The sequence below is a fragment of the Dasypus novemcinctus genome, chromosome 3, assembly GCF_030445035.2.
Source record: "Dasypus novemcinctus isolate mDasNov1 chromosome 3, mDasNov1.1.hap2, whole genome shotgun sequence".
Taxonomy (NCBI): Eukaryota; Metazoa; Chordata; class Mammalia; order Cingulata; family Dasypodidae; genus Dasypus; species Dasypus novemcinctus.
In genome coordinates, this window is record NC_080675.1 from 160621274 (window position 1) to 160765452 (window position 144179).

At 38.5% G+C, this 144179-nt stretch overlaps 1 long non-coding RNA gene across 1 annotated transcript; it reads right to left on the minus strand.

The window, feature by feature from the left end:
- Nucleotides 1-49765: 49765 nt before the first annotated feature.
- On the minus strand, nucleotides 49766-110574 carry LOC101429701 (uncharacterized). Its single transcript, XR_009185162.1, has 4 exons — nucleotides 110405-110574; nucleotides 105575-105716; nucleotides 54363-54499; nucleotides 49766-49992 (listed from the first exon to the last, which is right to left on the minus strand). It is a non-coding gene; the product is annotated as an uncharacterized lncRNA (long non-coding RNA).
- Between the last annotated feature and the right edge of the window lie 33605 nt (nucleotides 110575-144179).

Genomic DNA, 144179 nt, shown 5'->3' on the forward strand with positions numbered 1-144179 from the left:
ATCACATAGTGAGGGGGCTTATACAAGATGAAGAAAGGTATTTTTAAAAATAATTTGGAAAGGTAAAAACTCATTATAGGGACTTAACTAATGCAGAGAACAGTAAGGAGTATTGGGCAAAGCTTCAAAGATAACACTGCTGTTGATTTGTCTTGGAAATAAGAACGGTATTCAGATAAGGGGCAGATGCTAGGTAGCAGTATTCTTAGCAGGCATAAAGAATGTTACATGGAGGTGGTCATGCATTTTTAGGGGCCACTCAGAAGCCCAGTTGATCTGGAGTGCAATGGTGGGAAAGGTAATTTGCAATCATCCCATAAATGTTCTTGAGGTATCTACTTAATTTGGTAGATAATAGGGAGCCACTAAAGGATCTTCAGTGAATAAGAGATAGGATAGCAGAAAAAAGAGGCAGGACTGTTTCATGCTGAGAACACGATGCTGGGGCTAGACCAGCTGGGCTTAGCATGCTAGCTGTGACATTTAAATGCTACATGACCTTGGCGATACACTAAAACTTTCTTTCCTCCATCTCTTCATTTTTAGTTGGGGGAAATAACAGTGCCTGCTTTGTGGGATTATTGGGAGGATTAGATGATTGAAATCATGTAAAACTCTTAGAATGGGGCTAAATAGTAAGGACTTGATAATGTCAGTGATAATTGTTACTGCTTTTCCAAAGAAATTCTTCCTATAAAGAGAACTATACTTTAGGAAACTTAAATTCACCAATGGTTTTTAAAGATCGCTTGGGCAGACAGGATACTGGAAGTACATCAATCTGTTAAGAGACTATCTCAGGAGCCTAAGAGACATATAAAAAGGATTTTTCTGTTATTAGTATTCTGGAACTTGAAAGACAGGGATAAATGGGAGAAAAGTTAGGGAATACAGGCAAAGAAGGAAAAGGACAAGTTAAAGGTGACTCCCCAATTTTTGTTACTATGGTTTGTCTTGCATTTGTAGATATGGTTTTTCGGGAAAAGTTACTGGATACATTGAATTTGGAGTCACACAGGACACCCAATAGAAACCTTTCGGGTCTCAGTACACAGATCAGGACTCCCCACTGGAAGTTAGTGGCCACCCAACATTTACTGTTGGAAATTAGTGGCCTGAGGGAAGGAGAAAACAGCACTGAGAAGAAATCTGATTTAAGATGAAGAAAGAGGATATAGATAGAGAATAAATATACAGGATGTGAAATATCTAAAGGGAGAGGAGGTTCAAGCCTTATGAGCAAGGGGTGTCTAACACAAAGGGATGTCTAAGGAATCCTTCACTGACCATCATGAATTCACTGTGCTTTAAATAGTTACCAAGTTCTCTGTCCAATTGGGATGAGTCTAATTAGGTGACTTCACACTTTTGAGGGGTCAAAAAATTCCAACTTGTTACCAATACTCAGTGCAAGCAATAGTGAAGAATGCAAAAGGCCCTTTCCCTTGATAAACCAAAAATTTGGTGAGAAATGTATGCACATGAAAGAGAAAAGGAAGTAGTCTGCTATGACGTGCCAGGGAGGTAAGAGTGAGAACCGCTTCCAAACTCCAACGGCATATTCACCTTATGAGTCATTCATTTAATCAATATGTATTAAGCATTTATCAAGTGCTTGCTGTGTACCAGGCTCTGTGTCAGGCAGTGAGAATATGACATTGGAGAGGGACAGAATCCCTGCCCTCAAGAAGCTTCGAGTGCAGCATGGAAGATGGACAGTAAAACATAAAATCATGATTATCTCCGTTATTTCAAATGTAGTGGATTCCATGAGGAAACAATGCAGGGTGCTATGAGCACATAGGACAGGGACCTGGATCTGTTGTTACATTTTAAAAAAGGAATATGTCAAAATATACCTAAAGAACCATCTCAGTTATGCCAGAATTTATACAAAGAAAAACAATTGGCTCACACTTTAATTGTGGTAATTTCTAGATGGTTTCTTTTATTTTTAAACATTTTTTGTCTTCCCAAATTTTCCCCATAATTACCCATCACCATTACTGTTCAATAAAATCTGTAAAAATAAAATAAAATAAAATAGAAAGTTTTATTGCCTTTCCCATCAAGAGTCACTGAGTTTCTGAAGATTCTGTACTATTCAGATACCTGAAGATTGTGATGAGGATTGAGGCTGAGAACTTTTTCCGATTTGAATTCTTTGGAAGTTCTCCCATACACAGTGCTGTGCAGTTATTCTTAGATTCCTGTGACAACATCAGCCTATTTAGTGATGTTTCCTTGTTGGCACCTCATCAGCATAATGATTTTAAAGTTTTATCGACTCGTCTAAGACACTGCTTGGCAAGCTGTAAGCTCTTTGCATAAGCCATTGGCCCTCTGCTCTTCATTCCTTCCTTGATCGAGCTATTGGAAATTTCTTATGTAAGGCTTGGTCCCACTGGTGAGATTCCTAGCACCTGAAGAATTCAAATGTCTAGTTATCTGCAATTTCTTAAACTTTTGCTAAGCTCTCTTGCTTTTTTCCTCCCAAGATGTAAATTATGCAGGCATTAACTTTTCTGAAATTGTCTTGCTCCTCACTCCATTCCTTGGCTCCTGCTCTTTCCATCTGCAAAGCCTTCCCCATCGACTAATAAAGCCAGCATTAAACATTTCAGGGGACATCAACCATGCACCAGACCCTCGGCTGGTTGCTGAGGTTGTAAAGATGATGAAGGCAATCTTTGTAGAGCTCCCCATCTCAAGAGGAAAATGACTCAATCATGACATTGGTAGAATGGAAAAAGTGCTATGGGAACCCAGAGGTGAGGGGGCTTGGTCTTCCTAAAGAAGTTGGACAGTCCTAGCTTGGAGGGAGAGAGGAGTTTTTATTAGTCCCAAAGACAGAGTAAGATGTAGACAAATGGAGCGAAAGAATGTAGTCATTCAAGTTAGAGGAAATGCCATGCTAAAAGCAAGAGGCCATGGAGGATAGAGCGAAAAACACCTAATCTGATCTCCCCCAGTGCCTGTGAGGGAGCTGAAAGCAAGAAAGGTGAAAAAGTAAATTAGACCCCAAAGCTGCAGGGCTTTGGAGGCCTGCTCAAGATCATACTTCTCAAATTGAGGCAAGTAGAGAGTGCTGGTAATCCTCAGAGCATCAATTTGATTTCAATAAACATGGACTCTTTAAATAATAAAATGTCAAATTTACTTGAACATTTAACAATATTTAACACTTAACTTGAGAATTCAAAGAAATTTTTAGCTTGTACCAGGCATTTCCTGAACATAAGGGTCATTCATTTAAACCCAACCACTGTTACATGTCATTAGTGCACAGCTTTGCAAGAAACTATTAAGGGACTTGAACTCTGACAAATCTTCTACCATCATGGTTTTTAAGTAGGAAAATGACATGATCAGATGTATACATCAGGAATTGATGGAAGAAAGAGATTGCTGAAAAACAGTTAGGAATGGGACAAAAACCCAGAGATGGGAAAATATCTGTTATGTTCCAGGAAGAGCAAAGAGTCCAAGTGGATGATGTATAAGGAGAGAAAATGACAAATGTAGAAAATCAAGTTGTAGAGAGAGTCAGGAGCCAGAAAATGGAGGGATTTGAAGGCATATGAGGGTTTTAGATCATATTCTAAATGTGATAGAAGGTACTGGGGGAGCAGGGAGTAATTCTTCACCTTAAATCAGAAATCTGAATCATCAGTGATGTTTTCATTCACCCATCTCTAAATACATAACCACAAGGCCTGGTGATTTGACTTGATAAAAATCCCTTCAATTTGTGTATTTCCATTAACCATCACACGTGCTATCTGGGATAGTATAACAACCTAATTGTGACAAACTTCTCCTTCACCATCCGCCTTGCAGCAAGAGGCCGTTAGGTGTAAGATCTCTTGATGGTATCCCACTGCTGTTCGAATGAACTCTGAATCTTTAACAGAGCCTAAAACTCTGCTTAACTCAGCTCTGGCCTGTCTCTTTAGCTTCTTCTGCCTCATCTGTCTTTCAGTGTTTCAGTCATATTAACCTTATTTCTATATTTGAAAAAAGAAAGATTCCATCTCTCATCTTCATTTCAACTTTTTAAGTTGTTGCTCTAATGCATCTTGCAGCTTGAATGTTGCTTCTTCAGGAGAAAGTTCTGGAAGACAGCATTGCCTTATGTTGATTAAAACACTCTATTAACATTATTTTTAGTATCTGCTAAGTTCCTATGCAACATAATTTAAACATTTTCATATTGATGGAAATCAGAAGATTGTTTCCTATTTTGAACTGAACATTGATGTACTTCAAACTTTAAAAAATGCCATGTGGTATTTCCTTAAAAACAATACAAAATGAAGACCATCGAAGCCCACCTATCAGTGCTGTTTTTAGGATTATATGAAAATGTGAAAAGTATCTACTGGGTACTTTTATGCATTCTGAAGTCTGAGGATAAAGAATATAATTTGAATTTAACATAGAATAAGAGAAAATAAGAACAGGATTGAAATTAGGGGGCCAAAGTTCATTCTAGCCGGAATACATGATTAAGTTGTCATTAAACTTGCTTTAGTGAAGTAAGTTCTTAGCACAAACATTTTTTTCTTTTAGTGATTCAATTGTGTCCCTCGAAAAAGCATGTTCAGGTCCTAACCTCCAGTCCACGAATATGACCATTTTGTAAATAGGATCTTTGAAGATGCAATTAGTTAAGTTGAGAATAACTGTTACGGTGGGCCCTTATATGACATAATTGATGTCCTTATCAGCAGAGGAAATCTGGACACAGTTATAAAGACAGAAACAGACAGAAAGAGGGGCATGTGACCAGCAGAGATTGAATGATGCCCCAAGACAAGGAGCACCAGGGATAGCCAGCCACCCGCCAGAGGTCAGGGAAGAGTCATGGAATGGATTCTTTGCATCAAGAGGGAGCATGGCCCTACCAGCACCTTGACTTTGGACTTCCAGCCTCCAAAATTGTGAGGCAGTACATTTCTATTGTTTAAGCCATCTAGTCTGCCATATTTGTTACAGCAGCCCTGGGAAACTCTCTTTCTGGATACTGTAAGGATAAATAATTTTAATTACATATGCATGTGTAGATGCACACATATGTTATTCCTGGTTACACAAAAGTATACTGTCAATATTTTGACTTAAATAAAATGCCATTAAACCATCCTATATCCCTCAAAATAAGCAGTGTAGCATATTCTAAGTCATCTGAAAGAACAAACCCAAATGACAATCAAGTGAAATTTATCTAAACAGAGGAAACCTTATATAATTTAAATAATTAGTGAGTTAAAATAAAAATATTTATCAAAAAGATCTTGATAACTCAATTTTAATAAATTTAATAAATTGTCTTTTAAATCATCTTTTTTACAAATAATTTTATTATTTCATAAAATTCCCTTCATACAAACTCACTAAGAATTTTTGACATACCTTCTGGCCAGTGTCTACAAATGAGATGTTTTTAAAAGGAATTTTAACCCTTTTATTCATGATTTGAAGAGTTGGCTTTGTTAACTTTCTCAATTTTTGCAAGTATTAATCCATCAATATTTTTCTCTAGAGCACATCATGACTAGAGCATGAAAATCATATATTAGACAGCCATCCTAAGAGTAATAGGAACTTTCTATTAGAAAAGAGCACTGTCTGTTTAATTGTAATCTAGCAGCAACTAAATACACATATCATCCAAGCAGGCCCTTAAAATTTACTGATGATCCCCAACTCTCAGAGGTGAGAAGCAGGTCTGAAAATAAAGAGTTGTTCAGAAATTGTTTGGCAAAAGAAAGTGCCTTAAGAGGTTTCTGCTTTTAGACTGAGGTTATCAGAACAGGAATTAATTTTGCTGGAAATAAATCACATTGTTTTCTTCACAGGTGGTTCAATTTAGTTGTTTAATCTGAGAGAAATGACAGATTTAAGAGCAGAGGAAAAAAACTCTTGGTTCATCAGGTTTGAGGGAGTATGAAAGATATTTTATCTCTGTTTCATTCTTTTCATCTGATAATCAGTTGTGTAGACTATAATTTCAGAGTAATTTGCAGCACAGAAAATAGAAATCTTCCAAATAGTTGTGTCTTGGAGTGGCATATAGATGGCAGTGAGCTAAAGTATTAGTTTAGAAACAATACTTTTTTTACTGTCAGATTTAATAACTTGCCCAAAATATGTATGTACATGTATTCTTACACAGCTTTCTAAAGGAAAAGGTCATGCAGTTTGGATGACTGGCCTTTAAACAAACTCTATTTGGTAAAGACAGGAAACTAGCTGAGATAGGAAAAAAATCATTCAGAAACACATGCATGCTTTAAATTAATACCCCAAAGTGCTGCAAACATAATTCTTTATTTTTGCTGAACTCATTTACAATTCTATAAGCTAGACCTGTAAATAGGGCATACACAACTCAAAAGGAAGTGTAACAACATAAATGTACTCGTTTTAATATAAAAATCACCATAATTCTAGATGGAGAACAAGGAATCTAGGTCTATAATTAGAAAAATATCATAACACATTTATGAAAATTTATATGCAAAAAACAATGATGTTATACCTTTTTGGCTAAAATGAATTGTCAAATTGAGAGGCAGATTATTTTCCCCTCAAAATATGGTATATTTGCATGCAATACTGTCATCTGAGCTATGAAACACCAAAAAATAAGTTGTTTCAACTGGTTTCTCTAATTTGGTTACATAAAGGTCTAAAAGCCAACATATAGGAAATGTCTAATGTGGTAAAATGTACAGTTTGAAGAGACTGGGTAATAGGAAAATATCCTTGGAAATCACTATACCCAAGAAACAGAATTTTAAAAATAAACAGCAACACAAAAAATACAATTTGCAAGTTATCTTTCAACAATTTTTTGAATTGATGCCATAAAAATAAATCAGCATTTCGATGAATTATGAATTAGAAAGAACTTCAGGAACCAAATGTGCTCAATAATTCTTTCACTGATATATTCTATTTCCCCAAATTATATTTAATGAGAACTGGAGAAAAATTAGGACCATGTCTATGCTCTAGTCCACTCCTAGTGCCCAGTTACCAGTTTTTACATTCCTTGCAATGAGAGACTCATGCATGTGTCTCTACACTTCTTCTTCAGGGCTCCATGGAGTTTGTATAGCATAGGCATTCAATGGACATTTATGCAAACCATTCTTGATTTCTGATGGAAAGTAACGAGTAGTTGATGCATCCTAGGAAACTTCGAATGCTCCTCCACAGACTCAGGAATAAATTGGGAATGTCTAAGCCTCTTTTGCTCCTTGAGACAGGTATGAGGGAGCCAAGATAAGATGGTATGGATAGAGCTGAAGAGGTATGTAGGTTGGGGGCCAACTACCCACTACCCTCCTCCCCTTCCCCACTCCTCAGTCAGCATTTGGAGAAAATGCTGTGTTGATCCCAACACTATTCTAGGTGCTTGAAGATACAGTGGGAAACAGAACATACAAAGTCCCCAGTCTAGTGTAAATATGTAATCGAATGGAGGGAGATAGACAATAATTAAGTAAATTATGCATAAATTGGAAGGGAATAGGTGTTGGGAAGGTAGGAGGGATGGGGGTACAGGGGAGCGACTTGCAATTTAGATAGTAAGTGTAAGTCCAAGTAGCAAGAAAATCAAGTACAAAAAGCAAACACACAAGGAGTCTGGTATAGTCAAGGGACAATAGATGGATTTTTTTCCCTTCAATTTCTCAGAATTAAATGAGGAGTATTACTTTCATGGTGACTTTTTAGTTGTTTCATAAAAAAACAAGTCTTACTGATGCATTTGTCAAACTTATTTGGGTTATTCTTTTAGAATAAAATTAAGAAGGCCCACTGTTTATGTTACATGGGTGACACTAAGAAAAACAGGAGTCCGGACTCACGCAGGCAAAGGTGCAAAACCCTCTTGTGAGACTTTCCATTTAAAAAAATCAAAAGTCTAAACAAAGCATGAAGGGTTAAACTCCAAGATGGATGGCTGTTAACGAGCTGTCTCACACAGAATGGGGGAGGTAGGGCTAAAGGAGAAACACCTAGATTTCCAAACACAGAGAATAACGTTTATATAGATCAGAACAATTTGCATTTGTTAAATACAAGCAGCATTGGAAGGATTTCAGGAATAACTTTCCTGTGACCTAACTTGCTTTATATTCCTATTGTAATCATTCCATTTTATGGAAGAATGGAACCAAGTAAAAGAGTAGGAGAATAGAATATACAGAAGCCTCCTTTCTTATCCAGTTGCTCTTTTGACTGCTTCCAAATTCTTTCTTGAAATATAGATGTATTTTCCTATTAACAACATTGGGAGAGTAGTGAATATGTCAAAAGTCCAAAGGAAAGTGACACAATCCAAGGATGCTTCTCTAAGGAACATCTCTGCAAGCTACTTTCTTGAGTCTATGGATTCATTAGAACTTCACTTCTAAATGATGACGAACTTGCTGACTTGCTAACTGGATGACATAGAAGCATGTGACAACATTTCATCAAGTTAATGAATAATAGATTCTAATTGGTAATGGTGTATCAGTACAGCAAAAACATTATAGAAACAAAAGAATAAGACTGAAAAACTCCTTGGCAGTTAATATGTCTCCAGGATGTTCAATAAAATGTTTTTGGACATGGAAGCAACTTTTTAATTCATCTCCTTTTGTACCTGGATATATATTTATGTAAACAGGCAATATGAATCTGGAGAAAGATCATGTTTACCATGATCTTCCTCCTTCTTCCACAATAGCAAATAAAATTAGATTTTTTGGGGGAAAAGATATTAGCACTCATCCAAAATATGGGTACTAAGAGGTAGACAATATACATGACTAGAATTTTGTGTGATGAGGAAATGAGGAGATAGTACACAACTCTAAAATCCATACTCTTTTACCCACCAGAAAGTTGATCCAGAGGGTTTCTGAAATGTGAGAGTTAGCTGTGTAAAATCGGGACTACCTAGGAAGCCCTCTGTCCCAGTGCCCTGGCAAAGACAAGAACCCCAAAGTACTCAGGATAATAGACCACCCACCATATATCACAAACAGCATTAATGCACTTTCCTTGAATATATCTAGATAAACTCTAACAGAGCACTTTATTTTGTCTTAGGTAAAAGTAAAATCTACTGATGACTAGAATTCAAAGAAATTTTAATTTAATAATGATATTATCTTACTTGTATAACTCTCTACAAAAGCTGTCTCACATCATTATCAGAATAATGCTGTAGATTAGTTGAGTACAAACTTACTCACCAGAACAAAATTATCAATGATTTTAATGTTTTTTTCTATTTCCTTCCTTCCTCATGCCTCTTCCTTCCTCCTTCTTCCCATCCTTTCTCACTTTGTTCCCTTCTCCTCCTTCTCCTTCTTCTTCCAGAAGAGCAGGTAAAATTAGATCTTTTTAGAGACAAATATTAGCAATCGTTTAAAGTATGGGTATAGGATTAAAAAAACAGTAGAAAAATTGCACAAAACAATTGAACTCACATCACATCACAGTATCTATACAAATGATCAGTGTGGCAGATTGCATTATTAGTCAAAAATATTTACTTCCTTCCTCCACCCCACAGCCATGGAAGAAATACTCCTGTCTGCTTTTAGGGTAGGCTTGTTCACGTGGCATATCTCTTGATGGGGGAAACATGTCCTCACTCCTTGAATTTTGGCTTGGCCGTGTGACTTGTGTTGACCAATGGTTAAGAGCTGACCAACCCACAGAGACCTGAAGTGCTTCTGCAAAGGACTTTCACTGTTATCCTCTACCATTGCCCAGAAAAAAACAAACCTGGGACATTGCTTGCTGAAAGATAATAACAGGGAATAAAGCTGAAGTAAATTCCAAATAATAAAATAAATTAATAAAGTGTAGCGTGGTTGCAGAATACACATACAGATGTGAAATGAAATTCACCAAAATAGTAACAGACTATCTCAACGTGGTGGGATTTTATATAGAGTAAATTTTAAATATGCATTTTTAAATTTTCTGAAAGAAACATATATCACTCTAATGAAATAAGGTACATATGCAGTATTAAAAATATTCACTTGATTTTGACTATAAAATTCCTAATCATGCCATACAATTTTTCTTCTTTTTGTTTATCTGTCATTTCTTATTTCTCTGAATGAGTTCATATTACATGTGTGAAAAATACATATAAGGCAAATTGCTTCTATATTTACTTCAGCATCTTTTCATTAAGTTTTATAGAAATTCAGAAAATAAATTAAGACTTTATGACTTTTTTTCTCCAAACCCATGAAAAACTAGCCCTGTCCCTTCCTAAATTTGGAAGTATGCATAGGCTTAATATTCCATATTTAGTGCTTCCCAAATTGTTGATATTGCCACCATTAATTACAACACTAGGAGATAGAATAGCAATTGCATATATTCTTTTATCTAGTGTATGAGCATTGGGCATTCCTACAAGCTAATTAAATTGTGCATCACACTCAAGTACCAAAGAGATCTCATCCACTAAAGCCTTAATACATGCCTATGCTGGAGCCCAAACTAAGGAATGAGGCAGAGTTCAAAGAAATAAGAAACTCTTTTATTTCAGGTGAGAACTAACTCTTTCTGATTGAGGACATATTAGCTTGTCCAACTTCTGGATTACCAGATCACATAAACCCTTAAGGTCCTATCTAACCAGATGATAGCAAGACACGGGGAGCACATGAGATGACCAATGAGTGTTTTTTTGACTCATTGGGCTGATAATCCCTGCAGAATTTTAGCCACCCAAATCCCAGATACGTTTTATTAGTGGTCCCTTCACAGTGTTCTAGAGAGAGAAGAAAATGCCATCAAAGTGCAACTTAAGGAAATATAAGAAGGAAATAGAGGGAAGCAAATGTGGCTCAAGTGATAGAGCCTCCACCTACCATACGGGAGGATCAGGTTCCATCCCTGGGGCCTCCTGGTAAAAAAGAAAAAGAGAAAGCATGCCTGTATGGAGAGCCAGTGCCCACGTGGAGAGCCAAGAGCCCATGTGGTGAGCAGAGTGCCCACACAGTGAGCTGAGTGCCTACGTGGTGAGCTGAGTTCCCACATGGGTGCTCGTGTGGTGAGCCAGTGCCCACATGGCAAGCCAAGTGCCCACCCAGCAAAGCTGACTGCCTTTGCAGTGAGCCAGAGCCCACGCAAGTGAGCCCACGCAAGTCATGCAGCAAGATGATGACACAACAAAAGAGAGACGAAGGGGAGAGTGAAGGTGAAGTGCAGAAGAGACCAAGAACTGAGGTGGCACAATTGACAGGGAACCTCTCTCCACATCAGAGGTCCCCAGGATCAAATCCCAGTGAATCCTAGAGGAGAAAGATAAAAAGAGAAGACAAAAAGAGAAATAGATACAAAAGATCATACAGTGAATGGACACAGATAGCAAAAACAGTGGGAGGGAGGGGGGAGGAAAAAAAGAATGAAATAGAGTCAAATGTGAATTGAATGATGACTGTGTGCTTTCTCCATCTCAGTTACCTAACAAATCCTTCATGAATGAAAATCATTAAAGATCTTGATGATATGTTTGCTTAAGCAAATGCCTTAAAATCATCTCAAAAGTATATTTAAACTGCTTTAAGGGGGGGGGGTGGGGGTTTAAAATTCACCAGGCTTTCTGGATTAGTTTCTCAAAAAACAATTGTAATAATAATAATAATGCATTTGCATAGTACAAAAAACCAGCAAAGTTTTTTCACAAAAGAGTTCTCATTGCCAAGCATGTGTAAGAAATGATTTAAAATGCTAATAAAGGAATTAAAAGTGTAAAGATACTACATATTGTTACAGAAAGTGAAACCAAATTTTTAAAAAGCTGAAAACTTGGGGACAATGTCATTTAATCATATCATCCAGCATGCAAGATAATGAGTATTATTTTTCCCATTTTTAAAAGGAGGAGGCTGAAGCTCTAGATAATTTGCTTAAGATTTCAGAATTAGCAAGGGAAAAGATAAGTGAAATTATCTCTGAGCCTAAGTCCCTAACATTTCACACATCCTCTCCCTGATGTCTACTATTAACTTCATGAACAATAAATATGACAGAATAAAAGAGGTCCATATTGCCCCTTATGTATTGCCTATTAGTTCTTTCTATACTATACTCTGCAATATTAGGGTTGAGACTTTGCAGACTACATTTCCCAGATTCTTTTGATAGCTGGTTTCGTGATAGATTCTGCCAATAGGAGGTAGTGGAGGAAAATTAGGATTGGGAAAAAGAGAGAACAGACTTCCTTCCTGGTTTTTTTTGTTTTGTTTTTTGTTTTTTCCTGTTCCTGGCAGCATCTCCTAGAAATGACAGCTGGCCCCTGCTGTGCTAGTTGGGCTCATGAGCACCAATTATGGAACCAGAATCAGCCTTTCATACCTTCTGAGAGGTACTAACCACGACCCATCTGGTATCTCAGTTGGACCCTTCTTCCAAGCTCTTATGTTCTTGAATCTCAATCTTCTCTCTTTTGTTAGCTACTTCCTTCAATTACTGCTTTTGATTGCTTCTCTGTCATTCTTTACTTTTCCTGCCTTTTAACCATTCTGATACCTGTGAGTCAATTTAAATCAGCTCAGTTGGACTATCTAGTGTGGTTTCTGTTTTCCTGATAGGACTCTGACTAACATAGTATTTGATAACATAAATGGACTCACTAACAAATCTTCGAAGGAGGTGTTCTAGGATTAATGTGCTTATATCTTTGGCCTTGAGTTAAGTACCAATGGAAAATAAGATGTCAGTAATCCATGCCATGCAGTAACATCATGATTAATTAAATTATCATGCTTGGTTGCTTAGAATAACTTTGAAGCAAGTGCTTTAGAAGACTAAGAAGTTGCTGCTTCTGCCATTATATTAGTAATCATGACCACAAGGATTATATGATGAGTTAACTGCTTTCAAATACACTGAAGAGTTCACAGAAAGAATAGAAAAAGGCCCTGTGCTTTAAACTACCAGCTCAGGGAAAGGTTAGAGAAACAGGACTGTACAGCAAAAGTATTACCACTAAGGGATTACAAGAATCAGCTTCATTATCAAAGACTTGGAAGAAGCAAGGAGAGTGATTCCTACCACATCTCTATTTCACACTGTCATTTGGCCTGTGCAAAAGGCAATGGATCTTGGAGAATGACTGTAGGGTTTCATAAAATTTATCTGATAGTAACTCCAATTACAGTGACTTCCAGACATGAAAGTTGCTCCAAACACACAACAAAGACACTTATCTGCTTTTCTTTTCTCTATACTAATTTGCAAGGGCAGTTTGCTTTCACCTGTCAGGAACAATAGTAAACCTTCACTGTCTTATCTCAGGACATAGCTAAGTCTCTTGCACTCTCACATAACCACGTTCACAAAGCTTTGGATAATAAGCACATTCCATAAAGCATCACACTGGAGAGCAACTTGCTGAACAGAAATGATGAACAGGAAGCAGCAAGTACCTTAATGATATTAAGTTGCATACAGGCCAGAGAATAAGAAATAATGATGCAAACTGATGGGTCTGACACTTTGGTGAAATTTCTGGAGACCCAATGATTTGGAATATGTTGGAATATTCCTCTAAGTGAAACTTGCTATGCCTCACAGCGCATTTAAGTCCTCTATGTATTTCAGAGGTAATACGGGCCATGTTGAGGGTGCTCATTAGACCCATACTTATTTTTAAATTTAACTCATTTAATTTTTTTTCCTTGCCTTTCTTTCTTTTTTTTTCTTTTAAATTTTGCATTCAGAAAATATGAGGTCCTCATATACTCCCCCCTACACACACATCAACAACCTCTTCCATCATTGTGGCACATCCACTGCACCTGGTGAATACATTCTGGAGCACCCCATGGACAATGGTCCACATTGTAGTCCACACTCTCCCCCAGTGCACCCAGTGGGCCATGGAAGGACACACAATGTCCAGCATCCATCCCTGCAGCACCACCCAGGACAACTCCAAATCCTGAAAATGCACCCACACCATACCTCTTCTTCCGATAAGACCCATTCTTAGCAGCCGATAAAGCGGCCAAATTTAGTGAAGTACAGCAGAAAAGAAAGCACTTCATACCCAGTCTACAGTACAAGCTGTTCTATTACTTCAGCCATGTGACTCAGCAGATCTTCTGGTACTCGACATATCTGAGGCAAATTTGTTGTACAGAACTTCTTATAGGGCAGACCCATGCGGGTTTGGAGAAAAGCCAAATGTGTACTCTTTGGCAGATAACTGTTCTTATTTTGAGAAACAGTTGCTAGATTGTTGCTGAACTCTGGTAGAATCTGAAAGACAAATCATCAGACACCCAGTGACTATGCAACCTAGGCTTCCCTTCATAAAACTCATAGTATATGGTCCACTAAGTCATAAAGTTGGATGTATGCAGTGGCAGTTTCATCAAGTGAGTGGTATTTAAGAGCTCAGCTTTCAATGGATCTTGAAGTCAGATGAAATATCTCAAACTCCTAGATCACCTCCACCTGTTTACTGCCTCTTCTTGCTCAGTTCACATCTATGACCTCATGGGAAACTCATCATGGCTGAGGAAACAGGAAACCTGGGCATGCTTTACAGATGTTTCTGCACAATATGTTGACACTGACCAAAATTGTCTTTTAAAATTACAACCTCAAACAGGAAAGTTCCTGAAAGAGAGTGGTTAAGGAAAATCCTCCCAGTGGAGGGAACATTAGACGGTGCCTTTGTTTGTTTATTTTATCTGGACTGAAAAATGGTAAGCGGTATAAGTCCACATTGATTAATTGGCACCAGTATAGCTGAACAGCTAGCAATTTGGAAGGGAAAAGATTGGTGACAAGGATGTCTGGAAGAGTTTTGTAGATGAAGCTCTTAAAATGGACATAGAGTCTGGGGTTATTTTTTCCTCAGATGAATGATCATCAAATGGTGTCCATTGTGGAGGAGGCTTGTAGTAGTCCCATGGGTGAGATTACAGATTCTATGGATGAAAGCCAGCTTTCCCCCAAAAAAATGCCTTATTGGCCATCATGGTATTCCACCAAATATTGCTTCTGACTAAGACATACATTTTTCAAACACTCTCCCAAATAGCTTTGGTAGAATAATATATACAGAATCCATCTTTTCATGTACCCTCTCTCTCAGAGGCAACTGGTCTGGTTAAAAGGTTGAGTAACTTTCTGAAAACATAGGTTTATTGTTTCAATTGGGAGACAATACCCTGAAAGACTTATTTATGGGATGAATATATTCTCTGAATAGTAAATAAGGTTCAGTTTCCCCCATAGCCCAAATACAGAAGTTTCAGAATAAGAGATAGAAATGGGAAGGATTTTTCTCTATTACCCCTAAAAAATACATTCACAGAACCTCTGCTTCCTTTTGAATTTAGCTGGCTTAGAGGCTTTAATTTGCAAAAGGAGTATGTTTCCAAGTAAGGGAGGCAACAATAGTTTCATAGAATTGAAATTTGAGACTGCCACCTGGCCAATAAGGATTTCCAATGCCACTGAATCAACTGGTTAAGAAAGAAGGGGCCTCTTGTACTGGCTTAGGTTATTGCCCTGATTGTAAAGGAGAAATTGGGTTTTTGCAATGTAATGGAGGTGGGGAAGACTTGTTTGGAACTCAGAGTTCTCTGGCATGCCTCTTAGTACTTCAATGCCCCCATATATATGTGTTTGTGTGTATATATACGTGTGTGTGTATATATATATATGAAACATATATTCATACCTATCAGCTTACTTTTCCTTCCTCCTCTTGTCATACTATTTTATATAACAGTTTTGTTCCCTAATTTGTATTTGGCTTACACATTATTCAGGTGGGATTGAGACTGTACTGGAAAAGGAATAAATATCTTCCAGATATGGGAGTAATCACTTTTCCCATGGAGTAGATATAATCTCTGCTTTTGGTATGAAGACAATCTTCCTTTCTGAGCAAAGCATAAAACCATTATTATTGTGCAGTAGTTCAGACATATGTGGAAGGATGTATTTGAATGTCTCTTTTTGGCCACTCCCTTTCACAGTCCCTCCAACAGTGGCATTTATCAGTTTGTCACAATATCAGCAGTTGGTACCCTCCTCCAGCTCCTTTCCCAGTTCCAAAACCAGCCTCATCATACCCTCTTAGAAGTAGCAGCAGAAGCATGGTTGTAAACATTTCCATGCTGTGAGCTCCATATCCCTAGAGCACTTCCTAAGTCAATTTGCATAGGCAGTTATTATTTCTGGAATTCTCAGTTTTACATTTTTACTCCTCACCTGCAAACATTTCTCTACATTAAGCCATATCATTGTATTAAACTACCTCTATTAAAATGCTTAGTGTTGAACCAGCAAGATGACGGTGGAGTAAGGAGTTCTGACAGTCGGCTCCTGCTATAGGGAAATTAGTAAGCGCCCAGAGCTATCTGTAGCTAGCTAAAGCACCTTTTGGGGTCTCCAGGAGATGAGAAGAGCATCCTGCAACATCCTGGAAGGAATGGAAGGAGGAGACTAACCATCTGCAGAGAACACTCATAAGTAGAGTGCTCCACGCCCAGGAGGCTGGTGCCCATTCTCCACTGGAGGCACAAGCTGCCTCAGGAGATGTTCCGTGGCTGGAATTGAAAGCTCCACTTCCCCAAAACAGGGGAGGAAGAGACAGTTGGGCACCAACTTCAGATACTGATGAGTAAATTCAGGGAGCTAAAGTATAATCCTAAGAACAGCTAAAGTCTGAACATGTCCAAGCCAGAAAGAGGCCGGGAGCCACCACCTGAACTCTGTGCCCAGCACGAGGGAAAGCGGGGTGGACTGCAAATACCAGTGCTGGTGGAGACAAGCTTCTTTCCATCCAGATCAGATTGCAGATCTAGCCTAAGCCCCAGTGCCACCTCCAGTAGGGAAGAAGTTGTGGGGACCTATGCCAGCCTCTCCGGGAAATTATCAGCCAAGAAGCGGAGGCCAGTAATTATCTTACTCTGGCAGCATGAGCTGCCCCAGGAGCTATTCTGTGGCTAGAATTGGAAGCTCCATTTCTCAAAAACAGGGGAGGAGGAGACGGTTGGCTGCTGATTTCGGCTACTGATTGGTAGACTCAGCTGACTAAGTCCTGGGAACTGCTGGGGTATGAATCTGCCCAAGTCAGAAAAAGGTCGGTGGCTGCCCCCAGCCTGAGGGGAAGCCAGGACCAAAAATCACTGTGATGGTGGGAACCAGTTTCTTTCACCCAGAGCGACTTGCAGCCTTAGACTAGACTTCTAGTGTGCCTCTGGCAGGGAGAAGGCTGGCAGTCCCTGCACTAGTCTATCCAGGTAACTACAGGTAACTTTGGCTGGCACAGACTGAAAATTGGAAGTCTACCAGGGCAACTGGTGTCATTTTGGACCTGTACTTCATAGATTGCTGCCCACACCTGCAGCTCCATCCCCACCCCAGCAGGGGAGAAAGGGGTGTGAAGTTTCTTCAGTCTCTCTGGGCAACTACAGTCTAGGCCTGCACCACTTGGATTATTCCCCTGAGCTGTGACTCTGTCCCTACTCCTGGCAAAGGAGAAAGTTGGGAGAAGTTTCATTGGTCCCTGGTGCAATGAGGTTAACTTGAGCCTCGACAGCTTATAGCACCAATTACCACCTTGGCTCCTAATGTACAACCAGCAAGGGAGAAAGAGCAGGAAGCCCAAAATTAAAAACTGCACCCAAAATAAATACTCTAGTGATCCAGATGCTAAGACACCAACAAAAAGTTACAATCCACACCAAGAAACAGGAAGCTATGGCCCAGTTAAAGGATCAATCCTATGCTGGAAGTGTTTCTCTTATAGTATCTTAAATATATCAGACCACTGTCTTCTTGCCTCCATGGTTTCTGGTGAGAAATCAGCACTTCTCACCAGGCATGTTTGCATGCCTTTTGCTGTCATTTAGTTCCCTGAGCCCTTGTTCAATTTTTTCCATTCTGTTCTTCATTTGTTCTTTTGTATGTTCACTTTCAGAGACCATTTCTTCAAGCTCACCAATCTTTTCTTCTGCCTCCTCAAATCTGCTATTATATGATTCGAATGTTTTTTAAATTTTACTGATTGCACCTTTCATTCCCTTAAAATCTTCTATTTTTCTATGTTTACTTTCAAATTCTTTGTGCTCATCCAGTGTCTTCTTAATTTTCTTAATCTCTTTAGCCATCTCATTGAATTTATTAAGGAGATTTGTTTGAACATCTATGATTAGTTGTCCTAAAGCTTTCATGTCATCTGGAGGCTTATCTTGTTCCTATCACTTGACTCAAAGACAATGGCACCAAACCGTACTAATAGTCGTTGTATACTTTATGACCACACACTCACACACTCATAGTTAAGAATAGAATACCAGTTTCACGGGAGTAGGTCCTTGGTAAAGTAATAAGGTAAAAAATATTAATTTTATTAAATGTTGACCCTTTCCTACAGGTCTTTTAAAAAAATATTCTGCTCGACAAAATGTGAAATAACCATAAAGCACCCCTGATGCATACCAAAGGACAACGTTTGTGGCTAGAAATAGCAGTTTGTTTGAGAGGTAGGCTTCACTAGCTACTTAATTTTTCTGGAGCAGTATTTTTAATTAAAAGAATGACTGACAGATATAGTTATTCAGTTTTAGATATTTGGCAGATGGTTTCTTGAAAATTAGCTGTGTGACCCTATGCCTTCAAGCAATACAATTGACTGTTTTCATTGCCAAAGATAAAACTTGAGGTATCAAGCAAAAAATAAGAATTTGAAAAAATTTTATCTACCACCATACACTTGATAACTTCTGAAAACTTAAAGACTTCTCTGGTATCAAAGGTAACATTTAAAAAAATTATGCTTTTGTTTAATATTATCTGGTAAAATATGTCAACTTTAGCAATATCTAAATAACTTGGTGAGCTGATATTTTTAAAAATGACAGATGTATAATGATATAAAAATCAGGTGCAGCAGTTTGATATGGTGATGAATTCCAAGTATAGATATTGCATTATGTTTGTAATCTGGTCTGTACCTGGGTGTGATTGTGTTATGACTGGGGCTTTGATTAGGCCATGTCAGTAGGGCATTGAGTCCCCACCCCTTGGTGCATGGGGACTCACAGATAAAAGGCATGGCATAGGACAGAGTTGAGGGTTTTCGTGTTGGAGTTTGATGCTGAAGTCTTAAGCTGGAGCCCTGGGAAATAAGCTCACAGAGGAAAGAGAAGCCAGCCCCAGGAAGAAAGGAACACTGAACCCAGAAAGAAGCAAGACCCTGGAAGGGAAGAACCCAGGAAGCCTGAACTCTCTCATCATCAGCAGCCATCTTGCTCCAACACATGAAAATAGACTTTGGTGAGGGAAGTAACTTATGCTTTATGACCTGGTATCTTTAAGCTCCTACCCCAAATAAATATCTTTTATAAAACCAACCAATTTCTGGTATTTTGCATCAGCATCCCTTTGGCTGACTAATACATCAGGCATGGATAAAAGAGCCATTCTAAGTGGAAGATGGACCAAATAATTTTAACATAGTAGTATGAAATAATTACTAGCATGATTTCAGATTCCACATTGCAATTAACTTTAGAAACCACTTTTTGTTGAGTTTTGGTATAATATCAAAGAATATTCATAATTATCTGAAAAAATTATTAAAATACTTCTTTATCAACTAAATATCTGTATGAAGCTGGATGTTCTTCATGTAGTTCAATCAAAAGGACATTTGATAACATATTGAAAATGAGTTGTCTTCTTTCAAGCCAGACATTAAAGAGATTTGCAAAAATAAACACCAAGGCTACTGTTTATTATTTTGATTTTCCATTAAAAATGTTATGAATGTTAGTATGTAATGGATTTATAATTGTTATTTTAAATTTATGTAATAAAAAATCTTTTAAAATAATTATTGGTTTTAATTTCTAATATGTTAAATATCAAACAGAACTCACAAACAGAAACTCTTTGGCAGCTTTAATAATTTTTAAGAGTGAAAAGGGTCCTTGAGGCCAAAGGTTTGAGAACTACTGAGATGTGATTGTTTTTTTTAATGAAAATATAAATACAAATACTTAAATTGGGCAGTAACACTATCAATCAGAAAGAATCATCTACTCCTGGGTCTAATTTAGAAGTGATATTCAACTTGAAGATGGAATGGTATAATGACTCAAGCTAACTTTATGAATTGTGAGGAACTGGAAGGTTCCCAACAATATATTATTGTGCATTAATATGCATTTTTATGTGCATGTGATTTTCTTTCAAATATTCTCTTTACAGGTTTTGCTTCATTACCCAGCTTTTTTTTTTTTTTGACTCACATATGCTTTCATATGTCTGAAAGGGGAAGTTGACAGTCAACAACATTGGCTGTAGAGTCCTTGATTTATCAGAGTTATTAAAAAATTAGGCTGATCACATTATAGAATTACTACAATCTACTGTTTTAAAGAGATAAACCTAAAGGGAAATTTCCTCCCCAGTATCTTAAATTCACTCGACAACCAGGAGTTCAAATTAGTACTTTGTCTCTCTTTAAAAAGTTCTACTAATTATTGCAATCCAACCAAACTGTGAATTCATCTCTAAAAATAGTCTTTTTGGTGGCTGTATTAGTTAAGATAAAACAATCCTTGCACATGTATATGTTCAAGGCTAACGAGAAGTGCCATCTGTAGAACTGGGATATTTTCACACTCCTCTCTATTATACAAAACAATAAACCCTCTCCAGCTGATTTTTCTCATTGTGAAATGCAAATTGCCTATAAAAGTCCTCAGGGTGTGAGAAGACACTTATCAAACAGACATTACACATGCATTCATAGAAACTATGCAGCCTCAGACTCTATTTTAGATGCATTAAGGACCAGAAAACATAGGTGTGAACCTGTTCTGTGCAGCTATAATTATGGCCTGAAGTAGCTCTGTTGGTTAAAATATGTTGATTACTATACCGCTTCCACTAACTTTTGATCTACTGCACACCTGCCTTATATCAGGAGAAGTAAAATCTTCAGAACAGAAGAAAACAAAGCAAAATGCCTGCCATGTGAGCTTTAAATGATTAATCTGGCATTTACCAGTCAGCTGAATTTTATACATGATACACTCAGTATTATATACACTTTGCCTGCTTGATAAATTTACTGTTGCTAACAGGTAATGCAGGCTCCAGGGAGTGAATAAACTTGAAGAACCAGATTGAATTTTGGTTAAATAATCACCCACATCAACTTCAATGAGAAATTCACTTCTGCCCATGGTACATGAATAGCCAATCAGAAAAGAAAAGAACGTTATAGAGAAAAGTGCTTAGGTCTCATTTTGTGGCAAGCAGAGGGAAAAATATCTGCAATAGCATTGGGAGAGGATCTAAATTGAAAATGTAGGAGGTTATTATTATTTAAAATTTTGAAATAAAATTAGCTGAGGATGTTCTGAAAGAAGAAATCTTAGAGACCAGTATCTTCAGACACGACTCATTTTTATATTTCCCATGATTCCTAGGTATTAGATACTGGCAGTAATAAAAGTATACTTAGGTGAATAAAATAAATCTCTTAAATGAAACAAAACATAGATTTTATGCATGAACAGAAAAACCAGTCTGGTTTAGATAAACCGTTTGAACTTTGCTCTCCAAGTCAAATATTATGAATATTTTTTCCCCATCATGAGATTTCATTTGTGGTCAGAGGGTCACTTCTAAAAATGTGAATTTGCATGCCACCATGTTAAACTTTTTTCAAACCTCATTCTGAAATTCAAGTCTCTTTTTCTACCAAGAAAGCAATTAAGGCCCAGTCATTTTTAATGCATCATAAATAATCTTCACACTTGCTGTTAAGTTAATTAATATAAACGGCAAAACCAAATGCATCAAAATGAAGCTTATTTTGCAAACATACAAAATGGTCTGTCTCACTGACCCCCCACCAAGATAAAATGACATTTTGCTAACAAATTTTTCAATGTTGAGTCCAAAATACATCTTTTAAAAAGGACCACTAAAGGAACAAAATGAATTAAAAGAGTGTTCAAATGATTAGCCATTGATAGTGGTGTGGATGTTATCTAGCTACCTGGAAAGCACTCATGTGCATGAGCACTAACGCAGAGCTAGAGTTTTTAAAATGTATTATAAACTCTAACATAATCGAGACATTGAAATTCGTGTTTATTTCTACCCCATCTCTCCCAGTAAGGTTTTGAGGCAGTTTACAAACACTTGTCCAGGAAGATTAAAAAAAAGTAAGTTAGAAAACCTGATCAAAGGAGAAATAAGACAGTCCCATTATAGCCAGGCTTATGAAATATTAAAATACCACATCTCTCAACCTGATAACATTTGCACCAATACATCTTCCAAATAATTGTGACATCTAGTTGATTTCCCATTTTTTTATCTACCTGGGAGAACTTTCCAAAGTAGCACCACCTATAACATTTCAGATCTCTGAAGACATCCCCATTCTATCCTTCAAGTACTTGTCTTCTCATTAGTCCCAGGTCTCTTCTCTGCTGTCCCATACTGATATGCTGGTCTCAGCTCACATCAAAGCTCACTTTCATTCATTGTAAACCATTATGACTTCCTTGGACATCTATTCAGATAACCTGACCAGAGAAACCAATGCATTATCCAGAACTATTTGGCTAGTCTGTACGTGATTCCTCAGTTTTGTCTATTCATCTGTGTGCTATCTGCAAACTGGTAACCAAAGGAACATCTTACAGTATTCATCAAATGGTCCCATTTTCTACAACTCTGAGACATATTGAAACATGCCCATCAACAAGATAAATTTCCTTTCCACAAGGTAAAGTGCAGAAACAGAATTTCTGAGTATAGATAACAATAGGAAGAAGAAAGACAGGTTTTCTCTCCTACAAATATCTACCCAAACAGTAAAAATAGTAATAATAATATATTTACCAAAAGCAGCTAAACCAGTAAAGAAGCATATATTAACATCAAAAACTCAAAAAGGAAAACCATGAAAAGAACCAGAAAATTCTAGTGCAAATCTGAGAAAGATGAGTATGGAGCCCATTTCCTCCCTCATCCCCCCGAAATGCTAACCCTAGACTTTTGAATTATTGGACTTGAGCTGATATTGGGGAGACTATGCACTGTAGGTTTACTTATTCCCTTAAACCATATTTACCTGGAAAGAGGAAATGGTTACTTGGAAGAAGTGAGTAAAATGGGTATGAGTGAAAAACTGGGCCTACTCTCTAACAAATCAACAGGCTCTGGGCTCTGAACCTTCCTAGGGAAATGTTATGAAGCCCAGCCCACCTTGCTAGGTGAACTAACCCTGGTATAGGAAAAAAATTTTTTTAATTCAGAAAGGAGTGCAGAGTCTAGATCCAAAAGCGAAACCAAGACTCAGCTTTTGTTAAGGACTGCGAATTCTTCTTCTCCTTGAACGCACTCTCCATTAAACTATGGAAAATTATCTCCAAGGAAAAACTAAACAAGACTTAGAGAAAGACAGATGTGAATCAAAGAGAATTTACCCATGCTATTTCAGAGCAAATAGAAATCTAGACAGCGAGTCATATTACATGAAACAACAAAGGAAATAACATGGAAAATATGCAAGCATTCCATTTAAAAAGAGAAAAGGGAAAACTGCACTTAAAAGGCAAATTAAAAAACCAGTCTATTAAAAGGTTGACAAAAGACACAGTAGACAAGGCTTATTACTGCTTAATTCTGTAGAAAAACAGCAATTATATATATATATATATATATATATATATATATATATTCAATTAAGCAAGATCTCAAAACTTAAATTATTGTTACCACATAATGAGTTGAAGGGGGAGTCTATAAGTAAAACTAACTGAAGACCAAAATCATGTCATTAATGAACTAATAAATAAATTTTATAAATTAAGGAAGAGAATAGACATTGCTGAATGACTGGCCTAAATTAAACTGTTGAGGAAGCAACAGTGAAGACTAAGTAATCAGAAAGATGATGATAATTATGGAATACAGAAAATATTGTCTAAATAGATTAATCGTGATCTCTAATATGGGAAAAATATTAAAGAACAGAAAAATTATACAAAGTTATAATGCAAGGATTATAAGCTGAGAAGATGTATTTTGTTTGGCCCACACATTCTTTTTTTAAAATTTATATTTAAATACTTAAAAGAATATCCATAATCTGGTTCACCACTAACAGCATCAATTCTTTTTCCTGTCTAACCCTGTTAGCTCTTAAATGTATCACCTCTACTCTAAAACCTCTGATATAAAATAAGTTTTCCTTGGACTTAAGGAAAAATGTAATTGCATATTTTAAGAACATGTCTCCTAGATATGAAATCATCAACTTAGAGAGAGAGGCTGATTAAATAATAAACAGATAACAAGAGAAGTATTCAGGCATTTAGGTAGAAAGCAGATCACCAATAAATGCAAAAAAATCAGAATGACCTTTCACATTTTATATATATGCATACACAAATATGTGTGTATGTATATCTATGTGTCAATATATGATATGTGTCCATGTGTGTATATGTGTATATGTGTGACTGTATATGTATTCAATGCCAGGAGATAATAGAGCTTTAAATAAGAGGACAAAGTCTTGAGAGAAAGTGTGGCCCAAGATTTTTATACCTAAGAAAGAATTTGTCTTTCAAATATACAATACAAATACAATTGCCTTTCAAACAAAAGCAAAGATCAGATAAACAAGTTACAGAAACGTTACATCATTAACTCTTTTTAAAAATATTGATATTGGAAACAATTGACTAAATGAAACAGTCCTAGAAGTTGTGATAAAGGGATGGGTGCAATACTCTGTGACAGAAGATAGTGGAACAATGTCTATAAATATCCAATGGAAGGAAAATTACCTTAAAATATATACCCAGCTAAGTTGTCCTTTGATTATGAGGATATTTGCGGTTTTGTGAAAGCTCATTAGTAGCTCTTGTGAGATTTCCACAACAAAACTTAACTGTTGATAAAAATCCTGTTAAGCTTGAGAACAATCAGTAATTGAAAGTGAACCTTGAATCCATTTAAATATAGAATTAACGTTAATTAAACAACTGTGAAAATTATGACTATAGAACAGGATCTTAATGTTTTAATCCTCAGCAATAGAAAATTGGTCTATAACTTATAAAGGTGGGAGATGAGGGAAGAGAACTTAAAAAAATAAAGTCACAGTAGAGTGACTTTCCAAACAGAGCATCAACAGTCATGTTTAAAATTGAAATATGTTATGAAAAGGTAGCTTCAAACTCTTATTGTTAATATAAACCTTTCTTTTATCTTAAGAGATATCATATAGGAAGTAATGAAGCATATATCTAAGCCTAGCAATGTCTTTAGTTGTCATTCTGTTAAATTCAAGTAAAAATGAACTTTAATAATTTTATTATAATATTGTATAATAGCACAATGTTTTGTAAAATTGTTTCTGTGTATATTATTAAATCTGAACTTAGTCATATAAATGTGCATGAAATAATGTTCACCTAATATTAAGTATCACAGTTTTTAAGGTGGCCATCTTTCTTTCTTTTTTAACTTTTTTCAGTCCTTTGAAATATTACCTGAATTATTAAAATGAACTTGAGATGCTTTTGAGAAAACAAGGGAATAATTAATTTTTAAAAAAGAAAAGAAAAAGTAAGAATCAAGGCAACAGCTTTGGACAATGAATTGGAGCTTTTTATTTTTAAACCTGAATTTCAGTTAAGGTATACCCTTACAGTCAAAGTTTCAGGCCCTTTTTCAGCAGTCTAAAATAATGAAATTTGGTAGAAGCTAAATTTTCAGGCAGCAATCACTGTTTTCTCACATAGACCTGGTAGCACAAAGAAGGTAGATGTTTAGCTGTCAAAACAATCCACAGTAATTAGTTTCTCAAGTTGTGATTCTCCTTTGTACTACAGTCTACTCCACCCCTTTGTTTTCTGGAGTCTTAATATCATTTGGTAGCTTCCATTTTCTAAACCATTATTCTGCTAACTGTTCTCCTTCAATCTATGAGAACCACACAGAATTCCCTAGCATGTTTCCTTTATGGCTTGCCGTCTCAGCATACAGTTGTCACCAGCTAAATCCTACTTTTTGTGCTAGGCTTGGCTCCCACTAAATCCTTTAGTTATAGCCACTAAGGTTCAAAGCATATCAAGCTCCCTGAAAAGCAATCTTATCCATTATGGCACTTTGTAAGTCAACCCAAAAATCAGAAGGAAGTTCCAGACTCCTTGAAGGATACACACAAAGTGAACACACATTTCATGCTTCTAACTTATTAATCATTGAAAATACGTGTATTTTAAGCAGAACTGTTTTATATACCAAATAATGGATAGCCATTCCAGTCTTAAAGAGAAACATTTTATAGCCTGCTTTAAATTCTCCAAGTGACTTTTATATGATGATGATCTTATGTCAACATTTCTGAAATGACAAAACAAATGCCATTGGTGGCGGTATATCACATAGTAGAGTATCAGATTGACTTGCATTTGATTTTAGGCTTTGACACTTACTAACTGGAATCTTGGGAAAATTATTTTTAAATCTTTGAGTCTCAGTTTTCCCATTTGTAAAATGGAGGGGATAATAGCTATCTGTAAGAAACATTATTAGAGTTCCTTAATTTTCTCATTCACTTCCTACTTCTCACAGTACACAGACTACTGGTTCTGGTAATGAACATGTGTCACTACTACAATGAGGCAGAGGAAATCACCTTTAAAACCTCTCTCTCTCTGACTCCAGAATAAAGAACTGAGACTTTTATTAATAGAGCAGAGCCAGAAGATTGACGAAGCAAAAATGTCAGATTCACAACATTATGGACAGATGCTCTGTAGTTTTGCCTAATTTGCAGAGGACTTCATGTGAGTGAGAAATAAATATCATATTTCAGGCCTCCAAGGGTTAGAAATGGTCAACACAGAATTAGCCTGACTAATATAGAAGCAAATTACACCAGATGCTGAAAGGTGAAAATGGTGGGAGAACTGATACAAGTGGATTTTCTTGATAGACAGTAACAAAAGCATGGTAAACCTGTGAATGCTCAGAGGGGACTTGTAACTCTAGGGGAAAAGAAATCTTAGTCACTTGTAGTGGTTAAGGGCTACACTTGAGAAGGTACTACAAGAAAGAGATGAGTTTAGAGAAAATTTGACAAGCATGCAAGCAGTAATAACAATAGAAAGATGACCAGAAATTTAGGATTTCCAACATGCATTTAGACATCAAATAATAGGAGACAATTTTTTAAAAAAGATGCTGAGAGACAAAGGCAGATTTTCTTTAAAGTTGGCTTCATGCATCTGCTGTGAAACCTCTCAGACTAAAATAACTCAAGGTAAGGATATGCTTAAGAATGTGGCTTTCCCACAGAAACCTTATTGCCACAGTCCCATATAACAAGAAAGTGAGTGATAATAGACTGGGGTTGCCCCAGGGGATTGTGGCAGGACCAGTTTTCCTCATATTTAGGCAATAAAGAATTACACTGTCTATACAGAATATAAAATCAATAATAAAATAAACCTGAAATCAGACTGATTTTTTATTGTTACCAAGTGCCTTCAGGTCTACATTACATAGATGATAAAATACTCCTGCCTCTTTTTATACCTTCATTATGAGGATTAGGGTAAAAAAGCAAATAAATATTTCAGATTAGAGAATCCTTCCTGAAATCAGATAGAGAAGAGTCACTAAGTTTTTTGAGTTTTGCTGCTTAAGAATCTATGAACCTGTTTGAGATTTAACTCTTAATCCTCTACTATTCAATAGTCAGGAATTGGACTTAGAAATCTTCTTAGCCTGAGTAAGGGCATGTTGTCCCAGTATTAACTTTAGATGTGGCTAAGCAAACCATAGACAAGAAAGAACTTCCAGAAGGCAAAACTCTGTTACACAAAGTGAGTTAAGTATGTATTATCAAAAAGAAAAACATGGGACCCTATAATGTTCCATGCGTACATATAATGTATAATATATATTATACAAATATTTTATAAATATAATTATGTAACTTAGGTCATGTTCGACAATGGTATAGTTTAGATATTTTATAGCCTTACCAATATTTTTATCTGCTTGTTCTATCAGATATTGAGGTGCATTAAACTCTATTAGTATCAGAGATTTATCTACTTCTCCTTTTAGTTTTGTCATGTTTGCTTTACATATTTTGAAGCTAAGTTATTGAGTATATACGTGTTCAAAATTATTACATTCTCTATTAAATTGACCTCTTATTACAAAAATTTCCCTTTTGCTTCTAGTAATACTTTCTCCCTTAGGGATTGCTAAGTCTGGTATTAGTATAACCATACTTACTTGCATTCAGTTATCTTTTCCCAATCTTTTGATTTCAGCCTTTTTGTGCACTTTTATTTCTGATGTTTCTCTTATAAGTTGTTTCTAGGTGGGATTTGATTACCTTACTCTTTTGTTTGGAATAAATAACCCATTTGTATTTAATATACTCACTGTTATATTCAGATTTGTATATTTCTTTACTATTTGAACCAGTTGTTTCCCTTTTTCCCTCCTTCCTTGCCTTCTTTGGGATTAATCATCTTTTTATTACTCTTCCATTCTCCCCTCCTCTTTTACTTTCTTTGTTTTACATTATTTTACTGTTATACCAGAGATTCCTATGTACATCTTTGACTTATTTCTTTGAAATGGAAATTATTACTTTTACCACTTCTCTGGTGATACTAGAATCTTAGAATTCTTTAACTAGGACCCTGTGTATGAACAACAGACTTATTGTGATCAAGAACTTTGTGAGACAGAAAATGACCATTCCAACACAGCTGAGGAAGGACAAAAAGAAGGAACTAGCATTTCCTTCTTCTACCAGATTGCTCCTATGCGCAAAATAAAAATGACGTGTGCTTGACACCTCACAAGCCATGGCCATTCTTCAGGGTGCCCAGTGTCTCCAGAGCACCACTTTGTGAGCAGTGCACAGCACTTAACCTATTATAAATAAGCCACAACAGTCATGAAAAGTAATTGGGGTATGTTAGCAGGAATTTTCCTTAGGACATTGACAATATAAGCCAGTTGTCCTCATGCATTAGTGTCAGTGTGACTTACTGGTATATTGAGTTCTACAGATGGAGGGTATTGTCTCCAAGTACCAAATAAATTGATAGGAAAAATAATAAAAAGAGTTTTAAAAATTCACATTTTATTTTCAAAATTGTCTTCTTATCTTTGAGAAAAGTATATCAATTTGGATCAAATTTTCAGGGTTTCCTCTTTCAGTACATCTCAAATAAAACTTGTTAAAATATTTGAAAACTCAGCTTCGAATATATTCAAGATCTTTTAAAATAGGGAGAAACTAAATACACTTCAAGGAAGCAGACTTGGCCCAATGGATAGGGCACCCACATACCACATGGGAGGTCCATGGTTCAAGCCCCGGGCCTCCTTGACCCGTGTGGAGCTGGCCCACGCGCAGTGCTGAGGCGTGCAAGGAGTGCCCTGCCACGCAGGGGTGTCCCCCACATAGGGGAGCCCCACGCACAAGGAATGCACCTCATAAGGAGAGCCGCCCAGCGCAAAAGAAAGTGCAGTCTGCCCAGGAATGGTGCAGCACGCACGGAAAGCTGACACAGCAAGATGATGCAACAAAAAGAAACACAGATTCCTGGTGCCGCTGATAAGGATAGAAGAAGTCACAGAAGAACACACAGTGAATGGACACAGAGAGCAGACAATGGGGGGGAGGGGGGGAGGGGAGAGAAATAAATGTAAATAAATAAATAAATAAATACCCTTCAATGTTTTACACCTAATATTTTCAGGTATATTAGCTCTTTCTCTAGAATAGCAATACTGACTGCGGAAATATTTCTATAACTTGAGACACCTAACTAGTCCTAGTGAACCTTTGAAACATTGTACTACAACCAATGTAAATATGGACAGTAAACTTAGCACATAACTATTACTAAATTCTGAGGACTTAGAAACAATTTCCTACCATAAACTTTAGATAGGCAAGAGACAGAATTTTTACAGTCCAGGATCCAGCAAACTTTTTTTGTTAAGGGTCAGATAAGAAACATTTTAGGCTTTTCAATCTCTGTCAAACTATTCAGTTCTATCCTTGTAATAGAAAAGCAACCATAGAAAATACGTAAATGAAAGGACATTGCTTAACTCTAATAAAACTTTATCAACAAAAACAAGCATTGAACTAGATATGAGTTGTGTATCTTTGTTTGGCAAATTCTGATCTAGTCCAGCCTCCTCACTGAACATATGACAAAGCTGATCTATAAAGCTGTTGTTACTTGCCCAAGTTGCTCTAGGAGTCCATTCCTTATCAGAGGGAGTTTCCCACGCTTAAAACAAAGTTATTTTCATACAAAGCTCTTTCAGCCTCAGTTTCTTCATTGGTAAAATGGGAACAATGATAATGATAGAACAGACCTTGCCTTTCACATAATGTCTAGCACAGTGGGTATTTTTGATTAAAGTATACCAAGTACTCCTGATGGGGTATACCACTGTGATATTTGTGTAGGGACAAACTACATGGTATACTCATGGTTCTGTAGCAGGACTTGAGTTTGTCCATATCAGTATGCTGTTCATATGAACCTGGGTCAGTGATACTTGGGCTCGTTGTAGGCTTTCCTAGGTCTCTGGGCCAGACCTCTTCAAAGAGGTCCTGGGACAATATTTTTGTATTTTGTTGAAGCATACCAACTCCTCTGCCTTTACCTATTTTGAAAAGAAAATTTTTAAAAATGCAATAAAAAGAATAAAACTTAAGGGACAATAGAAAAGACAAATACACACAAAGTCTAAGTTTCCTAGGCAGCTTCACATGCACAAGGTCATTTAGTGCTCACAGCCACACTATGAGATCTTGCTCAGCCATTTTCTGGGAGCTGGAAATGCAGCAGGGGATAAAAACCACAAGGTCTCTATTTTCATGCCTTACCTTCTTATACAACTATACAGATAATTTCATATAGTGATTAGTGTTACTAAAAAAAACAATAAAGCAAGGTAAACAGAAAGTGACAGGGGAGCTCTTTTTAAGATAATGGACAGGGTATTCCTCTCCTTTCAAGTAGAAAACTGAATGTAGTAAGGGAGCAGCCAGGGGTCTTCCTAGGGGAAGAACAATCTAGGCAGTGGAAAGAGTAAACATGAAGATCCTAAGTTTGGAGTGTGCTTGTCATGTGTGAGCAACAGCAGAGCTGTCAGGGTAACTAGAGAGTAGTGAGTGAGTGAAAACTTTGCTCAGACCATGTCCACACTGGGAAGTTGAAACAGCCCCTGTCCGAACTGTCCTGTGGATGGCATCTCCAGCTTCTGCTGCCATTTACAAGGCCAGACTCTCTCCACATTTTCCCCCAGCTGGTGGCTCATCAGTCACATCAGTGGTGCCCCCAAAGGGTATGTCATTCCTGAGTTCTCATGCTAAACCACTCTCAGTACTTGTTCTCAGAACTTTAGTCCATTGTAACATTTCCCCTTCCAAACATGGACAAAGAGGCCTACTGGGCTCTAAGCTTCAGAAGGAGCTTGTGTTCTCCTAGCTCTACTCCCCATATCTAATATAGTGTGTGGATTCTAGCAGATACCCCATGGACATTTGCCAAAGGAATGAGAGCTCTCAACACTACTCAGGGAGGAAACTGAGAAAGTAAGTCACTGTTCACAATCTTTGGTGCAGCCCCCTGTGTCCAACACAGTGACATTTTGAAGATGATCAGTAAAGCTTCAAAAAATTCTGTTATGCTGAGGGGACTGCCAAATAACATGGCTTTCATATTTATGACATTGTATGAATATGAAATTGTTAGTGGTTAATTGCTGTATTCACTACATGGTGGACTTTGGCATCCATAAGACACTTTTTTTATACCCCCCCCCTTTGTGGCTTTTTTTGCATGCTATCTGCTCTCCATGTCCATTCACTATGCATTCTTCTGTGTCTGTATTTAGTATTTTATTTCCCCTCCCCCCTTGCAATTTGTTTGCTATCTGCTCTCTGTGTCCATTTGCTGCACACTCTTCTGTGTTTTTCCTTGTCTCCCTTTTTTGTTGCATCACCTTGCTGAGTTGGCCCTTCACAGTGTCTGTGGGCCAGGAGGCTCTCCACAGTGTGCGGGCGAGCCTGCCTTCACAAGGAGGGCCCAGGACACGAACCCAGGGCCTCCCATATGGTAGACAGGAGCCCAACTGATTGAGCCACAGCCGCTTCCCCCATAAGACATTTTGCTGTAATTTTAGTATTAAACTCTTTGAAACACACATATACATTTGAATCCATGGTTAAGGTTGGATCAGTGAATATGCTTAGAACTTCACCATTAGCTAATAAACCATTTATGTTCTAAACTGACTCGCCTCAAATAAAAATGAGGGGATAATGGTTTGGCAAGTTGAAAGAGGACAGTGGAGCAGACTATTATTTTGGAGAATAGTTTTTTGACTTGGCATTCTGAGATCTATGGTTTGTATTGTGTCCTTTCAAAAAAATCAGACCCAAACTGACACTTTGACTCTACCCCTATTTCTCTGAAGAAAAGCCATGGTTATCTAAGCAGAAAATAACAAATTAACACAAGGCAAAAAAATTAATAATTTAGAAAGAAATTTTTAATGAAGACAGCGTCCACCTTACAGAATTTAATTCAAACAGCAGGCAACTCATCTTCCCATCCGGAACATTAGTTCTGTTTCCCAGCTGCCTTATTATTGTGTCTTCATTATGTCTTATCCCAAAGTTGTTTCCACCACATTAAAAATAATTTACCCCTAGCCAGGTTTTAAATCAAAGATTTCCATCAATGCATACTGGTTTGTAGGGACGATGTTACTATAAATACAGGGAACTGAAACTAAATGAGTTGGAAAATGTTCAGTGCAGTTCAAGTTCTTGTCATACCACAAGAAAAGCATATTTCAAACCAAATTAAATTAGGAAGTAAGACATGCTGAAGCATCCTCCAGTCACCTATAGTTTGACGTCTAGTGATTGTCTTGATGAATGCTGTGGGGTTTGAGTTTCTCCAGCCAACCAGGAAATATGAAAAAGAGAAAGTACAGGGACTCATGTTCCAAATCCCTAACTCTACAGACTTTCCCAAGAGGAACATTGCAACAACATTCCAGAGGAACAGTAAGTCTTTGAGCGAGGCCATGGTGAGGCTATCTTGCAACGTTGGTCGCACTCCCTCGTGCCTGAGGCCAGAGCCTATCCCCTGGCTGGAATTCTTCTGTCCTTTGGTTTCCTTTTGTTCTCATGGCACTTCTCCCGACAGTGCTTGACAATGAGTGATGCTCTAAAACCCTGCTCTTTCACACCCTGTGGGTGACCTATAACTTTTCATGGGTAACCTTTGACCTGGGTCCTGACAGTTTGATTTATTGTCCGGTGTTATGATTTATGAGTATCTTCTCAGAATAATTAACAGACAACAGGTGGCGGCATAATAATTTTGATTACCCAGCGGTTCATGAAACCGCGACAAAGGTGACTTCATTTTCTGAATGAGAGAAGGACAACAGTTAGAAATTAAACAAAGAAATGCTTTTATGTCACAGTTTTTGGTCTTTTGTCTGTCACACAGAAGACTTGTTTAGAAGGTCTGCATTTCCCTTACAAGGAAAAAGCAAGGAACTTCTACTTTGTGAAAATAAGAAGACACTTTTCATCACAGTATTGGTCAAAAGAATTATTTTTCTTTCTTTGATAGGTTCTTGATTAATTGAGTTTGGTTAAACCTGTTAACCGGGTCATCTTTTAACATCCCATTTTTTACAATGGCCATTCCCCAAGGAAGAATTGATGGTCAAAGAAAGTTTGGGAAAGACTTTAACTTTTTGTAAGGCATTCCAATATAATCTAGCCAATTATATTTGTCAATATTTCTTCCTAAGTCTAAAAGAGCAAAGCAAAAATACTTCCCTGCACAAAGTCTGTTTTTATTTTAAAGCCTATCTATAGGAGGCTGTATATTTTTTAAAATACAGTATTATGATGACTCATATCAGTTTGATCTCCTCCTTCATCTTGAGTTTTGTGTGGTGTTTTTCTCCACAAGACACCACATCCCTGTTATTCGAGGCAATGCCTTCAACTTTACTACAGATATTATTGCAGGCACCTTAATAATACTGGGAAGTAAGTTTTATGGAGGTTTAAGGGAATGGCAACATCTCTTGTCTCTTAAAGAGGCTGTGAGTGGGTGAGCAGCCCATTGCAACACCCACTCCCAGGGATTAACATTTATTTCCAAATGTATCCACAGTGCATTTGGGTAAGCACCTACCTCTAAGAATGCCTAATGCTGTTTTTGCAATACTAAATAAAAAAGCAAGTCAGGTAAGATTTATCCTCCATCGCTCTCCATTTAATCTCTGCCGAAAATGGACCTAAGTGTTACTAATGAAATTGAAGTACACAGGCCTCTGAATATGTAACAGTCCTGCCTCGCCCCCAAATGCAAGGTGGTTGAAAACCTCCCATGCATATGAAATGAATTTTTGTACAGCACCACAATAGTGATATTACGGGCTTATCATTTTAATTGACTTTTTGACATACAAAAATATTCCTACAATCCTGCTTTACATTATAGTTTAATAACAGCTTAACATACATCTATGAAATATTCATTCCTGTTACATTCAAATTTTAAAATATCTGATGGAGAGCCTGGTTAATAGATAAAGGAGAGTCCCTGGAATATTAAAGACACTTAAGTGCAGGTAGGGTCCTCTATTGGGAAGTAATGCACAATTACCATGAGGTTTGCAGATTTTTAAAAAATTTATCGATTCCCTTGAACCATAACATCATGAATTTAAGAGCAATTCTCCCTTCACCTAACACAGCTGCAAACAGTGCTGTTCCTGCAGCCATGAGCCTCCTTGAACATAACCATATTTCTGAAGAAAAGTAACAGAAATACTAGCTTTATGTATTACTTTTTAAAGGAGTATGAAACTTGCATACTTCACAAGCACCTCAGTACATTAGCACCCTGTAAATTACACATTTGGTTAACGTATTACCCTGATCTCTACCCACTCGTCATCTTTAGAGAGAAAGTTGGGAAGAGAGCTTACCTTGAAAACATGGTACGTGTGCAAATCATGGAGTAATTTTGGTACTTTGTTCCCCATCAATTTTTAAATTAATTATCTGGAAGCAAGCAGCGGTTAATTTTGGCCATAGACTTTTTGATTAGAAGCTTTGACCCCTTTTGCCTTTTGGCATCTTCTATACAACCCTGATGACATGCAGGTTAACCCTTGACACCTGATTCAACACAAAGTAACACCCCAGCCCATCTCCCATATTCAGCAATCCCTTTGTTGCAGGGGGACACTCACCCACTCACAGCCTCTTGAAGAGACGAGAGAGGTTGCCATTCCCTTAAGCCTGCATAAAACTTACTTCCCAGGGAAAAGAAAAATCTCCTCCCCCCCACACACACACTTTGTGCCATTACTTCTGTTTTACAAACTTTACACTACAGCATCGTCCCATATGTTTGTGCAGCGCACAAGGAGGTTTCTTTAGAAAGCGCTGATGCTAATTATAAATTTAATTTGCATTTTAATTAGAATGGTAGCAAATTAAAAGCGTGGCAGCTGGAGAATTTTGAACGCTTTGCAGAGATTTGGTGTCAGTATCTCCCCGTTTCTGACTTTGCAGCCTTCCCATTTTTCTCCTTCACTATCTTTCATTCACACAAGCGTACTGGCAAATTTTCTTCCCTCATCCCTCTCTTCCTCCCTCTATCTCCGTCTCTATTTCTTCCTCCTCCATCATATACACACACATATATATTCCTCCATTCTTCCCCAACCCCCCAGGATCTCGTCATGAATTATTTCTTTTTTGTGCTGATAAACGGGTGTATGCTTGTCTGGTGCCTGCACATGGTGTACAGGAGCACTGGAGCGGCTATTTAGAGAGATTTGTAAGCCCTGCCTGGTATTGCCTGGTTTTCCTGTCCATGTCTGTCACACAGGTAGAAGCCCCAAGATTTTCTCTCCCTGAATAAGGGGGCCCTTTGTTCTCTTTTGGCCTATACACACCACAAATTTAGGTCTGGTATCACCAACTTCACATCTTTGCCACAGGTCATTGGTACATTAATAAAGCATTCATCCGGCATTATACCTCTCTCCTCTAAGTCTAAGGAAAGGCATTGCTCAGGGTATACCTTTGGGCAAAAGCCCTGTGCTGCCTGCCTTTGGGCCTTGGGAGCAGCACCAGTTCCAATCACCGTGCTTCTCAGAGCCGTCTCTCACTTGGGATGTGAGCATGTCTGTTTTTAGCACTCACGTGAGTACATTTAGTCAGTTCTGTCGTTTTCCCTATGTTGTGTCTCCATGGTCATTTTCTTCCTTCTGTTCACTTCCCCCACGGTGTCCTTGCTCAATAATTTTCATTAATTGATTGACAGCTCTGATAGACCCAACTAACCTCTATCTCACTCTCGTGTCTGTTTTTAAATAAGTACTTGTACGTCCAACGACCTTGTCGCCTCATCAGCTATCAGAAAATGAACATGCAGATATGGAAGGAGCTGATTAGCAAAATAAGCAATAGATCCCATTTCTGGCTCAAGTCCACAGTGTGCAGTGACAACTAAACTTTGCCATTTTACATTTCAAAGAGAACCTGAAAATAAAGAATCAGCAATAAACATGCGGTGCAGAATCACGCCAGCATCCGTTTAAATGTACTACAAAAGGAGCCCTTGCTCATGGGTTCATCCCCCCAAAGTAAATGTAATAGGAGGATGTGGGCGTGGCCCCAACAATCCTGAAAGGGAAGGTTCTTTAACTTCATCCATATCCCTTGGCCGTAGGGATCGTTATGGAACTTTTAGGTTGGGGGTGTATTTCACCCCAATAGAAAGACACAGCAGTTGTTTCTACTTTTTCTGTGTGCTCCTACTTTTCGCCTTGTGTATTCTTGATTTTGATGCATGCTAGATTTATCAGGCTTTTAAGACACACTGTTAGCACATGGCTACATCTAACTTCTCATTCACACATAAGCAGGAAAATGCACTTCAGCATCAGCAAAATCCCAACACTTTATTAAGTATTGACTGCACTAAGATAAAGGCAGGAAAGCAATCTGTGTCTGATATTAGTATAACTCTTCTCTGGGTGTGTTTTTAATATGTCGATTTCTACCTAAATCAATAGTTATAGCCTAAGAGTGAGACAGAATTGAAAAGTTACTAATCATTTCCTAATAAAGAATCACCTTTTTTTAAACTCCAAAAATAAATAAATAAACAAATCACTACAAATTATTAAATTAACATTTTAATTCCAAGAATTTTAATTACAAATCATTTAACTTAACAGTATTTATTTTATGCTTACAAATTCAAGGGCTTTGGACATGATTTAAAAATGATTTATGTAGGGGATGCTGATAAGTGTGTAAGTTTGTGAAGGAGGAAATGTTATATAAACACCATCTATAATTGGCTCCAGGCAAACTATTTTATTTACTTTTAAGCTTCAGTAAAATAATTTCAGAGATAAGTCCTGCCAAAGAAGAAGTGTTTTTTTAGTTTGTTTTTGTTTTCGATTTGGATCCCCCAAGAATTAGGAAAGAAGAAGATAGCATTAGCACTTTTTTTTAGTAGATGAGAGAATTGATTTGTTATACAAAACTAACATTTTAATAATAGCAAAGGTGTCTGAGATTCTCACAGTTCGGTTCTGATCATTCAAATTTCATTGTAAAGAACATATTTTATTCCTAAATTAAACATCATTGACTAAAATAAATGTTTCTTTAATTTGTAATTCTCATTTATCTGAGAACTAAATCTTGAACTTTGAAAAGAAGAAATATCCATGTGATAATGACATTTTTAAAATGTTAATAAGCATATTGCTTTCAAAGAGTAATTGTTTAAAATAGTGGATAATGGTATGCAAAATGTTGGCCATGTCTTACCCACTATTATAAGACAAAATAGCAAAAATAAAAGTTCTAATTTCCATGCCACTATGGCCTCCACCACTTGCCTTATTCCAAGCCAAAATGAACACATTGTGCATGTCAATTCCACAGCTTTAAAAGGAAACACACATTTTCTGTGGCATTTTGAAATGGACAATAGTTTTCTGAGATAAATTTTTTTCCTTGCCACTCTGGAAAGGTTTAGTTTTTCTTCATGTAATTTTTTTGCAGCTGTACAAAACACTTTCATTAACCCAAGAATGGATTATTTGGAGTGCTAATTAATTGATTCTTCAAAATGCCAATTGACATACTCCCAGGGAAAACCTGATCTAAGCAACTATGTTAATCAAGCTATTGTACTTATGGTTCTGTCTGAATATCAGACCATCTGAAATGAGGAGAACTTTGCCATTACTCGCCTGGCCCTCTCGTGGGCAGCTAATTAATATGAGCCGAATATGACAGTTGTACTTGTACGTTCACCGTACTGCCTGACAATAACTCTATAAAATTACATTTCAGCTAAAGAATGGAAACAGTGTTAAATACCATTATTTGCCTTCCTTTGATGTCTCAGAGTCATTATGAAAGCAATTACAGCAGTTTCTCTGTCTGTGTGTCTATGGGGTATTTATTATCTGTATCTGTCTGAATCCTTTGCCAGGTGGAGAATATATGGCATATTAAAGACAAGGGAATTCAGCCACAATTATCAGGATGGGAACAGAAGAGGACACAAAATCAGAGTTTTGCAGATGATCCTGCCAGAAAACAGTAATTTAATATTAAGGCCCAGTGATCTGGGGAAAATGTGCAGGCTCCTTTTATTTATTTAAATAAAAAAAAAAGATTTCCAAGTTCACAAAGCTCATACATCTAGGGCAAAATTAATTAAAATCAATAAGGAAATGGGAAAGCATAAAAACAAAAAGCAAAAACAAAACAAAAAAACCCAGGACAGCAACAGAAAACATGTTTTGCTTCGTAATTTTAAGTGAATATTTTCTCTTTCAACAACCCTTTCCCAAACAACTGCTGGAATCTACAAGACGTGTTTTTTTCCCAGATAAATTGATCCATGGTCTTTCTCATACATGGAGTGATGGACATCAAGAAAGATTCCGTTTTTAACCCATCTCCAGGACTTTTTCACATACTATTGGGATCTGCTGAGATTCATAGATATTTGTGTTTATCAGCCAAGTTCTAACTCCTCTATATCAAAGATTCCTCTGGACTTCAAAGGACATTTCTGATTGACAAGTAAGGTCTGGATGCTGACTGCTGCCCAGAGGAGATTTTCTCCAAAGGCAATGTCTGTGGAATGGCCTCGTATGATTTAATTCAGAAAATATTGATTGTGTGCTCCCTATGTGCTCAGCATTCTGTGAATGCTGTACAGAATGAAGAGATGCAAAAGGTCTAGGAAAGAGGTCTCTGTCTTCCAGGGACTATGAGGAAGGACAGCAAGACTGACCATTTTTGAGCCAGACATTGCTGAAAGCCCTTTATGTACATTATCTTGTTTCATCTGTGTAACAACCGTAGGGCAGCTTTTTATTGTCATCATTTACAGGTGAACAAACTGCAGTGTAGGAAGGTTAGGCTCTTTGTCCAAAGCCACCCCATTGAGTGACAGAGCCAAGATTCAAACTTAAAAGCATATTGGAGGCAACAGTGGGTGAAGAGGGTACCATGTGCTGCTATAGATGGGAGGAGAGAGAGGATAATTTAGAAAGAGAAGCTGAAGAAAACACTCGTTGGAGTTTGACTTGAACTTCAGTCTTGCGGATGGGAAAGCCCTCTAGAGAGGAAGGGGGGCTCCTTCCCACCATCTAGAGTTTGTAACTAAGAGGTAAAAATAGTCTCCTACGTTATAAAGATGAAAGAGAGACTTTTTGACTTGTAAAATATTATAGAGATATGTGTTTATTAGTAGTATTGATCTGAAAAGAATAATATGAGACAGGTTGAGATAGGATTGCCTAGGATGTATTTAGAGGGCATTGACAAGATTGGCTGGTTAGAATTAAGGATCAATATTTCTGATGTGCTGTGTCCACCTGGCAATGAAACAGAAAGATTCAGAATTTTTACTTCTTGGGTGGAAACAGAGCCTGGAAGAACCTAAAGCACTCCACACACTGCAAAGAAGCGCCTGACATCCTCAACCACAATGAATTATTCTCTTTTTCTCCTTCTCCTTCTCCTCTCCTCCTTTGCTTCCTCTGCCTTCTCCTAGGACAAGTGCATTGGAGAAGTTAAACCATTATCTAGAAGAAGGAGGATGCTCTAACAGCTAAGAGTGCTCCTATAACTAGCTCTTTTCAACAGATATCCCTCCTTGCAAATATCAAATTGTTGCAACTACTGGACAAACGAAGTCAGGTGCAAAGACCTTTTTTAAAAAGTGGTCAACTGGAAAAGGGGCACAAAGGAAACTTGAGATGGTAACACCTGGAGACAGGGAAGATATAGACAGCCCTTGGAAACATTTTATTTTTGTCCCACTGTACTTTTGTCTCATCCAAGTTCAAGGAGTCAGATGTCCCAGTCCATGCAGACTGCTGGATCTGATTTGAACCAGGTTTCTCTTTTGTCTCCAAAACAGAAAAGGATTGTATATTTTTCACTTATGTACATAGTGGAATACCTTAAATCTTTGAATGAATGTGGAAACAAAGTAGTAAACCACTTGTGAGGAGGACAAATGTCAAGGGCAGTTGAATAAGATCAACCTGGGTTCAAAGCCTAAGCCCCTTAATATCTGTGCACTTCAGTTATTCTTCCCACAAAAGAGAAATATCATTTGATTTCCATGTTAGCTGTGATGCCATAATTGAAATAAAGCATATAACATACTTAGCACTATAGCTGGCGTACAAAAGACAATCTATAAATGCTACCACTGTTTCTCCTTCATTTTTAAATTTTGGAATACCAAATTTTATTTTGAGTAGAAAAAGAGCCTGACCTAGAAACTGCTAATAGCAATGAGAGCTGGCAGTTGTTTTGATATTTTCTGTTTTTAAAAGTGTTTTTTATGTTTCTTTCACCAGAAACTCAGTTTTTATTCTATTTGGTGAGAATTTTTATTTTTGTAAGTTTTGTAGTTGTCATTAAATGTTCATCAGGGAAAAAAATCATCCAAAAGGATGGCATCAGCCAGGATGGGCTAAGTTATGCCACAGTAACAAATAACCTCGAACGTCTCACTGTCTTCAAGTCATACCAGTTTATTTCTTGTTCTTGCTGCCTACTCCACTGTGCCACTGCTAAAGGCTCTGCCCACTTGGGGACCTGGTATGCTGATTGTCACTGTGGTAGAGAAAAAGTTGGAGGGTCTCACACAGGCCATTAAATGCCCCAGCCTGAAATGACTCATGTCACTCACAGCGTATGAGCCAAAAGTTGTCACATGACCCCACCCTACCCCAAGAGAGTCACGCAATGCAATTCTAGCATTTGCTCAGAAGGAGATCTGGAAAATTCAGGTCAACTGCTCTACTGGTTACCACAGTGATTTTAGAGAATATGTTTCCGATACTCTCTTATTAATGTCATTTATTGCACTCAAAATGTACTCGCAGAGGAGCAAGATGGTAAAAATCACATGAATTCTTTATGACCGTAAATGTGTCTCCTTAACGCTTTCCCTTAATTCTTTAAGTATCAGGTTGCCCTGATTTTCCAGCTGAGATCAAGAGTTTTTCTTTAGGGATCAGTTTTGTCACAAGCATCAAGGCTCATGAGATTATTTGAAGTATGGGCAGCACCCTTCTGTACTGGTTGCAAGTTCAGGTAAAAACACTTCTCCTAGCCATCTCCAGCACTCTCCTTTGCTCCCCTGATCAATAACTCTAGCTACAAAAAGCATCAAACACCTCAAAGACATCCCAAAGGCACAGGTCGCCAAAGGGAATACAAAGAAAACACGGTATATGTCAATGTTCTCCTTAGGCCAGGCAGACATCCTTGTAGGCCGGAGGCCTACAAGGGGCTGAGGATGATTTTGATGCCTTGATTTGGGATGCTTAAAATTATAGAGTTTGAATGCATTTCTTTATGAAATAGCTTTTTGAGCCTCTAGAAAAAGGAATTCTAGTTCAAAGGGAGACAGTTTTGAGTTTCACAACCTGTGTTTTCTTACCAAGCAGGTGAGAAAGAACCAAAAAAAAAAAAAAAAAAGAGAGAGAGAATGATAGCAGGGATACTTCAAAAATACATAATAATAAAAATAACATCATATTAAGATTTAAAACAATGCAAATACCTGGTGTTGACAAGGGTGTGGGGAAGTTGGCATTCTCATCCATTACTCATGATAGCGTAAATTGGAAAAATCTTACTTGAGGGCAATTTGGAAATATGTAGCAAACCCCTAAAAAATATGTGTGCCCTTTCACTTGCAATTCCACTTTTAGTACTCTATCTTAAAAGAAACAATCAGATATGTGTGTAAAGATACATTTACACAGATTATCATCACCTCCTTGTTTACAACAGTGAAATAATAGAAATAAGCTTAATAAGCAAGAGGCATTCTATGAAGTAAATGTGATATGTGCAAAGCTGATAAAACATTGAAAATAATAATAAGGAAGATATTAAATGGAAAGATTAGATAGAGAATTGTTATAGGAGTCTCTTTTTGTAAAACACGCATATGAGTATATTGCTGTATGAACAGAGACAACAGACTGGAAAGAAATTCTAAAGCTTATTGTGGCAAGGATTGAAATATGGTTGATCTGATCTTTATTCTTATTTTTCCCATGGCTTTTTTTTTTTCACATGTACCTCATTTGAAGAGGAAATAAAACAAAACAGAACAAACAAAAATAAACTGCCAGCAGGGCCCCCATGGCAGTACTAAAGTGTTTATACTTGCATTTTCTCATTGGCTATCCCTGAAAACATAATGACGTAGATAAGGAAGTACAATTACTCCCTTTTCTGGAAGAGAAAGGTAAAGTGCAGAGATGTTAAACAATGTCTTAAATTGGCTTTGTAGATTCAGATGGTCAGTGAAAACACTGAAATTAGAATAAGATTCTGATCGCATAGACTAAATAAAGTAATAGTCTGAAAGTGAGTGAGAATGCATGTCACAAAATGAAGAACTGAAATGCTAAAAAAATATTGATGTTTTATTCATTTATATGTCCTTTAGTTTTAAAATATCATATTTAGTTAGCACAAGCCATGTTAAGAGGTAAAAAAAATTTTTTTTCTCCAAGGGTTAAGATGTTGTTAGACTCGAGAGATTGGAAAGAATTGTTAATATATCACATTTTTAGAATAAACACATTCTGACATTTGTTAATTAAACTTTTCTTAAGGTTTAATGCACTGTCAAGATAGGACATATTTTCAGGAAAGCCTGTGATCTTACCAAGCTTTAAAATAATCCTAAAGCTCGTTTGACATTCTACCTAATGTGGATAAAATGGTATTTTAAGCTCATACAAATCTAAAGAATTAAGGACATTTGATTCATCCCAATAATTAGTAGGTAACATCTAGAGAAAAACTTTGCTTATTTTCTTCTAAAAGGATGTCTAATTCAAGTTTAAAAGCCTTTTGGGTTTCGTAAAGTTAATATTGCTTAATTATATGAGATTAAAATTACACCATTTCATATAGTTTATTTGATATAGATGGGTAGATGGGGCCAAAAGTTATAACGTTTAGCCATAAGCACCTTTGTACTTCTCCAGTGTTGAAAAAAAAAACATGGAAATTTTAAAGAATGCTGACAGTATTTAAAAGTTCTCTTGTGTCTTTTAATTTTAATTTAATAATCTCTCTGGAGACTACTTGTCCATGTACAGTTGTTATTCTGTACAATGAAATGAACTGTGACAAAAGTGAGGATAAAACCCATGCAATGGACATTATCAGATTACAGTAAAGGTGTTATTTGAACCAAGCTTTCTACAGTATGTGTTAATGTATTTAGTTTGGAGTGACTTGGTGGGGAAGTGGATAAAGCATTATTTGCTCAGCCTTACAGAACATCTAGAGAAACCTATGCCTGTGGTCACCTGTAACACCTCCAGCTGGTTTCTCAATCTCCAACCTCACTTCCCTCATCACTAAAACAGGCAATGTTACAGAATGCAGCCAGGTCTTTTCAATGAGTAAAGTTGATAATGTATCTAAGAAGTATAACATATTCAAGGTGTTTTATTCTGTTATTTTTCCTTTTCTTCCCTTTAGAAAAATATAGGAATATTAGGATTCCAATATGAAGCATGGTAAATGCATCCATCCGAGAAATGAATCTGTAGAGCTGGCTAACCTGGAATGAAATGTTGATCTGAACTGCTGATCTCAACTAAATAGGACAAATGTTATAAAACATCTAGAACATTTTATGTAATGATAGATTTAGTACAAAGAGGAATGGAATTGGGGTTAAAAAAACTGATAATATTATCTATTAAAATCAATTCATCAGAAATCTGATGAACTTGGAGTCTTTTAAAAAGTTAAAGAAATAAAACATGGCTTATTAATTCTCTGGATTTAAGTCTGATTTCACAATAAAAGTAAACAATGTAGAGAAAAGATAACTGACTTCCAATTGTAGACAAAATTAAACTCTTCAGCCAAAATCTTCATTTCATGACTACGTAAATGCTGCCCACAATACCTATTTGATCGAAGAAGTTGAGTTCTAACAGCAGAGTCTGTTCTGGGAAGTCGTGGTGCTGTTTTATTGATGCACATGTGCGTTCAGTCATTCAATCAACAAACCTTGATTAAAGTCAGACCAGACTCAAAGTACTGTAATAAAGACTGGAGGTAAAAAGAAAAGGAAAACTTAGTCTTGCCTTCATCTCTTTAAATAACAATGTGAATAATAACTACTTGTAATCCCTTCAGAGTATCTTTTATTAGTCAACAATCATGAAAATCATTATTGTCATTAATCCCTAATTTAAGAAATACAAAACTAAGGCTCAAAGGACTAAGGCCATTACCCATGAACTACTTACCAATTAATAGAAACTCAAGAGATATGCAATGAATGATCATTGAATGGATTCTGTATCTAAAAAAAAAAAAAGTGAACATTCTTAGATGAAATTGAGAAGAAGAAAGGGAGTTTGGCTGATGATGGTTTGTGAATTCCAGAGGGCAGAGTGAAAGAGTTTCAGCATTTGGGAAGAGAAGATGGAGGGGTAGAGGATGAGCTGTGCATGGTTTTATGATCTTCAATGTGGCAGATGAGGACAGGGAGACCTATGAGTCTCGGGCTTCTGGTATTGAAGGGTGTCCCCTGGGATAAAGGCAGAGTGAGAGACATCCTGGTGGATTAAAGGAAGATGTGGTAGAGAGGTTTAAAAAAATTATTAGGACATTTGAGAAAAAAAGAATACGGACTGTGTATTAGATTTTCTAGAGCAAATGTGCACAAAGGAGGCAAAATGTTAATATTTAGTAAATCTCAAGTGAATCGTATATAGGTGTTTATTGCTCTATTCTTGAAACTTTTCTGTAGTTTCAAAATGCTTTTAAAATAAAATGTTGGGATTAACTTTTAATATACACTTAATTGTTTATGTATGTTCATATATAAATGATATAAAGATAATAATAATCATATTGGTTAAGGGAAAACTACTTTGTTTAGTACTAATATTTTGACAATGTTCTTTAATCATTAGTTAAAGGTTTAAAAACAATGCAAGTTATCGGTGGTAGGGTGAGATGTTATATATGTTTGTTTGATGTTATATGTTTGTTTTTAAGTTCACAACTATTATACATTTATTGTTTATGTATGTTTATGTATAAGTGGTATATTTCAATTTTAAAAAGTTGAAAAAAGCCTTCAAAAAAAAATAAAATAAAATAAAATAAAATGTTGGGAAATAAAATAAAAAGAACTACCTTCTGAGTGAAGAACTGGGCTAGGCATAAAGCAGGGTCTGTAGTCAACCCTGGAACCCATCAACAATAAACCTCACCAAGCTCCTCTACTACCCCAAAATACTCTTTCTTCCACAGAACTCAGTAAAAGGGGGGCAGAGCCTTGCCTACAGAGTAAGATGGGCCTCTCCCTCTGTCTTCACTAGGAGAAATGAGGAACCTGGTACCCTTAGTCTATACCTATAGAAGGTCTTAACCTTTTTCATGCCTCAAATTCTTGTCATCTGGTGAACACTATGCAACTTTCTCTGCATGATTTTTCTAAGTGCTTAAAATAAAATAGATGGGTTATAGAGGAAACCAATTATATTCAAATATAGTTATCAAAATATAATTTAGAGTTAAGATAGAACAATGTATGCTCTTTTGTTAATGTATAAGTAACAAGCTCTAATAATTACCATGGTTAGAAGTAGTGATGATTGTAAATTGCTTTTTGAGATATCAACCAGTATAAAGTGATCTAAAACTATCTGTGACGTCCCTTGGTGACAAAGTGGAGGTAGTGCTAATGTTACTGTGGTTTATTGCCTTCACTCATAGTTGAAAGAAATGTTGAATTTCAGTCAGTCATTAGTGAAAACATATATTACCTTTTTCTATAAAATTTCACAGGTTGACTTCAGGCTAAGAATCCTGGTAAGGGGATATCCCTGCAAGATGTGTAGGACACCCTGGCTGTGTCTGGAAGGACTACCATGTGCAGGGTTCCAGACTGGGTGAGCCTCCAGAGAACAGACCTTATCTCTCCAGGAATAGACCTTATCTCTTATCTCACACCCCGAAAAGGGACTCTCACCACCTCTTCTCCAAGCCCCTGCATGCCACACCCACGGTTCATTGTTCATCTCCAGCCCCAATGCACAACTTCCTCAGCTTCAGGAAAGGATGGGGTAATTGTATTGAAATAAAGAACTTTGACTAGCATAAGAAAAAACAAACTTGGTACTTCCTATGCACCCAACTCTGTACTAGAAGATTTCGGAACCTCTCATAATTATCTTCTGCTACTCTTTTAGAACTTTTTGTTAACTGTAAACCTCTGTGAAGTTATTTTGGTACCCTAGTGCCTTGTACCCACCTCTGAAGACTACATTACATAATGTCATGGTAAATTTTCATGATCCTCACCAACAATCATAAGGATACTTTGTATTTTTTTTCCTTCGTGTCACTTATTGTCTTGCCCTAATAAACACCCAATACGTTTTTCTTTTAATGAAGTAAATTTTATTTCAAATTCAAAAAATAACAAAAGGCAGCCTAACAAGGTATGAAAAAATTACTCCAAAAAATCCTGTCTAAGCACTTCTATCTCATCTAACCCCAAAAACAAACTCAATTTTTCCTCCAGTGTTCAGAAAGTTACACGGATGAGCACAGATTGGTTAAACGACATGATCAAGATATTCTTGTTAATGAAGAAAATAAAAAAATATCAGTCTGAGCTGATAACCTGTGACAAATGACCTGAGGGGCCTCCCAACTCTTTGGGGCCTCTTTAAGATCCAGGGATCTTTGCTCAATTCTGAGGAGAGAGCTCCAGTCATGGCTGAGATGAAACATCCTGTCATTCAAGCAGCAGCTGTGCTTGAGATGAGCTGAAGAAATGTCCATTTCTCATACCCCTAACTTTATGGACTGCAAGCCACAAAAATCCATGCATGCTGTGACATTTTTGCAAATACTGACTTAGACTTGTGATATAGCAGACACTTTGATAGGCTTAACAGATATGAAGACAAACCAGGCAAGACATCTTCACTTAAGATCTATTGACAAAAAAATCAAATCTATTCAAGAATTATATATGCCAGGTAATTAGTGAACCCAGATGATGTTTTTCTCCATTTTCCAAGTCACAGGAAAGGGGAGACTTTCACTGGACCTCAAAGGATATGTAGGAGGTCACCAGGTGAAGGAGGAGAAAGGTCAAGATATGCACTGAGACTGAAACCCAAAGTATGCCTTGGGGAATTCTGAGTAGCTGCAGGTGGCTAAAACCCAGCAGGAGGGAGGATAGGATGAGCTAAGCAAACATTGGGACTGGTTGGCCAATGAGGCAGGACCTTGTTCCGTGGGCAATGAAAAGTCCCGTAAGACTTTAGCTTATGAGTAATTTGATCATATTAAAGTTACAGAAAGATCAGTCTGGGGCCAATGTGGAGAATGAAAGAGAGGTTAGATATGCAAAGAAAAACAAATTGGCAATGAGGGGAGAGAGAATAGAGATAACATTTGAAGCATATTTAAGAGGCAGGGTCCTCAGGTCTTGGAGACCCACTGTGTCTGTGATCAAAAATCCATTGTTATATTCTTTCACTCTGTGTCAAGACTTGGGTTTAATATCTTCATAAGCATTAAACTCTACTTACCCATTACCAAATAAAGGTAATCCCTCTACAGTCTCTGGTAGGAGAAGCAACAGATGTCATAGCATTGTGACTACATGTGCATTGAGAGCATGGAGCCCAACCCACTGACACAATTCAATGCAAACCATATACAAATGCACGTGCACTCACAGAGAGAGAGTCATTCACTGCAGAAATTATTTCCCTCAAACTGTAATATCACCAGGGAACTTGTATAGTTGAGGACCCAGAAACAATGTTCAGATTCTAGCTTTTGAAACCAGCACAAGAAACCTAGATTGGACATATCTCTTAAGAAAATGGAATGGCATAGCAGAAGGGTGACTAGAGAAAATGTGATAAATATTTTAAATCCCAGTTCAGTTTCAACAAGTACTCCTTCAGCCTCACTTGAGGAAGAGAGTAAAATTCTGCTTGATGAGAAGCTAATGGGATTTCTCTTTATCCAGTGTTCTACCAATTAAAGCAACTCACAATAAGTTGCTTTAGGATCATTCATAGTTCCTGAATCTGAAATTCATGAAGTGCCTTCAATTCAGTCCTGTGTGCATCAAGTGGCAAAAATTCTTCCCTATTATGCATACTTGGTCCTTAAATCCTGACCTGAACACATATATACCTGACTTGCTCTCATCTCTACCCCTCCATCTTCCTTTCTGAATACACCAGGATTTTCCCAAGCTTTCTGCACTCTCATCTCTAATTTCAGAAAAGAAATTCAATGTTTGTATATGGCATTTTGAAATAATTTTTATAAAGCATGGGCTGAGCATGTGTGCAGAGTTCTGTGCTAAGCATCAGGGATCTAGAAATGCATGGGAAATAGGGTCATGCCTTCTAAGAGCTCATAGTCTAAGAGATACAGGTATCAAGAGGGTGAAGGGTAAACTTCGCCTGGGATTTAGAAGCAAGTGAACACTGGATTAGACCCTGAGTAAATATACTGGATTGATCATTCCAGGACAAACATTACATCTCAAGAGACAGGTCAAGAGGAGGGGTTTCTCTTAGGTTCAGCTCATAATGGGGGGTGGGGGGTGGGAGGAGGGGCAGATGGTGATGTTGGTAGGACTGAAACCTTTAGGGGACCAAGTGGTGGGACTGATGTGGAGCCATCTCCTTGTCACTTTCAGTTGACAGCCAGATCAAGAGGGGAAAGAAAAAGGGACTAGTGCTCTAAGCTATTAGCTCTCTTCATGATGACCAGTGGAGGAGCTTTGGGGTAGGGGTACTGTCAGGACCAGGTTCCTGACACTCAAGGATAGCAGTGTGAGTGAAGCCAGGTGTCTCCTCTTTGTCATTTGGGTGGGGGAGACACCATAAGTGGCTCTTGCTCCTTCCTTGATGACTCACGGCCCAATCCTTTCTGCAAACTAAAGAAAAAGGGAATGATAAGAGGCAAAACAGTACACAGACATCCAGATGTGGGAAGAAATTTTTATTTTAAAAGCGCAACTTGAATAGGAAAACAGTAGTTCCTAGACTTTTTCATTTCATGGACCATTTAGAAAAGATGACTTTGTTTAGCACATTGGGGTCCATGGAAGGTAGACCAAGACCTCACCTAGCAGCGCTAGGGTCTGTGTGCCCCATTATCTAGGCACACTGGTTACCTCTGTCGACTGGCAGGTTCTGGGAGGATGATTTCAACTGAAAGAGACAACAGAAGAGAAGTTGTTGGTCAGAGGCAAAACTAGGAACAGAAGCCAGGGAAAGTGCCTAGGGCTCTAGGGCCAGGGAGAGTGTCCAGAGGGCAGAGCCTGGAGAGGGGGAAGGAAGGCCAGGAGTAAGGAGGTCACCCCAACATTCTTCTCCAATTTACAGTTCCTAAGTAGCTATGCCCTCCACCCCTCCCATCACCCTAAGCAGCAGCCATCCATGTTTTAGAAAAGGGATAGAGTGGGAGGGTTTGACTCAGTGTTGCCACCTACCTTCCTTTCCAGCTGCAGGGACTGTAATGGCTTCTGGGAACCATGGTGGGGAGAATTTACAGGGGAGAAAAGAGGACCCCTAGTGGCAAGAGGGAGTCCCTTCATTATTAGGAAGCTGCCTGGAGCCTGGCAGCCCAGGCTCATGGACGCAGACTTCCTGACCTTCGGGAAAAGCTCATTCCCAGCAGAGGAAAGCGACACCCCTCCAAGGCCTCTTGGGAAATCTGGCACATATTTTCAGACCCTTTCTCCACCTCTGACAGCTGACCAAGGTACACTGAGCCTGTCTGTTTGCCCTTACCTCCCCACTCTCCAATTTGGCCCCCAGCTGCTGCTCTGAAGGGGCTCTAATAACTCACATTAAGGAACAAAAGAAGGCAGGTTCCTTAATGCATACTCCTTCCCACAAAGATATGATAGCTTCATAGGAGCCAGTCTTTATTCACGGAATGAATATTTAAGGGTGGAGCACCAGGCTCTGGAACAGGACAGCCTCTGGAAGGAAGCAGGGCATTCTTAGCAAAGGCAGAGGCTTTCCCAGGACCCAGAAATTCATGCAGATCCTTCTCCCTCCTTCCCTGATGCCCTCCCAAGGCCACAAGGAGGATCCCAGGAAGGCCCAAACTGGCTTCCAGGCTCCATGAGAGCAGCCCTGCCCAGTCTGAGCAGGAGGCCTGAGCTGGGCCATTCAGAAGTCCCTGCTGGCTGAGAATACTACACCTGAGAACTACATGGAAGAAGTAAATGCTCTACAGGCCAACTGCCAGGCTGCCCTGGAGACTCCAGCAGGAGTAACTGCCACTGGGTGGGGGGAGGGGCTCTAGCCTGGAAGGCACCACCCCCTCCCTTACCTTCTGACTCACTGTCCTGTACTCCTAGAGGAGGCAGCAGTTCCAGGACATAGAGGGAAGAACCTCAAGGGTCCCAAGTTTCCTAGGGGAAAATAAGGGTTCAGAGAGGCCACTGGGAAACTTGCAGCCTGCCCAAACATGTTTCCACAATTAATAGGATCTGAAAAAAGATAGTGTATGCATATATACACAATTATATTTATATAAACACATTAAACAGGGTGGCTGGTGTCTCTTAGAAGATTTACGAGGAGGTAGGTGCATGATGATGACACAGAGGTGGGCCCCGGGACAAGGTGCCCTACAACTGAGCTCTGGCTCAGAAATTTGGGCAACTGAAGGGAACCAAAGGGGAGAAGGGGGGCACTGGAGAGAGATTCGGGGCAGCAAGGATGTTTGGGGCCCTAGTTCTTAGGGAAACAAGAAGGGCCTTTAAGAGACAAATACAAAGGAGGAAAGGAGAAATCACAAGGACAATGTACTTGGGGCAGGAGTGAAGAAAGTTGGAGATTTACAGAGATAAAAGTAGAAAGATGGAAGAAAGAACTTCTCCTTGGCAAGATGCAGGCAGTGGAACTGAGAAGAAGGGGTAATTATCTGAAGCATAGGAAAACGGGCAGGTGAGGGGGAGGGAAGGGAGGACAGAAGGGCCAAAACCTGGTGGAGATGGAGTCAAGGGGAAGAGTTGGCTATGGCTAAAGTGCAGAAGCAGCCCATTCACCTGGCAGGCAGGACTGGGCCCCACAAAATGTCCTCTTGTTCCAGGTCATCACTGACAGGGAGGCAGGCAGCAAGAAAAAGGAGCCGGCCAAGGGCAGCTCCTTGTCTCTTCTGTGTCCCCTCCCCCAACCATCCCAGAAGTCCATCCCCCAAAACAAGAGAAGGGAACTAGGCAGGCTGGGGTGGAAGGATGGGAATCCAGCATCCTTTCTACGAAGAAATAGCTTAACTGTAATCAGTTCAGTGACCAGGAAGGGTCATTCTAATGGTGAAGAGTTAAGCGTCCTGAAGAAGCCCTGAAGAAGGAGGGGAGGACATGCAGGGACATGCTTGGGGGCCTTCCTGGGTCCCTGAATCCTCAGCCAGAGGCAGTTCATCCAGGGAAGCCCAGGAAGAGCCTACAACTGAGGGAGGCTCAGAAATGGCTCCCTGGCTGAAGGGGAGGGAGGTTGGACCACCTTCAGGGAGGCTGCCTGAGGAGCTGTGAGCCTAGCCAGGTGCACCCCTTCCCCCATGAGAACCCCTGCCAGGCTGCTCGGTAAACCCCAGATAGGATCAACTGCCACTTTGCCTTCTACCTCATTCCTGGGTAGGGAATGCAGGAAGTAGAGCTTCTTCCAACAACTCTGCATCCTCAGGGGCCTAGTGCCCTGGTATGGAAACAAGGCAACCAGCAAGAACAGAAACTGGAATCAGACTCCTGGGGAAGGTGGATGATCTCAAGAATATGTTAAATGACTTACAAGGTGGCTCAGTGATCATGAGCCAAGCTAAAAGAGTGGGTTTGGGATTTCTCCTCAGGCATGGGCTCTAGAGGGTATAACATTGGTCCTTCGGCTGTAGGGTGCTCCCTTAGATAGAGGCCCAGCAGACTTGGGCCGAAGACTTAGTGGGAGGTTCCCTTCAGAACAAAGTCCCAGGAGTCCCAAGTGTTAACCATGAAGTTCTGGCCAGGGTGTTTCTTACTTCCGTTTAGACTTCCCTGTAGCCATTCTCCACTGATATTTGTTCAGGAATTCACTGTTATAAGTACATTGCTTTATCAAATATTTGTTGAGCTTTGCTGGGCAGTGGGGATACAATGATGAATGAGACAAAGTTCCTGCTTTTGAGTACCTCCCTCTATAGCAAGAAAGGGCAGATTGGCAAATTGAGGATGAAAACATCAGAAATATCTACCAGGCCTGAGCTGAGAGCTCAGATATGCCTACTCTTAAGTCCCTGGCCTCACAGATAAAGAAAACTACTTAGAGAAAAATTAACATTTATGGAAATGCTTTAGGAGGAAAATCCTATCAGTCAGGAAATATTGTATGTTTCCTGTGACCAGGAAGGCGGGCAGTTGGAAACTAGAGAGAAAATTCTCTTTGCCCACTCAGGAGTTCATGGTCTAAAATAAAAATACTCTTGCCTCTAGTATCAAGGTCCTGATTTTGGGAAAAGGAAATGACTTATTCATTAGGAGTAGCCTCTAAGGTACCGTTGAAAATGCCCAAAGTGCTGGCAATCTCAGCTCCATAGGGGTTCTGAGGATGCCATATGGATTTCTCAGGGAAAAGGGCAAGATGCTTCCTAAAACCTTCAAAAAGTGGAGAGAGGGGAGCAAGGTAGCCACAAAAAGCCAAACTTTGGGGATGTGGATACTTGCAAGGGCAGGGATTATGTCTGGAAGCTGCCTCTTTGGCAGTTGAAGAGAAGAGGTCTAGGAGCTGGTCCAAAGAAAATGGTGCAGCCCAGATGATGGCCTATGGGGAAGGGGGGGGGGTTTGGGGGCACTTCATGGAGCTGGCCAACAGAAGGTGGATGACATTGGAACATCAAGATAGTGCCTCCACACAATCAGAAACAGGGCATGGGAAAAAGGAAGGTGTTGCTCCCTTGGCTAGGAGGATGGCCAGGAGTGAGGTGAGGCCTGATCCCCCCTGAAGCCCTGGTCTGAGTCTTATCAACTCCTATGGAAAGATTCCAAAGGGAGGAGCCTTTGCTAAGTATCAAGTGTCTATGGAGGTCAAGACTCTGGAGAAACACCAATGAGCAGGAAGTAAGAAATAGAAAGAAACTGAGGGAGAAAACACAGCTAGAGAGAGACAAGAGAAAAGAGAATGATGAGGAATTTCATGTACAAAAGAAGAGAAGATGGCAGTGGAAGATAAGTGTCCCTCAGGGGGACCCAAGTCAGAGTGAAATTAGGACAAGGAGAGAAGTGCAGAACTATCCATACAAAGGGATCTTGCCCAGTGGGAGCAGTAGCTGTGGGGAGCAGAGCCTCAGGGGTGGTGGCAGAGAGACTGCAGGGAGACCTTGGCAGCTTAACCCACCAGAGCATGAATGTGGCAAGAAGAGTCTCTCAACTGGGAGAAGGAAATGTTGTGTATGCAGAGGTGGGGAGTGCCCTTCCCCTTCTGCTCCTAATTCCAGGACTAGCCTCTCCTGAAGTACAGTACAGAAGAAGAGAAAAAGAGGAGGCAAAGGCAAGAAGGGGCAGCTGAGATTGGCTCTGTTGCTCTGGAGTTCTTACCTCCTTTCTTCCTTTAGGCAGAAGGGGCTCTTAGGCCCCACATGCCCCAGTCAAAGCCCAGGTGAGGGGGAGGGAGAGTCTCACTCAGGGTCCATTCATTGCATGTCTTGAGTTGTTTCCAGGAAGCACTGAGAAATCTGAAACAACACAGAGTTCCCACTGATGCCCACTTAACCATCAGCACTCCCTGCTCCTCTTTTTTTCTGAGGCTGGAGCAACATGGGGCAACATTGCAGGTCTCCAATGGGGGAAGAGCTCATCCCCAGACTGGGGGTGGCACCTCAGGGCCTGCTGGGATGCTTGTTTTAAGCCAGCTCCAGGCCCACTTTGGGAAGTCAGGGAATATTTTTTCAGGTTCTCTCTTCCTCCCTACCAGCCCCAGCCATATGCACTCAGTACAAGTAATTGAGTCTCCCTTTCCTCTCTCAAACAAGACCCCTGGTCTCTCAACTTGAAGGGGATGCTGCCAACTCACAGGAGAAGAGCACTAGCAACCCACTACCTTGTATTACCCAGGGAGGTCTGCCTCTTAACAATTTCCTGTTGCCCACTGAGAAGGGCATGGCTGGACAGTCTACATCAGGAAGAGAGAAGACTATTTGGAGCTGAGGGGTAGGGTGATAAGGTGATTATCACAGAAGCAGAATCCTGAATCCTATGTAAACCCAGACCAGGAAGTTTCCCACTTTTCCTTCCCCTTGAGCCCAAACAGACCAAAGAATCTAGGTTCTGAGGAGGTTTAAATGGACCCTGGTTTAGCCCAGGGCAAACAGTCTAGGAAAAGAGTAGCCTTCCACTGGAGAGAAGCTGGGGAGTTCTGTGGCCAGAAACTACATGGAATAAGCAGCTGCAGTGTATGCACCGAGGCGTGTTCCCAGGATCCCCTTTCAGGCTGCCCTCAAGGCTCTGTCAAGAGTCATTGCTGCTGCACAGCCTTTTCTGCTGCCTTCTCAGGTCCCTTCCCAAGCCCCACAGGGAGGAGAGCTAGTTGTTCCAGGGCCCCCTACAGGGTAGTGAGTTGCCCCAATTCCTTTCACAGAGTTCTGCTAAGCTACTGGACCCTAACTAGAGATGGTAGTTGGGAGGACTCAGTTCAAGTTCCCTTGTTCAATTGATATTGGGAGAAAGTGGTCTCTGGACAAGATTTAAGTGCTTGGAAAATGGTCAAACCACAATTCAGTTCAAGAAGCGAGCAGCAGCCTGGACTAAGGGTTAAGTTTAGGATTTCTCTTCAACCAGGTTCCCATGGTGGTTTTCTCTGGATTAGCTGTTTTGACTATTCCAGCATTAGAAGACATGCTACTTTTTCTATTTTGTTGGAATAGGAACCATATAGTCTCCTTTGGTTGGAACCCAAGAAGTCTCCCAGAACTTGCCCATATGATACAACTGACAACATGTGACACCAAGACAAGCTTTGCTCACCAGCTTTTTTTTCTTTTCTCATTAAACCTTCCCCCCACCCCTACCCCCAGGTAGTTTTTCATACATTGATATATTTTTACTTAAATTTACTTAATTTTAACTTGGTAGGAGGGAGGCAACAATGAATGAGACATAGTCCATTCCCTCAAGCAGCTCACCACATACTGAGGAACAACATAATCCAAATATCAGGGGAAGACAGTGATGGACATAGATACACACTAGGGCCTTTGTCAAGCCTCAGCTATCAAAACTCCATCAGTTTTCTCCTATATCACACCATACAGAGAAATAAAAGCTCTTCCTTTATATGGTAAAGATAGCTAACTTGTCACTAAATAACCACTTCAATTAGAAAATATTTTGGGGGTGGTAAGCAGTGAGCTAGACCTTTTCTCACCAAGATCTTATAGTTTAGAATGAGATGCCGCTTTGGGTGTCCAAATTCCTGATATCTGCCTTCAAGATAGACTGGTATTTTAAGGACCAGAAAAAATTCTCTGGGGCTCCATGTCCCACAATGGACATGAGGAAAAAATGCTGGAGACTCCAGGTGTGGAGTGTTCCGAGGTGTCATATGGACTTATCAGGGTCAAGATGAAATGTTTCCTGAGCCTTCACAGAGTGAGGCGAGGAAGCAGGGAAGCCACAGAGAGTCAGGCTTTGGGGATATAGGTGCCCACAGGAGCTGGGATTGTGTCTGGAAGCTGCCTCCTTGGTGTCCCCAGTTGAAGGGCAGATGTCTAGGAGCTGGTCACAAGAGAATGATGGCAGCTCAGATGATGGTCAGTGGGGGCAGTTTGCAGTAACTCATGGAGGAGACCAGCAAGAGATGGGGTGACACTGGAGCATCTCCATGATGGAGCCTCCTCACAAACAGAAACAGGACATGGGAAGAAGGAAGTTGTTGATCCATCCTCTAGTAGGATGACCAAGCCTGAGCCATCCCTGTTGCAGCTGCCTTAGCATTCTACAGTCACTTCTTCGCTATGGGAAAGTACAAAGGAAGGTGTCTCAGTCTGACTCAAATGGCTGTGGAAATCATAACACTGGAGAAACAAACAGAAGTTCTGTGGTTACAACTGCAGACAGAGACAGAGAAGGAGAGAAAGCCACATGGAGAGAAAAGAAAGAGGAAGAGTTGTGGGAGAGAATGGCAGAGATAAGAGTCTAGGTGGGAACAAGGCATCAAGAGTACCGGAGAAAACCAGTCATGGGGGGAGAAGAGAGGAAAAGGATAGGGTTCAAAATAGGAAGCAGCTGGCCACACTCTGCCCCAGGAGATTAATAAAATTCTTCTGAATTTCATAGTTCAGAGAGAGAGAAAATGAGTTTTCAGTGGGCAGAAAAGGGCTGGAGACGATTTTCCTGGGACAGGACAAGCAAGATTCTGAGGATTCAGACATTGTATAATACTTGTCTTCTATACAGGGTCCTCATCCCTTCACTGCTAATTGTTCTGAGGCTCAAAGGCTCTGAGTAAGCTGGGCCTCTTGGACCAATCTCCAGGGATCCTTTCCTGGAGGAAGTAGAGATGGAAGCTCCATGCAGCTACATGAGAGATGCCCTTGACTCTAGAAGGCCAAGCCTCTGCTGCTACTCCCAGGAACATCCCCTATGGAGACCCCCAGAATCCCCCAGGCATGCTTTGCACCTCTGGACTACCATCGGGTAAAGCTCATCCCCAGGCTAGGGCTGCCACCTCCAGCCTCTGCTGAGATCCCTGTCCCAGGCCATTTAGGAAAGGCCTCAGCCATTTGGGAAATCTCTCTCCTCCTTTCCTTTGGGTCCCCTGTCTTCCTGACTGTCTTCCTTTTCCCAGGAGCCCTGGGAAAGAATGTTTGCTCTCCCTTTTCCCATCCACCAGTTCCTACATAAAAAGTGGTAAATGCCCTTATTCTCGGAAGCAGAAGGATGATGGCACTTGGATGGGTTTCTTCCCAGAGAAATTTTTATCTTAATAGCAATTTTTTAAGCACATATTGGAAGATATACAGGGTCCAGGACTGGATCCATTTTAGGAAATGAGTGGTTGCTTGAAAGGTGTTTTCCTGGCTTCCATGAAAGCCCAGACTCTCACTTTACGCCCTCCTGAAACCCAAGCAACCTTGAGAAGCCAAGATGTGGGTCCCAGGTATCTCCAAGATGGCATGCAGCCTAGAATGCTGAGCCTACAGATAAAGATTCAGAGAATCAGTGGATCACTTAGAAAAGTCCAAATCATAATTTAATTTGATAAGCAAGATCCTTGGATTTAGGGTCTTTGGCCTATATTGCTTTTCACCTGATTCTGAAGGGGCTTTACTTCATCCTGTCTTTGTACACAGGTAACCTCAAGAGATATGTTCTTCTAGAATATCTTATACCCCCATCAATAAATTTGCTGCAAGTTAGAAAAGTATCCAAGTCCTTGCTTTACAAAAACTAACTACCTTCAGTGGACTCACAGTCTGATGGGGAATACAGATAGTAAAGTGTATAATGATAGGACCACATGTTATATGCAATATAGTGTCCCCCATGCGTTAATGACTAGGAAAACCCCAATTCACAGAGTCAGCCATGGGAAAAGACTGGCAATTCCCTCAATGGAGATAAGTAGACTTCCCTGTGAGCAGCACAGGGACAATGAACAGTTTTCAAAAGGGTCAAGGCTTGGAAGAATGAAGTATAGTGGTTGGATCAGGAACTCTTTGCTATTTCCAGTTAAAGAATAAAGAACCAAGGATCTTGATTAATGATGGATAAGGAGCTTGTCCGTTATGGACTGTCCCTTTCCAGACTGTGAAGCATCAGGCACCCTTTCTCTGTGGGCTGTTCCCTTGAGGCCTTCATCCTGATTTGGTTCACAGCCAGGCCAGTGTCCAGATGGAGAACTGAAGACAATCCAATTGATCTAGATCCACAAACTCTCCCTTCAAAATAGTCATTCCCAAATCAAATGAAATTGGACCAGGGGCCCTATGTCCCCCAAGAGAACCACAGTAATTAGTATCAGTCTTGAGTTCCCTTTCACTCCTGGAAGGAACATATATCCAATGAGGAAGTAGGGTGAGCTGTCTGTGCCAGGGATGGACAAAGAATGGCTTTCCAACCATAGTTTGAATAATGACCCTGTTTTTAATGGTGTGGATTATCAAATGACAAAGGTTGTTGAATGCATTGCTCTGATGACCTTCACCAAAAATCACCCTTTATCTCATCCTTCCCTTTGCTCTGAAATTACTCCCCCTACTTCCTGGGCCCTGGCATGGATCATCCATACTTGATTCCCAGCTGCCTCCTTTGAATTGGCTCTTTCAGTAGGAATACCCACCCACTGAAGACTTGGGGCACCATCTAGCTGCTTGGTGGTTCCCTGGGAGTCTTGTATCTCAACTGCTGTGACTTCAGACTGCAAATGAGAGAGAATGTCTATTTTGAAGGGAGCATTTGTGGACTCTGTTCTTTTCCATAACCATTTATTAAACCCATAAAATTAATGGATACAATTTTGCTTTGATCCAAGGGCTATGGTGGTTTGTCTTGATCTGTAGTTTTGGCTATATCTGCTTTGGAAGGCATGATCTTCTGGGAACTCTTGCCATTCTTACTTCAAGTTGCCTGGAATCTATTAGGATTCCTCCTTTGCATATGCTCTAATACACAAAAACGAGGCATTAACTGGCATGCTAATAGCCAATCCCTTCTAGAACTCAGGATTCCAAATTTGATTTCTCCCCAACCTTATCCAAGCCTTTTACATCCTTGTTTCTTTACCATTTGTGCCCCCAGGGCTGCTACATATTTCCTTATCTCTTGTATACATAAAACACTATGGAAATTGAAAATAAATATTTTAATGCCATTCAAAACACATCTATCAAAACCCAAGTATGAGCCAGAAACTCTTATAAGTCTTAGTGATACAACAATAAATGAGAAACTGTGTCTTTTCCTACAAATGTACTTAATCTCATAAAATAATCTTCAGTATCTTCCAAGATATTAAAGGTGAGCTTGAGTTACAAGCCAACTTAGGGAGTCAATATTTTGGACGGGAAATAGAAGAAATCTTTAAAGATTTTAGTTCATGAAGGGCTGGGATCAGGTATGATAAGCTCCCAGCAAGAAGCCTGCTGACAAAGTTGATTCTTCCTGGACTGATAGGGAGACTCAAAGGAGTCAGCCTTTCTGGGTATAATTCAATTAGTGGGATCCACAACTGAGAGGGATGTCATTAGACTTCCCAGTTTGAAAACAGAGGGACCCAAGTGGGGAGAATGTATCAAGATGTAGTGTCATGAAGATGTCAGCTCACCAAATTATGTTAAGTAGAAAAAAGAATGAAGACATGTCAAGGAAAAGGTCAATCCAGAAGGACAAGAAAGATGGCATACCATCATGATCTACCCTAAAGAAGGGATTGAGTAGGCAAGAAATCCTTCCCCACCTCTCCAGTACCTAAGAAGGTTCAATGGATCACACTCAGGGAATAGTTAGGTGGTGTCCAAGCTGATCCCTGATTTCCAACCCCACCTTAGCTATCTTTGTGTTCTGTTCTTTATATGAAAGGAAGAATTCTAAAGGGTAAGCTAGAATGTCCCCACCAGAGAAAGAGAATCTGGTAGGCATACAAAGAGAGAGGTATACAGAAAGATACACAGAGATGCAGAGAAAGAATAAGATATAGAGATAAAATAACAAAGGGCATAACAGAATAAAAATAGCAAAAGGATTGGAAGACTCTGCTGAGAGAAAACTGAGAGCACAGAGCAGTGAGGAAAGAAAGGAACTGATAGAGAAAGTCCAGGAGGCAGAGGCAGGCCTCTCTATCAGAGGCCTGGAAAGACTCAGAGAAGGCAAAAGGGAAGAGGCTGAACTTTAGCCTACGATTTCCTGTCTCAAGGTGGTTTGCTATCCCTAATATCCCCTGACTCCTCCTTATGCATTTACAGGTTCAACACAAAAGCAGTGAAGCAGAGGGAGACACTGAGAAAGGGGGAAAGAAGAAGGAAAATAAAGAAAGGGTAGATGAGGGAAAGATTTGGAAAGAGGATTCTGGCTTTTTGTGTGGGAACACAAGATACCTGAAAGGCTGGAAGTATACCCCATTGTTATCTCAACCCCTCCCTCCCCACCACCCTTCCCCTAGGTCAATCCTTGGGACACATGCAAGCAAAGGAAAACAATGTGATTGAATGAGAGTCAGATAGCTTGGGACCACCAAAAATTTCCCAATTCATTTTTCTCTTCAACTTTCGAAATAAATTACTCAAATTCAGTGCTGATCTTACTTTTGATGTGTTCCACCAGTAACCAAGATCCAGAGTCCCATCATTGCTCTTTGCCCTATGTGAGGGCAAGTGGAAGTGCCCACTGGCTGTCAGCAATATATCCTTGCAAACTTAGGGAATTTGTTTCATTTGATTAAGGTGAGGTAATAGTATGCCAACCTTTGTAATCTATGGTCTTTGGCCTGGATAGGGGCCCCTCCTCTATTTTGGCTTCAGCCAGACCCCTGTGCTCACTGCATCTGATCAACCTTAGATGGAAGTAGGAGGCCTTTCTCCTATATCTGAAGCTAGGAGATGCCTTTGAACATCAATCAAGTCCTTGAAATGAGGACACTAAGTATTGGGAACAGTTTCTTCTCTCCCTTTCAGCCTTGAAACAATGACCATGAAAGAAGAGGACCTTCTGTAAGACTGTTGTGTTTTCTTTACAATCATCCACAATAGGGCCTGGGATAGAATATTCTTCCCCTTTCCACAAACATCTATTGAGTACTTCATAAATCACATTAGGATGCCTGCTTTCTCAGAAATTTTACTAAAACATTGTTTGAAGCTAACCTAATGACAGAGACCTTGCAACTGTAGCCTAACTCAAGAGTCCCTTGTGGCAAGATTTGGCCACGGAAAGGGCATGCCACAGAGGTCCTTGCATTGCTCAAAAAATGGTCCCATCAAAGTTTGTTCAATATTCAAGTGGCCTAAACTGGAAGCTGGATCCAGAGTTTTCTTCAGCTGGGATTGCTCTTAATTCATTTATTATAGGAGACAAGACATGTTCCTTTGTGGAGCCCTTCAGAGTGCAGATGTAGCATTGTTGAGAAGTCATCAATAGTCCTGGGACAATTCATGGAAACTGTCACAATTTGAGGACTCATGCTCTAAGCAAACAACCTATTATTCACTACTTTTCTTTTCTTCTCTCCTTTACATTAAGACACTCTCATCCTACCTTCATGCTTTAGTTTGTCTTCTCCACTTTCTTTGTAGATGCATAAAAGCATTTGAGAAATCCTTAAAATCATTGATGATAATCACTTTATTTAACAAACATTTATTGAGTTTTATTTTGTGCCAAGCTTCAGGTAGCGTTGGGAATTCAAAGTCAACTGAGAAAGAGCTCCCATCACCACTGAAAAAAACATGTTGAGAAGGTGAGGATAGACTGTAGAAAGAACAGCTGGAGCCAGGGTTCCTGTGAGAATTTATAAACAGCAGTGGGATTCAATAAAAAGATGGTGGGTGACTCCTTGCTGTTCCCAGTTGACAAATAAAGAGTCAGATGGTGAGAATGATGAATGAGGGAGTTTCAGATGTCATTTTCCTCATGACTAGTAATTGCAGGGGTGAAGGGGAAGGAACTTGGGGCAGCTAAGGAAGAGGGTGGGAGTGGGATATCCAGATTTTCTTGGCAGGGTGGTGTTGGCTGAATCAGTTGTCCTGCCCTCTTGGGTGGTAAATGGTATCCTGTTCCCTTCCTTCTGTTCCCTTATTGCCCCTTTGGCCAATTTAGGCCCCGACCATGCTTACTTGTCTAAGAAATAAATTAGATGAGTACATTAGGAGAAAAACACTGAGATCATTACTCTGACCAACTAGAAAGACATGGAGAGACAGACAAGTAAATAAATGTACAAAAAGAGAAATGCAGAGACATAATTGTAATTAAACAGACTAGGGAGGGAGAAAACTAAAGACAGAGCAGGGAAAAAAAACACTGGAGGAAGATGTGATCAGATGGGAGACTTGGCAAAAGTGAGAGTCACAGACACACAAGAAGGGAGGTCAGAGACTGAAGGGCAGCAGATGTTGCAAACATTGCACCCTATGCCCCTGTTGAGCAGCGCCCTGCTCATCTTCAATTCACGGCTCCTGAAAAAGGAAAAGAGATGTGACTTTAGGAAAGGAACACAACCATAGAACATGAAGGGAACAGCTGAAGAAACTGTGTTAAGAACATGGAAGTGTCTGAGGGTCCAGAGAATGCCCATCTCTCCCTACTCCTAATCTACTCTGGCATCCTCACCCCAGCTATGAGGTTAGGTAACTGACCCAATGTAGCCGAAGGGAATAAAGAGAAGAAATAAATAGGATAAAGTGAAGGGTTCAAACTGTGGGCATGTTATTTAGAATCTTCTACCTACTTTCCTTATTCCAGTCCAGTTATATTCAAGTAACCCTGTCTCTTGTTCCTGGACAGCCTTTGTGGGACCAGAAACCAGAGGCCCATCCACTCCTCTTAACAGTGGTAGCTGTGAGGGGCTGAAGGGGAGTAACAGAAGATGTTGAGGATGTGTCCATTGGATTTCAGAACTCATGCTCTTGTTACCATGTTTGGGGGCTATAATTAAAGTTTAATTATCTCCCTAACCAACATAAATCCCGAACTCCTTAGTATGTATAAAAGGAAATTGAAAGAAGACTCTAGTTTTCATTGAGGTCCTGAAAAGCCAAAAAAATAAGTGCACAGTTTCTCTTACTTTTCAAAATGAGGACCTATTTTACAAAGGAGGTGGTCAAAACCAATTTTGTGATGCTTCATCCAACACCCACATTAAGGTATAAAAAATTTGAGGTCTGGAAAAGAAAAGGACTTCTTTGAAGAATGTTCTTGGGATGTCATGACATTTTTTCTTTTTCTTAAGGGAATAGAAAAGGTGTATTCTCCATCACCTCAAACTGACCAGACCACTCAGAGCACCTGGCAGGTGTCCCTTGGATTTTGTGGAGCACAGTGCAGTGGTGTCTAACCCATAGGTGGGAGCGCTAAGGGAAGAGACAGATGCTTAGGCTGAGGCAAGAGGGCTTATTGGGGGTAGCCACTTTTCATGTAAAGAGGGTAGAGCAAGGATGGTTCATTGTGTCAAGACGACCAGATGTGCCTGCCGCTCAAAGGGAAAAGCTAGCCAGGAACCATTTTAAACCATGTCCAAGAGAGTTTCTAGGAGAGATGGCCTTGAAGGCAATGGAGGAGAGATATTTGACTGAAGAGGAAATGATAATTGCTGGCCCAAGGACATACTTTGCCCATGAAATGGGAAGTATAGTTAGAAATGTCCTTTGAGGAATCCAATAAACACTCAAAAAGACCCCACAGAAGACTCAGCTTTGAATATCCAACAAACCCAGAACCTGCCATCCCCAGATCCAAACCTTTTCACCACCCATTCTTAGATACTGAGTTGGAAGCCAAGGCAGCAGGGTTAGGGAGGAAAAAGAAACATTCCAGGCTGGGAATTAGAGAAAAACTAACCTCATCCATGTGCCTGCTAAGTTTCCAGTCCTGTACTGTTCTCTCAGCAATGAGCCAAGGGAGAGGGGAAAAGCTTTAAATAAAGCTCACTGTTTTGAATATTATACAGGAACTAGATATTTTTAATTATTGAAATGGGTATGTCTTATGACTAAAACAGATTGGAGGACTTTTTATGACCTGAGAGTGTCTGGAAAAATTATGGAACCGGCCCACAATTTCACCTAAGGGGAGAAGGGCAAGAAATAGCCCCACAGAGCTGATTTTCTATAGGCTGATCTTCTTGAATCGTGTGTCATTTGGGTCTTTTAAGTGGTTAGAGGAACTTTCCCAGTTCCTTCCCCCTGTCCTTCCATCTTGCATCCTTGCCTTCAGCCACATTCTTCCTTGCTAGACATGCTCCAGTCATCTTCTGAAAGGATACTTTTTTCTGTAGCCCTTGACCTTGCCATATATCCTGGACTCCTGGATTACACTTCCTACCACCACTCCTCTCTCTCCACCTTCTTTCAAGATGTGCCCTACTCTTGACTTCCTTCTGAAACTCTTCAGGGATTTCCCCCAGGCCAGGAGAGAGGCGTACTCCGAAGGCTCCACCAGCACCCATGGCTTCTCGCAGTGGCTCAGAAGTCAATGTCATTCTGGCTTGTATACTTTTCCTCTGTCTCTCACCAAACACTGTAAATTCCTTGCGGTCAGGGACTTGATCTTCTTCCTCATCTATTCACAAGACTTAGAAACTTCTTGGCACATGGTAGATGCTCAGCTAATGTTTGTTGAATTAATGCAGGAACATACTACCTCTTAACCTTTTTTTTTTTTTTTTGACATGTTGAATATATCCATATCTACTTCAGTTTGCTTTTTGAGCAACCACAGGTATTTCAGCTTCAGTATGTGACTTGACAGTCACTTTTATTGAGGGAATACTAGAAAAAAGAGGGAAAAAGATGTAGGAAATTAAAAGATAGACAAACAGAATGTAGAAAAGAGATAGATTTTTTTTTCTGATGACCTGACAAAGACAAGGTAGAAGGAAATTAGGGCCCAGGGAGTTGTGGCATGGGATTGTGAGGGAAGAAGGCACTGAGTCTCCTTTCTGAGAGCTGCTGGCAAGCGATGCCAGAAGTTGTATTTTAGCATGTTGTTTCCCCAACCTCACCTCCATAATGTAAGGAAAAACCTAGTAATTAAAAGTCCATTAAGGGGAAGATGAAGTGGATTATCTGTGAAGGGAAGAGAAAAAAGGGGGTTAAAGCAGAGAAGAGCTTGGATGGTTTTCCTCAAACACGGGAAAAATTAAAATGGAACCTCAAGGGCCTGGCTCAGTGCCCAACCAGTGCCCCAGGGTAGTGGCGGGACCCTGGGAAGAGCTTCACGGTAATACCTCAGGGAAGCAACACCCTGGGAGCTCGGGCTCCTGGCCTTAGCGAAGGCCCCTGTGCCCATCAATGGATGATGCCTATGGTAGGCATTGAGTACCAGTGTATACTTAGACCCAATAAGCAGAATAAGGAGGATCATCCCTAGGACTTTTCTATAAGGAAATAGGTAGGAACTCAGAGGCAGTTTTCATTAAACCAAAAAAGAAAAAGGAAATTGATGAAATAGATCCCAAGTATTTGTATGGAGTAAAATTTACAGCAGCTAATCCAACTATACTTGCAATATCATTAGTAATTGCACTTGGGGTTTTAGAAAGGGATGTGAAAAATGCCTGTTCAGCTCTGCTGAGGAGATAAAATACAAATCGAAGCTTTGTCCAACTCAGAAATCCTCTGTGGCTGTATATTGAGGCAGCACCGTGAAGGAGGACAGGCCAGGAAGGATGTTGAAATTACCTCAGAGACAAAAGCATGAGACCTTGAAAATTTGGGTGATGTACCTGCCATAGAATAAAAAGATGCCTCTAGGATGCGTCCTAACTGGGAAAAACTTCTCAGCCAATAGTAAGCATCTAATTGAAGCTACCGAGTAGTAGGACCTGAAAAAATTTCTACCAAGCAAAGCACAGCTCATTGGAGGAATGTGCAAGTAGCATAATAATTATGGTCATTATTAGATAATCAAACAGCAAGACACTATCTAAATTTAATATCAACCAAAGTTGCCAAGGGCAGTAGTCCCAAGAGAAGGCCTCCAGTAAGTCTTTCAATAGGCTCTGCAAAGTACTTAGTTCAGTTCAATGTATGCATGGCCCTTAATAAATATCCTTTGACAGTGATGACTTATTCAAGGAACAGGTCAGAAATACTCAGCAGCATTAAAAGCATTCCTTTTGTCTACTTCCTTTTGACTTCTGAAAACTGTAAATTAGCCATTTGTTGAGGCTGCATTTGTTCATAAGTAATCATCCTCTCTTGGTGAAATCTTTTAGCCCTGTTTTGATTAATTGGCGTTTCCAGGGTGTCTGTCCCTACTATGAATCCAGAGGACAGGTCAGAGCCATGTAGCAGAGACTTTGATTTTCACTATTCAGTGGCCAGTATGAAAATTTCCAGATTTCCACAGGAAACTTCAGTTATATTCTAATTGTCATTTTTTAAAATTTTAATTTGAAGACATACTTAAGTGATGAACTCAGGAAAACCTATACATCAAAATAGACATTGAACAGATGGTAAAAACAGTAGTAAACTGAAATTTGATGTAAAAAAAAAATGTGCTAATGATTTCTACACTGTATTCCTGAAATTCAAAACAGAACCAAATTAAAATCCAGTATTACCATCCTTAAAACTGTTTGAAATAATCAGTATTCTGAAGTTTTAAGAATTGTTTTCAAACCTCAAATCCCAAACATTTTCCAAAATACAACAGTGACTACATTGAAAAAAGTCATAGTTTTTATGAGGGGTTAGCAAAAACATGAAATATCTCATCTCATGAATAATACCATAAAAAAAAGAACTATTGATTACTAAAGTGCAGGCAAAGTGAATGTTTAACCAGTCTTTTGGAAAATTTAAATAATACAGTCACAAAGACCCAAAAATTCTAAGAAAATGGTCCAATTTTTAATTTGCCAAACACTCTTAATTCTCCAGAAACTTGTTCACACTTTGTTTCCCATTATCTCAGGATAATATAAGTTCATTGAAGATGACAAAAAAAAATTACTCCATCCTTCAGTTCATGATCAAGTTGTCTTAAGTAATGCAATGTGAGCAAATTTCAAGGAGGTCACTGTTTCCTGTCAAGGGTCCTATCAGGGAAGTTTTTCTCCTAAATGAACAAAGACAGGATCCTCCAAAAGTTGCTTAAGCCATTGCTCCACGTGGTCTAGGAAGACTCCTCAAGTGCAGGTTCAATGTCTGATTAGTATCTCTCTCCAGCATCCAGCAAAGGATTTGGAACACAGCAAATACCCAGAACAAATGGCTATTCTTGACAAGTCCAGAGGACCTTGACACGGACCCGTGTGCTGGCAGTTTTGTATGGCCTTCACTATTAAAAATGTATCATGATCCAAAAGGAGGTCCTATCTTTCTATGTCAGATCCTATCGCTCTGATTTCTGGAAACAGGTTTGGGTAATGGCAGAGAATAGAATAGCCTTTGCTCATCCTAACTGTATGTGTTTGCACTCTGGCAAACTTGACTGGACAGGGTAATGGGTCATAACAGTGAGAGCTGACAGGGTAGCCTACCAAAAAGACAGCCCTCAAGCTGTCCCCAGGCACTATAAAAGCTTGGAAAACCCCTAGTGAGAAATTCACCGTGACTCCAAGCTTGAGAAGAGAAACATAGCAAGGTATTTAGGTAATCATAGGTCCTACTTCAGAATTCTGAACTGCTGTTCTTCTGGGTTTACACTGTAATGATAACAAGAGAAAAAACAGAGACCACAAATTTTGACACATTTCCTGACAGCAGCATAAATATACAATGTTTGAGTTTTATCAGGATGAAAATGAGCAAAGGAAATAGGGTTAAAAGCTGATTTTAATCACATTCTTTTGTGTTCTCATATCAATTTGGACCATAGTTCTAGGCAAGTTTATTATTTTTTAATCATTATCTATTACACACCCAGTTCCTTGGTTAAACAATGATATCTTGAAAGCCAGCACTATGTCTTATGCATCTTTACCATTTTAGCTCATCTCAGAAGTCTAACTTTTAGTAAAACCACATAGAAGGAACTAAATACATTTGTACTGAATTAACATATAGTCAAATCTGAGATTACCATCATGTCAGTCATTGACTGGCTATTTGCATATCCAATAGTCTTTGCTGGCATTTTCATTGACAGTAGTATGTCAATTGTACAGGCAGATCAATTAGGACTGGGTCAAAAATAGATAGCTATAAAAATGTCTCAAATAGCAAAATTGCTGCTTGCAAAGTTTGGATTAGTGCTGCAGTAGAAAGTGAATGAGGTAGAATGTAGAAAAACATCCACCATTTTTAAAGTGGATGGATTATTTGATAAGTACAAAAGGTTGTGATTTTAAAAAAATATAGACCACAAGAAAATAGATGACCATATGACCTCAGATTGTGGGAGTCCTTTCCATGCACAAAGTATCTGAAGATACCACAAAAGAAAATCTTGATAAAATTGATTTCCACAAAGCTTCTATTTAAAAATAAGCTATATTCATATTGAGAAAATACAAAAAAAATACTATTTATTACCATCACTTTTCTATTGAGGGCAGTGGACTAAATGTGATTTTAAAATTTTAACCAATTTTCAAAGCCATAAAATCTTAAATTGATTAACCAAGAATGGCTTAATGAGAAAAAAAATTACATCCAGGTTACAATAAGATATTGAAAGCATGTTTTCCTAAAGATGAATCTCATTGAGGTTTAAGAGAGTGAAATAGTCTTTTGGATTAATGCTTAAATGAAATTAGTATTTACTGCTCTACTACATTTGACATAGCCTGTTACAAGGTTTTTAAATATATAATTGCATTTTGCAACCAATTTAAATAACGAGATGAGCAAGTTTCTTACAGAAGATGAAGATGCTGCCTTACATGAATAGAGATTTCTTTAGGGGTATCACTTTAGAAAATTTGAAAAAGTAATTTCTATTCTGCCACACTTGTGTGATCCTCTCTGCATATAAAATTGCTTTTCACACATATAAATGTGAGTCCCAAACTCTTTCATATAGTGAAGGTAATAAACCTTCAAAATGAACACTAGATGTGCTTTAAAAACCTCCTTTGAGAGGTCGACCATGTTTCTGAAGGCAGTTCTCTGCTTCACTGAATGGTGGGTTCACTCCCTGGAGTGTGTTTATAATTCATTTCTGGTGAATGTTCTGCTCAAACCAGAACCTTATTCCCAAAACAAGAGGTTTCTGATCAGAGTCCTTCACTTTAAACGAGGAAAAGAAAGTTGCCATTTCCTCTTCCTCATTAGCCATCTAGGCATGACAGGTTTCACTTAAAGATAATCAGAAATAAAAATTTTTTTCCCTAGGATTTTAAAGGTGAAAAGACCTTGGAGATCATCAAATTTAATCCCCTTGGAAAGAATCTGAGGCTGAGTAATCAACTTGCCAGTAGAAATTGATTGAAAGTTGTGGTTCTGTTATTTTCTGTGAGGCCACCTTGTAAATATATATCATATCCTAATTAAGTTACTCTGAATTTCAGAAATAACCATTCCATGATAAACCCTTCTACATACTGGATGGAAAACTCAAATAATGCATGTGTTGATGTTAAACTAGTAGAATACAAAGACTCTTAATGGTAACAATTATTTCATTCTTTCTCTCTGACCCTGATTTAGTCAGCATGGAATAGAAAAAAGTGTACAAAACTTGAAGCCAAAATAATTATAATTTAAAGCTATGTCCTATAACCTGCCAACAGTAAGCTGTAATTGTGGGTGTTAAGGAAGCACTCTGAACCTCAATTTCCTTATCTGTAAAATATGTAGAAAGAATACGTCTTAGCATCATTATAAGGATAGGATGAGACAACCTATGTAAAAGACCTACCATAAGAGAAGCTAAGTAAACCGTTGTCCCTTTCGTCCTCTAAAGACTTAACATACATTCCTCTGCCTCTACAGGCACATTTGGCCTGAGATTAGCTCCTTTTACCGGGAAATCTGATAAAGGTGGGATGTCAACACTTTACCAGGCACTATGGCTTATGACAAAAGTGAGACCCAACAGGTGAATTGCATCCTAACTAAAAGGATCCATAAGTAAACTCTAGATATAATCCATAGCTGTGTCACTTGCAGGCACCCTGGAAGCAAACTGGAGACGATGCCAGGAGATAACAATTTCAAGTTGGAATATGGGGTTTCTAAAGCAGGAAGAGCTCCCGCATTTGCCCAGGTTGAGTCTCTTTCCCTCATACCTGAGCTCTCACTTGAGGGGCCAAAAAAAATAGCCCTTGGACAGATGTGTGGAATTCCATAAATACCCTTCCCACAACAGAGAAATGCCTGATGCCACTCTGCTATGCCAACATGTGGTTGCGTTCATGTGTTTCCTGCCTTGTATCCTTCAGAGAGCCAAGTGTGGCCCGTGGTAGTCATGTAGTCTGTTCAGGTGAGCCCAAGAAGATGCTAGATTGGGCCTGGGCCTTTCCCATAGGAACCATGAGGAATGCAAAGAAGTGTAAACCTTGAATATTGCAAAGTTTTATTATCTAGTGACGTATCAAGGCCATGCAGGCATTTAACTGTGTGGCAAGCCAGAAAGAGGCATTAGAGAGCTGAAACAAACCAAAACATGTTCTAGGAACATAAAGAGGGGGAAAATGATTCCTGGCTTAAGGAAAGAGGGACAGTGTATTTCACAGCATAGCATTTAAGCCAGATAGGAGTGACGCACACATGGGAGCAGAAAGCATTTGACACAGAGGCTGCACTAAGCAAAGGCAAACAAACCAAGGAGTGGCAGCTGTGAGGAATGGAGTGAGGAAGTAGGAGTGATGGCTACAGCAGCAGGGATTGGAGGGTCAGGGCTGCCAAGCCATTCCCAGGCAATTTATTTTGTAAATAATAAGGAAATATTAAAGTCTCTGAACAGTGGCATACAATTACTCAGAGGGAAAGAAGCTAACAATAAATCATGAGACTGAGAGGAGAAAGTTAGTGGGAACATCTTAATAAGGTAGGAGAAAGGTCCCCAGCTAAGAATAAGAGGACCAAATAAGAGATTGGGGACTTGAAGAAAAGAGAAAATATTGGGACCAGCTATGGTAGGATTTCAGTGGGAAAACCAGCTATCCAAGAAAAAGTTGCCTAGTGGAAGTGTGATGTTAGGTGGTCACATCATCCCAGACACAGAACTTTCTAAAGAAATTTCCTTTAAATGTTTTTTTAAAACCCCAAAATTCATAAATACTTTTACACCACCACTTCTTCCTACATAATATGTTTCCCAAGCATGTAATAAAAAATTCACAGAGCAACATTCAGCCCTACAACATGTAATATAACCTGGTTTGTATTCAGATTTTGCAAAGGTATTTTTCAATGCAGTACATTGATTTTATAACCTGAACCCTGCAACGCCAACTGAAAATCACTGTTCAACAGCCATGTTCACCAGTTGCAAGTAGAGAAAGCAGAAGTAGGATTTATAGAAGTAAGACAAAGAAGTGACAAGAAAGTCATTGGAAATCAAAGAAGGAAGAAACTCTGTAGCACCAGCAATAAAATAGCTAAAGTGCCTGACTTGGGGGAGGCAAATAAAGTGAGAACTAGGACAATGAATGAAGACAGGTATGAGGCATTAAACATGGATGCATTATAGAAACCTTAGTTCAAATCCCCGCTCTGTCCAGCTCTGAACTGTACAGGATAACGTTGTTACGAAGGGTGCAGTGAGGTAGTTTGTAAACGGCATAGTCTGGTCCCTGGCAAATAGAAAGTTTTTTTAAAATTAATAAACATTAGCTGCTATAAAGTTGTAATGAGAATGAAGAGCAGGTTCCATTGATAGGTGAGAGTAGGAAAAGTAAGCTATAAAGATGCAATCAGAAAGGAAAAATGCTTTTCTTAGATCCTTAACAACAAAGTCAGGTATAGCCCGGTCCATATGAAGTGGAGGGAACTTGCAAATTAAAGGGGCTGAAAGTTGAAGCTTCGAGACCAAGACACAGGAAAATTGCTTGGATATGGAAGATCAAGAAGGTGTCACCCCAATCCTAAGTAATCACAAAAAGTGGGTGAGTGTCCTAGCAAGTAGTTAATAATGGCAGAAAACAGAGGGAGAGAATGGAGGCACAGGCATCACGTAAAAACTGCAAACCAGTTATTTGCAAATAGAAAGAGGCCTCCAAATTTACTTGAGTCTGAACAATATTTTCTTGTTCCCAATGCAGATATCAGGATAGAAGACATTATGAAGCATCACATTGCCCTGATACTTATATCCCTAGTGCTAAGCATCCAAAATATTATGTGCTTTATCATTTAACCATGTTAAACTGAAGGAGGCTCAATTGTGTCATCAGTAAAATGGGCATAGTAATAGCCACCTCAATGCAGTGAAATATTACATATGAAGTAACTGGGACATATTAGGCACTCAATAAATGGTAACTGTTATTGTTATTTTAACTAGGTATCTATCACTGCTCTAAATGCCTTATAGGCATTGCTTTAAATAATACTACATAGAGCATTTTCTATTTCATGCAGGAGATGTAGGCTTTTTATTTTTAAAAGAAAAATATATTTAAGCCTATCTAAGCATCTAACACACAAAGAGTTGTCTCCAGGACCAATGCAGATTCATGTGACCCCCTGGTATACCTAGTACACAAAAACATATGGGTCTTGATTGGTGGTAATAGTCTGATGATATTATTATCTCATGATCTGTGACAAATGTTCTACCATGATCTGGTATGTTGGTGAAGGAGTGTTGTATGGGGAATCTACACATGTTTATGATTATTTTGCAAGTTCACAAACTCTGCAATGAAAATACATTTTAAAAAAATAGTATGGGTTGGGGAAAAACACACCAGATATAAGCTAGGGACTACAATTGGTAGTAATATTGTGACGAAGCTCTTATACAATTTGTAACAAATGTTTCACAACAATGCAAAATGTTGGTGGAGGGGTGATATATGAGACCCTTGTATGATGTTATGTATGTTTATTTTGTAAGTTCACAATTTCTACTATGCACTTATCGTTTATGCATGTTCATGTATGAATGATATAATTCAGTAAAAAACATTTTAAAAAAACATGTGGGCCTAATGCAATGTCAGAAAGGTCAGGAAAAGCGATGAAATTCTGCCCCTATGTATTTCCAAGAGTAAAAAACAAACAAAAAAACAAACAAACAGACAAAAATCCTCATAAACTCAGAGATGAATAAGAAATATAGTGTTTTCTTTGATAATCTATTAGAAAGATTTGCAGCTACATCAGTCATTTTATATGATAATAAATACTGTTCAGAGTTGTTATGGTAAGAATTTATAACAAGTGAGACTTATGGGGTTCTCCGAGGTGGTCAGAGGTAAGCCTCTGTGCCATGTTCTACTAATGTCCCATCTGCACAGAAGTGACTTCCTAAGAGAGGGCACATTAATGCTTTTCCAACCCTGTCAACCTAATGTGCTCCAAAGACTTGTGTCTTCCTATGAGCAGAAAGTTGTATATTTTATTCTTTAAAATAGAAATTTGAATATCTAAGGGTCTGACTTCCTTTCTTCCACCTTATCTTTTTTTCTCAAAACAGGAGTTTGGCCCCACCAGACTTCAAATGTAAAATCCCAACTCTACTTTTTGAAGATGTGTGATGTTGATGATGTTTTTTGACTTTTGACATATCTCATCATCCGCCAAATATAGTGCAAAAATTAATGAAATATGAAAAAGTGAAAATACTAGGAATGCTCAAAATAATATTAATCACCCCCCTTTCATATTTGCCTTCATTTTATTCTGTTTTCTTTTTCAGAAAAAGATGAAATACATTAGGTACAGGCAAAGCAGGGAAAACTAATACAGATTTTGTAGTCCTGGACGAGTCACAAACACGCAGTCTGATGAATTGCATTAAGATGTTCACCTTTTCAAAAGGGTACATCTCAAAACTCACTATAATCATAACAACACTGACTGTTAATGATCTTACTTGGGATATTCAGGTAGAACGACATACTGTTGATTACACAACAATGGGTGGTTCAAGGACCCCATAGAACGGCTACAGTTTAAGGACCCTGGCAAGTAAATCACACCATGTAATAGGATTATACTTACCACAAAACAGAACCTAGTGTTAAATTTTAGGGCCAAGTTGTGACTTTGCTTACCAGAAACACAACACTGACATTCCCATTTCCATGCTTTGTGCATTTCTAAATCCATGGGTCAGGTTTATACTTTATTGCCAAACAAGGTGAAAACAATATTAGTGCCACAATAGAAAATTCTAATATAACCAATCAAGCACAAAGAGCCCAGCCATCCTTAACGAAATAATAAATCACTTATTGAAAACCTCTTCCTATTTCTTAAGTATAGTAGCATTTTATGCTAATAATAAGATTTCTCCTCAAAATGATTTATAAAGGCTTACTTTTATAAAGTATAAACCTCTAAGGTTTAAATTTTATCTTTGAACCACTGAACTGATATTCATAACTCTTCTTTATAGTAGAAAATAGATCTGAAGTTTATGAAACCCTGTATAAATAGCAAGCATCTTTTTGTCAGGTAGTCACTATGATTTTATTTCCTTAATTTAAACATCAACATTAGGAGTTTTTATATTTTTAAACTAAAAATGTTTCCTTAAAAGTCAATGAGGGAAGCGGACTTGGCCCAATGGATAAGACATCCGCCTACCACATGGGAGGTCCGCGGTTCAAACCCCAGGCCTCCTTGACCCATGTGGAGCTGGCCCATGTGCAGCGCTGATGCACGCAAGGCGTGCCATGCCAAGCAAGGGTGTCCCCCCACGTAGGGGAGCCCCACGCACAAGAAGTGCCCCATGTAAAGAAAGCCACCCAGTGCAAAAGAAAGTGCAGCCTTCCCAAGAATGGTGCCGCATACACGGAGAGCTGACTCAACAAGATGATGCAATAAAAAGAAACACAGATTCCTGGTGCCGCTGATAAGGATAGAAGTGGTCACAGAAGAGCATACTGCGAATGGCTACAGAGAGCAGACAACTGGGGGGGGGGGGGAGAGAAATAAATTTAAAAATCCTTAAAAAAAAAAAGTCAGTGAATCACATCTTATTAAAAAATTAACTCAAAATGGCTCCCAGGAGGCAACTCTTAGGCACCCTATAATACTAGGCTAAGTTTCAATTTCAAGTAAAGAGTCATATGCACAGTCATTAATATCAAGGGCCTATCAGTAGACCATCCTCCACTAGTCATTGCCCCTGTATGCAGAGGATTCTTGCTGACGAATTAGAGAATGTGCCAGAGCTCCCTGGATGGGAATTTGATATTCCTTCAGTTATTGTGTGAATCTCCACCCACCAGCACAATGCCCCATGAACATTTTAACACATTTAAGTGCCTTATATATATGCCCAGGTGAGCTTCCTTCCATGTATCACCTTCACTGACACCCCACACCTATCTCAGTTGATCCTCCCCTGCCATGGATATAACCCTTCTGTGATCCAAAACTTCTTAAAAGGTGAAGCCAATAAAATAGCAAAACACAATAAGAAAATGAATAATGAGAGTTTTAAAAATAAGAAAAAATTGGGATAATAAAAATAACACTAACCCTATCATTATTTTTAAAATATATATAATTTTTTATGACAGAATTTGTAAACTTATAAAACAATCATGCACATGTGCAGAATTCCCAAACAACAACCCTCTATCAACACACCTCACTGTGGTGGAATATTTCTGGCAGATAAGATAATATCATCTGTTTGTTACCACATCCATGGTATACATTTGGCACATATTTTCCATACTGCCCCATATCAACACAGTACATCTTTCTCATAGATGCAAGAATATTATATTATTACTGCTAACCACAGTCCATAGATCACTCCAGTTGTATTTTTCCCATGCTTCTCCACATTCCCACCACCTTGCAGTTGTGATGTACATTTGCTCTAGCTCACAAAGGACACTCTTGCATCTGTACCATCAACCACAATTCTCATCCACCTCTTGGTTTACTGTGCTATTCAATTCCTAGATTATTCTCTAGCATTCTGTCAATTTGCCCATTTTTTAATTGGGTAGTTTGTTTTTTAATTGTTGAGTTGTATCATCTCTTTGTACATCATGGATATTAAACCCTTATCAGATATGTGATGGCCAAATATTTTCTCCCATTGAGTTGGCTGCCTTTTGAAAAAATCCTTTGAAGTGCAAAAGTGTTGAATTTTGAGGAGGTTCCATTTATTTATTTTTTCTTTTGTTGCTTATGCTTTGAGTGTAAGGCTTAAAAAACTACCACCTACCACAAGATCTTAAAAATATTTTCCTACATTTTCTTCTAGGAGTTTTATGGTTATCACTTTTATATTTAGGTCCTTGATCCATTTTGAATCAATTTTTTAAAATTTTATTTTTCTAATTTTTTAAAAGATGCTTAGATTATACAAATGTCACATAAAAAATAGGGCATTCCCATACGCCCCACCCCCTACTCCTCCCACATTTTCCCACATTAACAACATACTTCATTAGGGAGGTACATTCATTGCAATTGATGAGCACAATTTGGAGCATAGCCACTAAGTATGGATTAAAGTTTACATTGTAATTTATAATCTCTTCCACACAATTCTGTACATTATGACAAGTTTTATAATGGCCTGTATCTGTTATAGCAATATCATTCAGGACAACTCCAAGTCCCAAAAATGCCCCTGTATTACACCTGTTTTCCCTCTTCCTGCCCTCAGACCCTCTAGTGGCCACTGCTTCCACATCAATGATATAATTTCTTCCATTACTAGAATCACAGTAAATTATAGTACACTATCAGTAAGTCTACTCTAGTCCATAGTTCATTCTCCAATCCTGAGGACTCTAGGATGGTGATATCCACTCCACCTCTAATTGAGAGAGGGCTGTGATCCTATGGGGCCAATGGATAGGACTCTCTTGCTTGCAGTTTTAGACTCTCTCAGTTCCTTGGTATGATAGTTGTCCATCATCACATCCTTGCTAATTGTCCTGGGTGAGACCAATGAACTGGAGAGTAGATTTTGCAACTTTGTTGAGATTCATGGCCCAGCTGGCAAATGGACAGCCCAAAGATTTAAATCCCTTGGGTGTATACCTACCAACTCTAGGGCTAACCCTAACCCTAACCCTAACCCAAATTTTATCTATGTCAGAAATTATAAGATAGCTTTGCATTCACTGGAACTTTCAGGGTATACATCTGTAGGCAAAGCAGGAGATTCAGGATATAATATAAAGTTATGGGATGTATGCCCCTTGAAAAGAAGATAAAAGTTGGTAAGTACACAAATAAGCCATTTGATAAATTGGGTCAAAACTATGTTTTCTTGTGATAAGTAAAACTGCTCTTCCCTTTGTCCTTATTTTTCTCAGAGAATGAGCCAAATACTCTGAGCTGTCACCCTGAAGAGGTTTAAGTCCAGAGAGGAAGCAAGTTAGTAATGAGGTGCCACATCTTGCTGTCTTAGTAATAGCACCCTCTATCCCAGTAAGCATTAACTGTCACATCTCCTTCCATTCCTCCATTCTTACATTTCTATCCTTGAAAAAAACATTGTTTTGGTCTCATAAAATTATATATAATTGCAAAATTATACATAACCTGTATTTTGACATATATTTTGTTCCATTTCTTTTTCATGCAATTATGTTTTTACCATCTATCTCCATGGTTATATGTTAATTTCCTTCTGTCTGCAGTATACTATTCTATAACATACATGTCCCACATCCCACTTATCTTTTCCCCTACCAGTGGAAACCTAGTTTAATTCCAACATTTTGTCTTATAAAAATAGAAGTTGGGACAACCTCCCCATTCATGTCTCTGTGAACATAGATTTGAAAGTGTCTCTGGAGTATATAAACAAGAATGAGGCAAATGAATCATAAAATATCTCCACATTCAGTTATACTAAACACCTGTCAATTGTCCTCTAGAAGTGCTGCATCAATTTATACTCTCACCAACATCACATGAGCATTTTTCAGCAAAACTTCCCCAACACAGCTCCTGACCTCTTTCTTACTTGGACAGTCTCAAACTTTAGCTCTTCTTAGGATTATACTTTAGCCTACCAAATTTACTAATCAGTAGCTGAAGTTGGTGCCCAACTGTCACTTCCTCCACATTTTTGGGAAGTGGAGCTTCCAATTCCAGCTGCAGAACAGCTCCCATGGTGGCTTATGCCTCCAGTGGAGGATGGGCACTGGCCTCTGTGGTGTGGAGTGCTCTACTTATGAATCTTTTTGACAGATGGACAGTCTTATTCCATTCCTTCAAGGATATTGCAGGATGCCCTTTTGGTCTTCTGGAGCCCACTAACAGATGCTTTATATAGATCTGGGTAATTACTAACTGCCTTGTAGCATGAACTTACTCTAGGAGCTCCTTACTCTGCCACCATCTTGCTGGTTGTCCTATTGTGCTCAACCACTGAGCTACATCTGATCTCCAACCCCATCCTTTAAACAAGAATAAAAGCATAAGTCATAAGGGAAAAATCAATGGATTTGACTATATAACAATTAAAGATTTTTATTCAATGAAGACTACCACAGATAACTGGAAGAAGATACTTTTTTATGTCTACTATTGTCAAAGGATTAATACCTATTATATTTGAGTCCTGAGACCCATAAAAGGAAAAGGAAAACTCAGGAAGCCCTGTGGAAAGTGGGAAAAAGGCACTTTACAGAAATGGAAATCCAAATAATGTGTGTCAGGGACTACACAAGCTCACTAATAACTAGAGAAAATTATTCAAAGCAACTTTGAGATACCACTTGTCAAACATCTGGAAGAAGGATATTCTCCAGCAGGGAGGAAGCTGGGGACACATGCACCAGCCTTTCCAGGAAAATACAGACCACACCACAGAGGCTGGCATTCATCTTACTCTGGTGGCACAAGTCACTTCAGGAGCTATCCTGTGCCTGGAATTAGAAGCTCCATTTCCTAAAAAGAGGGGAGGGCGAGATGGTTGGCCACTGACTTCAGCTACTGATTAGGATATTTGGCTAGCTAAAGTATAACCCTAAGAACAGCTAAAGTTTAAACCTGTCCAAGTCAAAAAAGCTGGTAGCTGCCATTTTGACTCCACCCCCAGCATGAGGGGAAGCTGGGCTGACAATCACAGTGATGTTAGGGACCTATTGTTTTCACCAAGATTTGATGCAGCTCTAGCCTAGGCTTCAGTCCCACCTCAAGCAAGGAGGAAGCCAGTGAGCCCTGCATCAGCCTCTCTGGGTAACTGCAAGAATATTTGGCTGACACAGACTGAATAGCAAGAAATCTACTGGGGCAACTGCGGTCATTTTGTACCTGCACAGCATTTTTGCTGCCCACATCTGCAGCTTCATTCCCACCCCAGGTAGGGGAGGAAGAGGTGTGAAGTTTCATCAGTCTCTCTAAGCAACTACAGTCTAGGCCTGCACTACTCATTATTAAACTCAGCTGTGGCTCTGTCCATACCCCTGGCAAAGGAGAAAGTTGGGAGAAACTTCATTGGTCCCTGGGGAAATGAGGGCAGCTTGAGCCTCCACAACTTGCAGCACCATCTACATTCTTGGCTCCTACTATACAACCAGCAAGTGAGAAAGGGCAAGAAAACCCTGAATTAAAGAGAGAAACTACACCCAGAATAAACATATCTAGTAAGCCAGATGCCAAGATACCAACAAAAATTTTAAATGCACACCTAGAAACAGGAAGATATGACCCAGTTAAAGGAACAAGATAAGCCTCCAGATGACAAAAAGGAGTTGAGACAACTAATCATAGATGTTTGAACAAATCTTAATAAATTCAATGAGATGTCTAAGGAGATTAAGGATATTAAGAAGACATTGTATGAGCACAAAGAATAATTTGAAAGCATACATAGAAAAATAGCAGACCTTATGGAAATGAAATGTGCAATAAATTAAATGAAAAATACATTGGAATCATATTTAAGGAGGCAGAAGAAAGGATTGGTGAGTTTGAAGAAATGTCTTCTGAAAGCAAACATACAAAAGAACAGATGAAGAAAAGAATGGGAAAAAATAGAATAAGTTCTCAGGGAACTAAATGACAGCAAGAGATGGGCCAACATGTGTGTCACAAGTGTCCCAGAAGGAGAAGAGAAGGGAAAAAGGGCAGAAGACGTATTTGAAGAAATAATGGTAGAAAATTTCCCAACCCTAGTGAAGGGAATAGATATCCATGTCCAAGAAGCACAACATATTCCCATCTAAATAAATGCAAATATAGCAACTCCAAGACACATATTAATCAGAATGTCAAATGCCAAAGACAAAATTCTGAGGGCAGCAAGAGAAAAGGAATGCATAACATATAAGGGATGCTCAACAGGATTAAGTGCCAATTTCTCATTGGAAACCATGGAGGCAAGAAGACAGTGGTTTGACATATTAAAATTTTGTGAGAGAAAAACTTCCAGCGAAGAAATTTATATCCACCAAGATTGTCTTTCAAAAATGAGGACAAGTTTAGAATATTCACAGATAAACAGAAATTGAGAAAGTTTGTAACCAAGAGACCTCCTTTGCAGGAAATACTAAAGGGTGTTCTACAGTCTGAAAAGACAGGAGAGAGAGTCCTGGAAGAGAGTCTAGAAATGACTATATCAGTAAAAGTAAGAGTGGTGAAAATAAAATATGAAAGATAAAACTCAAGTATTTTGGAATAAACTTAACAAATGATGTGAAGCACTTATATTCAGAAAACAACAGCTCATTATTAAAAGAAAATAAAAGACCTAAATAATTGGAAGAACATTCCATGCTCACAGGTTGGAATACTAAATATCAAGATGTCAATTCTACTCAAATTGATATACAGATTCTATGCAATCCCAATACAAATTCTACCAGTATTTTTTAACTAAATGGAAAACATGATTATTAAATGTATCTGGAAAGGTAAGGAGTTCTGAATAGCCAGAAACATCTTAAAAAGGAAAAGAAAATTTGGACGACTCTCACTTCTGAACTTTTAATTATATTACCTAGTTATAGTGGCAAAAACAGCATGGAACTGGCATAAAGACAGACACACATATCTGGAACTGAATTGATGGTTCAGAAACAGACCCTCACATCTATGGTCAAGTGATTTTTGACAAGCCTGTCAAATCCACCCAGCTTGGGCAGAACTGTCCATCCCACAAATTGTGCAGAAAAACTGAATATCCATAGCCAAAAGAAGGAGAAAGGACCCCTATCTCACACCTAATCCAAAAATTAACTCAAAATGGATCAAAAACCTAAATATAGAAGCAAGAACTATAAAGCTTCTAGGAGAAATTGTAGGAAAATATCTTCCAAGAACTGGTGATAGGTGGTGGATTCTTAAAGGAGATAGGAAGGCTGATATTTAATGTATGTAGAAGTTTTAATTAACTTTAAAAGTATGGAAATGTATACAGTTGATGGTAACACATTTAGTGAGGAACAGCTGATTTATAAATGGGAATGTAACTGAAAAAGGTAGTCTAGGGATGTAAGTGCAAATTGAAAAAATCTAGAGAATAATCTAGAGACTAACAAACAGTAAACTCAGAGGTGGATGAGAATTGTGGTTGATGGTACAGATGCAAGAGTGTCCTTTGTGAACTAGAGCAGATATACATCACTATTGCAGGATGGCGTGAATGTGAAGAAGCACAGTAAAAATGCAACTGGAGTGACCTATGACTCTGGTTAACAGTAAAAATGTAATATTCATGCAACTATGCCAAAGATGTACTGTGTTGATAATTGGGAAATATGGAAAAAGTGTGCCAAATGTACACCATGGACCTGGTAATGGTCTGATGATATTATCTCATAATCTGTAACAAATGTTCTACCACAGTGTGGTATGTTGGTAGAGGGGTGTTGTATGGGAATTCTGCAAATGTTTTTGAAAGATTTGTAGGTTTACAACTTCCATCATAAAAATATACTTAAAAAATAATAATACGGTGGGCTGGGGGAAAAACACACCAAATGAAAGATAAGGATTGTAGTTAATAGTAAGATTTTGGCAATATTCTTTCAAATTTGTAACAAATGTTCACAACAATGCAAGGTGTTGGTGGTGGGCTGATGTATGGGGCCCCTGCATGATGTTATGCATGTTTGCTTTGTAAATTCACAACTTTCACTATATACTTATTTTTTATGTATGTTCATGTATAAATGATATAGTAATAATAATAATAGGCTGGGTTGGGGGAAAAACACACGAAATGTAAGATACTTTGGTCAGTAGTAATATTTTGAGGATGCTCTTTAATCATGAGTTAAAAATGTTTCACAACAATGCAAGGTATTGGTGGTAGAGTGAGGTGAGGTATGAGAGCCCTGTATGATGTTATGTATGTTTGTTTTATAATTTCACAACTACTACTATACACTTATTGTTTGTGTAAGTTTATTTATGAGTGATATACTTCAGTAAACTTAAAAAAACTATTAGAATATATAAGGTTTTTATATTTATTCTAAAAAAAATAAAGGATGGGGTAATAAAATAATTCCCTACATTCCTTTCTATCAGTTGTATAGTCTCAACATTAACTTTCATGAATTTAATCAATCTGGAAGTCATTTTCATATAAGGTATAAAGTAGTTGACTGTAACAAAACAATTTTGCCCAATATTTTTAAATGCTCCGTTTCCTCACTGATTATTGAAATTTTATAGCTCTGTAATATACTAAATTCCTATAAATACAGATTTATTTCTTAATCCTAAACTGTCTCCACTATTTAATTTGTGTATTCTTGCATCCCTTTCACAATTTCTTAATTACTACGTCTTTTTTCTAGGCTTTAATATCCAATATATCCAATTTCTCACTTCCCATTTATGCCTGCTCATTCCCATCCTTCCTATTTTCATTTTCCTTAGATTGTCATAGATTTTTTTCAACTTTACAAAAATTTTATATAAATGTTTGAGATTTCCTAAAAATTCCTTTATGGCCCACATTGGATTTCTAAGTTAGTTTTTGAAAAATTGACACCTTTACAACATTATCCTCTCATAGAGAATATTATAATCATCCGTACAGTGCTTTTCCCATGTCTTCTAGTGCTATTTAAACTTTTCCTCCATACTAGGCTCCTGATTATTTAGTTCCTAAATCATTTGCAACTTTTTTGCAACTTTAAGTAGTACCCTTTTTACTATTTTTCTTATCTATTTCCTCAACTTTAATGGACAAACGTTGAGTGTTGTACATAGGGTCTTTTTTTCTCTATTTTTTTAATGTTACATTCAAAAAATATAAGAGGTCCCCATATACCCCCCACTCCCCTCACCCCACTCCTCCACATCAACAACCTCTTTCATCATTGTGGGACATTCATTGCATTTGGTGAATACATTTTGGAGCACTGCTGGACCACATGGATAATGGTTTATATTGTAGTTTACACTCTGCCCCAGTTCACCCAGTGGGCCATGGCAGAACATACAATGTCCAGCGTCTGTCCAGGCAGGACCGCCCAGGACAACTCCAAGTCCTGAAAACGCCCCCACATCATATCTCTTCTTCCCTCTCCTTACCCTCAGCAGCTACTGTGGCCACTTTCTCCACATCATACATAGGGTCTTAATTCAACTTATCTAACTAAACTCTCATTATTTCCAATAGTTTATTAGTTATTTTGGGTTTTACACATAAATATTATTGCAAAACTGAAAATTTTGTTTTTTTCATGCCTTAAAAGCCTTTACTTTTACTCTGTTTTGGTTTTTATAACTGGCATTTCTAGTTTTAAGGTGAAAAACAGTTGCTAGAGTTGTATGTACATATGTACCACAGTTTGTTAAAATACTCATCCATTGAAGAGAATCTGAATTGTTCAGTTAGGGGCAATTATGAATAAAACTTGTACAAACATTCATATAGATATTTTGTGTGTGAGAGCTTAAATTTGCATTTCCCTGGGATAAATGCCCTGGAGTGTAATTGCTGAGTCATCTGGGAGTTGCATGTTTTCATTGTAAGTAACTATGAAACACTTTTCCAGAGTGACTATACCAATTTACATTACCATCACCAATGTAAGTGATCCATTTTCTATGCATTCTTGCAAGTATTTGATGTTATCAATATTTTTCATTTTTGCCTAACAGATAGAAATACTGTATTAATTTGTATTTCTCTAATGGTTAATGATGTTGAACATATTTTCATGTTCTTATTTGCCAACTATGTATCTTCTTTCTTGAAATGTTTCTTCATATTTTTAGCCCATTTTCTAATTGGATTGTTTGAATTTTTTACTGCTGTTTTGAGTTCTTTTTAAAATATATTCAAGATACTAATACATTATGAAATACATGTTCTGCAAATATTTTCTCTCAGTCTCCCAATTTATTAAATTTTACTTTTATGAATAGAGCTTTTGTTTTCAAGTCTAAGAATTCTTTGACAAAACCTAGACCATGAAGATTTTCTTCTATTTTTTTCTAAAATTTTTATAGTTTTACATTTTAAAGTTTGTGATCTTTTTGATTTGTGTATAGTCTTTCGTAGGGTCTTTTTTTTTTTTTTTCTTATAGGTGTCCACTTGTTCTAGCACTATTTCTTGAAAAGGCTATCTTCCCTACATGGAATTTCTTTTGCACCTTTGTCAAAAAGCATTTGGGTCTATTTGTATGAGTCTGTTTCTACATTCTCTGTTTTGTTCCATTGATCCATACATCTATCCTTCACCAAATACCACACTTTTTATTATTTTAGCTATATATTAAGATTTACTATTAGTTAGGGTGATTCCTCTCACGTTATTATTCTCTTTCAAAATTTCTTTTTTAGGTATTTCAAAGCCTATACCTTTTCATATAAATTTCAGAATAAGTTTATCTATGTTTATGAAAATCATTGTTGGGATTTTTTTTAAGCTCAGTTTGAAGAGTACTGACATCTTTACTATGTTGAATGTTCCAAACCATGAACAAAATATGCCTCTCCATTTAGGTGTGTTTTTTAAAAAAAATGTTCATCAGAATGTTGTAATTTTAAGTATAATGGTCCCATGAAGTTTTGTTAAGTTTATACTGATTTCATTTTCTATATGTGATTAAAATAGTAGAGTGGGGTGAGGGGGGTGAGGGGGTATATGGGGATCTCATATTTTTTTAATGTAACATTAAAAAATAAAGACAAAAAAATAGTATTGTATTTTTAATTTTGGTGTCTACGTGTTCATTGCTATTATATGTAAATACAATTGATTTTATATGTTTACCTTGTATCCTGTGGCCTTGCTCAAATCATTTTAGTTCTAGAAGTTTTTCTTTTGTTTTGCTCTTGTGTAGATTCTATGTGATTTTCTGTGTACCCAATCATGCCATCTTCAAATGGAAGGAGTTTATTTCTTCCTTTCTGATAAATATACCTTTTTCTTTACTTTCTTGTTTTATTATATTGGTTAGAATTTCTAGTATTAAGTTGAATAAGAGTAGAGACTTTTCCTGATCTTCTGGAGAAACCTTTGGTCTTTCACCATTATATTAATTGTAATGTTTAGCAATAAGGCATTTTATATATGCGCTTAATCAGATTGAGGCGGTTCCCCTCTATTCCTATTTATTAGTTTTTTAATCATAAATAGGTGTTGGATTTTGCCATTGGTTTTCTGCATTGGTATGATATTGTGATTTTTATCCTTTAGCCTATTAATATGGTGGAATATATTGATTGATTTTTGAATATTGAATCAACCTTGCATCTCTGGAATAAATTTCCATTTTGTTATGGTATGTGCCCTCTTTAGTCCAGGTTCTTCAGGTGGGATCTTAGTTTATTGATTTGAGCTTTTTCTCTTTCACAGAATATGCACTTGCTACTAAATTTTCTTCTCAGCCTAACTTAGCTTCGTTTCACAAATATTGGCATTTGCATTTCACTTTCATTCAGGTCACTTTATTTTTATTTCCCCTGAGATTTTTCTCTTTGACCCAGGGACTTTATAGAAACATATAGTTAAGTTTCCAGGCATTGTTTCTGGTTTGATATATTGTCAGATAATACACACTGTATATTTTCAATTTTTATAAAGAAGGTAGAGTTTTGTTTTATGGCCCAGGATATAATCTACCTTGGTATATGTACCATGAAAAGAAAGTGTATTCAGCTGTTGTTTGATGAAATGTTCTATAAATGTGGAAAAGATGCCTATAGTTGATGGTATTTCTGAGTTATTCTACATCCTTACTGAGTTTGTCTAGTTCTTCTATCAACTGTTGAGAGAAAGATGCTAAAGGCTTCCACTATAATTGTGGATTTGTCTATTTCTACTCTCACTTTTATCAGTTTTTTGCTTCACATATTTTTAATTCTTTTTATGTGGTACATCCATATTTAGGATTGTTACGTCTTCTTGGTGGATTGACACTTTTTTTATTATATTATGTTCCTTTTTGTCTCTGGGGATTTTCATTGCTCCAGAGTCTATGTTATCTGATATTACTGTGGCCATTTCTGCTTTATTTTGATTAATGTTTGAATTATATTTTTTACCTTGATATCGTCAAACTGTCTATATGATTATATTTTAAGTAAGTTTCTTGTAAAAGCATATATTTGTGACATGATTTTTAATCCATTCTACCAATCTGTTTTGTAATTGATATTTTTAATACATTTACATTAAATATAATTGTTGATATCTCAGGCTCTAAGTATAGGCCATAAGTAGGCCTCCCTCTCCCCATCCAATGGCTCCCCCATCTGTTTGCTCATTGGTTTTTTTAGAATTATTTAATTTATTTATTTCTCCCTACCCCCTTGTCGTCTTCATTTGCTATGTCTGTTTGTTGTGTGCTGGTCTTCCTTTTTTAGGAGTCACTGATGTGGGAGGGAGGTACCTAATTGTTTGAGCCACCTCTGTTCTCTGCTTTGTTTGTGACTCTCATTAAGTTTTCCTCCTTGTGTCTCTTGTTATGTCATCTTTTTGCATCAGCTTGCTGCACTAACCCATCACACAGGCTCACTGTTTTGCTTGTCTTATTTAGGAGGCACCCAAAACTGAACCCATGACCTCCCATGTGGTAGGCTGGAACTCAATTGCTTGAGTTACATCTGCTTCCCTGCTCATAATTTTTGCTCATTGCCTGCTCGATGGTTTTTCTCATTGCCTTGCTCATTGTCTGCTTGTTGTCTGCTCATTGTCTCTTTCTTTCCTCTTTAGGAGGCACCAGGAACTGAACTGGGACCTCCTGTGTGAGAGGCAGGTGTCCAACTGCTTGAGCCACATCTGCTCCCTACTTGTTTTTTTTTGTTCGCTGTCTGCTCATTGTTTGCTTATTGTCTTGATCATTATAGCTCATTGCTTTTGCTCATTGTCTGCTCATTGTTTGTCTTCTTTAGGAGGCACCAGGAACTGAACCCAGGACCTCCCATGTGAGAGGCAGGTACCCAACTGCCTAAGCCACATCTGCTTCCCGGTATGCCATTCTATTTTTGTTGTCATTGTTTTCCATTTATTTTCTGTTTCATTTCTTTCACTTCTCTGTTTTCTTTTTGCTGCCCTCTTCAAGTTACTTAAATATTTTAGATTTCCAATTTGGTTTATGTATAGTATTTTGAGTGTATAATTTAGGTGTCTTTTTAGTGATTGCTTTAGGTATTATACTGTATTCAAATACCTTATCACAGTCTACTTGTGTGATCATTTTGCCATTTCAAGTGATAGACAGAAACCTACTTCCCTTTATTTCATTTTACCCTCCCTTGCTTATAATGCAATTGTTTCAATAATCCTTCTACATAAATGTAAAGCCAAATCAGACAGTGTTATAATTTTGGATTAAACCATAAAATGTAATTTAGAAAACTCAAAAGAAGAAGTCGATATTCATAAATTTTTGTTTACCATTGTCTTTTCTTGCTACTTGTGGTTGCTAGAGTCCTTCTTTCATTGTCTCCTTTCTTTTTTGAGAACCTCATTTTGCCATTCTTTTTGGGTAGAGTTCATGGAGACAAGTTCTCTTAGTTTTCTTCTTCTGAGAATATTTTGATTTCCCTTTCATTCCTGAAAGATATTTTCACTGGATGTAAGATTCCAGGTTGACAATTCTTTTAACAATTGAAAAATGTTGCACCACTTCCTTCTTGCATTAACTGTTTATGATGAGAAATCCTTTGTCATTTCAACAATTTTTCCCTTATTGGTAAGGTGTTGCTTCTCTCTTGATACTTTCATAAATTTTCTTTGTCTTTAGTTTTCAAAAGCTTTATTGTGATGTGAATTGCTCTACATTTCTTTGCATTTATTCTATTAGGGTTCACTCACATTCTTAAGGCTGTAGATTTGTTTCTTTGGCAAAATTTGGGAAATGTTTTAATATTATTGCTTCTAGTTCTTTTTCAGTTCCATTCTCTTTCACCTCCCTTTAGGGGACTCTTGATTCCATGAATGCTAGATTTTTTTTTTTTTTTTGTATTTGTCCAACAGGTACCTAAAGATCCATTAATTTTTTTTCTTTTTCAGGACATATTTTCTGATGTTCAGGTTTCTAATTTCTGTTACTGTCTTCCTGATTCTTTCCTCTTCTCCCTCCATTCTACTGTTAAGCCCATCCATTGAATTTTCAGTTTTGTTTATTGTATTTTTCAGCTCTAAAATTTCCATTTTATTCTTTGTCACGTTTTATTTCTTTGCTCAGTGACTTAATGTTATTTCATTTGTTTCATGCTTGTCTGTAATTGATTATTGAAGCATTTTTATGATTACTACCTTAAAAATTTTTGTTAGATAATCTAACATCTCTTTTATATCAGTGTTGTTATCTATTGATTTTACTTTTTCATTCTAGTTGAGCTTTTCCTCATTCTTCATATTATGCATGATTTTCCACTGAATACTAGGAAATTTGGAGCTTATGAGATGACATTCTTATTTAGACATTGTCTTTCAGCTGGTGTCCTCTGACACCACTCCAACAGGGAAATGGGGGAGAACCACCTTGTTAACTTCCAGGTGGAAGTAGAAATCTATGTTCCCCACTCAGCTTCCATCGATACCCCAGATAGCTCCAGGTTGCTGCAGGGAAAGGGTGGAAGTTCCAGCTCCTTGTAAAATCACTACTGACACTATGATGGAGGAAGACTTTATAAAGACACTATGATGGAGGAAGACTTCATCAGTGATGGAAGTTTTGACTCTCAATTGGGTATCATCTTATACCTCCCATGTGAATTGAAGGAGGGACAACTCATTACTTCTGAATGGGGGCAGAAGTCCAGGCCCCCCACAGAGTATCCACTGACATTTTGAAGTAAGCCTTCATTACTGCCCAGCAGAAAGAAAAATCCCTGCTCTCTACTTGGCCTTACCTAATATCATTCCAAAAGTGCTTTGGCATGGCTTGGCAAAAATGGAGGTCTAGGCTCTCTACTTGGACTTTACTGTCACATATGGTATTGTGAGCACAATTTTACATGTTATGTTTGACTGTTGTAGAGTTATATTGTCTAAAAGTTTCCCATCTTGTTAGGATAACATATTCTGGACTTTTATATTAAGAAAGCAGGATTTTGTTAGGGCAGTCTGTTATTGGTGATGTTTTGATTTTCTTTTTCTTTTTTCTTTTCCTGAACTGTTGGCACATTCATCAGCTCCAAATCTGAGATATGTGAAGCAAACAAAGAGAAAGGCCAAGGAACTTACCACTATATCATTCCTTCTGTCCCAAGGAATACCTTTGACTCTTCTTAGTTATTTTATATAAAATAGCCAATATTTTATTTCAATTATTGGAAGAAATGGGGTAGATACGTTTTCTCCACATGATCTCCAAATCAGAAGTCCAAGAGATCCAATTATGTTTTTAACAAGTTTAAAACAATTAAGTTTTTTTTTTTTTAATTTTTTAATTTTTTATTGACTTTGTAATAATATTACATTAAAAATATATATGTGAGGTCCCATTCAACCCCACCCCCCCACCCCCCCTCTCCCCCCCCCCAACAACACTCGTTCCCATCATCCTGACACATCCATTGGATTTGGTAAGTACATCTTTGGGCACCTCTGCACCTCATATACATTGGTTCACATCATGGCCCATACTCTCCTCTATTCCATCAAAAACAATTAAGTTTTTACCTTAATTTTTACCAGTCCAGCTTTTTTTCCATTTATTTCAGTAGAGCATGTCTTTGTCCAGCACTGTATCATTCTGCCTGAAGAGATTACTTTAATATTCCTGGCTGATCAACTTTACTGGCAATAAATTCTCTCAGCTGTTGTTTTTCTGAAAAAATCTTTATTTCATCTTCATATCTGGATGATATGCATATAGAATTCTGAGTTGACAGTTTACTCCTTCAGCACTTTAAAGAGTTCCTTCCATTTTTTCAGACTTGTATAGTTTTTATTAAAATGTCTGCTGTAGTTTTTATTTTTGCTTTATGTAAGATATCTCTTTTTTTCTCTTCTGGCTTTTAAGATATTCTCTTCAAATTTAGTTTTCTGCAGTCAAACTATGATGTGTCTAAATGAGTGTGCATGTGTGCATACATATGTATGAATGTTTGTGCAATATTATTCCAGCTTTGCTTTCTCTGAGCTTCTTGTCTGTAATGTTTTTTATAATTTTTGGAAAAATCTTAGCCATTATCTTTTCAACTTTAATTTCCCACATTTTCTATCTCTTCTCCTTCTGGGATTGTAATTACACATTTATTTGTATTACAAATAAACTTTTTCCATTTTAATTTACTTATTTACCTAATTATATATATATATGTTTTTCTGTGTATATATATGTATATTAGTCAGCCAAAGGAGTGCTGATGCAAAACACCAGAAATATGTTGGCTTTTATAAAAGGGTATTTATTTGAGGTAGAAGCGTACAGTTACCGGTCCATAAAACGTAAGGTACTTTCCTCTCCAAAGTCTGTTGTCACATGTTGGATCAAGATGGCTGCCAATATCTGCAAGGGTTCAGGCTTCCTCTTCTCCTTAAGGATCCACAGTCCCAGTTTCTTCCATTATCAGCTGTAGGCTGAGTAAGTCTCATCCCTCTCCCAGAGCTCATTTCTCTCTGGGCTCAGCTGCCCTGCTTGCTACACAAGGCCAGTCTTAGGCTATCAGGCTAATGGTTCATCTGTCTTCCCTGGGGCCATGTCTAATGGAGCTTTCTCTCCTTCCTCATGCATCTGCTTCTCTGTCTTTACTTCCCAGGGCTCCAATATCAAAACTTTAACTTTCTCTGTGAGCCCCTTCCCCCTTGAGACTCACTACTGACTTGGCCCAATCAAAGCCTTAATCATTATTTAATCAAGTAAAAGTGAAACTTCTGAATCCAATCTAATCTAATATGCCTAGAAGAACAGACAACTTCACAAACATAATCAAATATCTATTTTTGGAATTCATAAACAATATCAAATTGCTGCTATAGAGAGAGAGAGAAGGAATGAGAGGTTTTTACTTTTAAATGTAGTAAAATCCATTCACCCTTTCTTTTGTGACTTTTTTCTTTTGCTGTAATACTTGAAGACTTATTTCTGACCAAAGATCAGGTATTTATATTTTCTCCATTTCTTTCTTTCCTTTTAAATTTTATAATAATTCATTTGGAGGGTTTTATATTTAATAATACTGTATAAGGAACATCTCTGTATTTAGAATATTAACTAAAATATAACTTTTGATTAAAAAGATATCTTCACATGTATACCCTAGTATATTCCAAAGAACCAAGTTATGCTGTTATACACAGTTTAATAAGAATAATTACAGGGAGAAAATTGGTTAATATAACTTGAAAAATAAAACATACATACCTATCTACATATATACATGTTTTGTATACTTCCTGATACATTACAACATACATCAACTTTATCGCTGATCTTAATCCTACTAATAAGCTACCTAGAGTCATGTTTTTTCTTTCATTAAGTCATATATCAAAATAATTTACATCTTTTATTTAACAAATATTTGCCATCTTAGATTTGCCTGAGCTGTTATGAAAAATATACATTCAGTTGCCTTAAAGAAGAGGAATTATTGGCTCACAGTTTCAGAGGCTGGAAGAATTGTTTCCTCCTAGGATCCATAGCATTCTGGGTGGATGACAATGCTAGAACTCTGGCTTTCTTGTTATATGACGATGTTCTTTCCTTCTCTTTCAGGTTCCTACTGACTTCCAGCTTCCAACTCCTCCCAATAGCTTTATATATTTGTGAATTTATTCTGCTTATAAAGGACTACGGTAATCAGATTAAGACCCACCTTCATTCCATTGGGCCACATCCTAACTAAAACATTTTCAAGAGATCTCTTTTACAGTGGGCTCGCCCCTACAGGAACACAAGTGAAGACGTAGAATGTGTATTTGGGGGTGGGGCGGTGTACATAATTCAACCTACATCAACTAACTTCTTTGTTGTATGTCCTATGGATATAACTGCAAATCAGACAGACACTGACCTTGTGTGGTTTACATTTACTTTTCAGGTTCACAAAGACTCAGTTCCATCCTTTAGTTCTGTGTTTTACAAATGGCAGATGCGCAAAATGCTGACACAGCCTTCAATTTCCATTATGATGTTACTTGAAGCTGTCAAGATGGTGCCTCAACAAAGTGGAGTGGTATAAGAACATTCAACTCTGTTTTCTCTCCCTGGTTTCCAGATAGGCTAGGGAAATTAGACTTTTATAGGGTGGGGAATATTTGAATAGGAATTGATGAGCAATTGGAATTGTAATAAGGAGAAAGTGAAATGAAAAGCTCTCCAAACACCAGAAATAATGTAATTGAAGGCATGAGGGTGTGCATGGTGATGATGCTTCCATGGGACAGGGAATATTGCAGAGAGCAGAGTGGAAAGCTGGAAATAGTGCTGGGGTAGATAATATAGAAACAGATGCCCATACTCAAAAATGGCAAGATATCTAAGTAATAAAAAGTAAATGGCAGTGGATCAGCCAGGATTGCTAAATAAACATTCTGAAGTATCAGTAATAAACTAGCCCTAAAATGATAATCCATTTTCACTGTACCAGGCCTAGTAAAAGAAAGTATTCAATGTCTTTTTCTAAAGAAGTGTCTTGACCCAAATATTTCAAGAGAGCAAGAAAAATGAAATTACTGGCCAATCTCACAAATAATGGTGAAAACAATAGAGATTAAGATCGGAACAAATAAAATTAATAGACTTTTTAAAATCACCTCCTCAAGTTGTATATTAAGAGCACAAAGGATAAAAACTATAAAAACACCAAAATTCCCAAAGAAACAATTTAAAAATCCATATTTCTTCGTGTTTTAAAGTGGAGAAAACTATAGAAAAGGAACAGAAGAATATTTCCATGACAATTTTTAGAATTGTCATAGTCTGCACTTAATTTCCTTTTCTAAAATAAATAAGTTTTATTGATACCTATTTGCAAAGCGTGCAATTCATCCAAAGTGTACAATCAGTGGTATTTGGTATAATCACACAGTCGTGCATTCATCACTTCATTATTAGAGCATTTTCGTTATTTCAATAATAATAAGAAACAAGAAAATTTCTCATCAATCTCTCTAAGCTTCCCCCATTGTACACAGCTGCTGTTTCCGGTTATTCTATCCAAAGTGTTGAGTCAATGACTTTTAGTATAATCATAATATAGTACATTTATCATCTCAAAAATTTTAGAACAATTTCATCATTTCAAAAAGAAAGACTCCACACCCCTTAGCATTCCTTCCTCAGATCTATGTAACCACTTATCTCATTTCATCTTTATAAATTGATTTCTATTTACATTTTATATAAATGGAATCCTACAATATGTAGTACTCTGTGTCAGATCTTCTTCACTTAGTACCATGTTTGTTTGTTTTTTTGTCTGATACTAATTTTTGTGCTATTACATTTATTTGGTTTCAAAAAAATTGATCTTATATATGCAATTCTACCCATAGTCATATGTTACATAATATATTTGTTTCATATAATATATTTAGTTCATAATAGGGCAGTCATACTGTATTTGTCCTTCAACGTCCTCCAGGTTTATCCATACTGTCATATGTTTCACGATTTCATTTCTTCTTACTGCTGAATAATATTCCATCATGTGTATACTCCACAATTTGTTTATCCATTCATCTATCACAATTACTTATATGTAATTAATATATTTAATATATAGACTAGTCAAATCCAAAGCTGAAATTAAATGTCACCATCAGAGCACACACTTTTGGATTACACAATAATTATGGAATTTTATTTCTAAATGTTTATTTCAATTCAGTTATTAAGAAGTTAGAGTCAAATATTAAGCATAACATAATGATGAAGAAAAAGTAACTTCCCAGGACAGCAGCCAGATCACACTCGTAGTGACTATATGGGGTAGCTATATTTGCAGTACCAAACAGACTCTTGTACCTGAGGTCAGTACACAGGGGCAGTATTTTGCTTTGTCTACTTTTTTCCCTTTTCTGTATACTCTGTGTTCTTTTTTATGTCTATAATAATAATACTTCATCATGGATGCTATCTTGTATGACTTTGGAATTTTTCTTTCCTGTGAAATTTTGAGTTGGTCAAATTAACATTCTGCCTTTAATTCGTAGCCTCAAATTTTGACAATTTCTGCATTTCTTGGAGAGCTCACGGCCTAACTAAAATGAAATTGCTGAGGATAAATACAGTTCCTAAGGTTATTTTGTTTAATGTTATGAATGGTACCCTAAAAGAATTCTATAAGGATTGAAATTATGGCATAATCTCATTCTTGTTATTCTGCCTTATATTTTTATTAAAACTTTATAAATATTTGTTGGCTCCTAAATGTCTTTCTGATTTAGCTAATATATGCTCTTCATTCTTATATTCACTATCAGACTATTTTATAATTGGCAAATACTAAATTGCTTTTGCACATAAAATTAACTATTGCTATCATAATCATCCTTCAAATCTGACCACTTGTGTTTCAACACAAAAGATAAAATATAAAAACAAAATATAAAAACAAAACATAAAACAGTTTCACTCTAAGTTACAAGCAAAATGCTTACCTTTACAAAAATGTGAATATTCAGATAAAACCATATATTCAAATCATGTATCTTGTGTCTATTACTAACAATGTTTTACTGATTAGATATAACAACACTGCAAGTTCATTTGATCATTGATTACAAACTAAGGCCAGAAAGTAGCCACTCAAAACAAGAACCAAATCATCAATAAGAGCAGAATATCAGGACCAAGGCCAGATTTGGTGCAGTCTTAATGTATAAATGTGCATGTATGTATGTATGTTTGTATATGTGTGGTAACAGACGATAAATTAAAAGAAAATGCATAAGTCTAATAATATTTTCTTTTCTTCTTCAAACATCTTGCTTAAATATTTAATTAGAGCTCTGATGTCTAAACAAAAGTCAATATCATGTTCAATGATAGAACACTAGCATTCCCAATAAAGTTAGGAGTTATTCAGAGGTGTCCATGGACCATTATTATTTAACCAGCCATGTCACTTAACCAGCCATGAGAATAACACCTGGCCAGAAGCAGGATGGCCAAGGGCCTGTTGGGTTGAGGCCATGATCCACAGACACTGCTTGGAAAGAGAGTACATTCAGGTCCTTACAACTCTCAGGACAGCCCGGACAGGCTAAGGTGATGATAATCAGTACTTCAAAGAAATTGATGTCATTCTTCAACCATTTTTCCCATGTTTATTGCTTTGGAGTTTGATTTTGTTTGCCTGTTTAGTTTTTATCTGTTACATATGGAAAACAATAGCCAGGTTCATATTAAAAGTTTCTATATGGAGCAAAATTCTAGATGCCACCCTTTTATTAAATGACAATAATGACCAATATTGTAGCAAGCACATCTCCTGTTGAATCCTCACAGAAAAAAAAAACATGTGCATGATGACTAGTAGGTCCATTTCATAGATCAGAATATAAAAGCTATGATTTGCCTAACATCTCACAATGGTTAGAAACCATGCCATCAACTTCAAATCTGGCATCTATTCTAATATATTCCGATGCCCATTGGTCATGTTAGCACCTGTTTTCCTTGGCATCAAGTCTAACAGCTTAATACAGAGCAGCAAGGTCCCCAAAAGTCAGAGGATTTGCTCGGGTTTATGCCAGAGCCAAGTTACATGCATTTCCCAAGACACTCACTCAGCAGAGCACCTGACTCCATCCTGGAGCAGGGGCTGCAGGCTGCTGGCAGCCCCGCTGCCCCACACTATGACTGGCCTCTGCACAGCACTGGATTTCTGCCACCCTCTCTCCAGTTCTGTAATTACCTCTAAATTTAACACACAGTCATTAATGATGGTGCCTATGAGAATGTGATAATATTTCCCTTCCTGTATTGGATAAATGCATCTGCCCACTTTACCCTACATTTTTTAACATGTGCAGCCTTAGGTTAGCAAGTAATGCTCATTTATTATTTTTTTCTGACCCTAGCTTCCATGTAAAGCTTCCAGCTTTTTCTATTCTAAAGTTCACTGAAGTATTTTTCTGCTTTCCTGCAGTTTTTAAGTAGATAATAAGTTCCAAAATTCACCAGCCTTTCGCTGAAAGAAGCTTGTCACGGTGGTTGGTAGCTAATGAAGGCCCCTTTAGTTTATCTTCATCAATTGTCAAATATTTGAGTCCATGAAGTGGTGTGATGAGGTACAAAGACAGATATTTGAAGGGATTTTAACTCATTTGAGCAATTACATGCTTAACTGCCCTGCGATAATCTGTCAGTCTGAGCCTTTTCTGCACAGTACAAGTGGGGAGCGTTAGAATAGCTGGATTTAGAACATAAAGGCTTAGCCTGAATGGAAGAAAGGCACCAGAGAGATTAATTGCCAGTAACAAACAGCAGGGCTGCTTGCAAGTTATATATCACATAGTTACCTACCAGCAGCGATGGGGACCGACTCAGAGAGCTCAGCCCCAGTCGGGACAAAACAGTCACAGCACTGAATCCCTCAGCACCAATGCTAATTTGCAGGGAGGCAGATAATGTGCTCTTAAAAAAAAGATTGTGGTATACACACACGCACATGCATACAACATATACATACATTCATACATGCAATATGCACATGTTATATTTCTAGCAATTTTTGCCAACAACCCTATGAATACAGAGGCTCCTTCCAGGGTCATTCATCCAAGAGTTATCTGCATTACTAGCCCACCATTCCCACATCTCTAAAAGATTAACATAGTCTAGTCATTAGAAATTAAATCAATGTAATGCCTGTAGAGCCAAAATAATTGTGAAAAAGAACAAATTTTGAACCAAAACTTATCATAAAGCCATAGAAATATAGACAGTGTGGAAATAGTATAAGGACAGGCATAAAATCAATGGAAGACAATAAATTGTTGACATAAAATACATGAAATAAATTCACAAATACATTCCCATTCATTAAAAACATTTTTCTTAGAGAACAAATAACAGGAACATGGGTGCATATGCATGTGTTTTAATTATTGTTACTGTTGTTACTCAGTGATGATTTTTCTGCTCTCTTTCCTGGAATGCTGTTTGAGATTTTGTTTTTCTAGCAGGAGACAACTAGAAAGATACCAAGCTGATTACACTTGGAGACTGTATATACGATGCTATATTCCTTCACTTATCCATTTGTTCATTCATGAATTCACTTGATTGTTCATTTATCTAGTGTTTCCTAGTATCCTGTGAAGTGCATTCAGAGGAGAGGGAGAGCATACATAAGTGCGGAATCGGAATGATGAAGGCTAATATGTTGCCCACAGAAGTATAGAGGACCAGGCATTTCATATGGAGAGAAGGAACAAAATACAAAGAAAGGAAACCAGAGTGGACTTGGGATTTGGGGTATCTTCTCTGGGAGACCAACTTGTGGAATCATGATTGGGGACAGATCAGGGAGGGCTTTTAAGGCCACATCAAAGAGAATGAACTTCACCTGGGGCAATGATACACCATCAAAGGGTTTGGGTGTAATAGCTGTGCTTCAAGAAGTTTAATCTAGCAGAAATCAGGTCATGGGGAGAAATAAATCACCTGGGATTGCAGAGACCAATAGGACAACTTAAACAATAATCCAAGCCAACCCATAATGACAAGAAGCTGTGTTATAAAAGTGGTTTGGAAAGTGCAGATGAAGGAAAAGATAGGTAGAATTTACAGGCCTAGTCCTTTGATTTGATGTTAGAGATCATGAAGAGGAAGACTTTGAAGATGGCTCCAGGCATTGATCCTGGGTGCCTGAGGGAGGAATGGTGCCATTAAAAAGAGGAGGATGGGGAAAGTAAAGAAGAGAAGAGTTGAGGAAAAAGATGCATGGTGTTGGTGATACCCTTGAGACCTGCAAAAGAGCTCCAGTCCACAGCAGGGCAAAGATTGGAGTGAGTACTCTTGTTTTAGTTTGCTGTAGGGCCACCAATGCAAAGTACCAGAAATGGTACTTTTATAATAGGAAATTTATTTGAGGACAAGCTTACAATTCTGAGGTTGTGAAATGTTCAAATCAAGGCACCATCAGAGAGAGGTACTTTCTCACCACAATCAGCTGCTGTTGATCTTGTCTGACCATGTGGTGAAGTAAAATGGTCACTGATCTCTGCCATCCCTCCACAATCTACCACATCCTGAAGTTCAGCTGTGGGCAACCAGGCATAGGGACTGGTCTCTTTCTGGGCCTCCTCTATCAGTCTCAGCTGTTCTGCTTTCTTCCCAAATTCAGCTGTGAGTTATTAGGCATACAGTTCATCTCTCCCTGGGCCTCAGCTCCTAGTGGCTTTTAGGGCTTCAGTTTCCTGCAGTGCTCTCTCTCACATGTCAGGATCAATATAATAATGGTTGCTCCCTTTTCCTGTATGTGTCTAACTCTCTCTGCTCCACTTATATCAGACTTAGCAAGAGGGCAGAGACCCAAATGGGCTTATGACTCACTGATGTAGTCCAATTAAAAGCCCTGCATTGACCTTATCAAGTTATCTAATCAAAGAACACTCAAACAAATTTATTACAATCAAAGGGCCAGAAACAACCACAGAAATGGATAGCTCAAAACATATCTTTTTGTTTTGAGTATTCACCAAATTCAAACTGTCACAACTCTTTTAAGTAGCCTTGCAGGGGACACAGATCTTGAGCTGCCTGTATTGGCATGGTGGTTGAAACCAGGAGCCTTAATGAAATGGCCAGGGGCAAGTGCAGGAAGAGGAAAGAAAAATGTGTCAAGACCAATCCCATGGAGGACACATTCTGAGGGATAAAGGTGGCCCACTAATGCTTATTGACTATATCATCCATGCAAGCACTGAATTAGAGGCTTCCACAAATATCACATCTCATTTAATATTCACAATCACCCTGTGAGACTTAGTTTTATTCCTACATGACCAGTAATTGTCATACTCATAACTAGTCTGATTTTAAAGCAAGAGCTTCTCCTGCTGCCTCTTAACAGGTAAGATGGGAAAGGGAGCAAGAAGCTTAGAGGAAATCTCGTCTGTAGGAAAATTGGTGGCATTTAGTAGATGAAGATGATTTCTTTCTCCATGCTTCAATTTCTTCCACTCACAGCAGAGAGTGAGCAGATCTCACACTCACCAAGACAGAGTTACATAGCCCTTCTCTAAAGAATAATGCAACATAGATTTAAAAGATGAGGAGATAGTCATTCCTAGTTATCCACTTTGACCACTGCCCTTGAGTAATATATTTTTCAAGATGCCATTTCTGTACCTTTGTTAATATATAGTAGGCACTCAATAAGTCACTATTTAATGAATGAGTACTTGCATTAAAAGGTCAACAATCATATATATAGTTTACTGATGTTTAAGTATTCATTTATAGTGGGGAGAAATTAATATCAGTAATTAGAATTCCAGTAAATATCCTCCTAGAATAATCATTATCTTTATTTGTTAGGGCTGCCATAACAAAGTACCACAACTAAGATGGCTAGAAATATGAAATGAAGGTGTCAGCAGGGTCACACTCCATCTGAAAACTGTAAAGAAGAGTCCTCTTTCCTTTTTCTAGCATCTGGTATATGCCAGTCATCCTTGGCATTCCTTGGCTTGTAGATGCATCACTGTACTCTATGCCCCATTCATATTCACATGCCCCTTTACTCAATGCCTGCTTATGTCTGAGTCCAAATTTCTTCTCAAATGAAACTAGTCCTATTGGATTAGGTCCACCCTAATCTGGTTTGACCTTATCTTCACGAATCACATCTTCAAAGACCCTATTTTCATATATGGTCACATTCATGGGATGGAGGGTTAGGATTCTAACATATCTTTTGGGGGGCACAGTTCAACTATAACAATAGTGTTACCTAACTATTAGTCTCTATATGAGGGGTCAGGATGATGGATGGGTGGATGACCAGAAACTTGTTATTTCTAGGGGACGAGTGAAAAATCTACATCAGACATGCCAAAATCATGAGTAAGGAACTAAACAGTGTGAGAAGGTAAAGGAACATTGCTATTTTGCCACAAAGTATGCATAGTAAATCAAACTGCTCCCAAGGTGTTCATTTAATGAAATTTCATGCCATTTATTTGGGAGATAAAGGGATCTCCAAAAGCATACCTATGGTTGGTTTCATTTATTCGTAGCAGAGTGATTTTGTGCCTCTTCACCCATGCTTCTTACCCAGTCCCTTCTGGAGTCAGTGTATACAGAATTGATTTGCTAGCATTAGGGTGAAGTTTTTAACACTGGAGCAGAACTTGCCAAGTGGCCCATCTGGGTATTGACTCAGTGACGGTTTTGCCTCACCAACCTTGTGTTCTATCTATAATGTAGCAATGACTACATCAAAAGCACTAGGTTAGACCAAGCTCCTTCCTTCTTCCTTCACACAAGTCAGTATTAGGGAGCCAATACCTGCTTTTAGAACTATAGCAGTACTTCTGAATTACAAGAGTGAAGACTTCCCTTCTCCCAGCCCTGTCTAAGAGCTTATTCCAAAGCTTCCCAAACCCAAACCAAAATTTCTCCTAAGTCTCCATTTCATCTTATCATGCCATTAAATGCCACCCTGGTCTCCTTCATATACCCATCCATTGTAATATAAAAATGCATGGCTTCCAAAATCTTTGAGTAAAATGGTGCTCTCATTTTGCCATATACCTTGGCAAAAAACCACACACCCAAGACTCACTGAACCCAATTTTTAAAGCATGATTTTTGGGAAAAGAGATGGAAAGTGAAATTGCTACCATCAATGCCTCCTCAGTCTATTAGGGATAACAACTGAGGAAACAACAATAGAGTGTGATAAGTTATGAGAGCAGCATGCACAGAGCCTGTGGGATGGAACACAGTGCCATGTTCTTTCTTCTTTTCCTTCTTGGTTATAGCACACAATCAGAGGATGAAATGCCCTTACCAAGCACCTGCCAGAAAAATTGAAACTGACACACTAAGGAAGATCTTCAATCTATTATGACAATATACCACATCATTTCAGAAAGTTGTACATATGGCACTCAGTTTTGAACATTACAGTGCTGCTTCAGGCCATTTCCAGGTGCTGTTTGCCATCTGCCTCCATCCAGAACACAGTAAACCACACTCCCCGACTGGCACAGAGTCAGACAATTTCTGACGTGTACTCATCTTTGCCTCACACAATCAAATCTGTCTGTCTCCACACCACAACCAGCCATCAGCATGGTTCTCCCTGTCCACATGGGGACTTGCTATCATACTGCCTTCAGCTCATTGCTCCACCAACTGGCTACCATTTCTCAGGGTGGCCAGGCTTATGGTTTGGGGCTCTCCTGCCTTGATGTCAGCACCACACATGTGATTTTTTTTCACTGGAAACTATCACCTCAGATTGAATTGCAAAGCACTCTAGTAGCAGTAATGAGATTTCTGGGCACTCCTTGGAACCCAACTGAATCTCTTGGCAGCAACACACAAACACCACATAATCTGTTTATTCCTATTGTTCAAGTGGCAGCATATGGTGATGGCAAAAAGAGAACCTATGCACTGGCGTTGTGAATTGCCATTGTGGGCAGTCATCTGATACATTCTGATAGGTGTATATGGGTATGGGTGCAACCTGGCATACAAAATGCCACAGCAGTCAGATAAACAACAAATCCTCTTGCTATATGGAACCAAACCATCTTAGGTCATATGGGGTACACTGAGCTATTGCCTTACTGCTAACTCATACTCAAGATTTCCTCCAAATATTAACCAACATTTAAACAATTATGCAAAGACTTCTTTCTAGAGGCAAAACTTTTGGGTTCCTCAGTTAATGGTATCAAGGGCTCCTCCCCCATTATGGATTGAACTGTGTTCCCCAAAAAGATAAGTTCAAGTTCTGAAGCCCAGTCCCATTAATGTGGCCCTGTTTGGAAATAGGATCTTTGAAGTGATTCTTAGTTAACAATCGAATATGAATGGCGTCCCTATCAGAAGAGAAAATGCAGAAACAGACAGAGAGAGAAGATGGCTATGTGAGGCAGAGATGGATTATGTCACTAGCTAAGGAACAACATGGATTTCCAGATTTGCCAGAAACCCTACAGACTTCAGAGAAAGCATGACCCTGCCAAAACCTTGTCTTTCTCTGCTAGCCTCCAGAGTTGTGAGACAATGAATTTCTGTTGTTTTAAGCCCCTCAGCTTGTGGTTCATTGTTACAATAGCCCCAGGAAACTAAGAAGTCCCCTATTACATAAAGAATAAAGACCAAACTCCATAGTATGACCCAATGCATGAGTCATCTCCCATCTCCCATCATTTTTTCACTTTTCTTCCCCAAACATTCCATTTTCTTGTGCCCCTGTTCATTTCTGCTCCTGAAGTTTCTTCTCCCTGAAATGCATTCTTCTTGCTCCTACATAGAAATCATTTGTTTGGTGGCCAAGTCTTAGCTCAGGTTCTCCCATCCTTAGTAACATAGTGAGTCGATTTTTCTCTGGTTCCACGTGTTTTGTGCATGCCTCGATTACAGCACATTTTCAGCTACCCATCACTATTCATCTGCACTTCTTTCTTGTAGGCTGGTCTGAGTTCCTTGAGAGAATAATCATATCTTTCCAACCTCTGCCCTCATCCCTTGCAGATTCTGTGGAACATAGTAAACACACTGCTATCATTATTGTGAACTTAGAATTTATTTAGACCTGTGAAACATGCGTAAGGCTATGATTTGTATCAGTGTCAAAGTTGAACACATACTCGAAGATGTACAGGAGCCAGGTAGGTAGCAGAAATGAGATGAATAATGTACATCCTGTGGAGTCTTTGATAAAATGGAGCACTTCTTGTACCCTCCCAGGTATCAGGCACAACTCAAATCCTTCTGACCACTGTCCTATTGGGTTATGGGCTCATACAGCCTGATGTCTTCCACCTTTACCTCCCTACAAGAGACCACAGAAATTCAGATTTTTGTTTGATTCCTGATTTGTAATTGAGAAAAACTGACCTTAAAACTTCTAAAATAATGTACCAACCAAGATTGTGGTATACATCTGCAGGACAGATATGGCCCAAGCATCACCAGCTTTCAACCTTAGCTTTACCTAACCCTCTTTTAACCATGTTTCCAGTTGAGGCAGGAAAGACTTAAGTCCACCTTCCCCTTTCCCAATTTTATGCCTCTAAAAGTGCAGAGGAGAACTCAGAACTGATTACTTGTAAGTATTAATAGTCTAACACTTACAAAGTATTGGGTTCAAAAAGGAGGTAGTTAAATATAGTAGTAAGAACACTACCTTTCTCCACCTAATGCACCCAACAAATCACTACCTCCAAATATTGAAGCATGAATGTGTTTAGAATTTGCAATACCAAATACATAGAAACAAGGTCAAGATCATGAGTCTTACATTTCATGTTTGAGTTGCATATCTGACATCCCCATTCCCTTGGGGCACAACTTTTTAATTATTATTTGTAGATCATATTTCCCTTATCCACCTGAGAAGTGCAATTATCACCCTGAAATGCAATATCCAAGGTATCACTTTTTTTCTGAAATGGAAATTTTATATTGAAATAGAGAATTAAGCATGCAATTTATGGCTATAGAAACCTTGACAGTCAGTCAAAAATATGTATGTCCAGAATGTGAAAACTAGCTCATAATTAACAGTGAAACTCAGATCATTTAAATAGGAAAAACAGACCCAAACTCTCTCGCTTTCTCATAGATTATTATTTCCCACTCATCATCACACGTATTCATATTGTGGATGCCAATTTTTTCCCTTCCTACTATCTTGGTTCTGATCATGAGTGTCAGAATAAGCAGTTTTTGTGAAATTTAATGACTATAAGGTGCACATTTATTCTCCATTCTGCATCCTTCTGACTGAATATTCTCCAGCATGCTGGCACAGTACCAATATAGAGTCATGGCATGAGTGAAACCTGAGCAACAATTTTAAGGAGAATAAATATCCAGTGGGTCTTTAATACAAGAATGCAGGACCAGAAATTAAGACATTTAGGATCCATCCTCAGTTCCCCAAGATGAAGCCAGGTTTTCAGATTTTCAAAGATATGTAAGATATGTCTGCTGGAAGACCCCCTCGATGTCTGAAAGGATGATGCTGGGGAAAGGATTGGAGTTAGAAGTATGGGGAGGAGGAGAAGGAGACCTGTCCAAAGCTTTGATGGTAGAAACCTGCTGAAGTTCAGGGCTGAACATGATGCATTAAAATTCCTGGGTTCCCACTTACCAGTCTATGAAGTGTAGGCAAAATGATGCTATTTCCAGTAAATTGGGGTATCTTTTTTTCAGATAATCAATTTGTTTTGCCCTTTTCTGGAAATACTCTTCTAAGAGTCAAATTATCAATGGGCCCAGCTCCTTTCTTACCATCTTTTGTTTTCACTTGTGAGTTGGAATGGATCTTGCACTTGAACCAGTGAGTGCAGTCCCTAACTAAAAGATCAATCCCCCTCTACAAAAGATCAACAAAGGATTATCCTTTCTGCAGTTCTATACCTTCTACAAAGGGGAGCCCTAAGAAATGTGTTTCTTACCCTGAGTCTACCCCTTTTAAGCTTGGTCTAATCTGAGCTGCCTGGAACATCCAAAATAAAATTAAGTTTTTACCTCTGTGAACTTTTTTAGTACAGCTGAAGATTATACTCATTGGCCTTCAAAGACTTTTCAGTTCCTGGGTAAACTTACAGTTTCTTCTCCTGCTCTTCATGTAGTGTGACTTCTTGGCCTTTACTTGACAGATAATTGCACCCTAGAAAGTAGAAACATAGTTTGAAATTGCAGATCTAGTACTAGCTACTTTGAGCCTTCTGCAAGCCATTGCTTATATAGTAAATTGGGAAATTTTCTTAGGCTAGATAATCTCTGACTTCACTTCTTGCTGTTGAACCATTCATATTAGTTATACACATTAGAATATTCAAAGAGCATTTTGCTTATTCATTTACAACACATTTATTATTATTTAACCTGTGCCAAGCACTGTCATAGGTTGCAGTGGTGTAGTTGATGACAAAACAGATATCATCCCTTGCCTCTTGGAGCTGTCATTCCACCTACCTCTCTTCCACCAGGACCACATTCAAGTTCATTCTTCTATACTTCATCTCTCTCTTTCTCCTGGTATATTACTCAGTAACTCTGGTATGAATATGCTTCTTGGGGGAGCCACTACCCCATATATTCTCAAAAGCCCGAGGAACTATTCCTTGAAATCATCCTCTCCAGCTGATAGATGTAACACATTTGCACATTTCTCCACCTAGGTTTGAGGCCTGGTATTTGAGTCTTCATTGGTGGTGTCAGTCATCATATATGTAAGAGGTTGAGAATGCCTCTAACCCTTTCATCCCAAGATTTTGGATGATTTAGAACGTACATTGAGTTGAAAGGGTTCAAATTCATTAACATGGACAGGTCACCTTATACTGCTTCAAATGCTGGCTTCATTGGAAAATGAGGCTGTAACCAAGGCAGCAGCTGGCATAGGATTTCTTGCCCCTACTATAACTCTGAATCCAACTTGGAGTTGGCCTGTTTGGACCAGCCTCTTATACACATTGGCATTGGACAGAAAGAAAGAAAAGGGAGCACTTGCACATCCTGCTCCATGTCCTATGTAAATGCAAACGGAAGGTAGAAGATCATTCTCCATCCCATTGGAGAGTCAATGAGTGGGAATTAGACCAGGAGCAAAAACTGTCCATGGGCAGAAAGCTTCATCAACTGAGCCAAGCCATCTGGGAAGCAGTATCCCTTCCTCAGCACTTTATACATATCTCTATGTGGCCCTTGCAGTTTTGTAAAGTGCTTGTTTGTTTTCACGTCTGAACACCCTGTTACATCTTGAGGGGAGTGTCTACATGGCATTCACACATATCTAGCCAGTGCATGACTCATGGTAGACATTCATTGAATGTTTGTTAAACAAATGCCTCAACCCTCCTGCCTCTCTAAATTATTTGTCGCTGACACAACAAGATGACGCAACAAAAAGAGACACAGATTCCCGTGCCGCTGACAACAACAGAAGCAGACAAAGAAACAAGACGCAGCAAATAGACACAGAGAACAGACAACTGGAGGGGGGGGGGGCAGGGAGGGGAGAGAAATAAATCAATAAATTTTTTTTAAAAATAAAAAATAAATAAATTGTTTGTCAATGTCATCACTTCCTGTGGCACTTGTGAAAATCCAGTATAAGTAATTTGTTTGGCAGACAAGGAAGAACTGGAAATAAAGGTTTGCTTTCTGTCCTCCTTATTATGGCATTTCCATAGCTGTAATCACTTTATGATGCCTGAAAATCATATCAGATTAAAAACTACCATAGCCCATAATATGTAATCACGTTCTAGCCCTCATCAATATAGTCTCTTTCATTTTCTTTGCTACAAAAGCACAAATTATAATGATGGAAATAATATATTGAAAAGATATCGTATAGTTTTTAAGTACTTGGTGGAGTCAGCTAATGGACTATTCTCTGATTTACATTTTAAATGAACTTTGAAAAATCAATCATGCAAAAATAGCCCTCTAGTAGGTGCAATTATGAATATACAATGCATTTTATATGGCACCTAAATGCAAAGGAAAAAGATATTGCTGCATCTACCCACAAATGCTATTGATAAAATTGGTTCAATGAAGTTGTCAGACTTTACCAAGAAAAAACAAATGAGCACTACATTTATCATTGCTAGAGGTTCCTGCTAATTAGTGTCTAGAGATATTACATTATAGATGCTTTTTTAAAAGCTATCAGCTCTCCAACTTTGCTTAGTGATGTGGTAGCTATCCAAATCTCATGGAGCCTGAAATTCTGACAAAAGACACTCCTAAGAACAGGCATGTACCTCCATATTTGTGTTTTTGCATCTCATTATGAATATAATTGCATACCAATGCAGCAATTCTTCTCTACTATCTCAAAAAAAGTTATCAGCAATGACTGAAATAAATGCTTAAATGTTAAGTATTGACAAGCAGGAAAGTCTGACCTTTGAAGTTTCTCATTCTTCTGAAATGCATCCTACTATGACTCAGTTCTTAACTTTCTGTCTGTGTTTAATAACAAAAAAGGGCCACCAGGCCTATAAGAATTGTGGTTGTGTGGGGGAGACTAGGAGCGAGTCAAGGAATTGCAAAAATGCAATCAATTCATCATCCTTACTGGCAGTCATCTGGAATGTGCTGAATATTTGCCATGACAATTCTTAAAACCACTGAAACTTTAAAAAGCATTTAACATGTTCACAATGGAATTTCCACAAAATTATGTAGAGCCCACATATTAACAACTAAAATGAGTTAATCCACGATTAAAGTTATGACAAAGAGCCAGGCAACCTTTCTCCCGCAAGCATACAACCCATTTTACACATTGTCACAAGTAGAGTCTAAGTGTTCGACAAGTACCAACAGCTAATCTAAAACTGCGCAGAACCATTTACACTATCTCCTCTAAGATCTGTCTCACTCTAGTGGCCTTCATCACTTGACAGTCGTATTCTATTGAATTCCTTTATCCTGTCATCATCCCATTCTTGGAACTACCTCAATTTGCACAGCAATTTGGTACACATTTTTCCAAAAGCACTTATCAATTTTAACTCACGTTGAAATACCACTGAAATGGCTGCCAATGTCCAAAAAGTGCTAATCAATTTTGAAAATCTACATCATGGCTTGCATCCCAGATTTTCTACCCAATCCCCATCAAATAGAAATGATAGAAAATTATGTTAACACGTTCAGCCGCTTGTTTGCTTATTTTAACTGAGACATTGGTCATGCTTCAATGGCAAACTAACCGCCTGTTTGGAGGTTCATCCAGTTTGTACTACTTTGGTTGGCTGTGTGGCCATGATGTGAAGTAGCTGTCACACTTCAGGTTCAAAGACTGGATTTCCATATGAATCCATTCCCCTGCTTTGTTTTTTTTCCTTAGATGGAGAAATATGCATTTTTAATGTTTCTGATTCTCCATAGAACATTCCCTGGTGTAAAAAGCTGCATCTTTGATAGACATGACACATAAATCTTTATTTCAGACCCATTGAGCAAGTCTAGGATACTATGAAAAAGAGAGAAAAGTTTATGTACACAAAGCCCACATACACAAGCCTTTCTCAGCAAAACAAAAACAAAAACAAAAACCAATTATTCGCAGAATTTAGATTTTGAAGAAATAATAAAAAGCAGGTAGTCTAACCTCCCAATTGTGAGGATAACTTTTCAAAGCTTTTTCAGAGAGATAGCCATTCCAATGAAGAGAATTGGACAACTCCCCAGGAAGGGAAATTTCACTAAGAGACCAACACATTGATTCAAAAATTAGTTCTGAAGTAGAACTCAAAGCTTTCTTATTGAAATATCTCCTGATTGGTCTTAAATTGTTATAAAACAAAGCAAAATCATTGCTTCTTTTCCTGTCAGCAATTACCTTGTTGATTAGTCTGCATGGCCCAGGGTAACACATTCTCATTCAATCCACCCCTTTTCAGGAGAAGCTATGCTATGACACCTTGTGCTCTTGATCACCTTTTTTTTTTGGTCACTCCCTAATTGGTCAATAGCCATTTAAAAACACCCAAAACTGCCCCCAGAACTGGGCACAACTTTCCCAATGAAACCTTTGCTTCTGGGACTCAAGAGGTTATAGTTCTATGAAAATAATCTGCAAGCAATTTAGTTTATTCAGCAGCAAGAACATTCCGTTGGCACTTAAGAAGCTCATGACAAGCCAAACTTTCTCAAATAAATTCAGTTTAATTCACCATTTTTATGTCATAGCTTCTCATTTGTTATGAACTAAAGAATCTATGATCTTACGAATTCCTCGGAAGCAAGGAGAGTGACATTTCTTTGCCCTGGGCCTAGCAAAGTGCTGGCCCGTGTTGATCATCATGATAGTAGTCATAGAAACAACAAAATCTAACCATTATTAAGCACTTACTCAATAGCTAAGGGCCTTATATGGTCTGTCTCACTTAGCCCTCACCACAGCCTATGAAATCAGGAAGAATATTATGCCCTTTTCGTAGATAGGAAAGCGGGGTTGAGAGAGGTTAAGTAACTTGCCAAGAGTCACAGAGCTAACAATTGATGAGTCTGGCTCAAAGGCTCATACTAAAAACTGTTGCTGAAAATGGCCTTTGCAGCAGAAGCTCAGAACCTGTTTGTTGCCTGTGCAAAGCATCTTTCTTTGGTTACACATACGTTTTCCATCTGAACTGGGAGCAGGACCAAGCCTCCAGAACAACAGCAGTTTTGAGACCCCAGACAGTCTGCAAGCTTGACATGGCATGCTCTCCTTTCACCAGCAACAGGGACAGAAAAGGAGATGGGCTAGAGGTTAGAAGGGAGCCTCTGCCTTCAGCTCAGACTAAACTAAACCCCCATGTACCAAACCCCTTCACATATCACAGGACTTACCTTCTCTCACCAGGAGCAAATCATCACTCTCCAAATTTGAATTGTCTTGCCAGGAACATCGGTGAGCCCAGCCTCCATCTTAATACTCCCCACTTCACCATGCAGTCCCAAAACCAGACACTGTTGCAGATGCCCAAGGCACCCTAGGTAAGCTGGATATCAAAAGGACATAGATAAGCAACAAAACTGTATGTGGTCATGCAATTCATTCTAGGATGCAGTTGAGAATTCTACTCCATATTTGTATTATCTGAGGGAGATGTGATACAAATACAAAAATAGCAGAATGAAATTAAAAAGTGCCCTATTTAACTCCATCCAATTTATGCTGCTGTGGGTGGGTATCAAAGTTCATCTTCTAGGTATTAATTAAACCAGAAACGCAGGGAAAGTCAGTCCTCCTGCTACAAGGGCCCTTTGCAGGGGGAAGCTGGGAAAAAAAGGTCTGCTATTTCCTTGCTATCACAGGGCTCATAATAGAGGTCAGAGAGCTCCATAGACCTGTGGAACTGGCCCCATCTCCCAACCATGAGCCTTGCAACAGAGAAAGGATGAACTCTGGGCCAGTAGCCCAGCAGCTGCATCCCCAAAGGGGAAGAGAGAAAACACTGTACAACTCACGGCTTGGAAGGTAGTCCTCTACAAATGTGGTGCTGCCAAAGCAATTTTTCCCCCACCCACACCCTTTCTAGAAACAACACTGTGCTCTTCTGTTTTGATGAACCATCCATTGATGAGCTTTAAAGAGAGAGGGGAAGGCAAAGGCTGGCTTTGATCTCACAGAAGAAGTGACAGGAAAAGAAAAAAGTTAAGTCCAAGTAAGGCAACCTACTTTTTCTTACTTTACTAGGCCTTAATATCTCTGCAAAAGTATGCAGCGGTCTGGTGGAAGGTAGTGAATTCATGATTCTGGTGAAGTGCTAAGTTTGGAGACCAAATTCTGTCCAGATGGGGGACCCAGGACTGCACTAGAAGGCAGAATGAGATGAAGGATAAATGGTTCAGCCAATATCTGCCTTTCTTTACAGAAGACACAAAGTGAGTCCTACCATTTTATTCAGGAGATGAAAGAAAAAAATGAGCATCTAAGAGATGAAGGACATGAGCTGTGTTTCTGTGTAGGCTGTTCTGCCTAGACACACACATAACCATAACCTACTCAGCAGGAATTCAGAAAAGTGGCCACTCCACATATAGCACTCTGCCCACATTAGCTACTTTTTGCTTCTCAGGCAATGGAAATGAAACCAAGTTCACCATTAAATTGAGGTACTAGGTTTTCTTAAGCCAGGAGGCCAGAGGTTGACAAACCTTTCCAGTAAATGGCCAGAGAGTAAATATTTCGGGCTTTCCAAGCCATCTGGTCTGTCTCAACTACTCAACTCTGCCTTTGTAGCACAAAAGCAGCCATAGACAATTCATAAATGAATGAGCATGACTCTATGCCAATAAACGTTATTACTGGACACAGAACTTTGAATTCCACATAAATGTTACATGTCACAGAATATTATTCTTTTTTTTTACATTTTTTTCAGCTAGCCAACCATGTAAAAAAAAAAAAAAACAGGTTGTACACAAACAGGCAGGCAATGGATGAGATATGACCCATCAGCCATAATTTGCCAGCTCCGTATCTTAGTTCTCCAGGCTTCTATGACAAATACCATAAAGTGGGTTGGCTTATGCACAGGAATTTATTGGCTCATGGTTTTGAGGTTAGAAGACGTCCCAAATCAAGATATCAGCAAGGTTTGCTTTCTTCCAAAGTCAGTGTCATTCCGGGCCTGGCTGCCGGCAATCCTTGGGGTTCTTTGGCTTGTACCTCTTCTTCCCATCACATAAAGATATCCTCTCCTTTCTGGCTCTTCTGATTTCCACCAACATCCAGCTTCTCCCATCTTCTTCCTGCATGCCTTCTCCCTTAGGCTGCTGGTTTCATCTCTTTATATGAGCCCTAGAAATCAGGATTAAGGCCCATCCTCATTCAGTTGAGCCACAACTTAATTAACAAAAAATATCATCTTTGAGAAATCCTGTTTACAATGGGTCCACATCCACAGGAATGCAGATTAGAATTAAGAACATGTCTATGTTGGGGTACATAATTCAAACTACCACATCCATAGTCTCAGACTATTGGCATACTTTCCTACTTATTTTTGTAATCTAGATTTGCCCACTTAAAACTATAACACATTATGACAATAAAATTTAATATTAACCTAACTACTGCTAGATTCGAGAAGAAGACTATGTTTCTCGTTGTTAGGTCATGGAATCAAAGAAATACTCACTATGTGCAGAAATGATGGTCACTCTATTGACCTGCTTCCTTTGACATGGCAGGGCAGACATTGCAGTGTAAGGCACGCATTTGCCTCCATTAAGCACTATACTTGCATAAGACTGTATTCCTATTGTGATTTCAGTGATGATCATGAAAGGCACAATCACTGGAGTTTACACCGATCACTGGAGTTTACACCGAATTTGACATAATTTCAGGTTATCCTCACTACAAATCTGTGAGAAGTTACTATTGCATAGCTCCATTTCACAGATGAGAAAGCTGGAGATGATCAATCCTAGTAGTTCATATAAGACCACACACAACTAAGAACCAATAGACTGAAATTTGAACCACATTTTCCTGCTGTCTCCCAAGCATTCTCATCCCTTGAGGTCTTCCTCACTCAAAGTCAAGACCTTAATTCAATCAGTGATGACAGAGGACAAGCCTATCCTGAAATGCCGTGAGGCTACTTGGGGTCTCTAATTTCCCACATCATTCATATGTTTCACTAAGGAAGTATTAATAAGTCAAGGCAGTTGTGTGTGTGTGGGGCCTGAAGATTTTCATTCCTGGGGAACCTCTTTAAGGAAAAGAATACTGCCATAAAATTATTGGCATCTCCCAAGTAGTTAAAGGCATTTGTCAGTTCAACTGCCAAATATTTATATTTGAATTCTACCCTATGCTAAACATTTTTCTAGGCACTGAGGTTGCAGCAGTAAACAAAATGGACAGAAGTCCCTGCTTTCAGGGATTTATACTATACTGGGGAAGACAGGCAGTAAACAATAAAATAAGTTCAGATGGTGATAAGTGCTGTGGGAATAAAAAAGCAGAGAGGGTGATAGGGAATATAAGAATGGAATAGGGATGGGGGAGGGAGAGACAGGGATGTGATTTTAAAAGGGGTTGTCAAAGAAGTTTCTCCCAGGTAACATTTGAAGAAAGATCTTCAGGAGATGGCAGACAAAGGTGAATTTCCTTATGGGGAAGGGGAATAGAAACAGAAGGAACATCCAGTGAAAATTCTCAGAGGTATGTCTGAGGGAGACAGGGGTGGCTTAAGCAGAGTAAGAAAAGGGCAGATGTATAGGAGATAAGGTTGGGGGCGGGCATGGCAGGTAGAGCATTTGTAGTTTTTCAATGGAAATCATTGAAGCATTTTAAGCAAAGGCATGATCTAACTTATACTATGAAAGGATCATGCCAATGACTATGTTCAGAAGAAATTGCAAAAGTATGGAAATTAATAATTTAAAGAGTCTGATGGAGCTGGAACCATGATGATAGCCATAAAATTGGGGAGAAAGGTTAGATACTGGATAAACTTTGAAGTCCAAGCTAACTAGATTTGCTGATCAATGGGCTAAGGAATGTGAGCAGAAAAAAGCTGGAATGTGCTATCCTCAATTATAACAAATGTTCTATACTAATGCAAGGTGTTAATAATCAGTTTGTAGATGGGAATCCTATATTTTACACATGATTGTTCTGTAAATCCACAGCTTCTCTAATAAAGAAAAAAGAAAAAAAACTGTAAAGGGTGACTCCCAGGCTCTTGGCCTGAGTACCAGGAAGTACGAAGTCACCACTCAGTAAGATGGGGAGGATTGTGGAAAGGGTAGGCTTGGAAATGGAAGATCAAGGAGGGTTTTTGTGTTCTTTTTTAATACATGTCAATTATTTATTAGACATAGAAGGAGATGTTGAGCAGGAAGCTGGATGTAAGAGTCAAAAGTTCAGGAGCATGTGCCAGAACTTGAGGCATACTGGCAAGGAAAAGAAGAAAGACAAAACCTCAGTCTTGGACCAGCTTGCACATCTCTGTCATATCTTGCAGATTATATATTTCTTCAACAATTTGGAAGTTTAATCAGGGTTCACTGATTTGAGTATGACACTGTTCTAAAATTATCTATACTACCTTTACTAAAATATTTGACATGAAGAGCTAGAGAATTTGTGTTTGATTTTATCACCTGAACACTAGAGATTCATTGCCATTGACACTTCATAATTTTCTCCTGGTACTACACTCAGCGATGGTCCTTAAAACTTTTTGATATTTAAAATCTATTCAGTATCACTGAGCTCAGCCCTGCAAAAAAAGTATTATGTATATTGATAAAATCACCAACCCATTCAAATCCTTAAATAAAAAGAAAAAAATACATATTGGGGAACGATGCCTGAATCCATTGGCAGCAGTATGTGGTGGCATTTTCTTTTACTTACTTCTCTCCACAAGAAAAAGTAAATAAATGTCTGCTGCATCTCTGCATTGATATCTACATTTTCAAAAGGAAATCTGTTGTGTAGATGGTTATAATTTCAATTTATTCTGACAATATTGAGATGGCAAAATCAATGTTAAGTTGGCAAGCCAAACTCAAGGGATCACACTCAGCCACTGCCTGCCTCTCACAAACTCCAAATGCTCACTTGCAAAAATCCCATAGGGGTGAACAGAGTATCTTTTCATGCATCCTCACCTTCTTTCACTTTATAGAAATAAAGACAAACATCTTATAATCATATTTTACCTTTCATCCACATCTCCTAAATTTAATATTAGAAAATACTTTTCAGAGAACCATGATTTGGGATAAAACATAAAACCCCCCAAAAAAGGAATTTGCTTCTCACCATTTCTTGTCAGTTGCAAATATGAAAATCTCAGGATTGGGGCTGATTAAGTATAGAAAAAGTGGGAGATTTTTTCTAAACATAACTTTTCTTTGGGAAAAATAAATAAATTCACAAAGGAAATTATTTGTTGATTGTTCTCTCCTTGGGTTGACATGAACAGGAAAGAAGAAGGAAAGGAAGGGAGGAAAGAAGAAAGAGAGGGAGAGAGGAGACGGAAAGGAGGAAGGGAGAAAGAGAAGAAAGGGAGGGAGGGAGGGAGGGAGGGAGGGAGGGAGGGAGGAAGGAAGGAAGGAAGGAAGGAAGGAAGGAAGGAAGGAAGGAAGGAAGGAAGGAAGGAAGGAAGGAAGGAAGGAAGGAAGGAAGGAAGGAAGGAAGGAAGGAAGGAAGGAAGGAAGGAAGGAAGGAAGGAAGGAAGGAAGGAAGGAAGGAAGGAAGGAAGGAAGGAAGGAAGGAAGGAAGGAAGGAAGGAAATTATATTCCTTTCACCTGAATATTTGCTAGTGCTTTTTCGGGGGCAGAGAAAATGCTGGCTGGGAAAGGAAAGTTACTGGCCAGTTTCCCCGTACTGGATTGGACAGGAAGCCTCTAGCTGCAAAAAGAGCAAGTGCAGAAGGAGCTGAGAATACCAGTCCTGGCTCTGTAAGCCTCCCGACGTGCCAGGTACCTGGTTTGAGGGTGTCAGCGTGTTTGTGTGCCTTGATCTCAGCTAACGTGTGAGGTACCACGTTAACAGTCCTGTTGCCCACTCTGCCCTGGCTTGAGATTTAAATAAAAACAAATTACGGGTCTTAACAGTGATAGATGTACTGCTTTTACATTTGTGTAGAGTATTTTTGCTCGAAGATTAAAGGCTTACGCATTTATCTGCATAAACTAACCTCTGGAGTAGGGTACTGCTGACATTTTCCAAGAAAAATGAATATCCTAACTTATTCCAAAGAGAAGACTTGGTATTTGTATGGCCAGAGTGACCTTTGCAAGTGCCCTTTCAGATTAGGTGCACTACATGGAAAATTGTGCTCTTACAGTACTCCATAAATCATACCTACCAATTTTCTTTAAAGGGGTATGTAAATATCAGTGTACCAGGTGGGTAAACAACACTAACCTCGTACAAATGGCTTGAAAATTGAAGAAAGGCACCTTATTTTGCTGCTGAAATTGCTTTTGAAGCCCAACATCGGGGCTCGGGTTGCAGAATGCATGAAATGATTTGTGCACAGGGAATAGAAAATGGACTGATGATAACCACCCTCCAAACAGTTCCTGTATTTTTTAGTCCTTTCCATGATCAAAGATATCATTGCTGTCTATTACTTTTCTTTGCATATCCCAAATGCATGTACATTTTAAGTGACATCTACATTATCTGCATGTTTCCAAAATGGTTAGACAGCTATTTCATCTGGTTAATATTTCTAGATGAAGTTCATGGAAATCGTCTTTTGGTCACATAATGCTTCATTTCATTTAAGAAAGAGGGGGAAAAAAGTAAAGTATAGGAAACAGAGAGAGAAGCTGTGGCTTTGGAAACTTCCAAGGCCTTAGTATGAATAAGTACTATCATAATAATTTGGGTGAATGTATTAATTGAATCTCCTTATGGCAAAATAGACCACTGGTAGAATAAAGGGGATATTGCTAATGAGACATTTTAGTGGAATGTCTGTGGCATAAGATACAGCTTATACTGCACCCAGTTGACAGTTAGTACATTTTTCCCACAATAAAAATCCTCAGCTTTCATGCATTCTAGAGTTCATGGCAAGAATCATTGTTGATTTCCTGAGCACTATCCACATAGTAAAATATTCACATTTCTCAATCAGACAACTTTTCAAATGGGCAAACTTTTATATCACAAAGGCTAAGTTAATAACTCTTGACAGTCCTGGACATCATGAATAGTTATGAAATGCCAAAATCATCTCACTCATTAATGTATAAAATTCACAGTTCAATCTGCCAATTATTTTTAAAGGTAAGGCTTGACTGAAAAGGGAAAATGGATTGTATAAAATGTTTTTTTAGAGACGAAATTGTAGCTCAAGTGGTTGAGTGTCTGCTTCCCATGTACAAGGTCCCAAGTTTGGTCCCTAGTACCTCCTAAAAAAACAAACAAACAAAAAGCCCAGCTCTCCTTGGGTGGGGGAGGGGCGGCAGATGTAACTCAGTGACTGACTCTTGTTTCCCACTGATGAGGTCCTGGGTTCAATCCCTAGTACCTCCTAAAAATATATTTATGTATATATTTATCCCCAATAATTTTTACTTTTAATTTCCTTCCACTGAGGGAAAAAAAATATTAGAATGAAGTCTTTGGTTTCATAACCTTTAAACAATGAAAAATCAAGTTTCTGCCTTTTTTAAAGACGCACCTTTTTTTGTCGAATCATAAAATGGCATAAGTGACGTGAGGGTTTCTGATTTGCTTTTCTGTTCTTTATTTCTCTAGTCACTAATAGTTACTATGAGCAAATGCCTTCCATCCCATTATACCTCTGGAATAACAAAGCCGCTAAAATGACCAGTCACTCCAGGAAGGATGTAGGTGTGTAGACAGATCATACTGACTTCTTTGCTTTAGACACATTTTCAATTTTGAGCTCTGTTCTTCTTTCTTTCCCCAAATGGCCTTTTGCTCACACTTTCCACTTTGGTTCATCTGTTTTCTGTGGCTTCATAAGTGCAGTACCCCAGACCTCTCCCAAACAATATGCCCCAGGCGCCTTCATTATCAAATGAAGATAGAAAGCTTTTAACTTAATATCATTGGAAATGGAGATTGTAACTAGAATGAACACCACTTCAAAATGCAACCCTCTTCATTACTTTTACCTCCACTGTTAATGAAGTCAGGAAAATCTGGGATTTCCAAGAAACAATTTTGGTTGGATCACAAAATTTGAGAGCTTCTATCAAATTAAAATATACAGTATACTTATCAGATAAAAAACAGGTAATTTTTGGTCAAAAGCCCATGATTTCATTAAGTGTTCAGAAAATGTCCAATGATATCTTCTCCAGTCTGCATCAACATATGCCACTTGTCTGGAGAAAAGTGAGGTTATTAGAAAGGCTGATTGCATAGAAGGAAAGGTACTGCTTATCTACTTTCCTGGTCATTCTGTGTTCCTGTGGCGCCTTGCGTTTCAAAGAACTTTCTTCCTACACTCTCTCTGCCTTGATTCATTCAACACATATTTATCCAATGCCTACTCTGCTCCCAGGGCTCTTCTAGGACTTGAGCCTACAGAAATGAACAAAACAAATCAATGACAGAATCGCTGCCTTCAAGCTTCAGAATTAGTAACACTAGGAGATCAACCACATATTAGCAGAGCATTATCTTAACACACCATCTAAGCAATGGTCTTATTTATCGTATCATTTTAAATTCAACATAGTTCTGAGAGTTAAAGAGATCATCCCTTTGTTGAAAAGTTGAACATAAAAAAGAATTTTAAATATTTTCCTCTTTACCATATTTTCAAATTGTCTTCATTAATAAAACATATTTTAGAAATATGATAGTTATCACTTAATTTATTTCTAAGAGGGTTTATCCATTTACCTACAATGGGCAGATGATATGAATCATTAATATTCATAATTAATTAGTGTGTTTCTATTTTTAATCAAATGCTTAATCTCATGTCCTCCATAAATTTATTCCAACTGGTCGAAGTGTCCCAAATCATTCTTGACTATACACTGAACTTATAATTTAGCAATCACTGATTTTCTAGCTTTTAGGTTTATTGACCTGGTGTCTGCTACTAGTTTGAAAGGCCCTGAAGGAATAACTAGTTCTTACACTTCTATCTCCCCCAGCACCTCACACAATATAGTCGACCCAGGAGAACACATTTCTGTTCTAAGTCTGTCATGTCAGAGTCTACATGTTTTTTATTACTCAACTCTAGATTCATTAAAATTCCAAAAAGACTTTTGACAGTAACTACTAAGAGAAGAAAAGATGGTAATTTCCAAGAGAAGAGATTCTCACATTAAGAAAAAAAATCATTCCCAATAGGAAGTTTTGGTAACCAGAACAATATATATGTAAACTAATGTATATAATGTATATCCAATATACATTATACACATGCTTGAATTGAACTGTTACTCCATCCGTAATCGATATGGAAAATAATTCTGCATATTTCTCACATTCTAAATCAACTGAGCACAGAGACCAAAAAGGTCTCTAATAGAGAAACAAGAGTTCTAGTTGAAATTGCAGGTATATGTATTTTGCAAATACTGTGGACTTAATCTAAATCTACCTTTTTATCAGTCTAAACACATCAGAGACCTAAATTTGCAAAGTTGAAGGTACATAAAAATGGAAGAAAAGAAGTCCTTCTAATCTCATTTCCTATTTTCAGGTTCATTTGCCCTACAAAGTTAATTTTAAAAATAGGGCATATGTAAGAGTACTACTCCCGACATGGAGTAAAATTAGATGAAACTGTCATTCACGTTCCACTGACATTTCGGATTAAATTCTGAACTCCACAACCACCACATTTGTCATTAGCTTCCTGTATATTTTAGTCCAGATCCTCTCTCTTTGGGCAGATTCCTGCAAGCGGGCAGTGGATGAACCAACCATCTCTCTCTGTTGGGGAACTGATGAAGGTAGCAGAATTCCCCGTTCTGCACCCACAGAGCCAATCTTAGGTGAATCGCAGAATCTAAGCTCATCATTGTTTTCCCCAGCCTTGCTTCATTCCTTCACCTCACCCCAAAGCCATCTACTGCCATCATTCTGCCCAATGGCCTTCTAGCCCCTCACTGCAAAGCCTCAAACAGGCTTGTCAACCCTGGAAATGCTCCTGTGCTCCCAATCCTTTCTTTTTAGCCTCTTGCTAAATGAAACTTATTTGTCCTGAGTCCTATTTCCTTCTTCCCTACCTTCAGCTAGCTGGCCTATATAGTTATTTATTTATTTTTTAAATATATTTTTTATCTTTTTAAAAGATATTTAGTTACACAAAATGTCACCCAAAAAAATATAAGGGATTCCCATATGCTCCACTCCCCACACCTCCCACCCTTCCCCACATTAACAACTTCTTTAATTAGTGTGGTACATTCATTGCAATTGATGAACACATTTGGAGCATTGCCACTAAACATGGATTATAGTTTACATTGTAGTTTACACTCTCTCCCACTCAATTCTGTAGGTTATGGCAGGATATATAATGGCCTATATCTGTCATTGCAATGTCATTCAGGACAATTCCAGGTCCCAAAAATGTCCCCATATTACACCTCTTTTTCCCTCTTCCTGCCTTCAGCACTTCCAGTGTCACTCTCTCCACATCAATGATATAATTTCTTCCATTGCTAGAATACCATTAAGTCTATAGTAGAAAACCAGTAGGTCCACTCTAGTCCATATTTTATTCCCCAGTCCTGAGGATTCTGGGATTGTGATGCCCGTTCTACCTCTAATTGAGAGGGAGCCTGGCTGCCATACAGCTGATGGATGGAACTTCCTTGCTTGCAGTTGTAGACTCTCTCAGTTCCTTTGTGTGGTGGTTGTCCATCCTCACCTCCTTGTTAGTTGTCTTGAGTCAGTCCAATGAACTGGAGAGTAAGTGTTGCAACTCCACTGAGAAAATGGTTCATTTACACAAAGCCTTTTGTTGTCAAAAGTGATTTAGCGAGTTATCTCTCGCAGGGGTGCTGAATTTAAGCAGGTAATTCTTTTTTTTTTTTAAGATTTATTTATTTATTATTTCTCTTCCTTTCCCCCCCCCACCCCCACCCCACCCTGGTTGTCTGTTCTCTGTGTCTATTTGCTGCACCTTCTTTGTCCACTTCTGTTGTTGTCAACGGCACAGGAATCTGTGTTTCTTTTGGTTGCGTCATATTGTTGTGTCAACTCTCCGTGTGTGTGGCACCATTCCTGGGCAGGCAGCACTTTCTTTCACGCTGGGCGGCTCTCCTTATGGGGCGCACTCCTTTCTCATTGGGCTCCCCTATGCGGGGGACACCCCTTCGTGGCACGGCACTCCTTGCGCGCATCAGCACTGCACGTGGGCCATTTCCACACGGGTCAAGGAGGCCCTGGGTTTGAACCGCAGACCTCCCATGTGGTAGACAGACGCCTTAACCACTGGGCCAAGTCCGCTGCCCTAAGCAGGTAATTCTTAGTTCTAATGACAGACTTTCCAGGTCTTTCTTTAGACAAGATATGGGTAAACGTTTTCTGTCAAGAGCTGGATACTAAATACTTTGCTGCTACTACTGAATTCTGCCATTGCAGGGCAGAAGTAGCCATGAACAATATTTAAAAATGTATAGGACTGTGTTCCACAAAGACTTTATTTACAAGCACAGGAGAAAGACCTGAGTTTCCTTAGAGGCTGCAGTTTGCCGACTCTGTCTAGACCAGGGGTTCTTAGCAAGGGGTCTGTGAGCTTGAATTTAAATTTTTAAAAAAATTATTCTTATGGAAACCTGTTGGTGCAGGTGTGAAAATATTTTTGAATAATACACAGTAGAGTGTGGACTTAGTAAGGGGTCAGTGGTTTTCACTTGACTGGCAAAGGGGTCCGTGAAACAAAAAAGGTTAAGAAACCCTTATCTAGATCAATCAAATAGATGAGGGGAGGTGGTTGGGGCCGGAGAGGGTCCCGACCCTCAGGAATCCATCGCATGCCGCTCATTATTCTCACTGCAAAAGTCTCCCTGAATGCCTGGGGGGGCAAGAACCCAGCCACTTTCTAGCAGCAATTGTTTGGGTATCTTGAGGACACCAAATGTCCAATATTCCTTTTATCAAAGTTTTTTTCTTATAGAACAGAGCCAGGGAAGCAGTTTTCCTCTCATCAGGAGACAACAGGCTTCCTTTCAATGATGTGAACTAACCAAGTATCTCTCTTTGCATTGGTTGTTAGGAAGCACACAAAAATGTTTTCTGCTTGATTACCGCAGCTTCCTAGGTCTTAATAAAATATGCTCTTCTTCGCCTTTTGACTTGACTTAATTTCCTTTATTTAGTGTTAATGGTTGATGGTTATTGTGCTCTGTTCACTGCAGTCACCTTGAATTTTTCTGGGAAGTTGCAGGGCTTAAAATACAAGACAAGGAGAAGTACCTAAGAAATATTTTGTTTGTTTCTTTATTTTTCTTTTTCATTTTTTATTTTGATCTTTTTATTTTACCTAGGAAACATTTTGGAAGAAAGAACAATGCTTCTGCTTGCTGGTGAAACAAGAGCCATTCCATAAACCATAGCGTACAAATATACGCTTCAGGCAAGTATGTTTGGCCATATTGTGAGGTCAAAAACATTTCCCCACAATTGTGCTGATAGACAAAACAGTCTGTCAGTCCAGACACCTTCTGGAAGTTGTATCACATTATACGTCTGCACATGACCTAACTCTGACCGCTCCTGCCAGCAGTTCAGGCCGGCACAGCTGACCTCTGCAGGGCAGCCTGACCAACAGGGAGCGGCTGGGTCTAGAAGCTGCTGCGAGGGTCTGTGCGGAGACCCCCTTGATACTACTGGTAGCCAGGGGCACAGCCTTTCTGCTCTCGGGGTCATTAAAATCAACTCTGGGATCTTCTGGCACCTGCCAGGGAGGTGAGATGTAAGAAGAGGAGCAGGGGAGGGGAGTATCTGTACACCACCACAGTCCAGGAACCCTTGCTGAGTTATCTGAATACTGCTCCTAGCTGAATACCTGCCTCAGTTATCTCAAGCACCCAGCGGCAGCCTGGCATGTCGGGAACGACGGTCGATCAGCACTCAGACTAGTATCTCATGTGGCCCCTGTCTAGATCCCTGACTCAGCCTCCTAGGCAAAGATAGTTTTTTAAAATCTCACCAAGGAAAACACACTGTCACGCTCAGCAGTAGATGAATATTTCTCAAATATGTGGATGACTCTCACCCTCTTCTGTTCGCCATCCCAGCTTCCCATTCCTCTCAGACTAGAGTGACTGAATGTTATGCAGTTGAGCTTGGTCATATATCAATCTTAAGTTGCTCATTAGATAAATCACAATGGGGGAAATTTCTAATGTTTATTTTTAAAAACTGCAGAAAAGCATACCTAATTATTAATACCAATGAAGAAATGCTTGTTTAAATATTGAGTCACTAGGCATAATAAAGCCCCTTATATATGCAAAGGGATACTTAATGTTTCCTTAGCATCTAACATCTTCAAATTATTTCAGATAAATGTTTAGGACCTCCCACATTTTGGTAATGACTTGTGTCCCTTCTTTAAACTCTTCTGCTTACATAAGACACTTTGTGGTCTCAGTCTCTTGAGGCTGCTTGACAAGGGTGTGATGCCCCTCAGGGAAGTCAGTAAACTCCAGGGCAGACATGGCAATAAGCAGGTCCCTTAGAAACCTCAGTGTATTGCAGACCTGGCTGCAATACCCAGGATTAACTTAGATGACAGGTACCAGTGTGTTTCTCCCAGATTCAGCACTTCCAAGAGAACAGCAGAGGAAATGGCAAGGATTGGTGGGAAAAAACAAAATCACAAAAATCTGTGGCATAGGCTACATTATCTCAAGTCTGTTACTTGTGGTTTTAATATGGTACAGATGAGTCAGCCACACTTAAGCAAATTGCCCAGTCACCATTATTGGGAGTAAAAGTACATGTCCCAGGAGGCTTTGGAAATACAAATGATATAGCTTGGAAATCACCACTGTTATTTCTTTTAATTCCCTAATGGCTAAAGGAGTCCACGCAAGGACCTCTGATGTGGTGCAGAGCTCTTCATTCCCACCTGCCTTGTGAGAATATGAATGTACGAGGCCAGCATTTTTCGAAGAGAAATGAGAAGCCAAAGAGGAACCTGGTGGGACCGACAGGTGCTTTGTTGACAGGACAGTTCTAATGTGGCATTGTGTTGTCAGGCTTGGTTTATCCTCACATCAAAGGAGCCATCAATCTTCCCCAGATCTATACAGATCGGTCCTGGGTCAGAAGAATAATCAATAGCCCTTAGATCTCACTTCACGAAAACAAAGGGATGGTTGGTTTGTTTACCTTTTGGATTGTGTCTTGATTAGCGATCATTAGTGGCCATTGCAGGACTAAACTCTGCCCATTGCTAACACAGTCGGGTTTGCCTTGCAGGGTGGCACATGTCCCACCAGACACAAACCCACTCACCACTTCCATAGAGCTCCTGGGAGCAAAGAACACAACACACACCCCAGGACCAGGCCCACAGGATACAATGAAAACACTATTGAGGGACATGAGAGGTAATTTAGCCCAAACCCCCCATCAGTAGGGCCCAGCAAGTGCAGTGACCTACTCAAAGTCATTTAGTTGGATAAATACAGTATGAGCTAGAGATGACACACTTGTCATATATATACACAGCCTCATAGCCTCATGAGAACTATGCATTTACTCACAATAATGTGGATGGGGTGATCTGAGGATAATAGTAACTGCACCTTAAGGTTGTTGAAAGAATTAGGTAGAAATAATGCATATAAAATTGTCCAGCATGGTGCATGGCACATAACAGGCATTTGACCACTATTTGTTTCCTGCCTTCTCTTTTCCTTTCCATGACTATAGTACAAAATGGTTCTAGAATTTTGGGGGAATATGTTTCTTTTTTTCCACAACTACTCCTGAAACATGGATAACAGAAATGCTGTCTGTCTGAAATTCTCTATAGATAGATATAAATGATATAGATATAGATGATATAGACATAGGTTAGATATAGATAAAAATATAGATGGATAGATGATAGATGAAAGAAGAAAGAAGAAAGGGAGGGAGGGAGGAAAGAAGGAGAGAGAAAGAAAGAGAGGAAGAAGGAAGAAAGGAAGGAAGAGAGGAAGGAAGGAAGACAAAGAGATGTACATTTTAATAGCCATGCCTATAGATAAATGCACGTTATAAGTGATCAATATATTAATATATGCAAATATTGTTTGGATACTAACAAAGCAATCATAAAGTTTAGTACTAAGATGCAATTTTTTTCAACTTTTTAATATAAACTAGAAAAAGCAACAAAAATGATCTCACAACTTAAAATAGATACCCTACAATCACCATCAGGAATAATACTACAATAAAAATAGCAGCTCTAATGGAATTCCACCAAACTGAAACCCATAAAAATATAATGTTCTTCAGAGTAATATCCCATGAGTATTTTTGAACCAAAACTATTATAACTAGTTTGCCTACATATTACAAATAGGAGTCTATAGGTTACTCCAAATACTTTAATTAGAGAAGTAGCTAAAAAACTAATACAGGTGAAGTGAACTGAATGGAGGTCTATAATTGGGTAAAATTGGCTTGTGTTCTCAGTTTCACTTCCATTTCATTTTTCTATGATACAATCCTCCTGGTGGAGAGGTAGTGGCATTAGTCAATCCCCAAAGAGTGAGAGGAGGTTCCAGAAGGCCTGCGATGAACCACATCACACCACACCCTGGTCAGTGACCCTTGCAGCCATCTCTTCCCATGGTTCCCTATAAATGACTTCTGCAGTGACTTTTGTAACCTCAAAAAATTACTCCAGACTGTGTCCTTCTCCTGGCCTCATGCCCACGCACCAGAATCTACTTGTTTAAGTTTCTCTCCCACTAAAGTCACTAATAATCAGATATCCAGGCCTCTGGCTGACAATTTGACTGTGGTCTCCCTAGCTTTAATTTCATTTTCTTAGCAAAACAATGGCTTTCTCATGACCTCTGTTGGCATCCCCAAGACTCCCTTCCCTTTATTGAGCCAAGCGTAGGATATCTTGTGCAGAATCCCTCTACAAATGAAAGTCCTCTAATTCGTATTTGGACTGTTCTTTCATCCCGTACCACCGTGTGCTGAATTTGGAGGTTGACACCACCTTGGGAGCGAAGAGCTAATGTGAATTCTGTGGGTCTTCTTTTGCATTGAGACACATCATTGTTCCAAAGTAATGGAATACAGAATCCAGTCCTGAGTGATGACTCAGCCTGTGACTCAGGGTACTAGCTCTCATGCATCGTTCCACTTGGTTTATTGGGTACTCTTCCATCCATCCTCGTGCAAGCCAGCAAGGGTGGGAACATCACCCCCATCTTACAGGTGGGGTGAACCTGAAGCTCAGAAAGGTTATCTTCATGCCTGAGTCACACCGCTGGTGAGTGGAGGAACCCAAATGTGAACTCAACTCTAATTGGCTGCAAAGCCCTGGCCATCACGGCAGCCTCCAGCAGGCAGTCCTGCAAATGGCAGGCTCATTGCTAGAAAAACCAGGCCATTGACGAAACAAGATTGAGCTGGGAAGTGTTCGATGGTGGGGAATTTTAATATGGGTGATATGAAGCATTGCTAAAGAGCCCGAGAAATTTGACCTTGAGAAGCGAGCATTTGAAGGATCAGATCAGGGAACCATCATCAACTGTTTTAAAGAGGGTGCCACAGAGGCAGCTTTAGCTTGGTGATGACCTGGGCAGAATAGGGTGAAAGGATAAAATAGTCCAAGGACATGTAAGGGTATGGGAACCAAGTTTCTGACAAGTAAATCTGTATACAAGGTTTAACAGAGGAGCTAGTGAGTTCTTTGTCATAACATGTATTTGAAGCATATGAAAAACATTTAGTGATGTTGCAAAAGAAATAAAGCATGAAGTGGTGGGGATTTATCAAATTAAAATACAAATAAATACCTAATGATAAATGATTGTTAGTATGACGGAGGGGTTGCTGAGTGCTAGGCTCTTTACTGAACACTTTCTACATATCATCTCAATTAATCTTCCCAACAATACACTGAGCTGGCTATTACCCCTCTGTAAAGGTAAGAAAACTAATGATTAGAGGGGTTAGGTAATTTTTTCAAGGTTATGCAGTGCATTGAAAGGAGCCAGGATCTGAACCCAAGAAGTCAGGCTTCACAAAGCCTGCCTTTATCCAAGAGTCTTGAGACGGCCCCTGCCTACTGTGAGATTATATGAAAAGCTCCTTCCCTTTCATGTTTATTAGAGGTAATAACTACTCCACCACCCCACTATGAGAATATAGAGGTTTTATTTCTTTACCATGTCAATGTATAACACATTAAAATGAACAATAACTGAGAATAATGATGAGCATCCATTAAAAGAGAACATATTAAAGGCAGAAGACACATTTTTACAAACACCTCAGCAATGAACATGACAGTTCCCTGATACTTAAGGACATATTCAAAGAAAATAGCACTTTGAACTATAAATTTATTTGCACAGAAGTAGCAAAGCATCACGTGCCCTTGCATCTATCTCAGAGGAGATGCAGAGTGTGGTTTTGACAGCCAGTCCTAATAATAAAAAGGTTTTAAATGTAAGGTATAACAGTATTCCAATCAGCACCTAATCAGGGTTATGCTTTTCGAATTATATTGTGTCTGCTTTCACCTCCTGCCTATTATCTGCAATAAAAACAGAAGTGCTTGAGAAAATCCTTGCTCTGTGCACACATATTTTTAATAGTAATATGTCAGGCCAGTGGCAATAAGGATATTAGGGAAATGACGAGATTCTCCCCCAGCTGGACATGTTAATTGAGAAGGCAAGTTTTGGAGGCAAAGTTCGCATTTGTGCAGATGGTGGGACAATGTGGGGTGGCGGCGCAGGTCAGTGTCAGCTCCGTGCCCGGCTCTAATGGCTTAGTCTCTGCTTTCTCCCCGTCAGCTGGTCCCTCTGGGCTGTGTAGGTTGGGGAAGCCTGTCTCTCCATTTTTCCTGCCCTTGACTCTGGAGAAGTAATTTCTCTTGAGATGTCAATGCGCCTTCCCTCTTCTAAGAAACGGGGGAAAAAAAAGAAAAAAAAAAAATCAAGCACAGGGAAGAGAAAAAAAAAGTTTTGTCTTTCTGATTAGAGGAAATACAAATTACATCCTACCCTCTCCTCTCACCCCCTCAAAAATAAAAAGAATAATTACCTTATTTAGGTGGTAAGGGATGTTATAATCATCATATCACAACAGGGAGTTGAGCCGTTGCGGACCCAGAATAGTCTGTTACCCAGAATAGTCTGTTACCCAATTCATTCTTCCTATTGTATCTGGTTAACTTTAGGATTTATCCACATTTATTGTCAGTTTTCCACCTACTGCTTATTGCCTTTAATATGATTTATTTATCACTACCGACCCTTGGAATAAAGTAGTCTGGGACCAGCAGCCTTTAATAGTTTCAGTTTCCTAAGTGATGTAATTATTTATTATCTCTAATTAAAATTCAGAGTTTGGCTTTCAGCATGAGTCTGGATGCGAAGCCCGTTTTAATGAAAAGAGCAACTGTGAGCTCTAAATTTCTTTATGAAGGAGATAACTTATGTAATCACTGGTAACCTTTTTCAAGAATATTATCTCACTATTTATAAAACAATGCCTTTTTACTTTAGAAATTGCCATTTGCATATGAAAAAGACATATTTACTGATGCTTTTGACTGATGCATATTTTTCATTCAGAAATGCTCTTTTCAGACCATTCATATACCATTGAATTTCTCTCTGAAAACCTGTGCTGCAGTCCTTTAAAGGATTCTCATACGTACATACATATACCCACAAACATAAGGGACCATTAAGAAAGCTTTGGTTTGTTGGTTTCCTTTTAACGATTTCTCGTTTGAACACTCAGAGCCCTATATGCTTCTGAAGCCACTTATAATAAGGCATGATTTTCTTCACTCTGTCCTGTCAACCTTAAGCCTCTTCCTAAAACCATTTTCTTCCAACCAAGAGAAAAAGATCATATTTGCATCTAGCCACAGTGAATTCTAACTAAAAATATGTCAGGCTCCTATTACAGTATCAGTAGCAGAGACTTTCATTTTATTACACACCACATTTGTTTTCTAAAAGGTAGTTTGAGTCACTTCATTAATAGATATATTTGGGGAGAAGAGGAATCCCTATAAAATGTTGTTGCCAAAATTTGCTTCTGAAATTTGTCTCTTGGAGGCACATAAGTCAGAAACTAAATACAGCTGTTTTTAAAAGGTGTAATCATAGAACTCAATTCTCCTCTTCAGGATCTTGATTTTGCCAGATTGTCAATGTATAATGAACCACTATGATGAACTGATGTCATGGCTTAAGACAAAGAGAAATGAATGGATTGATGCCTTCCTGTCCCCATTCTTTTCCCCTTTCTCAAGTCTGATAATTTCCACACCCATGTGCATTCTCTTTTTAATTAAGCAAATTAACTTATTTGGCATTTATGTTTTATTCATGAGAACCCCCAGCTTTCACATTACTTCATTCTCTGGCCATGTAATTCAGAAGCAAAAAGACCCATATAGACAATTTTATCCAGGTTGTGTTAGACAATATCACTGCCAGAAGAAAACACGGACACCTGCCCAAAGTATCTATCCACATTAATCAAGACCAAATTCTGCATCTCCATGCCTTTCTGATCAAGGAAACCATGATGTTTCATTAGGAAAAAGACTTTTTAAATTTTTTTATTAGCTAGACTTGTTCTTGAGACTCAGGCACTAAAATAACGAGGAGAGATACTTGTCATATATGATTTATGTTGGGTAAGAAAAAATTATTTTTATAATGTGTAGACCCTTACATGGCAATTGTATTTTATTCATGTGTTTTTGAGATGTCTGCTAAGTGCGGGCACCATGCTAAGTGATGTGGGGAATGGGGAGATGGGTGAGACTCAGACCTTGGTCTCAGGAAATTACAGAGGGAGCCAGCATATACCTCATTGAATCTATTGCAATGTCAAATAAGGCATGATGAAGACAGGTAAAAATCTCATCAAATGGCCTTCTCAATGGATTTATTACTTGGGGTGCAAGGCAATGGGGACAGTGATAGCGCAAACACTCTGTCAGGCTGCCTGAATTTAAATCTCAGCTCTGCTGTATAACTTCTGTTTCTGGTTCCTCGTCTGCAGCACGGAGATAAAAATAGTTCCCACCTCGCACAGTCTAGCCAAGGAGTGATGAGTCTGAATGGGAGTGGTGATTTTGAGAATGGCAAAGAAGAACAACTGGGAAAAATATCAGGAAGATAGGGGAAGGGAGGGACAGGTGATGGCATCCAAGGTTTTAAGGTAGGGCTCCACTGCTCAAGAACATTTAAAATTCGAAATCAATGAGGAACTCTGCCCAAATCAAAGGGAAAACAAGACGAAACAGATTTCAGTATACATTGATTTTTTTTAAACCTACAGATTTTAAATTAGACCCAAAAAATTGATGTCATGTAATTCTGCAATACTCAAGTATTTCAAAAATTTTTTACACTATAGTATAAAGAAAAAAACTGGAAATATAGGATGAAGTCTGGGTTTTCTTGTATATATTGTATAATTCCATTTGGTGTTGCACATCTAAGAAGTTGGTGTTCACTGGAAATGGAAATATACATATACATAAAAGCCATGTGTCAGATACATATGCCTTATTTCTAAAAATTTAAGATGAACAATAGCTAAGTCTTAACTATTGTATTTTAATCTATTTAATTTCATGTTGATTTATAATAGCCAGTCTTAACAATTTATACTCAAACTAGTGAACACTAGCAAATTATATTTTTTTAGTAAGACTTTACTCTTCATAATGAAAGACACTCTTGGTCTTGTATAGAAACTTCTTTTGGTGGAACCTCATAGTTTAGGAAAACTCACTATATCAGGTGAATCTGTTTTACAAGGTATCAGTGAAACAACTCACAAGATTTGGTAACACAAAGGGCTCCACTGCTTTTTATCTGTAACTATTCAGTCACTGTTGAATGGACCATCCCTCCCTCCTACCCCCAAAGCTCAAGATTCATCTCAGCTAATCTCACCAAATATTTTTTTCTTCTAAGCTTTTCAGTGATTCCTGGTACCTGTGCTAAACATCAACACATAGCGCATTACTGCCCATGGTAAATCTAAGGTATTCTAAAATTAATTGTAGGTGTGTTCTCTTTGAGTCACAGAGAATAAACATTGCTCACTGTTACCAGTTAATGCAAGTAATAGGAGCCTTAGTGTAGCCACTGACAGTTCATGAACACGCTGGTCAACTTAACATTGATTCACCGTATACATGGGTTGCTACAGAAGCTGAATCTAGGTCGTATGTGGTCAGGAACAGTATAATTACTTACTGTAAGCATGTCCACAGACCTGCTCTATATTTCATTATTATTGCCACAGCCTATTCACATGAAATTATGGTACAGCTTCAAGTCCACAGTCTTTGACCACAGACCTAAGCAGGTGTTTGCTTAATACTTTGGTCAAAGATCAGCGAGTTAAAGGTTAGGCCAGGGAGAGTGAGAATAGAGGGGTCACAGCACTTGCAGGAGGAGGGTGAGACTTGATCTTCTCGGGTCTGGAACGGTCGAAGCCCAAGGTCACCCATTAGTGATCCTGCCTTTAAGGACTGGGAGATGTCAACAATAAATTCAGCATGCCAGAACCTTTAACCCTCTTAATGTTGTGAACACCGGGAGCCAAGGCCAAAACCCAGAAGGAATGGGTGCGGGGAGAATTATTCACACAGTTGTCTGAGGGATGTGGCATTTATGTCCTTTCAGGCTTGCCTCTCTTAGAGCAGACAGCTCCGAAGGAAAAAAAAAAAGTTAATGTTTGATGTTCAAACTTTCCATACAAACAATATATCTATGCATGGGGTGTAGCCATTACATAAATTTGGTGCAAATAGTATTGTTGAATTGTCACATTTTCATCCTGTCAGGAGTATATCCAAGTAACAGAGACTCTTAATGTAAAATTTGTACCCCCTCCAGAACATTTAGAAACCAACTATGCGTTAAAGATAATGAAATTAGGACATTTCCTTCTTAGTATGAACAAGATTAAATAGGGTAGACACAGAGTTTAAGAAAGCCTAATGTTCAGATCTCAAACATACTTTTGTGTAACATACCAACCACTCTATCAAGTAATCAATTCCAAATTTATTGCCAAGGCTTAAATAACATGGACAAAGGCAGCTCACTGTGCTGGTGAGAACATTATTAAAGGGAATGTGGACGCTTCCACCAGTGGTAGCTTATGACACAAATTGAAGCATTCTGAGAGAAATGATGCCCACTAAATATTTTGTATGTATACTATAATCACTTCTAAAATTCCATCATGTTTCAAATATGTCACCAAACGGTTTTCAAAGTCAATCCCCTTCCTACAGAGATCTGTGCCTTGAACTGTCTTAGAAATCATTTCTGCAGTATTTTCTAAATTATATTTCTCAGAAAAGTTATGTTGTATTTAAGTGATTAAACAAACATTGAACACATTAGGGGAATTTTACCCGGGAATTTATACCCCATAGTCACTGAAGCAGTGTTGAGTTTTTGTTTATCTTTTGTTTTTGTTTTTTTTGAAACCTGTCCAGATATTTCAGCACATTAATCCTTAACTTCCATGAGATACCCAGGCAAGAAATGCCCCGACTCAGTTTCTCTATTTGTGAACTATTGGGTCTTTTGCTGATGCCCTCTGAAAACTACCTGGAACGTTTTCTACAAATGCTCTCTTCCCAAGATGGAAGATTTAATCTCATCACTGACAAGCAAAACAATCAAATAATCAGGAAATCCTACACTTTCCTTTCTGTCCCTACATCTCCCATTTTCATTTCCCTCTTCCGCGTCCTACTAGACCTCATCGCAATCACACAGCTTCCTTCGCGGTCCTGAACTCGCCGGTGTTTCCCCCTGGGGCTTCTGCCCGCGCCTTCCCATTGGTTGGAACGCCGTTTCCGCCCTCTTCCACTTCCGGGGCTGCCTGCTTCCCCTCCTGGGGTCGGCGCCCGTTCGCTCTGGCGGGAACACCTTCCGTCGCCCCATCCTGGCTGGGGCAGCCGCACGGTGATCCGCACCACCAGGCTGCAGCGCTGTCCCCCACTTCACGTTTTCACGGTGCTTAGGAGCACTGAAAATTATCTTACTCGCTATTTAGTGCGCTCGTTCTTTAACTTTCCTGACCAGATTTTAAGCTTACTGAGAACAGACACTTTGTTCACCTCCTCACTAGTTCCCCAGGGATTAGAATAAGGTCTGAAATATTTTAGGCCCAATAAATATGCATTAAAGGCCAGCAAATATTTATGAGGACCTACGAAGAAACAGGCAATATGATAGACACTAGAATACATATGAAAGTCATTTTTTGCTTGACAAGAAAACCATGAATTTTCAACTATCCTCCCACAAAAGCTAACAACCTGAAAAGTTACTCTCCAGTCTTCCCTAGGAGGCAACAAAATGCATGTTAATAATAATAATGGGGAGTTAATGCTTAACGGGTATGGAGCTTCTTTTTGAGGTGATGGAAAAGTTTCGGTAGTGATAGTTGTATTGACAGCACAATATTACCAATGTTTTTCACACTAGTGAATTACACTATATATAGGGGGTTTACAAGAATTGATTTCAGGTTCTGTATATGTTATCAGAACTTTTTAAAAATCCATAGAAAGGTACCACCCAAAGAACAAACCTTAATATAAATTATGGACTATGATCAAAAGTATAATTAGAATAGTATTGTTTAGCAGTTGTACCAAAGATAGAATTTGCATCCAAGTTATCTAATAGAACTCAGTGAGGCAAAATGTTAATAATCTGGAAAACTATGTGTGTGGAGGGTAATATGGGAACTCTGTACTTTCTGCATGATTTTTCTGTGAACCTGCAAGTGCTCTAATTAAAAAAAAAAACTTAAGCCAAAAAAAAAAAATCATAGGTTAATAACACGTAAAGCAAAGCACACTTCTTGCAGCAAATGTTACTTTGCAGGATCATGTTTGCTTGTTTCATTAACACTGTGGAAGTTTACCCAATTTGCTGGTCATGTTTCCTAGAATATGGTCAGGCTCTGGCACAGAGGAGCATCCCATTTAAGAGCAATGGTGCAGACCCACAGGGACTAGGACAGAGCAGCCCAGGGCTTCTCCCTGGACCTGGCTGCTCACCTCAGTTGCCCACAGACTAGTACCCTCAGGACCCCAACTTCCCAAAATTAGTAGCTCCCTCCTGTGGCCTTTTCACCTCAGTTTATCCCAGTTTGTTCCTTCCTAATTGCATGACCTTGAATAAGTTACTTACCTTTCTGTGCCTCATCTTTAAAGTATAATCATAAAAACTGCCTCATAGGGTTAAAGTGAGAATTGCATGAGTTAACACATGCGAGGCCCTCAGGACCTGGCATGCAGTAAGTGCTCATTACGTGTTGGCTGATATCTGCTCCGTGCTCTCCTTGTGACTATCCCTGGGATGCCTGTATCCTCCAGGCTTTCGTCTCCCAGGGACCCTACCTGGGGCCCAAAACGGCTGCTAAGTAAACCTGACACCAGCAGGTCTGCTCCCATTGAAACCAGCCATGAATATGCTTTTGATGCTGACCCCACTTTTTATGCCCTTAAAGTGGCTACCCCCACTCCTCAAACAAGGATTCAAGTCCAACCCACTGCTGGGAAGCAGGAGTTTGCCTCTATGCCACCAGTGAAACTGAGAAGAAGGAGGAAAATCACTCACAATCTACACAGCCAGAACCAGTCTGTGGCTCAGAAGCAACAGCCTAAAAAGAGGCAGGACCAAAACTTAGAACTGAGTTACTCTTTCAAGCCAGCAAACATTTTACAGGCAGATCTGTGCTTTCATGAATCCATTGCTTTACGAAACCTGTTGGAATATCAAGTGGCAACATCACTGCATTTTTAATCTTATTCTATTTTCTGGGTTGTTGGCCATCCGGGTTTACCAGGAGTTTCAGCAAACATCAAGTCTTGCATTTTTCTCTGGACTGACAGCGTATTCGCCTCTGCTGTGGTGTGACAGTGCTGTTTGTGTGTCAGTTGTGGGTGCCCATATACAAAGACGAGAAAAGTCGAATGGGAGAACATGTAAACTACAAGGTAAACTATAATCCATGCTGTGTGGCAATGCTCCAAAATGTGTTTTTCAATTGCAATGAATGTACCACACTGATGAAAGACGTTGCTAATGTGGGAAAATGTGGGATGTGAAGGGAGTGGGGCACCTGGGAATCCCCTATCTATTCTCTGTAACATTTATGCAATCGAAGTATCTTTTAAAAAATACAGAAAAAGACTGTGTTCCTAACCTTAAGGCGTTTGCAGTAGAGTAGTGTGTGGGAAGGACAGTTCTAACCCGGTCAGAACGCTCTGGGTGCAAAACGCAACACAAGCAGAGCAGGAGAGAGGAAGTTCATCCTGACCGGGAGCACTCACAAAGGAGCTGAAACAGTAAAAGGCAAGTGTGTGCGCAAGAAAAAGCACAATGGTTTGCCTGGAACAGGGTGTACGCGATAGAGGATGAAACAAGGACAGGAAGACAACGGCATGCTGTGGGGGGACTTTGAACATCCATTAAGGCATCCAGACTTCTTCTATAAGAAACTAGGAGTTCGAAAGATTTTTAGCCAGGAAACAGAATAAGCAGATATATATTTCAGAGAGATAGTTCTTCCCACAATATATCTCAAAGAGAGAAATAGTAATGCGTGATTAGGAAGGGACTCCTGTAAGGCAGAGAGAGAAGAGAAAGGCCTTTATTTAGGAGCTCTACTATACCAGGCTTGTCAAATAGACTCTCTTATTTAGTCTCCAGAACAACTTTATGAGGCAGGAATTGCAATTATCATCACAGTCATCATTAGTATACTTTTATAAATGAAATAACAGTATTAAGGAAATTCGATTACTTGCCAAGGTTAACAGCCAAGCAGTTCAGAGTCTGGACTTGAACCCAGATCTGCTCTGACTCTAAATCGTTTGCACACACCTGGGAAGCACAGTACTGTTTCTCTGGAACAGAGGAAAACTTAGAGCCAGCATACATTTTGAGGTATGCAAAAAGAATTCCTGTTTCATTATTTCAAGAAAACACTGCATGTCACTTTGGTTTTGTGGTCTATCAAATTCAATAGAAAAACTTTATGATTTCCCTGTGAGGGAACAGGTTTACCTAAAGAGTAAAAGGAGGCTAACGAAATAGATAGTGCACACCTACTAGATTTTAGGATGTTTCTGAGCAATATTTTAAAAGCCACAGGTGAATACAGCACATTTGGTGAGTCCATGGAACCAAATGAACTAAAATGCTGGGATCTGAATGAAAACACACAATCACCAAAGTCTTCCAAGAAGGATTAACTTGCAAACTCGATAGTTAACTCTTTCTTTTCTTCACTTCTATCACATGAATCAAACAAACAAACAAACAAACAAAAAAACAACAAAATTTTAAAACCACAACTAAAAGTCAAGGTATCTGAGAGGCAAGTCGAAAAGGGAAGAAACAAAAACAGAAGCCTTTATCTCAGTTGATTTAGAGTGATATTAGAAACCCACTGGGTTTACCAACCAATGGCTTCTCCAGGAAAACTGTAGGACAAATTCTATGACTTTGTGCTTGGGGTATGGAAAGAGAGAAAGAAAGAGACACAGAGAGAAAGACACTTTGACCCCTTATGAAAATACCGATAGACATTCCAGAAAAAGACCTAGAATCATGATCAAGAAAAGCTCAGCTCTCGGTATTGTCTGAGACTATTTAGCACACCTTCCAACTGCGCTTCCCCTTTGTTCAGTATGCTAAAAAGAGTGTTAGACACACCTGTTTATTTTGCTTTCATTACATAAGTATATTTTGGGTTGGACTCATTAGTTTCAACAAATGAAATCCTTATTCTTATTCAAGTAAACATGAGAGATGTTTAAGTGATTCTCCAAAATGAGGATGTACACATGCACACACACAAAAATTATGACAACAAATTATGTAAACTTTTTAAAATCTCAATTTATATTTTTCTCTGAAACTAAGAACATATACAATATGTTTCCATTTTGGGAATCCATGTATTGTTTTACTTTTTCCAACTTCAAACATCCTTTGAAAATAATACCCACTCTCTAAAAATAAGAAATGGTTCTAAAATGATAGAGAAAAATATTGCTTGCTTAGCCATAATTTTTTGGATTAAAAAACTAAGTTGCTTTAAAAACTGAAAGACAAAGAAAGTATATTTCACCATAAATTATTCATTGCACCCATTTTGGATCAATATTTATAGATATTCACATGCTCTTTATAAAGCTTGGGAGATTCTTTTAAATGTCATAATTTCCTCCTCAAAGCCAATGTCAGAAACACAGCTGACAATAAATGAGCACTTGAGGTGCATGCCTTATTTTTCTCCATCCTTTAGCATCAGGGCAGTATGATACACTGTGGGTGTTTCTGTTACTGTTCTGCCAAAATACCCTATTGCTGACCTACTACATTCTACAAAATAGCTACGTTTTATAAGAACAAATAGAAGAACTGGTAGCCTTTACCCATTGAATGAGAAAAAAAGGGGGGACCGCTATCATGTAGAATTTCAGGTAAGGAGTTTTGCATTCAATCCCATAAATTCACCGTAAGGAAGCAATGAAAATTCCCAGAAAGTCTGGTGGGAGAAAGAGCCCAGATTACCCCTCCCAGCTTTCTAGAGAACTGTTCCATGCCTGTGGTCTGCTGGCAACAAGTCTGAACATGAGCTTCAGAAGAAAGAGAGGGTCGAATCAGAGCATGCCCTGCCAATATCAAAAATTACCTATTTCACCTCCTTCATGCCCTCCAAGAGCTCAGATTTCCCACTTATGAACAAATCAACACCTACAGGGCTCTTTTCTCAGGCCTTCTGCCAAGAGCATCACTGCAGTGAGAGAAAAATGGGTTTCAAGAGCTGCCACAATTAATTCACCCATCCTGTTTAAGAACCAGATATATTTTCTCCTTGCACCATCAGCAAAACATTGTATTTCTACCTTTCTAATTAGAACAGTAGAAACAAGCCAAAACTATTGAAAATAATATGAAAACAGGATTTTCCTGTTTTGATCGCCTGCCCCTCCTAATGCAAAGCAATTACAAAAGTAAATGAATTTGGTAAATTCAAAGCATAGTTTAAAAATTAAATAAATTAAAAAAATAAAAATGGATCATCACTATTATTATTGACTGCACAAATAATTATCTTTTCTATCGCACGAAAGAGGTGGAGCCAGTGCAATTGTGTAATTGTAGATGGTTTTGCAGGAACCAAAACTAAAGCCCAAACCTCAAAATCTAAGAAATCTTGGGGAGTGGATGTGACTCAAGCAATTGAATGCCTGCTTCCCACATAGGAGGACCTGGATTCTGTTCCCAGTGCTTCCTAAAAACAAAACAATACAAAACAACAAGCACACAAACAAAAAAGCCACCACAGGGGAGCCAATATGGCTCAGTGGTTGAGCACCAGCTTCCCACATACAAGAGCCTGGGTTCAATCCCCAGTCCCAGTACCTAAAAAAAAAAAAAATTTACAACATCTCAAGGCAGCCAGGTACCCTCATCTGAGTCTTACAATCCTTGATGTTGGTACGTGTCATAAATGGATACACTCTAAGCAGTGGCTGGACTTTCAAAATGCAAGAAAGTGCCACGATAAGGTCTGAATCACCTTTTCATTGAAACTGGGGGAAAAACTCCTGCGCCTTTTATTCTCAGTCTTAAAATTATCACTTCATTAAAATGGTCTTTTGCAATAAATGCATTGCCTTCCCAAGTGGTAGCATCAATTCAGTCTCTGACTATATTAGGATATGTAATGTAGTATATTAAAAATGATTTTAGCCAGCAGAATACTTTGGCAATCTTCAGGTTGAAAGGTATTACATCACTGCGAGCAATCATTAATATCAAATACTACCTTTATACAAAAAGCATTATATGCCATCTTTGATACATATCAAAAGAGTTACAACAGCCCTTCCAGAAAATGATTAATGGTAATCTGCACATTATTTTTTTTTCTGAGTAGGGTATAGGCCATACCATAGTGAAGAATAAAGCATTTCAGTTCTACTTATTTTTCTGATATACAGATATATCTCTGATTTCAGAGTTTTTATTTCTCTTCCTTCATCAAAAGCATGCCAACATGGGCCAAAGCCAATAAACACCCTTTCTATATATAGTTGAACTCTCCTAGTCTCTGGAGAGCAGTGAAGCAGTCCAGGATCTTGCTTGCAGCCTAAAGCCATTTCCTCGGAGTCTTCTTACAAGACTCCAAGGCCTCAACGACTTTCTGCATCAGCAGTTCCATCTTTGAGGCCTGAAGATTGATTTTCTTTCTGCCTACAAGTGAAAGTCCAAAGTGTGTGCCCCCTGCCTGCTAGCCAGAGAGCCCAACAATACAACCACCAGGATCAACTTGAAAAACTCGTCCAGGGGGAGCTTTCCCACCACCTCTGTGCTTCTCACTAGGTTAAGTGCTCCATATATCAATGAAGGCAAGCCCTGCCAACCCGAGTTCCGACAACAGCGGCATGCCTTAGTTATCTTTAGCTAAATTTTTGCAACATTCCTGGTCTCCGACATAGAAGGCTTACGTTCAGTGTATTAGGATGGAATTTTGAAATGGACCTCAAAAATCACATCTTAGTCTAGGACTACACTAAAAATAGCAAGGTATGTGATTAGTACAGAAAGAATTAATGTGTCTATGCCTATATGTATATCTTTCAAATATTATTTATGGTCATGTGAACACTCAAAGTGGCTTCAGTTCTCAATAGATAGCTAACGAATAAAGGTTTTACAATTTCAGAGCTAGAAAAGTCCCCTTTTAAAGCAGTCTTAGAAAAATATTTGGATTTTTCACTTAAAGCAGTTGGGAAATGGGAAAAGGCAAGGTTTAATGAGCATAATTATATATCTGTTTCCAAAAGCACTATTTCCTGTGCCTTAAGGAAGTACTTCATGTTTTATTCAAAGGAGAAGGAATGCTAGAACAGAGTACTGGAAATGTATAATTTGAACACACATGACTATATCAACTATACCCCAAAGTTACCAGGAATATGGAAACCTAAAAACTTCTTGAGAGAGTGAGCAGCTATTTTTCCATGCATGAAATAATGTTACATTGTTTATTAGCATCACATGTATGAAAGTAGCTGTATAGCATATTTCCTAAGCTCTATCTTTATACAAATAAAATAAATAGCAAAGATTAGGACTCAAAGTAGAAGAACCCTTGTTATTTTGACAGAAATTATATTGTAATCCTAGGTAGTAAGGGCATTTATCATTTCCTCATTATCATTTGACTACTGAAATTTTCTAGAAGAAAATTGAGAAAAAGAAGACTCATCTTGCAAAATAAATTTAGCAAATAAATATTGCCTTGAACCAAAGTACAAAAATTGGTGATTTAGCTTTTAAATTATAGAAATAGTAAATTTCAGAAAAAAAAATTCATGCAGAAAATAGAGTTTCCGTATTATCCCCCATCCCCTGTCATTAACATTTTGCATTAGTGGGATACCTTTATGAAAATTGATGAAAGAATATTATAATTGCACTATTAACTATCTAACTTTTTCAAGATAATCATACAGATAAATGAAATACAAACATACTATTATGATAAAGTTTAAATTAAAAATTTAAATTATAACAATGTAAGTTTACAAAAACCATCGCCTATAGCACATATCTTTAGAAAATTAAATGTTACCTTTTTTTTTGTTTTGTTTTGAGCCAATGCTAATATTTTTTTATTGACTTTGTAATAATATTACATTAAAAATATATATATATGAGGTCCCATTGAACCCTACCACCCCCACCCCACCTCCCCCCCCCCCCAGCAACACTCCTTCCCATCATCATGACACATCCATTGCATTTGGCAAGTACATCTTTGGGCACCTCTGCATAAAATATAGTTTGCTTTATTTACAAATGTTTTATTTCATTCCATACTTTACTCTCTGTACTACAATTGCCTTTAAATTGTCTGATACACGTTGAGACATAAGATGCCAAATAAGTAAATATTCTTTACTCCGTCAAATGAATAGCTTTTGTTTAGATCCAATTATCAAGGGACCCTTTACAAAGTACCTTACATTTTCAAAAAAACCTATTGAAAGAAATAAAATTTGAAGAAAATGTTCATAAATGAAGATTTTGTGATTCTTTTCAACATCTAGAGATTTCAATGTCAAATTGCTATCAAAATTTACCTTGGCTGTATGGCAGGCAGCATGTAATCTCATGAAGATAAGTAAGGGCATTTATTTTATTCCTTAATAATAAAAATAAATTAAAAAGCAGAGGGGGGGAGGTGGGGCACATGGCAATCCCCTATACTTTTGATGTAACTTATCTATATCCTAAAACTTCTTTAAAAATAAAGTTTATTGTATGGAAAAAAAAAAAACAGAAAAGATTCGCTATCCCCATACAGAACTCATTAGCAAAAACCTGCCAAGCAAACAAACTACCACAAATAGTGTTGACGTAACAACACTCTTTTTTTTTTTTTGGTGGTAGTGGTAGGAGTTGGCGATGAAAAGGGCAGATTAAAATGATATATGTCAAATAATAGTAGCCTTTAAAGAAGCCTTCCCCATGGCCCTTAACCCCTTACAGATGGCAAATAAGGTGCAGAGCAAACGAAATTAAGATGATAGTGTGTCGACAGGAGCAAGTACATTCCCGTTTTCATCCCTACAGACAACAGGAATGACATCACATCCTTTCAAAGTGACACATTAATGAATTTAGCAACACCTGAACTTTTCTGGCAGGGGACACCTTTGACACCATCAGGTTCTTTCGTGTCAGTAATAATAGGCTTCTTTATCCTTCCGTCTCCCCATACTTGATGGCAGAATTACCTTTTGGGTCCTAACAAGTTGACAGGGGTTCATTTCGATTCCTCTTTTAATGACATCTTCCTTGCAGGTGAACTGGGGATGTACCGACTTCCTTTTTTGTCTTGGGCGATTCCTAAATGTCATTGAGGGACCAGAGACATCTCAATTTCGCTTAATGCAAATGGGAAGCCAAGGGTTTTTAAAGGTGAAAGGGATCTTGCTAATGAAGAAGTATCACTGTTCGAGGGACATGCAGCTTGTTAGTTCGAGTTAGGTGAGTGTCATAGGTTAGGGTTCAAGCCTGACACAGGGTGTGACTAAAGATGTCATCTTTTATTTATTGGCCTTTTAAAGGACATAATTGAATGGTTGGGCAATAAAAACAAGGGATGACAAGCCCCTTTCTCCATTTGGGAGTGATCCAAAGAGAAAGGTAATGAGCTTTTGCCTCAGAAATTTGCGATTATGGGGTCCCAATTATGATAAAGTTCAAATATGTGAACTTTAAATATGTGAACAGTAAAGCCACACTGTAAATACAACTGCCTATTCATGGGGACCAGAAACTCAAGTTTTTTGTTGATCTCGGTTCTTCAGGCTTTTATTTTTCCCATGAGTGTGACTCAATAGTTACATAGTTATCTCTTTGTTTCATTTTCCTCCTTTTACGCAATTAAAAAAAAGGCTGGAAATACAATACTTGTGGCTATCATTAATTTGCAAAATGGTCATGAAGCCTAAAATGGGAGAAAGTCCTCCCAAATGTAACAAAACTTGGCAATGTTAGAAGACCTTCCTACGCACTTAAGTCATTTAGAAATTCTGTTTGCTGTCTTTTTCTGATATTACTCATCTGGCTGTCACCATCTGGGGGAAATATAGGAATGGAAAATCCAATTCACACAATAACATAAAATCCATTGTGGGTGAATAAAGCAAAAGCTCCCAGCAAAACAAAAACTTAAATGTGGAAGTGTTTGACCAGAACAGAGGAGGTTAAAGAGACACGGTTTCAGCTGCCAGCTCACGGCCACCCTCAAATTACAAACACACTCAGAAAATAGCACCCCAAGTTATTAAATGATAATGTTTTTGACTGATCTAAAGTAATTAGCAGACTCTACTTGGCTTGTGATGCAATTCCCACCCCTCCACTCCCTTTTTTTTTACTTTAAAATCTATAATCACCATGGCCAAAACTTTTCAGATCCACTGGGTTTATTTAAAAATGCTGGCCCTATCCATTTTAGGAGAGAGGCTATTGCTGAAAAATAGCTCTTGTCTTTTTCTCTTTTCTGATGGTTAGAATCCACATAGTCATGAACTGTTAAGTTTGCCCTTCATGAAACAAAGAATACTCATGACGAGACGAGGATGGCTTCTCAATTAAAACACTTCTCCGAGTTGCGGCCTGCAAGTCATTTTAGGAAAACCAAGCAATTACATTTGGTTATAGCAGGTAAGATAATGACTTTTTCACCTGTCAACTGCTAGCTTAAAATTCCCACACATGTAGGCCATTTCTGTTTCATCTCTTCTTTGAATTTCAGCTGCTTTGCTTTTCAATGCCTACACTTCGCTGGTCCTCCTTTGTGTCTGAAATGCTCACACTGGGTTCTCCCTCTTTGGTGCTGGGCTTTCTTTTCACAGTGACATTTCAAAATAAACAGTCAATATTCATTACCTCAAAGGAGACTTCCCTCCCATTGCTGACCAATTAAATACCAGCTGAGATAGGCAGACAAAGGTAAAGGAGCTGTAACACAAGGCAAGCTTACGGCATACTTTCAGCTCCCTTCAAGGAAGAAAAAATGTAATCAAAACAAAGAGAGCTGGGGATTTAGGGACTATCTCTATCCAAGAGATGCAATTCCGTTGGATATCATGGTTCTCTAGCTTTTCATCTGGCATACTGCAGAGTGTGGGGTTTTGTTGTTGTTGTGTTGTTTCTTTTCTTTCTTTCTTTCTTTTTTTAATAATTCACCACCAGGCATTCTTGAGGTTTCACCCAGAAGGACAGTCAGCCCTTAATTAGTTCCTGACTGAAGATGGCCATATTGGAATAGGCTGTTTACTCAGATGCTGGTGGAGCTGACCTTTATTTTCTTACTCT